General features: G+C 37.5%; 1 protein-coding gene, 2 non-coding genes and 1 pseudogene across 3 annotated transcripts; 3 read left to right on the plus strand and 1 right to left on the minus strand.

Annotated features, from left to right (window-relative positions):
- The first annotated feature begins 5,911 nt into the window (after nt 1-5,911).
- LOC131171109 (uncharacterized) lies at nt 5,912-63,815 on the plus strand (annotated as a pseudogene).
- LOC131171610 (small nucleolar RNA R71) lies at nt 13,082-13,189 on the plus strand. The gene has a single exon (XR_009142270.1). It is a non-coding gene; the product is annotated as a small nucleolar RNA R71 (small nucleolar RNA).
- Nucleotides 63,816-107,165: 43,350 nt separating the features above from the next.
- LOC131171631 (small nucleolar RNA R71) lies at nt 107,166-107,272 on the plus strand. The gene has a single exon (XR_009142290.1). It is a non-coding gene; the product is annotated as a small nucleolar RNA R71 (small nucleolar RNA).
- Nucleotides 107,273-130,032: 22,760 nt separating this feature from the next.
- On the minus strand, nt 130,033-133,482 carry LOC110659533 (putative laccase-9). The gene is made up of 7 exons (XM_021817497.2): nt 133,344-133,482; nt 133,047-133,198; nt 132,302-132,546; nt 132,077-132,202; nt 131,407-131,998; nt 130,479-130,831; nt 130,033-130,235 (listed from the first exon to the last, which is right to left on the minus strand). The coding sequence occupies exons 1-7, from the start codon at nt 133,443-133,445 to the stop codon at nt 130,033-130,035; spliced, it is 1,773 nt and encodes a 590-aa protein (XP_021673189.2). The 5' UTR covers nt 133,446-133,482.
- Nucleotides 133,483-144,179: the final 10,697 nt, after the last annotated feature.

Raw genomic sequence — 144,179 nt, forward strand, 5'->3', positions numbered from 1 at the left:
CACCAGTTCAGAAACAGTCTTTTATGGCCCTGGGTCCCATGGACCCAATGGCAGCTACCTTAGTTGGATTGCAGAGAACCATCGATATAATGGCACGGTATATGGTCCATCCTCCCCAACAGTAGCAATCCAGCTCACCAAGAGGGGAACCTTACAAACAAATAATTAATTTCAAAAAATTAGTGCCTGGTACTTATAATGTGTCAGATGATGCCTATCGGTTTTTGGATTCCTGCAAACAGGCAGGGATGGAGTTGCAGTTGACTGATAGGAGGCTTATAGAGTGTGTGCAGCATGTCATAGGGCCTATGCCTAGGCAATGGATGAATGACTACATATTACCTCGGATTGAAGGTTTATCTTGGACTCAGTTTGTGAAACTGTTTATCAACAGGTTTGTGCCAAAAAGTTTCAGAGATCAAAAGCAGTGGGCCTTTGAGGCCTAAAGGCAGAATGACAGATCTATAGATGAATATGCTACAGAATTTCTGAAACTGAGCAGGTATGCCCCTACAGCAGTGGCTACAAAAAGTATGAAGGTAAAGAGGTTCCTAAAAGGGCTGGACTGGAGGTATGCAAACCTAGCCATGATGTTTGATTAGTCTTTTGATATGGTAGTTGATCGAGCCTAGCAGATTGAGATTAGCTATACAAGAGATGACAGTGGAAAGGCAAAAAAGAATAGAGCAGAAGGTTCTTCAGGTGTTCCCTACATGAGTATCACGGATAGTAGAAGCAATAAAAAGGGTGGTTTTAAACACAAATCTCGAGGATTCAGACCAGGGTACAGATCCAGCAGTGGTCACAGTTTGGGTTATAACAGTTCTGAGTCTGGTTCAGGATCCTTCTTGGCATCTTGCACACAGTGTGGAATGATGCGTCCCAACCGCAAGTGCACGGGTCGTACAAGTAGTATAGAAAAATATCGATCCCACGAGGAGTTGTGTTAATGATTGAATTTTCGATATAAAAGTTGACTAAATTGAAGTATTTATGAGATTAAGTAATGAATTAATGGGTAATGGAGTATGAAATCTAAATGTGCATATTTAATATTCCATTCAACAATGTATTAATTAAACTAAAATTGCATCAAATAGAAATAAGCAAGTTCAAATATGGCAATATTTAAAATGGCAAATGATTAAATTTGATTAGAAATTAACAATGGTAAAAAGGTGATTCCGGAGTTCGGGATTTCATATTCGAGCTATTTTGGGATTTTAAATTGGTTGTCCAATCTTATGAAACTTATGAGTTTTAAGGAGATTAATCCTTAAATCCTTTGAATTCCCTTTCGAGTGAGACAAAGAGTGCCTTAATCAAACTAATCCCTACTTTCGTGGACTTAGAATTAATTAAGACCCATTAAGTTCTTTAATTAATCTGAATCCTCTTAATCCTTAGCCTATTTCTAGGTCTAAGTTAATTAAGTCCAATTTCCGATTATCTATCACAAGGTCTTCTCCTTTCTGCTTCAACCATGGATTAAGAACATTACTCAATGGGATCCTACATTAAGCATGTCATTAAGCATACAAGAAATGAATAAAACTCATTAAGGCCACAAAATATGGATTACCCAATCAAAATCCACAAAATATCTCAAATATTACAACCCTTACTCCAGAATCAAAAGTAAACTACTCACTATCCATAATGCTTACAAGATATGATGAGTTTAAATGGAAATAAAGCTTTAATCTAAGCTAAGAAGTAAGAAATTAAACACTAGAAATGTAGAAAAATGTAAAGGAAGGAAGAAATCTGCAAATCTTAGTTGAAAATGGTGTGGAAGGTGAAAATGACTCCTCAAATTCTGCTTAGCCTCCTCCTTCTTCTTTGCTCCTTGTCTCCCCTCTTTAAAATGAGAAAATGGGACTATTTATAGCATTTTTCTGACATGGAGCCCTAAAATAGTATGTTCTAGGAGGAATACATTAAGGGAATCTTCTGCCAGCTCATTAATGAACTCTTTATGGGACTGCATAAGTGGACTGCATAAGTTATGCAGTCCCTTATGCGATACTGTTCTGGGTCACTTATGCGAAGCTGCATGACTTGGTGCATAGGTTATGCACAAATTCGTGAATGTGCATAAGGGAGGTGAGAATGTGCATAAGCTATGCAGTCTCCTTATACACATTTCGCCGGTTCTGGAACAGTTGATCTTCCTCCTTATGCAGAATCGCATAGCTTATGCAAGTTATGCATGCTTTGGTCAATGCATATTTCAGCTTGAAAACTTGTTTTTGGCATCTTTTTGCTGTAGAAGACACTCCTCAATGGCAAAATTCTCTTTAGTCCTTCAAAAACACCATTTTTCCTACAAAACAAAGTAAAAATTACAAATTAGTGCAAAATTGACAACTATGAAAAACTAACTAATTAACTAATGAAATTAGCTAAAAATGACTAATAATCAAATAAAATGATTGTGAAATTAGACCTAAATGACTATGCAAAATGTGTGCATCAAATACCCCCAAACTCAAGCTTTTGCTTGTCCTCAAGCAAACTTTAAAATGTGATGCAAAGTTTTTAGGGGTGCCTTATCCAAAGAGCTATGAAAATTACCTATTAAAGTAACTAAACACACCTTTAGCCATACCAACAATCAATATACCCATCCTTCAAAATGCAAAGAATCTAATGCTTATCCAAGCTTTCACCGCTTAGCCATCAAGTCAATTATCATTCAAAATCCCCAAACCAATCAATCAAAAGAGAGAGTCATGCTCAAAAGGAATTCTAGAACAATCAATAGTCAAGGTGTCTCTATATGGAATGATGGAATTGAATGAATGAATGAATAATTTCCCAATCCCATAGGCAAATTCTCTACTCCTATCTCCACTAATGTAGCTAGTACTATCAAGAGATCAAAGGTCTTTTTAGGGATGTAATGGGGCCATGGGGTTCAAAATGAGGCTAAAAAGAAAGATGGGTAAAAAGGATTCAAAGCATGAGAATATTTTCAATTTTGAAACATAAGGTACACTTTATTATATATTTTCTTCTTTTTCTCTTTTTTATATATATGGGAGAGAAGAATACACAATGACGATTGTCAAGTGCTAGCATAGTTTACATAAAAATGGAGGGACATTTTGATACTTTAACTTGTATTTTGCATTTTCTTTTGATGATTGTCCCTAAAATTTGCCACCCCCAAACTCATTTCTTTTAATACTTTGGGTGGATTTCTTTCATTTTGAATGGCAATAGTGAAAAGCACATATACTAGCACTTTTACAAGATGACAAGCATTTCTTCTCCCTTTTATTGTATATATTTTTTTCTTTTCTTTTTCTCTTTTTTTTATGTACCTAATATTGTAAATAATTATTCTCATGAAAAGGGTTGTAGTGTTTGGTTCATTGGCTAGGTAACAATAAGGGATTCAAGAAAAATTAGGGATAAAAAGGCTCAAAAGGGGTTTGCAAGGGTCAATTTTAATTAGGAAAAGGGCCAAAGGTTTAAAATGAGAAGTTTTAAATCAAAGAATGCCTAATCATCTCTCTTTCCAAGTACAAGCTGGTATTTCGCCTTGAAAGGTTTAGAAAATTTGTTCTAGGATTGGTGAGACATCATTTGACTACCTTATATCCAATAACTCCCTCTAAACACTCCAATCTCTAAAGGACTAGTTGGGTGGCTTTTTGGCTAAGAAGATATAGGCAAGGGATAGACACTTCAAAGCTTTGCACCTCTTAGGAAACTTTCAATCCACAAACCCAACTAAAGGTAAGTCAAATCACTCTCATAGGCAACTTTTCAATACTCAAGGGATTTGGCAAAAGATTTTAATGCATGGTGTATGATTCCTAAAATGAGTAATGCATGAACTAAATGGAGGAAGTCTATTTGTATGCAATTTGTACAATTTCTAAGTGATGTATAATGTGTGTGTAAATGTGTAATGAATATATATGTATGGATGTATATGTAAAATATTTACAATATATGTAAATGAAATGGGATGGGATGCTCTTATACTCAAAATGTGAAAAATAAAGCTAAAAATCAAAATGTGCACCCCCAAACTCAAAATTAGACATTGTCCTCAATGTCTCAAACAGTAGATATCCAAAACTCAAAGCAAATAATATTGACCAGGAATTGTAAAAATTAAGAGCAAAAAGAAAGAGTTACCTGGTATGAGAATTCATGTGCATAGGTAAGATGCATAAGCCATGCGGTGCTGCATAAGAGGCAATATATGTTGCATAGGCTATGCAGGACAGTTGCATAAGGAAAATACAACCTGTGATTCTCAGTAGTAGCGTATGAGTTGCACTGCTATGCAAAAGTTGTGCATGAGGAAATTCATAGTCATGCAGTGTATACAAAAGTCTTTGCATGGGAATTGGCAAGGGAAATGTACAACCAAAGAAAAAGTATGGAAATATATATAGAGTATGGGCAGATATGTACAAAAGGGCAATAAGTGCAATAAAAATCAAAGAAGACTAATGTAATAGCTATCCAATAAAACTTCAAAAGAAACAGAATTTAAAACAAACTAATTCAGAACAAACAAACAAAATCCAAAACAAACTATAAATGTTTGAACATATTTACAAAGAAAAGGTCCTACAAGATTGAACAAAAGTAAAATAAACACTAATCTATGTCTATTGTTTTTCCTTTGTCCAAGGATGTTGCTAAGATTTGGGCTGGCTCTGGGTGTGAAATGATGGTGCAGGAGGAGGTGATGGAGGTGGGGGTGGCATGCCCAAAAAGATCATGAGTTGCTTCACCATTTCCTTCAGTTCTTTCTGTTTGTCCCTGGTTTCCATGACAAGGTCGAATAGCTGATCATGACGATCCTTTAGTGTATCAAGACCACTGTCAAGCTTTCTATCCACAAAGTAGATATCATCACTAAGCCTGTCAAGGTAGGTGAATAAGGCTTTAGTGTTGAATGCAGGAGGTGCTGTGGATGAGGTAGGTTCAGCTGTAGGAGGTATGGGCTGAGCAGAGGTAGCTGGAATGTACTGAGTAGGCCGAGGGGTGGGGTAGGTGTAGTAGGGTCTTTGTGGGACCGTGTGAAAGGTTGGGTTTCGTTGTGCAATTGGTTGGCCACTGCAGGTGGCAGTGTCAAAATATGATAAATGGAACCACTGTTTTGGTTAAGTGTGCAGATCAAAATAGGAAGTGTCCTCAAGTCTTTGGGATTGAGTGCTCACAGATTAAAGCCAATATGCTTGGCTATGACAGTAATGAGCCCACCCAAAACTATGTCACCTTTGGATTTGGTGTCTATATGCAGCACATGTTCTCAAAAGAAGTAAACAGGAGATACCTTAACTTTGTGAAATGCTCTCCATAACATAAATAGTTCAGATTTGCCCACAAAGACGAACTAGTCCCTCTGCCCAATATGGTGCTAGCCATCAGCCTATGAATAAACCTAAGTGCAGGATCAAGGATTTGGGATGTTTTGGATCTACCAGCAGAGAAAGTTTGAGGTTGGTTTGTTATGATTCTCCAAAATTGGGCAGATTCGGATGCCCTTGTTGGCTACCTCTACTCCAAAGGTGTGGTACTCTAAAGAACCCATCAATTGCAAAACCAAAAATGCCATGAAATTGGTCTAATGACGCTTCTCTATTTTGCCCCAAGCATCTAAATGTCATAATTGGCTTATGGTCTACATCATGCAAGTTGAGGGTAGCAGAGAATGAAGAAATAAACTCCAAGACTAGAATCGGATAAACTACCTCTTGCTTATGCACAAATTCTGTCCAACCCATACCGTCAAGAAATGCAACTACATTGTCAAATAAACCCAGAGATTGTAGAGCATCAGCAGACATATACCTAGTAGGTTGTACCCTTCTATCTTTGAGTGTTTTGAAAGCGGCTTTTGAATTGTATCGGGAGAGGCCAGGTAGCTTTGATACAAATGGGGTTCTTTGAAATTGTCTTTTCTTTGGAAGAAGGTGTAGAGGTTTGGAGCCTTGGGCTTTTTAGGAGGTGGTTCCGAAAATGGGGTGGGTGGGTCTTTGCGTTTGGACAGAGGAGGAGCAGAGGACATGGGTCGCACGGATTTGGATCGGATTTTGCGTTTGTATGTGGTTGATGGAGGTGGTGGGGGTGTCGTTTGTGGTGGAGGATTGGACGTGGGATGTATGGATGACAATGGAGAGACTTCGAGAGGAGAGGCGGGGCGGGAATGTGGAGGGGAATCCATTGTCGATGGAGAAGAGATAGGGGGAAATGAAAATGTAGGGGGATTTAGGGTTTTCGTGATGAGAGCGCTGGTGGAGAAGATGGGAGAGAGACGGCGAGAATGCCGGAAGAAATGGAGGATGAAGGGCGGTCGTGGGGTGAAGAGTCGGGAAGTGGAGGTGGTGGGAATTTTCTTTGCCGAAAATGAATTTGAATCGGGTTTGTAGGAGACTGCATAAGGGGAAAATGATTTATGCATAACCTGTGCACTCTGTTGTACATGTGTTAAAATGATTTAAACTTCAGAGAAATGCTTATGCACAAGTGCATAGGTTATGCACTGTCCTTATGCATGTTTCGGTGACCCTTGAAATGTTGAGGAGCGAAGTTATGCGGGAGTGCATAAGTTATGCACTCCCCTTATGCATCTCTCGGCAGAAGTGGTTGTTCAGAAAATTGGGTCATGCAGAAGTGCATAGGTTATGCACTCTGCTCATGCACTATTCGGCAAGTTTTGGAATTTTGGTTGGTGGTCATGCAGATGTGCATAAGCTATGCACTCACCTTATGCACTCTGCGGTAGGTTTTGAAATTTAGAATTTTGGTTATGCAGAAGTGCATAGGCTATGCACATTGCTTATGCAGGTCTCGGCAACTTTTGGGATTTTCTGATTTCTGGTTATGCAGAAGTGCATAGGTTATGCACTCTGCTTATGCACTGTTCGGCAAAGTTGTATTTTTGGAGTTCTTGGTTATGCAGAGGTGCATAACTTATGCACCTTCCTTATGCCCCTCGGCAAGGTTGATTTTTAGGTTGTTGGTCATGCGGCAGCAGTTATGCACACTACTTCTGCATGCAACCTTCGAATGGTTAGGCACTCTGCTTATTGCAAACCTTGGCGGGTGGAGTTTTGGATTTTTGGTTATGCAGGAGTGCATAAGTCATGCACTCTCCTTATGCAAGACTCGGCAGAGAGAGAAAATGAAGGATTTGAAGCTATGCAAGTGTGCATAAGTCATGCACTCACCTTATGCAAGTTTTGACAGATATGAAATTTGACAAAATGAGGTTATGCAGAGTTGCATAAGCTATGCACTCTCTTTATGCACTTGCAATAAAGGTGAAAAATGGCAAGAATTTTGGTTATGCAGGATTGCATAAGCTATGCAGTTGCCTATGCACCATTCAACAAAATTAAGAATGCAATAGAACATGAATTGCAAGTGTGAAAAATACCCTGGAATGATGAAATATAATTCTATGAAGCACAAACCATGAGAAATTTTTACCAAAAACACATCAATATATTCAAAGTTCATCAAAAGTGCATCACACAAGCATGTAAAAATGGATCCTACATAAAAAACCTTTGAGAGCTATGCCATTTTGACTCAAATTCTGCAAATCAACATTTAGCAAATAAAACTCCATAAAAATCTACATGAAGTTGCATCTAACCACAATTGAGAAATGAACTCTCCAAGATTTGCCAAGAAAATGCAACATTTCTACCTTGAATCCTACAACCCCAAAGGAGCTCGAAACTGCAAAAATGACCAACTAACCACCATAATATCATTATAAGCACAAATATTAGAAAATTACCCACCCAACCTCACCAAAAACACAAGTGATCTGCTGCAGATTCTATTTTTCTGCTCTGCATAAACCAGATAGCAATTTCAGTAGTTCACCAACCTTTCTCCATTGATATACATCCAACCTCATCAAAAACATGAGCCATTTTGCTGCAGACACCCTTTTTGCTGCAGAATGTACATTTCCTCTGCATGAACTAGATTGCAGCTCCTGCACAGATTATGCAGCAAAAGCTTATCAGTTCTTTTGAAGGACAAAATTTTTCAAGTTAAGAATTACTTCCCCAACAGTTCACCAGCCCTTTCTTCATTGAATTACATCTACAAGAGACAAAATTTAACAATGTCAAAAATTGAATTTGGGGAGATTTAAGATAAAAACAAAATTAATGAAAATGAAAGTAAATCAACAAAAGCAAAATAAAAGGACTTGGGATGCCTCCCAAGAGGGCTAATTTATAGTCCTTAGCTGGACTCTTCATGAATTTTACTGAAAAGAGGTGAGGGATTGGAGAGCTTGTAACAGCTTGCTCCTAGTATTGGGTCTCCAGTTATGTAATGCTTCAATCTATGCCCATTGACCTTAAAATTCCCAGATTTTTCACTCCAAATTTCTATTGCTCCATAAGGGAAAATCTTAGAAACTCTATACGGACCAGTCCACCTTGACTTGAGTTTTTCAGGGAACAATAACAATCTTGAGTTGAACAAAAAAAATGAATCACCTTCTTTGAATTCCTTTTTCTCGATGCTTATCATGCCAAACTTTAGTTCTTTCTTTGTAAATACGGGCACTTTCATAAGCATCCATCCTCAATTCCTCAAGCTCATTAAGTTGTAACACCCTTTTCTCACCAGCTTGCTTAAGATCAAAATTCAAGGTCTGAATGGCCCAATATGCTCTATGTTCTAGCTCCATTGTAAATGACAAGACTTACCATACACCAACCTAAAGGGAGTAGTTCCTATAGGGGTTTTGTAGGCAGTCCTATATGCCCATAAAGCATCATCTAGTTTGATAGACCAATCTTTCCGAGAATTATTCACTGTTTTCTCCAAAATATGCTTGAGTTCTCTGTTAGAAATTTCAACTTGTCCTGAAGTTTGAGGATGGTATGGGGTAGCTATCTTGTGCACTACACCATACTTCCTCATTAAGCTCTCAAATTGCTTATTACAAAAATGGGAACCCCCATCACTAATTATAGCCCTAGGAGCTCCAAATCTGCTCAAGACAAATTTCTTCAAGAATTTCACTATCACTCTAGCATCATTAGTTGGAGTTGCAATAGCTTCCACCCACTTTGACACATAGTCAACCCCAACTAAGATGTATCTATTACCATATGAAGGAGGGAATGGCCCCATAAAATCTATTCCCCAAACATCAAATAATTCCACTTCAAGAATATTATTTAGGGGCATTTGATCTCCTTTTGACAAATTTCCACTCCTTTGACATTTATCGCAATTCAACACAAATTTCCTCACATCCTTAAAAAGATTTGGCCAAAAGAAACCAGCTTGCAAAATTTTACTGGCTGTCTTAGAGATGCCAAAATGACCTCCATAATCAGAAGCATGGCAATGATGCAAAATACTTTGTACCTCCTCTTCAGGAATACATCTTCTAATTAAACCATCACAACATCTCCTAAAGAGTAAAGGATCATCCCATCTATAAAACTTCACTTCATGCAAGAACTTTTTCTTTTGTTGCCATGTCATACCTAGAGGTAATATTCCACAAGATAGATAATTCACAAAGTCTGCATACCAAGGTAGTTTAGCAACAAGAGAGAAAAGTTGGTCATCCAAAAAGAACTCATCAATAGGGATTTCATCCAATTCTTCACCATCCAATTTCAACCTACTAAGATTATCAGCAACTACATTTTCAGCTCCTTTCTTATCTCTAATCTCCAAATCAAATTCTTGTAGCATCAGAATCCACCTAATGAGCCTAGGTTTAGCCTCCTTTTTACGGAGCAAATACCTGATGGCTGCATGATCTGAAAATATAACCACCTTTGAGTCAATAATGTAAGGTCTGAACTTTTCCAATGCAAAGACAATTGCCAAAAATTCCTTTTCAGTTGTTGCATAATTTGTTTGAGCCTCATCCAGTGTTCTACTAGCATAATAAATAGCATAAGCCTTTTTGTCCTTTCTTTGACCAAGAACAGCCCCAATTGCATAGTTGCTAGCATCACACATAATTTCAAAAGGTAGGCTCCAATCAGGTGGTTGCATGATTGGTGCAGTGATGAGAGCTTGCTTCAACCTGCAAAAGGCATCCAAACACTCTTGGTCAAATACAAATGGTGTGTCATTACTTAACAAATTAGACAAAGGTTTAGCTATTTTAGAAAAATCCTTGATAAAGCATCTGTAGAACCCGGCATGTCCTAGGAAACTTCGAATTCCCTTGACATTGGTAGGAGGGGCCATCTTCTCTATCACTTCAACTTTGGCTTTATCAACCTCTATTCCTCTATTAGACACCAAATGTCCAAGCACTATCCCTTCCTGAACCATGAAATGACACTTTTCCCAGTTTAACACAAGGTCAGTATCTGCACATCGCTGCAAAATTTTAGAAAGGTTAGCCAAGCATATATCAAAAGAAGATCCATAAATAGAAAAATCGTCCATAAAAACCTCCATTATGTCTTCAATGAAATCTGAGAAGATTGCCATCATGCACCTTTGAAAAGTGGCTGGTGCATTACACAACCCAAATGGCATCCTTCTATAAGCAAAGGTTCCATATGGACAAGTAAAAGTGGTTTTCTCTTGATCGTTTGGATGGATAGGGATTTGAAAAAAACCTGAATATCCATCTAAATAGCAAAAGTAAGAATGCCTAGCTAGTCTTTCCAACATTTGATCAATGAAGGGAAGTGGAAAGTGATCTTTTCTAGTGGCAACATTTAATTTTCTGTAATCTATGCACATTCGCCAACTAGTCACTGTTCTGGTGGGAATTAATTCATTATTTTCATTTTTGACAACTGTCATTCCACCCTTTTTTGGGACAACATGTACTGGGCTCACCCAAGTACTGTCTGAGATGGGATATATGATCCCTGCATCAAGCAACTTCAAAATTTCCTTTTTAACAACTTCTTTCATATTTGGGTTCAACCTCCTTTGATGTTCAATAGATGGTTTACAATTTTCTTCCAAACTGATTCTATGCGTGCAAAAGTGTGGGCTTATTCCCTTAATGTCATCTATGGTGTATCCCAAAACTTTCCTAAATTGTCTCAATACTCTTAACAACTTATCAGCCTCTAAAGTACTCAAATTTGCATTTACAATTACTGGATAAGTGTTATTAGTGCCAAGAAATTCATACCTGAGCTGAGAAGGAAGTTGCTTAAGTTCTACCTTAGGTGCATCTTCTTCCTTGAATGATGATTGCTTAAATTCAGCTTTTTCCTTTTGTGTGAGTTGAAAAACTGGAGCAGAAATGAATGGTGGACTTCCCTCTAAGTGTTGAGTATATGCAGCTACATGAGGGTTGTCATAGTCTATGCCTCCTCCATGAACCAAACAATTTTCAAGTGGATCTTCTGGATATTTCTTTCTGAAGTGTTCTTCAACCAGCTCATCAATGATATCAACTCTCAAGCAAGTATCAGCTTCAGAATGATGCTTTCTCATAGTGCTATTAATATTGAAAATTAATTGCTCTTCACCAACCCTAAGAGTCAGCTTTTCTCCTTTCACATCAATCAATGCTCCTGCTGTAGCTAGAAAGGGTCTCCCCAAGATAATTGGAATATTAGAATCTTCCTCCATGTCCAAGATGACAAAGTCAACAGGTATGTAGAACTTTCCAACCTTCAGGGGCACATTCTCCAAAATCCCTTCAGGATACTTGATTGTTCTGTCAGCTAACTGAAGAAAAATGTGGGTTGGCTTTAGATCTCCCATGTTGAGCTTCTCATAGATAGAAAGGGGCATAAGGCTAACACTAGCCCCTAAATCACATAGAGCTTTTGTAGAACAAGATTCTCCAATGTGGCATGGAATTGAAAAACTCCCTGGATCCTTTAGCTTTGGAGGAAGTTTCCTTTGGAGGATAGCACTACATTCTTCTGTCAAAGCTACAGTTTCATCATCTTCAAGTTTCCTCTTGTTTGAGAGAATTTCTTTCAAGAATTTTGCATAAGAGGGCATTTGTGAAAGAGCATCAACAAAAGGCACATTTATATAAAGTTTCTTCAAAACCTCTAAGAACTTCCCAAATTGCCTATCAAGCTTGGCTTTGTGAAATCTTTGTGGAAAGGGAAGTTGTGGCTTGTAGGGCTCAGGAGGTATATACTTCTCTTCTTTTTCTTCAAACTTCTCCTTACATTTTTCTGCACTCTCTTGTTTTTCACTCCCATCAGTTCCTTTTTCATTTTCTCTCTTCTCACTGTTTTCACTCTTCTCATCATTTATAACTTTTCCACTTCTTAAAGTAATAGCTTGACACTGCTCTCTTGGATTTTCTGGTTGACTTGGAAGCTTTCCAAAAGATTTGGCACTTGAGGAAGATGCTTGTTGTGCAATCTGGTTTTCCAGCATTCTGTTGTGTGTTTGCATCTGTTCCAGCCTTGCTTTCACCTCTCTCATCTCCTCATCATGCTTATTTTGGTTGGCAAGAATCTGTTGCAATAAAGCTTCAGTGGTGGAATTTCGTTCTTGCTGTTTTGGTGGAGGGTTCATATTTTTGGGCTGAAAATTAGGCAATGGTTGCCTATTTTGCTGATATGGAACTTGACTCTGCTGTTGTGGTTGAAAATTCTGATTTTGAACTTGACCTTGCTGATTGCCCCATGAAAAGTTGGGATGATTCCTCCAATTTGGATTGTAAGTTTGAGAATAAGGATTTCCCATTTGCTTGTTTCCATAATTACCAACATATGCTGCTTGTTCTCCATAATCTACTCCACAGCTGGTTGTTTCCTCTGCATAAGCCACTTGTTGTGAACTTCCAGCTGATGATGATGAACTAACCAACATACTCAAATCTTCCATCTTCTTAGCAAGGACATTTGTAAGTGCATCAAACTTTGCATTAATCATGTTGAATGGATCAAGATCATACATTCCAGCAGCTTGCCTTTTTTGAGTTGGAGCTGGTCCTCTTGGACTACTCCAAAGATGAGTATTCTTTGCAATTTTCTCCAATAGCTCATAAGCTTCATCTTCATGCTTTATAATAAATTCTCCTCCTGTTTGAGCATCAATGATTCCTCTGATTGCAGGAGTGACATTTGTGTAGAAATTCTGATTTATCATCCATTTTGGAATGGCATGATGTGGGCATAATCTTTCCAATTCCTTCCATCTCATCCATGACTCATAAAGAGTCTCATCTTCTCTTGGTCTGAAAGCTGTCATTTGATTCCTCAACTCTTGAGTTTTTCCAGGTGGAAAATACTGTGCAAGAAATGCATCAGTGAGTTGCTCCCAATTTGTAATGGAGTTGTGAGGTAAAGAATCAAGCCAATCCAATGCTCTATCTTTCAAAGAGAATGGGAATAGCTTCAATCTTGCTGCATCATCAGACACTCCAGGTTGTTTTTGCATGTCGCAAATCATAGCAAATTTCTTCAAATGTGTGTGTGGATTTTCAGAAGGATGTCCTCCAAATTGAGAGTTTTGGATCATTTGAAGAACTCCAAAATCCATCTTGTAACTATTTGCATCAATTCTTGGTCTTGCTATGCTCTCTCTCAAATCATCAAAACGTGGAAAAGCATGATCCATCATACTTCCCCTAGGCACGTTTGCATTAACTACCTCTTCACCATGGGCTGCATTTTCATTATTTTGACCATTTCCAGCATTACCAACACCAATTCTAATTCTTTCATCAGCCATGTCTGCTTCTAATTCAGTTTCTATCAAGGCTTCTTTTCTTTTTCTGGTTTCTTTCTTGTTGGCCTTACAAAATTTCTCTATTTCAGGATTGAACAATAAGGATGTGTCACTTGTGCTTCTAGCTCTTCTCATAAAAGATTAAGAGTACCTGAAAAAGAACAAACAAACACAAAATGAAAAGATAACAAAGATAAAACTAAAAACAACTAAAATGATCAAGAATTCAATCTTAAACAAACAACTCCCCGGCAACGGCGCCAAAAACTTGATGCGTCCCAACCGCAAGTGCACGGGTCGTACAAGTAGTATAGAAAAATATCGATCCCACGAGGAGTTGTGTTAATGATTGAATTTTCGATATAAAAGTTGACTAAATTGAAGTATTTATGAGATTAAGTAATGAATTAATGGGTAATGGAGTATGAAATCTAAATGTGCATATTTAATATTCCATTCAACAATGTATTAATTAAACTAAAATTGCATCAAATAGAAATAAGCAAGTTCAAATATGGCAATATTTAAAATGGCAAATGATTAAATTTGATTAGAAATTAACAATGGTAAAAAGGTGATTTCGGAGTTCGGGATTTCATATTCGAGCTATTTTGGGATTTTAAATTGGTTGTACAATCTTATGAAACTTATGAGTTTTAAGGAGATTAATCCTTAAATCCTTTGAATTCCCTTTCGAGTGAGACAAAGAGTGCCTTAATCAAACTAATCCTACTTTCGTGGACTTAGAATTAATTAAGACCCATTAAGTTCTTTAATTAATCTGTGAATCCTCTTAATCCTTAGCCTATTTCTAGGTCTAAGTTAATTAAGTCCAATTTCCTGATTATCTATCACAAGGTCTTCTCCTTTCGGTGCTTCAACCATGGATTAAGAACATTACTCAATGGGATCCTACATTAAGCATGTCATTAAGCATACAAGAAATGAATAAAACTCATTAAGGCCACAAAATATGGATTACCCAATCAAAATCCACAAAATATCTCAAATATTACAACCCTTACTCCAGAATCAAAAGTAAACTACTCACTATCCATAATGCTTACAAGATATGATGAGTTTAAATGGAAATAAAGCTTTAATCTAAGCTAAGAAGTAAGAAATTAAACACTAGAAATGTAGAAAAATGTAAAGGAAGGAAGAAATCTGCAAATCTTAGTTGAAAATGGTGTGGAAGGTGAAAATGACTCCTCAAATTCTGCTTAGCCTCCTCCTTCTTCTTTGCTCCTTGTCTCCCCTTCTTTAAAATGAGAAAATGGGACTATTTATAGCATTTTTCTGACATGGAGCCCTAAAATAGTATGTTCTAGGAGGAATACATTAAGGGAATCTTCTGCCAGCTCATTAATGAACTCTTTATGGGACTGCATAAGTGGACTGCATAAGTTATGCAGTCCCTTATGCAGTTTTCGGCTGGTTCTGGGTCACTTATGCGAAGCTGCATGACTTGGTGCATAGGTTATGCACAAATTCGTGAATGTGCATAAGGGAGGTGAGAATGTGCATAAGCTATGCAGTCTCCTTATGCACATTTCGGCTGGTTCTGGAACAGTGATCTTCCTCCTTATGCAGAACTGCATAGCTTATGCGGCAAGTTATGCACAGTTTGGTCAATGCATATTTCAGCTTGAAAACTTGTTTTTGGCATCTTTTTGCTGTAGAAGACACTCCTCAATGGCAAAATTCTCTTTAGTCCTTCAAAAACACCATTTTTCCTACAAAACAAAGTAAAAATTACAAATTAGTGCAAAATTGACAACTATGAAAAACTAACTAATTAACTAATGAAATTAGCTAAAAATGACTAATAATCAAATAAAATGATTGTGAAATTAGACCTAAATGACTATGCAAAATGTGTGCATCATGGAAGAGGACATTCAGGACCTTATATGATGGGTTTAGAAGTATGTTTCTGGTATGGCCAACAGGGTTACTTTGCTAGAGAATGTCCAGTTTTCAGTGAGCCACAGATGGGGTCACAAGGTTTTGTTGCAAATGTTCCTCGTCAGTTGTATCCTAGTGCTTCCAAAGATGGCAGTGCCTACCAAATGTGTGAGGACAAGGAGGACGTGGATTTGGAGGCAGGTCAGGAGGTAGAAGTCAATATCAGGACTCTGCAACGTAGGGTAGGGGTCAAGCTCAGGTTTTCATCTTGACCCACCAAGATGCTCAGGCTTCCAATGCAGTTGTGACAGGTATTCTTCTAGTCTGTTCCTATGAGGCTCGTGTTTTGATAGATCTGGGTGCTACGCACTCATTTGTCTCCCCAGTTTTTGCCATGAAATTGGGTAGGAACCCTACAATTTTAGAATGCCCTTTGTTTGTAGCTACCCCGCTTAGTGACAACATAGATGTGGATATGATTTTTTCGGGTAGCCCAGTAGTAGTGGATGGAAGGATCCTCCCAGCAGACTTGGTTCCTTTACCTGTAATGGATTTTGATGTGATTTTGGGAATGGATTGGCTGGCAACTCATTATGCCACCTTAGACTGTAGGAACAAAAAGGTGTATTTCCACATACCTGGTGTGGAAGAGTTTAACTTTGATGGTGACAGGAGCACGACTCCATAAAACTTGGTGTCAGCAATTAGCGCTAGAAAAAGATTGAGGCGTGGATGTCAAGGGTATTTGGCATTAGTGAGAGATACATCTATAGAAGGTGTTAATATTGAAAATGTTCCTATTGTCAGAGAATTTATGGATGTCTTCCCTGATGAGCTTCCAGGATTGCCACCAGGAAGGGAAATAGAGTTCTGCATTGATGTTGTACCGGGTACAAACCCCATATCAATGCTGCCTTACAGGATGGCACCAGCAGAATTGAAAGAGCTAAATGAGCAACTATAGGAGATTTTGGATAAGGGTTTTATAAATTTGAGCACTTCACCCTGGGGCGCTCCTGTTCTATTTGTGAGAAAGAAAGATGGGTCCTTGAGGTTGTGTATTGATTATAGATAGCTGAACAAGGTGACTGTGAAGAACAAGTATCCACTTCCTTGGATCGATGATCTGTTTGATCAGCTCCAAGGGGCTAGATTCTTTTCCAAAATAGACCTATGATCAGGCTACCATCAGTTGAGGATCAGGGAGGGGGACGTACCAAAGACAGCATTCAGGACTAGATATGGTCATTATGAGTTCCTAGTGATGTCTTTTGGACTCACTAATGCACTAGCGGCCTTCATGGACTTGATGAATAGGGTGTTCAGACTGTTCCTAGACCGTTTTGTCATCGTATTCATAGATGACATTTTGGTATACTCTCAGATCGAGGAAAAACATGTGTGACATTTGAGAATGGTGTTACAGACTTTGAGGGTGCACCAGCTATATGTCAAATTTTCAAAATGTGAATTTTTAGCTAGGAAGCATCTGATTCTTGGGACACGTGGTTTCTAGTGAAGACATTCAAGTGGATCATAAGAAAATTGAGGTTGTAACTGATTGGCTTAGGCCTACAACAGTCACTGAGGTGCGAAGTTTTCTGGGCCTAGCCGGCTACTATAGGCGTTTTGTACATGATTTCTCCAGGATAACAGCTCCCCTAACTAAGTTAACTCAGAAGAATGTTCCATTCATTTGGACAGATGATTGTGAGAAGAGCTTCCAGAATGTAACACAGAACTACACTTCAATATGAGTGAGGAGACATAAAATAATGAAATACAAGAAAAGAAAGAACAACAAAAACAAAGGAAAAAAGAAAGCAAAGAAATGTGATCAAGTTAAAAAACATTTTAGGACATAAATAGAACCTTATGGAAGGATTAATCTCATTAGAAAGATTAAAGAAAAATTAAATAATTAGTACAAAGAAAAGTGAGAAATTGAAAAAGGGCATTATGGTCATTTGACACGAATTGTCTTTTGACCTAAATGTCCATTAAAAATAAATAGTATTACACTAAGAAAATAAAATGAAAAATTAAATTGGTGGTACCTAAAATAAATAGTGGAAAATCATGGGTTAATGTGGAATAAATGCACATTTAGCTTATTATATGATTAAATGACTAAGTGGACCACTAAAGGATTAAATTAAACATAAAATGTGGCTGATGTAAGGCCACTATACCCATCAGAATGTTCATCTTCCTCATTTCATAAACATTGCCGTGAATGGAGGTGAGAGGAACTCCATAGCCATTTTTCATGCAAGCTTTCTTAACTCTCCATTTTCAACTCCAACCTCTTGGGTTCCTTCATGAAACTTTGTCTACACATCACAAGGAAGATATTGATACCAATTTTGAGAAGTTTGGTGAAGGTTTAGCAAGTTACAATTAAAGGTAAGTTTGCATTTTTGAGAATTTCCTTGTTAAACTTTATGTTTATGTTATGGGTGTTAGTTTTGTGAAGGAAATTTTGAAGTTTAAATAGTTATTGAGATAGCCATTTTTGGACAGCCATGGGTCACGTTTTTGATGAGGTATTTGTGTATATAATTGATGAGAAATAATGTTAATCATGGTGATTTAGTAACCTAGTGATTTAATGCATGTATATATGGTGAATGATGCACTTTGATGGGGTAACTGGACAGCACTTTGATGTTGAAGGACAAATTTGGGCAGCCTTGGGGACACTTGAATAAATGTGTATATTCATGGGAGTGTTGGCAGAATTGTGGCATTAAGGAATGAAGGATATGTGTATGAAATTATTGTGTAAAGTGTATGTGAGAATTAGTGGTGTTTAGGTGTGTATGTAATGGTATTGAGATATTGTAAATATGAATTATATTTGGTGTGTTGAGGGTAATGGTAATCTGCCCAAAATAATGTTAATGTAAAGTAGATTATACTGTGGTTAATGCACCAAAACAGATTGGTAGGGAAGTGAACCAAATTGCAAGGTATATGTGTGTTTGAAGTGGGGTGTGAAATGCATATTGAGGCAGTGTACATTTTAGCCCATAACCTGAAATGTGTAACCTCAATTGGTATGAGACCAATTTGAGGTGAAACTAGGCACAAAATGTGCCAACTTTCATTGAGAGAACATACCAAAATTCTGCTTGCAAGGTGATGTGAAAAATGACCAATTCGGATTAGGTACACTTGAGACCTAAAAACTGACCATTTGGGTAGCAGTGAGTGTTTAGGCCATAACTCACTCAAAACAGGTCCAATTGACCTGAAATTTTAACCATGAATAGTTAAGACCCATACCTACAAGTCTTATGAAGACACCAAAGCCCAGAAATGACCATAAGCAAGTCAAAAAGCTGCACAAGTTTGGTCCAAAACTGGCCGAACCAGAGTTGACCAAATTGACCTAAAATTGACCTAAAATGGTACCATTTGACCAGCAATAGTATAATGACCATAACTGGTCTACTTAACTCGGATTGACCTGAAATTTGTGCAATAAGACCTAGATCTACAAGTTTGTAGTTAACTAGATGAATTTGCATTAAAATGCACTAAGAGGAAATGACTTTGGTAAAACATACCAAACCTAAAACCTTATCGAATGTGACATATTAACGATACTAAAACCTAATGTACCTAAAACGCAATGATATTAGGTGATTAAGTGAATAATTGAGTTGCATTGTTTACCAAACACCATCGATAAACACTTCAAATTGTGTTTTAGACAAATATCGGTTTGTGCACAACGACTATTTCTTTTGAATTTTTCAATTGAAATGAATTATGACTATTATACATTATTATTTTAAATTGTGTTTGTGCTGGCTATTGCTTTTGAATTTTTCAATTGAAATAAATATTGAATATTTGTATATTATTGTTTTAAATGGTGTTTGTGCACACAAGCTGTTTCTTTTGAATTATTTTCAATGGAAATAAATATTGACTATTTGCATATCATTGTTTTAAATTGTGAAAATGTGTTTGGTGGACACTTATTGATTGAAAAACATTGTGAATGGTTTGAGAAAAATTGTTTGAATGGTATTTGATGGATACTTATTGATTGAAAAAAGCATGGGTTTTTTTTGTGAAATTGAAGAAATTTACAATTGTGTTGCCATTTTGTGAATGAAATTATAACTTTGGAAATTTATTGGATTCTTACGATCATTTGAATAAAATGTTTGGAATTGTTTTGACTCACAATTGGCATGACATAATATGTTCCTCCTCCATTAATGGGGTGAGTGTGATTATTCCTCCCTCTTTGACTTATCGTGAGTATGATTATGTTCCTCCTCTTTGACTGAGGTGAGTATGGATGAGTACTCATTAGATAGCTAGCTTCCTCCTCATTGATTTCGATTATTGGGGTGAGTATGTCTTGTCGTGGTGTATAACACGGCATATATGGAAAATTGTGTCATGACTTAAATTGTGATATTGATTTATTTGATCGAATGGTGTTATTGATTTGCAAAACGATATTATTCAATTATTTGATCGAGTTGTGTTATTGATTTGCAAAACGATATTATTTGATTATTTGATCAAATTGTGTCATTGATTGGAAAAAGTGTTATTCAGTAATTTGATCAAATTGTGTATGAATTTATTCTTAAGCTATTTGACTAAATTGTGTTATTATGAATTTTGATAATTTGTGAATTGGAGTTTAAATTCCTTATGACATTCATTGTCTTGAAATCAACTATGGTTTTAAGTATCCACTAATGATATGATTTATGAATTGTGATTTAAAATTGTATTTGGTTAATGTGAGACATTGTCAGAGATTTTGGGTATAGTGAGTATACCATATGTGGCATTTTGTATTGTAATGTATATTCACGTATGTATATTTTGTTCTTGGTTTTAAATTTAAGTTGTATAATAAAGTTGTAAAATAATTATGAGTTATTTGGCTTGTAAAAATTATGTTATATTTTTGTATCTTAGTCTTTGAAAATCGATTTGACTTGAGAAATGTGTTGTGTTGATAAAAATGTTGGAGTTGAGATTTGAAAATATATTGAAGTGCTTTTTTGTCCAAAATACAAATGGCACCTTGCAAAATTTTTCTGAATACTCCAAATAAATCAAATGAGTTAGTTGTTTCACTCTTTTCACCAAAGTCTTTCACAAAAGAAGAAAAGTTTTTAAAATCCCTTGTAGTGTATTTAATGGATTAAGTTGGTAATTCATTAGGTATACTCTGGGATCATGTTATGCTGTGACATGTTTTAGGTATCAGAGCAATGGTTTTAAAGTGAATTAATTTGAAATCTTCAAATGTTTGATACAACATTACATTATAAATATGCACTAACGGAGGAAATCTCCTTGTATTATAAATAAATTTTGATGCATTAGTGACTAGTCCTTTAGGATAAGGATTGTGATAACAAGTGAAATTAGTTTTGGAAGAGTTTATGACACACCATAAAATTATAAGCTAATTGCGAGCCTACTTAATGTAAGGCAAGAGGACGTAAATGTAAGATGAATGGAATTGCTCTAGATGAGGGCAAGGAGTTCTTGTTAGAAATTGCTAATGGATATAATAAGATTCGAATATCGGTGAATTCAAAAAGAATAAAAGATAACAAAGTTTGATCTATTGGGATGTATCGTAGTAACTATGCAATGTTCTTGATGTTTATCTTAGTCATCGACTTGAGATTATTGTGAATAGTACACCTAGATAAGAATAGTTATCTATTTTAGTATAGTTATGCCATGAATTTAATTGTTAGAAATAAGTTTGAAAATCCTACTTAGGGATCTAAAACTCAAAAGTTAAAATATCGAAAGGTTATAGTTAAAGGAAGTAAGTTATAGAATATTGTGATAAAAAGAGTTATGAAAGTAGAGAATTGAGCAGTTGATTCATGTGTAACAAAGAAATATTACAAATGTGAGGAAGACTATGGACTAGAATGGTGGAGGACCAATGACCGATGAATGATTCTAACATGACCTCAAGGGTCATTCAAGGAGCAACGTGAACCAAAATATTAGACTGACATAATAGTAAGAGGAGATTGGTGTTATCCAAACAAATTAAACATTGTATTAGATTGTTAAAAGTCTTACGATCATATAGAAAGGAGAAATAAACGTATGACTATTGTAAGATGGAAATTTATTTAAGGAGGATGTAAACACCCTAAGTAAGTGTGGTAGTGCGTTGCCCTGCTGATGAATGGTGTTGTGGAGGACTAGGATGCTTAGAACTACACTTCAATATGAGTGAGGAGACATAAAATAATGAAATACAAGAAAAGAAAGTACAAGAAAAACAAAGGAAAATGATAGCAAAGAAATGTGATCAAGTTAAAAAACATTTTAGGACATAAATAGAACCTTATGGAAGGATTAATCTCATTAGAAAGATTAAAGAAAAATTAAATAATTAGTACAAAGAAAAGTGAGAAATTGAAAAGGCATTATGGTCATTTGACACTCGAATTGTCTTTTGACCTAAATGTCCATTAAAAATAAATAGTATTACACTAAGAAAATAAAATGAAAAATTAAATTGGTGGTACCTAAAATAAATAGTGGAAAATCATGGGTTAATGTGGAATAAATGCACATTTAGCTTATTATATGATTAAATGACTAAGTGGACCACTAAAGGATTAAATTAAACATAAAATGTGGCTGATGTAAGGCCACTATACCCATCAGAATGTTCATCTTCCTCATTTCATAAACATTGCCGTGAATGGAGGTGAGAGGAACTCCATAGCCATTTTTCATGCAAGCTTTCTTAACTCTCCATTTTCAACTCCAACCTCTTGGGTTCCTTCATGAAACTTTGTCTACACATCACAAGGAAGATATTGATACCAATTTTGAGAAGTTTGGTGAAGGTTTAGCAAGTTACAATTAAAGGTAAGTTTGCATTTTTGAGAATTTCCTTGTTAAACTTTATGTTTATGTTATGGGTGTTAGTTTTGTGAAGGAAATTTTGAAGTTTAAATAGTTATTGAGATAGCCATTTTTGGACAGCCATGGGTCACGTTTTTGATGAGGTATTTGTGTATATAATTGATGAGAAATAATGTTAATCATGGTGATTTAGTAACCTAGTGATTTAATGCATGTATATATGGTGAATGATGCACTTGGATGGGAATTGGTAACTTGGACAGCACTTTGATGTTGAAGGACAAATTTGGGCAGCCTTGGGGACACTTGAATAAATGTGTATATTCATGGGAGTGTTGGCAGAATTGTGGCATTAAGGAATGAAGGATATGTGTATGAAATTATTGTGTAAAGTGTATGTGAGAATTAGTGGTGTTTAGGTGTGTATGTAATGGTATTGAGATATTGTAAATATGAATTATATTTGGTGTGTTGAGGGTAATGGTAATCTGCCCAAAATAATGTTAATGTAAAGTAGATTATACTGTGGTTAATGCACCAAAACAGATTGGTAGGGAAGTGAACCAAATTGCAAGGTATATGTGTGTTTGAAGTGGGGTGTGAAATGCATATTGAGGGCAGTGTACATTTTAGCCCATAACCTGAAATGTGTAACCTCAATTGGTATGAGACCAATTTGAGGTGAAACTAGGCACAAAATGTGCCAACTTTCATTGAGAGAACATACCAAAATTCTGCTTGCAAGGTGATGTGAAAAATGACCAATTCGGATTAGGTACACTTGAGACCTAAAAACTGACCATTTGGGTAGCAGTGAGTGTTTAGGCCATAACTCACTCAAAACAGGTCCAATTGACCTGAAATTTTAACCATGAATAGTTAAGACCCATACCTACAAGTCTTATGAAGACACCAAAGCCCAGAAATGACCATAAGCAAGTCAAAAGCTTGCACAAGTTCGGGTCCAAACTGCCGAACCAGAGTTGACCAAATTGACCTAAAATTGACCTAAAATGGTACCATTTGACCAGCAATAGTATAATGACCATAACTTGGTCTACTTAACTCGGATTGACCTGAAATTTTGCCCGCGTGCAATAAGACCTAGATCTACAAGTTTGTAGTTGAGACTGAACCGAGGGAACTAGATCGTCGGTTAGGTCAAACAATTTGCATTAAAATGCACTAAGCAAGGAAATGACTTTGGTAAAACATACCAAACCTAAAACCTTATCGAATGTGACATATTAACGATACTAAAACCTAATGTACCTAAAACGCAATGAGGTATATTAGGTGATTAAGTGAATAATTGAGTTCAAGGCATTGTTTACCAAACACCATCGATAGATTTAATTTAAACACTTCAAATTGTGTTTTAACAAGGACTAAGAAAAAGGAAAGAAATAGACAAATATCGAGGTTTGTGCACAACGACTATTTCTTTTGAATTTTTCAATTGAAATGAATTATGACTATTATACATTATTATTTTAAATTGTGTTTCTATTGCTTTTGAATTTTTCAATTTATATAAATATTTCATATTTGTTTATTATTGTTTTAAATTGTGTTTGTGCACATTTCTTTTGAATTATTTTCAATGGAAATAAATATTGACTATTTGCATATCATTGTTTTAAATTGTGGAAATGTGTTTGGTGGACACTTATTGATTGAAAAACATTGTGAATGGTTTGTGAAAAATTGTTTGAATGGTATTTGATGGATACTTATTGATTGAAAAGCTGGTTTTTGTGGAAATTGAAGTGAATTACGAATTGTGTTGCCATTTTGTGAATGAAATTATAACTTTGGAAATTTATTGGATTCTTACGGATCATTTGAATAAAATGTTTGGAATTGTTTTGACTCACAATTGGCATGACTAATATGTTCCTCCTCCATTAATGGGGTGAGTGTGATTATTCCTCCCTCTTTGACTTATCATGCGGGGTGAGTATGATTATGTTCCTCCCTCTTTGACTTGAGGTGAGTATGGATGAGTACTCATTAGATAGCTAGCTTCCTCCTCATTGATTTCGATTATTGGGGTGAGTATGTCTTGTCGTGGTGTATAACACGGCATATATGGAAAAATTGTGTCATGACTTAAATTGTGATATTGATTTATTTGATCGAATGGTGTTATTGATTTGCAAAACGATATTATTCAATTATTTGATCGAGTTGTGTTATTGATTTGCAAACGATATTATTTATTTGATCAAATTGTGTCATTGATTGGAAAAAGCGTGGTTATAATTTGATCAAATTGTGTATGAATTGTCACGGTATTCTTAAGCTATTTGACTAAATTGTGTTATTATGAATTTTGATAATTTGTGAATTGGAGTTTAAATTCCTTATGACATTCATTGTCTTGAAATCAACTATGGTTTTAAGTATCCACTAATGATATGATTTATGAATTGTGATTTAAAATTGTATTTGGTTAATGTGAGACATTGTCGATAGCTTTGTAGAGAGATAGAGATTTTGGGTATAGTGAGTATACCATATGTGGCATTTTGTATTGTAATGTATATTCATGTATATTTTGTTCTTGGTTTTAAATTTAAGTTGTATAATAAAGTTGTAAAATAATTATGAGTTATTTGGCTTGTAAAAATTATGTTATATTTTTGTATCTTAGTCTTTGAAAATCACTGTGGATTTGACTAGAGAAATGTGTTGTGTTGATAAAAATGTTGGAGTTGAGATTTGAAAATATATTGAAGTGCTTTTTTGTCCAAAATACAAATGGCACCTTGCCAAAATTTTTACTCCAAATAAATCAAATGAGTTAGTTGTTTCAAAGTCTTTCACACTGTAAATAGTGCTAAAAGAAGAAAAGTTTTTAAAATCCCTTGTAGTGTATTTAATGGATTATCAGTAGACGGAGTTGGTAATTCATTAGGTATACTACGGGATCATGTTATGCCTTACAGAGGGGTAGGGTGTGACACAGAAGCTTAAGGAATGTCTAACTACCGCCCTGTGTTGACATTACCGATGAGTGGTGAAGGATATACCGTGTACTGTGATGCCTCCAGAGTTGGCTTAGGGTGTGTTTTGATGTAGAATGGAAAAGTAGTGGCTTATGCTTCAAAGCAGCTAAAGAGGCGTGTGCAGAGCTACCCCACACATGATTTGGAAATGGCGGCTGTAGTCTTTGCACTAAAGATTTAGAGACACTACTTGTATGGTGAAGTATGAGAGATATACACCGACCACAAGAGTTTGAAGTACATCTTTCAACAGAGGGATTTAAATTTTAGACAGAGGAGATGGATAGAGCTTCTGAAGGACTATGATTGTACCATCCAGTACCACCCTGGGAAGGCCAATGTAGTAGCAGATGCTTTGAGCAGAAAATCTTCTGGCAGTTTGGCGCACATATCAGTGGAGAAGAGACCGTTGATTCAGGAAGTACATGAGCTGATGGACCAAGGTCTGATCTTAGATCTTTCAGATGAGGGGTTATTGTTGGCCCATTTTTCAGTGAGACCAGGCCTGCGAGACAGAGTCAGAGTTTCCCAGCATAGAGACCAGCAATTGATGAAGATCATAGAAAGAGTACAGCAGGGCGAAGGTGGTGAGTTTGGATTTGCCAATGATGGCGCCCTTATGCAAGGTTCTAGGATATGTGTGCTCGACGTGGACAATCTCAGAAATGAAATCATGCGAGAGGCACATTATACACTGTACAATGTCCACCCAGGCTCCATTAAGATGTACCATGATGTGAAAGATAGCTACTGGTGGAATGGCATGAAAAGAGACATAGAAGAGTTTGTGTCCAAGTGCTTGACTTGTCAGAAGGTGAAGTTTGAACACCAGAGGCCGTCAGGGAAGCTGCAAGAGCTCCCTATCCCAGAATGGAAGTGGGAAATGATCACTATAGATTTTGTGACTGGGTTGCCTCGTACCACGTAGGGATATGATTCGATATGGATAATTATAGATTGTCTGACCAAATCAGCTCATTTCTTACCTGTGAAAACCACATATTCTATTTCATAGTACGCTCAGCTCTATGTTCGAGAAATAGTCAGATTGCATGGAATTCCTGCTTCCATAATATCTGACAGAGGGCCCCAATTCACTTTTAGGTTTTGGATGAAGTTATAGGAGGCACTTGGCACACAGTTGAACTTTAGTATCGCCTTCCACCCTCAGACAGACGGGCAGTCCAAAAGTATAATCCAAACACTGGAAGACATGCTTCGTATGTGTGTTTTAGACTTTGGAGGTCAATGGGATGACTAGCTACCCTTGGTGGAGTTTGCCTACAACAACCGTTATCATTCTAGTATAGGGATGGCACCCTATTAGGCGCTATATGGCAGAAAGTGTAGCTCTCCTCTGTGTTGGACAGAAATGGGAGAAGCAAAGGTGCATGATGTAGACCTAGTGCAGTACACTTCAGAGATAGTTCCTTTAATCAGGGAACGATTGAAAACAGCTTTCAGTAGGCAGAAGAGTTATGCAGATCCCAGACGGAGGGATGTAGAGTTTGCAGTAGGCGATTACGTATTCCTGAAGGTTTCTCCAATGAAGGGGGTTATGAGATTTGGGAAGAAGGGCAAGTTGGCACCTCGGTATATTGGACCTTTTGAGGTTACTGATAGAGTTGGAGCAGTTGCCTATCGGTTGGAGTTACCACCCAACCTTTCTCATGTTCATCCTGTATTTCACATCTCCATGCTCAGGAAATACATACTTGATCCTTCTCATGTGTTACAGCTAGATGTAGTAGAGTTGAAAGAAGACTTGACGTTTAAGGAGTAACCTGTAGCCATGGTGGACTACCAAGTAAGGCAACTAAGATCAAAACAGATCCCTATGGTTAAGGTTTTGTGGAGGAGCCAGTCAGTGGAAGAGTGCACCTGGGAGTCAAAGCGGGACATGCGTAGTAAGTACCCTTATCTATTCAATGTGTAGTTCTGTACTTTATTCTGCCTTGTGTAAAATTCGAGGACGAATTTTCTGTAGGGGAAAGAATGTAACACCCCTAATTTTTAAATTTATTATTTTATGGGTAAATATTAATATTTTATTTTATTTAAATTTTAGGAAATTATTTGAAATTTTTCGGATTTTAGAAATCTGGTTCGATTTTTAAAAAATATAAAATTTTGATGATTTTTAAAAATTAATTTAAAGATCACGTGGTAAAACTAAAAATATATTTGAACTCTACGAATTTTTCTGAGTTTTCTGAAATTTTTTTGAAATTTTTGGGCTTCGTTTTCGGTCCTAAGACAGAGTAAAAATTTAAAATTTTGTATCATGAATTGGACCAACTGAATCAAACCAGACCGAGTCAGATTGGTCGAATTGGACCGGCCCTTTCCCTTCTCTTTTTCTTCTCCGCGTGCCTCGACACCCTCACTTCTTTTCCCTTTTTCTCTCTCCTCCCTCCACCCCTCGCTGGCAAGCCACTGCCCTAACCTCCCCCACACGCCGGCGCACCTCCAAGCCACCTCCCAAGCGGCCGGTCGACGCTCCAAGCGGCTAGAAAAGTCGCGCGAAGTCCCCCCTACGTGCGGGCATCGTTTCGTCTTCCCGGGCCGATTTCGGCAGATCTGGCCACCAATCGGATCGAGTCTTGCGCCAAAACTCATCTACACCTTGAGAGCTACACCAAGAACACCAAAATCCATTGAGCAGTTTGCCCAATTTTTGTCCAGGAAGTTTTAGCCAATTTTGACTTTTGGGCTAAATTTCTCGCAAACCGTGAACCCCACGAGAAAACCGAGAGTACCGAAGTGCTCTACTCGTCGAGAGCTTCGCGAGAATACCAATTTCAAAATTTTCCCACACCGTTTTTCGTTGGGTCCCGCGAAACTTCGTAGGATTTTTCTGAGCACTAAATGAGCTTAGAAAATTCTGTAAAAATTATGTACTAACCCTCGTATTGTGAGCTTCGTGTAGGTACCTTCAATTCGCGAAAATTCAAGGGTTGTTCGAATCTGTAAATTTCGAGCTAGGCAGATAGGCTACCGAAAAAGTCTCAGAATTGGGTTGAGATTTTAGCTATCCCACCTTTATCAGATGTCCCGAACGCGTTTCCGGGGTCGGAATCGGCATAGATAAACCCGAACCTTACTTTTTCTTAATTATCTAGTGCTTGAATTGGATTAAAAATCCATAGAATATTCGTGGTTGCTTAGAAAATTAAAATTACTTTTGCATTAGCTTAGTAATATTGCTAAGGACCGCGGGGCAAAGTTTTAGAATTTTTAGAGCTCATTTGGATAGTTTTTGCAAAATGGTTAATTATAAGGATTAAACTGTAATTTTCTATATTATGATTGTTGACTGTTTGGATGGGCCCAAGAGGGGCTATGTGATGTGATTGAGTTATGGGTGCATGGTTTGTGGATATAGAAGTGCGTTTTAAGCCCTTTTATAGGTTGGGTAGGTCCTAGGTATGAGAGAGACTCTGCCAGATTTTCGGCACGACTTAGGACATCTTTAGTCTTTTCTTAGTTTGTATTGAGTCAAATGTATTAAATAATTATAATAAAATTATCAAGTGAGCTGAAACAGTCTTCCTCCTCCTCCCAGCCGCCACAGTGACTTCGGTTAAGTCTGTGAGTAAAATATTAATTTTAATTGTAATTTCGATATTATTATATGTTTAAGCATGCCCATGCATCACTTATAAATATATATCTATGTAGTTAAATACTAGGCATGATTTATATTGCATTTTTAAATTGATGAAGTGTTATAGATGTTATTTGTGGTAATTTGGAGCAGTGTGCGTGCGTTGGCGTGCGTGTGGTATGGTATTGGATATGGACAGGACGGGTAGACACGGCTTGAGAGACACTCACTAAGACCCTGTCCTTCGTGGTAGACACGGCTTGAGAGACACTCGTTGGGACCCTGCATTTGATTTATTAAGCGAAAATCCGGCTTGAGAGACATTCGCTGGCAGAGGTTGGATTAAAAGGGCTGTATAGGGGATCAGCTCCTATATATGTATTGCTTGACAGTGTTGGATGTGTGAGTACTCCAAATTTACCTTTTTACTGTTATGATATGAAAATTATGATGATGTTGCATTTCACTCCACAGGGTGCATTAGCTTTAGATAGTTATAGAGATTATGATTAAAATTGGTATTTTACTCTCTGAGTTGAACGCTCACTCTTGTTCATCTATTTTTTCAGGCTACAGGAGGATTATTTATTATGGCTAACCTGCTCTTCTTCTCCGTAGGTCCATTGATAGTATTTAATGTACTTTGCACAATTGAGTTAAATTTTAGACTCCGCATGTGCTAGAAGTATTTATTTTTATTTTGGGTTTGTATTATAAAAGTTATGATAGACCTATAAAATTATTAACTGTATGTATGACTGGATTGGATGAGGGAGCTGAGCTCTCATTGGACTTTTGATATTATGAGCATGTGAAGGGTGAGCTGAGTTCCCCAATTTATTATATATTGTGTTTACAGGTTGGGCGAGTCAAAAACTCCTCGTTGAACGGTCCATTTTATGGCCGAAATCTGTCAGGTTGAATTCTTGAAATTTGGCCCAAATGGGCCTTAGGATTGAGTTGAGGAACAGTTAGGCTTACTACGGGCCTTAGGGGCTTTAGGCTGGCCCAAGTCCGTGTACCAATCTGGCCCACAGGTTGGGTCGTGACATAGCAACAAACTTCTGTTGCTAATTGCAACCAATTTATAATCCATTGCTAATCTTCTTATTATTTAATATTATTATAAATGCATTATAAATAATAAATTTTAATTGATACATAATTTTTCACTAATAGTTATTATAATACATTGTAAAGAGAGTCAAAAGTATTATTTCAAAAAAAAATTATGGTAAAAAAATGAATTGAGGAAAAATTATATTAATGAGAATGGAAAATAAAAGGTAAATAATAAAAGTAAATAAAATAATAGTAAAAGTGAGAAAATGAAAGTGAACGGAAGAAAGTGAAGAAAATTATAAGAAAAAAATGGAAGAAAATGAGAGGAAAAGTGAGAAAATGTTGAGAGAATTGGGATGAAAAAGGAAGAAAATGAAAGAAAAGGGAAAAAATTAATAATAGAAAATGAAAAAAAAGGTAAAAAATGAAAAAAAAAATTTGAAGAAAATGAAAGAAAAGGAAGAAATAAATTAAAGCTTTGGGAAGAAAATGAAAGAAGATGAAGAAAAATTAGAGATTTAGAAAGAAAAGGAATAGAAGGGAAGAAATTGATGATAGGTAATCAATTTAAAGTGAAGAAAATAAAGAAAAAAAGAAAAAAATTATAAAATTGGGAAGAAAATAAAAGAAGAGGGAAGAAATTAGAGTGAGAGAAAAGAAAATAAATAGATGAATGATGAAGAACTGGATATAAATATGTGAATTAGTGATGGATTTAGTAATAGATTGTAAATCTGTTGTTAAATTTAAATACCAAAATTTAATTTTTCTTCAAAATAGCAATAAATTCCAAAATCCATTGCTAATTGCTAATTAGCAATGGATTTTGAAATCTATTGCTAAGTATAATTAGATACACTTTTTCATTTTTAATGGTAAGAATTTTCCTTTCTAAAATAACCAATGAATTTTAAAATTCGTTGCTAATTTTTTTATGTTTACAAAATTAATAACAGCTTGGCAAATCCATTGTTAATTTAATAAAACACTTTTAATGGCTGATTAATAAAATTTATAAAATTATTTTTTTTATTTTCAAAAATAGCAACGAATTAACAAATTTTTTATTATTACCAATGGATTTTATTAGTCTATTACAAAATTAGCAATGGATTTTTATATATATTTTATTAATTTTATATTTAAACATCTTTATAATATTGATTCGCAATAAATTTTAACAATGAGTAAAATTCTTATTACTAATAGCAATAAATTTAGCAACTGAGTCTTAATTTTGTTATTAAAATATTACTTCATATAATTTTATTCTAAAATTACAACAAATTACAAATCGTTTGTAAAATTTATCGCTGCTAGCAATGGATAAAAATCAAAAAAATTTTTTAATGTATAAAGGTCATTTGAGGGCAAAGATCAAATTCCAAATCGATTCCGTTAAAGGGAAGCCCAATCCTAATGAAATAATAAAGGTTGGCAGCCCAACAACCCTAGAGTTACATATTCTATATATTATTACCCTGTTTAGAAAAAGGAAATTCCACTGAATGGAGAAGGAAAAAAAAAAGAAGAAAGGAGACCTAGGTGTACATAATCATTATCCTTGTGATCCTTAACTTGCATTCTTCTTTAGAAGAAAAAGAGAAGAAAAATAAAATAAAAATAAAAATAAAAAAGGTAGGCATTAAGTAGGGAAATTATAATTCTAATTTTGGGATTAGAGGTTGACTTGTTCACTCGCCTAAAAGTCACCCAAAGAAAATCTGGGAGCCACTTTAGGCAATAATTCAAGATTATTGCATACCAAAACGTTATAGTAGAAATCTTTATCCTCTTTGGAGCCCTAGGCCTAGCCTAGTCGCTTCTTGAAGCTGAGCATTTGATGAAAATATAAAGTTAGTAACGGTAAATAACGAAATGAGAAGAAACTCAGAAGATTACAATTTACATCTAATTTTGTTGAGGGTATATAAAGATTTTTTTTACTTTTCACAAAATTTGTTTAAAAAATTTTTTAACACTTCATTCATAAACTAAGCTAATCAAATAATTTTATGATAATATAATTATGATTAAATATGTGATAATTTTCAGTTATTTTTTATATTTATACACTTATAGATTAATTATAAATAACACGTTAAACTGAGTTTATCTTAAATCTCTATTTTTTTATTACTCTATTTTTTTTCTATATAATATTTTATTGCTCTATCAATCATAAAAATTTGGTTTTTAAATTTAATTTTTTCCCCTTTTGTCTTTGGCTCAATTAAGAATAAATTTAATAAAACAGACAAAATTGAATTTGTACAATATCATCTTAGCACAAAAAAAAAATCTACATTTCTTTGTAACTAAGTTTATATCCTCTTCGTTAGAGATTAAGGAAGCCCAAAGCATCCAATAAGAATCTTTATGGATGGGTCTTATACAAAAACACATTTATGAGCTTTACACTACATTTAACCCAAAATCTAGCCTTAAGTCAATGAGTCTATGGGTAATCATCTCATTTTTTTCTGATTTGGTAATTCCACACTTACATATTCTCAACAATCTCCCCCTCATGTGTGAATTTCTTCTACATTGGGCTTAATAGGCTTGCTCCCCTCAAACATAAGTCTTTTTCTTAACTTGAGTATTATGGTGTCACCAAGAGCCCTAATTACTCTACTAAACCCACTCAAACATGCACCTCTAAAAGTCACGTCAATGCCATCATGTGTTCTGCCATTACTTATACCAAGAGTGTAACACCCCAAAATTTCAAATTTTATTATTTTATGAGCATTTTTGGTATTTTAATTTTATTTAAATTTTAAGAATTTTTTTGAGATTTTTCGGATTTTAAAAATCAGGTTCGATTTTTCGAAAATATAAACTTTTATGATTTTTAAAAATTAATTTAAAGACCACGTGGCAAAACTAAAAATATATTTGGAGTCTACGTATTTTTCTGAGTTTTCTGGAATTTTTTCAGAATTTTTGGACCTCGTTTTCGGTCCCGAGGCAGAGTAAAAATTCAAAATTTTGTATCCTGAATCGGACCGGCCGAATCGAACCGGACCGGATCGGACCGGCCTTTTCTTTTTCTCCCTTCTTCCTCCTGCGCGCGTCTGACCCCTCTCCCTTCTCTCTCTCTTTTCTCTCTCCTCCCTCCTCCCCTTGCCGCGCCGCCGCCTCCCCTGCCTTCTCACCTTGCCGGCGCCCCACCTCGGTCCTCCCCCACGGACGGCCGCAGCCTGGAACGCCGGAAAACGGCCTCAGAAAGGACGCGCAACGCGCGCGCGACGCTTGGACTTCCCGGCCAAAATCCGGTCGATCCGGCCACCAATTGGACCGGGTCTTGTGTCTAAAATCATCTACTCGGCGAGAGCTTTCCATAGACACCAAGAACACCGAAATCCATCGAGCGGTTTGTCCAATTTTTGCCCGGGAAGTTTTAGCCCATTTTGATTTTCGGGCTAGATTTCTCGCAAACCGTGAATCCCACGAGAAAACCGAGAGTACCAGAGCGCTCCACTCGTCGAGAGCTTTGCGGCGACATAAATTTTGAATTTTTCTGACACCGTTTTTCGGTGGGTCCCACGAAACTTTGCAGTGTTTTTCCGAGCATTAAATGAGCTTAGAAAATTTTGAAAAATTTATGTACTAACCCCCGTGTTGTGGGCTTCGTGTAGGTATCCTCAATTAACGGAAATTCGACAGTTGACCAGGTTGTGAATTTCCAGCCAGACAGACCTGTTGCCGGAAAAATCTCCGAATTGGACCGAAGTTTTGGCTACCCCCCCATTGTCAGACGTCCCGAGCGTGTTTCCGAAGTCAGAATCGGCAAAGGTAAACCCGAACCTTGCTTTTTTGTAATTTTCTAGTGCTTAAATATGATTAAAAATCCATAAAATATTCGTGTACTGTAAAATTATGATTCTTTTGCAATAGCCTAGTAATATTGCTAAGGACATGGGCAAAGTTTTAGAATTTTTAGAGCTTGTTTGGGCAATTTTTGCAAAATGATCAATTATAAGGACTAAATTGAAATTTTACATATTGTGATGAATGATTGATTTGATGGGCCCAAGAGGGGCTGTGTGATGTGATTGAGCTGTGGATATATGGATTGTGAATATAGAAGTGCGTTTTGAGCCCTTTTGCAGGTTGGGTAGGTCCTAGGTATAGGGGAGACTCACTGGATTTTCGCACGACTTAGGACGACTTGGTCTTTGCATGAGTTGTATTGAGTCATTTGTATTAAATAATTGTAATGTAATTGTCGTGAGCCGACAACCTTCTTCCTCCGCCTACCGCCACAAAGGACCGTTGTCAAGTCTGTGAGTAAAATATTAATTTTAATTGTAATTTCACTATTATTATATGTTCAAGCATGCCCATGCATCACTTATATGCATATATTTATGTAGTTAAACTCTAGGCACGATTTATGTTGCATTGATAACTGTTAAAGTGCCATGGATGTTGCTGTGGTAATTTGGAGCAGTGTGCGTGCGTTGGCGTGCGTGTGATGTGGTGTGGACTATGGATAGGACGGGTAGTCACGGCTTGAGTTCTTCGCTGTGACCCGATCCTTCGGGGGGTAGTCACGGCTTGAGTTCTTCGCTGGGACCCCCGATTTGGTTTATTAAGCAAAAGTCCGGCTTGAGTTCTTCGCTGGCACCAGGTTGGATTTAAGAGAGCTGTATAGGGGATCAGCTCCCATATATTATGATTGATATCACTGGGTGTGTGAGTGCTCCAAATTACCTTTACGATGTTATGATGTGAAAATGTTGTTGATGTTGCATTTCACTCTACAAGGTGCATTAGTTTTAGATAGTTATAGAGATTATGGTTAAAATTGATATTTTACTCTCTGAGTCGAACGCTCACTCCTGTTCAATATTTTTCCAGGCCACAGGAGGATATTTTTGAGGTTAACCTGCTTCCTTTCCTCGCAGGTTGTTTATCAATGTTTTTGTAATTTTATTAACTCCTAGAATTTCCGCATGTGTTAGAAGTATTTATTTGATTTTGGTCTGTAATATTAATATCATGTTGGACCTGTAAACATATAATGATATGCCTGTTTGATGGATTGGATGAGGGAGCTGAGCTCCCATTTATTTTTATGCTGATGAGTATATGGAGGGTGAGCTGAGCTCCCCAATTGATGATATATTTTGTTTACAGGTCGGGTGAGCCAAAAACTCCCCGTTGAAAGGTCCACTTTATGGCTGGACTCCGTCCGATTGATTTCTTGATATTGGGCCCAAATGGGCCTTAGAGTTGGGTTAAGTGAATAGTTAGGCTTACTACGGGCCTCGGGGGCTTTAGGCTGGCCCAGGTCCTAGTGCCGGTCCGGCCCATAGGTTGGGTCGTGACAAATGTGGTATCAGAGCTTAGGCTCCAGATTCATAGGGAAAAATTGTCTAAGTGTTGGGAAGAGTCTACTAGGAGTCACATGCGAAAAATAGGGTTCCCATTCGTCTTGCATTGTCATCTTTGCTTCTAGTTACTGCTTCATATATTGTGTGTAAATATGAGTCAATAGAGCTGTGTAATGAGTAATTTTGAATTTTGTGGGCTAATGCTGCTGAATTTCAGGAAAATGCGTAGAAGGTGAGAGCCGCCATCGCACTGTAACTGCATGTGCCTGACGAGGTGTCAGCACAAGATGAGGCGCCTGCCCCGAGGAGGCGGGGTAGGAGGCCTAGAGCTGCTCAAGTAGAAGAGCAGCTACCACCAGTTCAGGATCAGTCATTTATGGCACAGGGTCCCATGGACCCCATGGCAGCTACTCTAGCTGGTCTGCAGAGGACCATTGATATGATGGCGCAGTATATGGTCCACCCTCTACAGCAGCAGCAGTCCACCGCACCAAGAGGGGAACCTTACAAACAGATAATAAATTTTAAGAAGTTGGTGCCTGGTACTTATGATGTGTCAGACGATGCATATCGGTTTTTGGATTCCTGCACAGTGCAGAATGTAATTCTGATTGACTGATAGAAGACTTATAGAGTGTATGCAGCATGTCATGGGGCCTATGCCTAGACAATGGATGAATGACTACATATTACCTCGAATGGAGGGTTTGTTGTGGACTCAGTTTGTGGAACTATTCATCAATCAGTTTGTGCCAGAAAGCTATAGGGATCAAAAGCAGTGGGCCTTTGAGGCCTTAAGACAGAATGGCAGGTCTGTAGATGAATATGCTACAGAATTTCTTGAATTGAGCAGATATGCCCCTACAGCAGTAGCTACAGAAACTATGAAGGTGAAGAGATTCCTAAAGGGGCTTGACAGGAGGTATGCGAACCTGGCCATGATGTCTGATCAATCTTTTGATGTGGTGGTTGATCGAGCCAAAAAGATTGAGATTAGCTATGCTGTGGATGACAGCGGAAGAGCAAAGAAAAACAGAGCAGAGGGTTCTACCGGTGTTCCCCAAATGGGTACTCCAGACAGTGGTGGCCAGAGTAATTACAGAGGAAAAAGTAGGAACAAGAAGAGTGGTTTTAGACACAAACCTCGAGGGTCCAGACCTGGATACGGATCCAGCAGTGGTCATAGTTCAGGGTACAGCAGTTCTAGGTCTGGTTCAGGATCTTCCTTAGCACCTTGTGCACAGTGTGGAAGAGGACATTCAGGACCTTGTTTGATGGGTTCAGGAGTATGCTTCAGGTGTGGCCAACCAGGTCACTTTGCTAGAGAATGCCCCGTGTTCAGTGAGCCACAGATGGGGTCACAGGGTTCTGTTGCAAATGTTCCTCGTCAGATGTATCCGGGTGCTTCCAGCATGGCAGTAGTCGGGCCTCACAACAGGCCGAGGACAAGGGGGGCGTGGATTTGGAGGCAGATCGCCAGGTAGAAGTCAAGATCGTGGTTACGCCACTCGGTAGGGGTCAAGCTCGGGTTTTCACCCTGACCCACCAGGATGCTCAAGCTTCAAATGCAGTTGTGGCAGGTATTCTTCTGGTCTGTTCCTATGAGGCTCGTGTTTTGATAGATCCGAGTGCTACGCACTCATTTGTCTCCCCTGTGTTTGCCATAAGGTTGGGTAGAAACCCTACAACCCTAGAATGCCCTTTGTCGGTAGCTACCCCACTTAGTGACAACATAGATGTAGATATGGTTTTTCCGGGTAGCCCAGTAGTGGTGGATGGAAAGATCCTCCCAGCAGACTTGGTTCCTCTACCAGTAATGGATTTTGATGTAATTTTGGGGATGGATTGGTTGGCAACTCATTATGCCACCTTAGACTGTAGGAACAAAAAAGTGTATTTCCACATACCTGGTGTGAAGAGTTTAGCTTTGATGGTGACAGGAGCGTGGCTCCATATAATTTGGTGTCAGCGATTAGCGCTAGAAAAATGTTGAGGCATGGATGCCAAGGGTATTTGGCATTGGTGAGAGATACATCTGTAGAAGGTGTTAGCATGGAAAATGTTCCTGTTGTCAGGGAATTTATGGATGTCTTCCCTGAAAAGCTTCCAGGGTTGCCACCAGAAAGGGAAATAGAGTTCTGCATTGATGTTGTTCCGGGTACAAATCCCATATCAATGCCACCTTACAGGATGGCCCCAGCAGAATTGAAAGAGTTAAAGGAGCAACTACAGGAGCTGTTGGACAAAGGTTTCATACGTCCGAGCACTTCACCCTGGGGTGCTCCTGTGCTATTTGTAAGAAAGAAAGATGGGTCATTGAGGTTGTGTATTGACTACAGACAGCTGAACAAGGTGACTGTGAAGAACAAGTATCCACTTCCTCGGATCGATGATCTGTTTGATCAGCTCCAAGGGGCTAGATTCTTTTCCAAGATAGACCTGCGATCAGGCTACCATCAGTTGAGAATCAGGAATGAGGATGTGTCCAAAACGGCATTCAGGACAAGGTATGGTCACTATGAGTTCTTGGTGATGTCTTTTGGACTCACTAATGCACCAGCAGCCTTCATGGACTTGATGAACAGGGTGTTCAAGCCATTTTTGGACCGTTTTGTCATCGTATTCATAGATGACATTTTGGTATACTCTCAGACCGAGGAAGAACACGTGTGGCACTTGAGGATGGTGTCGACACCATATTTTGGTCGATCCCTAGAATCAATAAAAATTCTTCTTTGAACAGGCTAATCACATTTCCGATCTCTCCTCACAGAGAATTGAATCAATGCTAAGTCCTCACATTCATTAAAACTCAGCCGATCTCTCAAAATCATTTTACCGATCCCTCAAACCCGTTGCCGAATTTCCGGACTCGTCGGGTATATTCCTGATCTCTGTTGATGAATCAAATGAACGGGCACTAGATCTTTTCCTACCAGTTTTATTGCCGACCTCCTTTCCGAAAGTTTAAGAGCTAAAGTTTTGGTTCGATTCCGATCTTAAGTGTTCGAGTTAAATTTTCAGTCAAGTTCTGTTCAGCATTTCTTCCCTACCGATCTCATGTTCAAAGTGCTTTCCATACTTAGATTAATAATCACATTTAGTTTTTGTTTTGCTGTGCTCATACAATCAAATACTCAGACAAACAATGGTTTAAAATTTTCCGATCACAATCATTCATTGAACAAAAGGCATTTCATTTCATGTCATAATTTGTACAAGTTATTCGGCTGGGGGATCACCCCCAGCCTGATCTACATTTGGCTCACTCTCTCTCTCACCCTCAGCTTCATCCTCACTGTCTTCATCATTGCCCTCAGGAGCCACGTCGTCCATCCAAGAAAAGTCTTCTTCTGGGTAACGCTCCTGGAGTGCGGCCAAGAGATCCTTGTGAGCCTTCACATAGGCCTCGGCTATTCCCGTCACCATCTCTTCATCCCTCTCCTTAAGCTCCTTATCCTTCGCCTCGAGTTCCTCTATAAGTTGAGCGACCTGAGAGGCTTCATTGGCGTGGAGCGCCTGGACTTCCTTAAGAGCGCGGTCCCTCTCATCCAAAATACTGCCTTCTCGGCCAATCGGTCTTCATGGAGCTTTGCCCGCCCTCGACACGAGATATATAATCCCGAGCCGATGAGAGCCGGGATCGGAGGGAATCCACTTCCCGGTTCTTCTTCCCGATCTCCTTACCCAAGCGCGAATCCTTTCGGATCATGGTCCGTTCACGGACACTCCACGCTTAAGCTCATGGTCCGAGTCAATATGTCATCGAGACCATTCAGGGATAGCTGTCCCGATCCTCCGAAAAGAAGATGGTAGACCCGTGACTTTGGCGAAATCGAGTTCTCCTTGACACCCGTTATTCCTCAAGCAATCGATCAAGATTGAGCGCCGAGAAGAGGTCCTCCCGTAAGCTTGTAGGCCCCCTTCCCCGCTTGGAACAACCTGCAAGAGTCGGAGGTCGCTCCTCCGATCTAGGAGGAGATCGGGTAGCCGGTGGTCGGCGGACCGAAGGTTGGGGAGGATCACTTTGTATCTCCCTGTGTTCGTGGCCAGGCGTTTGGAGTCGTTCAACGCTTTATCTCCTTTATCTTCCGGGAGATCTCTCTCCTTCTTCCGCTTCCTTGAACCTCACCACCCGCCATACCGCACAAAGAAAAGGTTAGTGAGATCACTAAGGTCGTGAGAATTGAGATATAGAAAATACCGATGCCGAGGTTAGAGAGCGGAAGTTCGCGGTCTTGGCCAGTGAGCAAAACGATCAATGGTGCAAATTTCTAGCCACCGAATCCAAACAAGAATACTTTTAGTGGCAGCCTCACTCTTGAGATCCATCACTATTAAACTTTCCTCTTCGCTCGTGGGTAATATGGTTCGAAGCAAGGGTCCCCGGTACCACCAAATGCAGGGAAGTCCTCAAAGCGGCTCGGATCTTTGCTCCTCACAATGAAGAAACGATTCTTCCAGTTCTTAAGAGACGAGGCAGATCGGAAAAGAGCTCGCAATTAGGCTTCACTGAAAGAACCAAAGGGTCATCGCCCTTTCGGTGAGTTAGCCGTGCAGCTTGGCGAACACTTTAGCCGTAGGTCTGATTCCCTTAGCTCGGCATAGACCTCGGAAAGCTACCAAGATCCGCCACGAGTTGGGGTGAATTTGAACAATGGATGCTCGGTGAAGTTTTAGGACTTCCTTATAGAAATCGTCTAGAGGGAACCTCAGACCGGCCTTTAACTGTTCCTCATATACCATAACCTGCGTTTCTTCAAAGAAGTGATCGACACGAAGGTCGCCATGGCACTTGATTAGCTCGAACGAATCAGGACAAATATTGTATTCTTGAACAAACGACTGCAGAGCGGATTCTCGAAGAACCGACGGAAGCTCGTCTATGGGAAGGGTCTCTCTCCTTGAAGAAGGGCGCGTACGCCTTAATGGTACGACCACCGACTGGAGCAGAGGACCCTAAGGGGTCCAGTTGCGCGCTTGTCGATCGCCTCTTCTTCATCAGACGATGACCAAGAGAACTCAATGGAAGGAGGGCTCGCCGCTCTCTGACCTTCGGCACCGCTCATTTTCAAAAGAAACAAAGGACTTAAACAAAAAAAAAGAAGATCAAAGTCCTTACCAGAGTCTAATCGTCGAGAACCGGAGAAAATGAGAGAACTTCAAGCTATGAGCAGAGACGAAAATGATATGAGTGAACCACTGGCTAACGCTCCCGCCCCTATTGATTCTAGTCCGAGGATTTAATGCTCGCGAGGTTCTAGGCTGCGCATCGATTGGTGGGATGGGACAATTTGTTTTGACACTTTTCTCAAACATCCGAATGTTACGAGATCGGTTAATCGAGATCGGCATAATGAGTTAAAAATTTTAAAATAAGGAATCAGTTAAGTGTCATTCAGGTAAAGAATCAGATCGGACAAATATATCAGAGATCGGAAAATAATCAATAAGATAATAATTGGAGAAACAAGACTTTTATTTCCAAAAAGATCGGATTACATCATTTGGGTGATCTCTAGAGATCTGATTACATTGACAGACTACATCATTTGGGTGATCTCTAGAGATCTGATTACATTGAAAAATTACATCATTTGGACGATCTCTAGAGACCGTGAAAATCCTATCTGAAGAGGCTGATCTAAGGATCAGTTTATAACTTATCACAAGGATACCCCGTGAGATCCATGGATCGGTTTATAACTAATTCCAAGGATACTCCTGTGATCTAAGGATCGGTTTATAATCGATCCCAAGGATATTGCCGACCTAAGCTTAATCCGCTTGGAACACCCAATGTGGATCGAATCATTTCGGAACACTCAATGTGATGAGAAGCCGAATGAACTCGCTTGAGCAACTCGAGATCGGTACAACCAAGCCCGCAATACGGATCGGTCAAATCCAGCCTCTCACCATCGTCAATTAGGACCATCCAATCACCGGATCGTAAATTTTCAATGAGGAATAGGGAATTCCATCTAAGAGGATCAAAACCACGATTGTAGCGGAACTTTCCCGGAAGCTAGAACCAAGAAACAAGGAGAAAGAGAGAAAATCGAATGAAGGAAATGCCACTATCAACGAGGTATATATAGGGGAAAATGGGCATTTAATGTCGAAGGAAACGGTTGACGCTTCAAAATCGAGATGTAATTAATGCTTGGACCGAATCCGATCGATCAAGGGATAAAAGAGATCGGAGATAGGAGATCGCATGAGAGATCGGAATAGGAGCTAGGGGATGGATCGGAAGACAAAAAGAATAAGACAAATTCCAATAACCGGCCGTAATCGAGCCGAGGTAGTTAAAGCGTGGCGACGAGATCTCCACCGCACGCCTAAGAATCGCCCGCAATGCCGACAGTGTGTGGTATGTCATGACATCCAGACATCCCAATCTCCACCGTTGATCTCACTTGTAAGGATGAATCGGAACCCTTGGATCAAAAGAGAAGATGACAATACCAGCTTTTTCACTCTCGGCCTCGATCGTTCGACAAGAGGATTCAAGACCGCCGGATTAAAAGAGGAAAAGGACAAATACTTTGAGAAGTGATCTCACCATTCGCTTTTGATTCTCTTTAATTCCCGAACATCCGATCATGTACTTCAAAATCTCGACCTCCATCTCCTCAAAATGAATCTCGACCTTCATGGGGAGCACCCGATTCCTATAAATACCGCATGAAAAACTGCTCAAGGACGGGAAAAATATAGACAAGAGGTCGCTATTATCGTGGAGGAACTCAAACTTCATTCAGCTTTGTTACTCATTGCTTTGTAGTGATTAAAAGACTTTTGAAACTAGTTTTCGTGAGTGTTTTCTTGAAAAGATTTTGAATCTCGAACTCTACATTTCCAGCTTGTTCATTATCCGGTCATACTCGCCATCTCTCGCTTTTCCTCCTGCTCAAGCTCAACTTCCTTCCACCGGTTCTTACCGTTACCTTTTAGCTAAAGCATCTCTGTTTCACGATTGCACTCAACTCTCAAGCCGATCAATCCGCCATCTTCATCACTATTTACCACCTCATAGTTATTTCAATACATTTGGCTCTCACAGACATCAACTCTCAGCCGATCAATCCGCCATCTTCATCACTATTTACCACCTCACGCTTATTTCAATATATTTGGCTCCTCACTGTAAGAGTTCATATTATCGCTTTATTAAGTATTTGCGTTTACTTTTCGCACTTTCTTTGTTCTCTTTACGCACGCGTTTTCTAAGTTTATTCTAAGCAAAAAATCTCAAAGAACGTTACTCGAATTATCTCTTTAGTGATCGGTCCATCATTTCGTCAATTTTCGTCATTTCGAATACGAGCTTTTAGCTCCTAGTAGCGTGTAAGTGGTCAGCAAAATATAGGTATCTGCAACTTAAGGGCCTCTTTTAAAAGAGAAAGCTTGAATAACACGTCAGAAAATAGCCAAACTATTAGGTCGATGTGAACGGAATTCGCAAGATTCCATGAAGAGGAATAAAACCAAAATAAACTAGATGTAACAGATCGGACATTAATAGGTATGCGTGAAATGACTACATGGAAGGTCAGAAATCAAGTTTAGTATTACCCATTTAGTCATAGGGTATCAAGAAACCTTATCTCCAAAGATTTTTGAATGCCGAAACCTTAGTTTTAGGTTCTTGTGACATGTAGTGAAATTGAAATTGAGATCGCAAAGCCCCTTCCAGCTCCCGCTAATCCGAAAGAGATCGGAGGAGAGTTCTTATCCTGGTCTCACTAAAATTTTAATAAATACTTAATAGAGATTGGAGGAGAGTTCTTATCCGACCTCAATTCAAAATTTTTAATAAATATTTAAAAGAGATCGGAGGAGAGTTCTTATCCGGTCTCCGCTTAAAATTTTAATAAATGCTTAATAGAGATTGGAGGAGAGTTCTTATCCGGTCTCAGCTTAAAATTTTAATAAATACTTAAAAGAGGTCGGAGGAGAGTTCTTATCCGATCTCAAATTAAAATCTCTAATAAATATTTAATAGGGATCGGAAGAGAGTCCTTATCCGATCCCCAACCAAAATTTTAATGAATATCTAAAAGAGGTTCGGAAGAGAGTTCTTATCCGATCTTCTAAATTAAATTTTAAATAAAACATTCCTTTTCAAGTAAAATTAACATGCAAAAGTAATTCACTAAGGTTGTCTCATTTACTTATGTATCTGGGTGATCCTAATCAGTGAAAAATCAAACATTCCTTTTACCAAAAGGACTAACATTCCCATCCGAGCCCTTCTAACTAATTTATAAAGGACGCAAAATTAAATCTACTTACCCTTATTAAGGGACGAGGTGGGGTGCCTAACACCTTCCCCGCCCGTTTACGGACCCCGAACTTAGAATCTCTGTTTTGAAGTGGTTTCATTTTTAATTTAACTTCTCAAATGGTTTTCTTTAGTTTCCCTCAAAACTAAGGTGGTGACTCCTCACTCTTTCCCACTTCGGTGAGTGATCGTCCGGGCGACCGCAAAATCCCATTGCGACAGCTTGGCGACTCCGCTGGGGAGTGGCATCATACCACCTGTCTAGAGGTCCAAAAGTAGGCTTAATTTTTGTCCGATCAAATTATATTTAGAGGAGCTCACTTGGCGATGTCTTATATGCTAATTATTATTGCTACTAACTATTTTGTTTTGCCTGTTCTATCTCCTCACAGTGCTCTTCATTTCAAAGAAAAAGGAAAAGAAAAAATGGAAAAATAAAATCCCCCTGAATTGGGAAGAGGTAAAAGTGTCCCTTCACACACTGAACACTTACACAATATCCTCACCCACTATGGTCCTAACCCGGGCTTTCTTACCATTTTAGGAAAGTAGGAGGGGGTCATGTAGCTGCACGTGGGTTTTACCCGTTAGTATCCGTGAAGGCTTCTGCTCAAATTGAAACTCGTTCTATTTACCGTGATACCCGTGGAATTTTCCCGACAATATCATGGGGGTAGAATGGGGCTCTACTGTTTACAGTAGGGGCAATTTGGGAACCTGTGGCTATTAGAAAAATTAGATCCTGAGCTAAACCGTCACGATAGTTGAAAGCCGTAGTAAACTACCTTATAAGATAGAACTAATCCAAATAGGTAGCGCTTACCCGGTATCAGGAGTCTCCCTATTATAGGACAAAAAGGGACATGTTTACTCTTACCTTGCTCTCTTTTGATTTCCTTTCGTTCATTTTGTGAGGGTAATCTTGAATTCTACTGAAACACCTACACATTTTCCTACTTTGATAAATGTGTACGTGTCACCCTGTCAACAGTATCATTCAAAATTACCCTAATTTGTCTTACTAACGAATCTTCCCGCAGGCATTACCAAACCGAGGGTCTGTAAAAGGATAGGCATCATTTTTTTTTATCATGGCATCCTCGAGTCAGTAGGCAGAAAAGGCTCAGAATGCTAAACTTTGGTCCGGATCAGTTCATAGTCCGCACTTCGCAAAATGATGCTTTCGAGGCGCTCGCTAGCTCGCTACCTTCACCGGATTTGGATAAAATAGAGGTCAAAATGAACAACCTCGAGGGTCCTCTAGTAGATGGAGGTCGCCCCGATCGTGTCAAGGTACGCTTTGAAGAAAAGTACGGAAGGATTGCAACCTTAATGCAAGTCAAGGTCCAAATCCCGCATTAAAAGCCATGTTGTCGGTTTGGAATCCTAAGGCACGAGTATTCTCTTTCAATGACATTGACACGGTCCCCACTATGGAAGAATATCAGCATTGCCGGGGATCCCATACTCTTTGCGTAACCGGATCTACTTACACCTCGAGCATAGATGCACTGAAACTGTTGGCACACATGTTGGGTTTTCCCCGTAAGAAGTAAAGTCCAGAGAAATACCAAAGGGAACATGCATGGATGGTATTGACGACCTTGAGAAGCGGTTAGATCATTACCTCCAAGAGAAACAGTGGGATCAAGCTTCCATGGCACTTGCCTTGGGAATCTATGGTCTGATCCTGTTCCCGGGGCCATTGGGGATCATCACTTGCAGTGCAGCGGAGGTATTTTGGACAAGAGATGCAGGATCAATCCGATACCAGCAATTCTTGCCGAAACCTTGTTAACCCTAACTTATCGCAGCATAACAGGAAAGGGTCCATTAAGTGTTGCCTCGCTATTATACCTCTGGACTATCGGTCACATGTGTCCTGTGGAGACAAAAGGATTGACTTGGTACCTTGACCACCTCCCATTGAGAAGATGACCCGTTAGTGGTCACCAAGAATGAAAAACAAGCATGGAACGGATTTTGAGTTTCAATAGCCATGGTTACCGTTGGAGGAAGTCGTGGACGCCAAGTCAACCCTTCTTGATCGGACAGAGGTATTCACGGTGTCCTCGATTGGGATAACCGGGTACACAAGTTACACTCCGGCATTGGTAATGAGGCAGTTCGGCTCAACACAATCTGTGATCAACATTGAAGAATACCACCAAGGTCACTTCTACCATGAGCTCAAAGAAGAAGAAGGGTTGAAAATGGCTCGCAAGTCCTGGGAAAGCATCACTCTGATAGAGAAATCACCCAAAGGCCCAAGTGCCTCGGGCGATTATCTTAAATGGAGAACTGACAGGGACCGAGAACACTTTACTGTAGAATTCAAGGACGACAACCCTCGCCAAAACGCCCTATTAGAGGAAGCTGACAATCGCCTGGTTGACTCGCTACAAAAGGCAAATACCGAGAACTCACAATTGCAGGAACAAATAAAACAGCTGAAGGACCAACAGCAGAAAATTAAGAGGAGGATAAGAAAGCTCAGGGAAGAGACAAGGGCCGAAAGAATAGGGTTCGAAGAGCAAGAGGTACAGTGGGAAAAGGAAAGAGACTCTCTCCAAGCTGAGGTTAAAGAGATGAAAGGGCAGAATAGTAAGCTTCAGGAAAGGATGAAGTACCAAGAGGTGCTCGTTGAAGAGTATAAACAGGAAAACAAGAAGAAGAAGCTTGAATTAAAAGAACAGGCACTACTCATCAACGATATCTTGAAAGAGTGCGCTAAAGAGAGAAAAGAAAAAGAAAAACAAGCTGCCCTCTATCAAGAACTGAAAGAGAATGTAGATCAGCTGGAGAGAACAATAGCACAGGGAAAACGAGAACTATTACCTGAATCCGAGTACGCTCTGAAAGCATTTGACCCCGCCAAGCAAGAAGAAAGGTTATATGAGTATCTCAGAAAATGTCATCTTATTATAAAGAATCTTCCAGAGCCTAGGCCAATGTAAAAGATACGATGTACAAATTACTCAGTTAATGAAGTGATTTTTGAACCATTGTTTAGTAAAATTTGTGAATGAATAGTATGACTCCCGTAGGAACTTCCTCGCTAGGGTTATGTGAAAAATTGAAATGCGCTATATGGGCAAGTATCATAAATGCGCATTCAATCTCGTCATTCACGGTCAGACTATCGAACGATGCCATGGTAAAGCTGAGGCAATTATCCTTTTTACAGATTTCGACTTGGCTCTCAAATGCCATCAGATCCTTCGCCCGCATCAGACTTTTAGTTTCTCTGCAAAAATTCAAATTTTATTTAAAATTTTCTTTTTATCCCTCACAGGAAATCAATATTGATTCAAACAAGGCAAGTCTGACCAAGCACACGATCCAACCCAAGCGAGTGTACTTAACAAGATCTCGAACGAGGAAGATAATGGAAAATCAGGAGCAAGTACGTAACCTACAGGACAGTCTCCGAGTTGAAGGATCACTTTTCTCAAATTATGAGACTAATGAAGGAAATGTCTCAGAGCAAACCTCGTAACCTAGCCCACCATTACCTCCTCCGCCTCCTACAACAAATGATCCTCGCAAGCTTCAACCTCTTTACCTTCCAGCCTCCCATTCGGACCGACAATCATCACAATCCGGTGACCATAAATAATGACCCACCTTTTTCCTATTACCCATTGCCTCAAATGCCGAGCCTCACCATTCAATCCCGATCCTCCGCTTTACTTCCACCCTCGCCTCCGCTGGAGGAGCATATCATGCGATGGAAGGAGAACATAGGGCGAGAGATAACGAGAAACTATCTCGCCTAGAAGAAAGATCGAGAGCAATAGAGGCTGAACATGTATGGTTCGATCGATGTGTCGCCACCGAGATTGGTGCCGATGTGGTGGTACCACCCAAATTCAAGGTTCCTGGATTTCACAAGTACACCGAAACTCTGATCCTCAGATCCACCGCAACCTACATTGCCAAAATGTCCGCTTTAACTAAGACGATAGACTTCTCATTCACTTCTTTCACGAGCCTCTCCGAGCAGCTCCGAGATGGTGCATACAATTGACAGAGCAAGCTACACTCGGAAGGATTTAGCCGATACCTTTCTAAAGCAATATAAATTCAATTGTGATGCGGCACCCACAAGGAGGGACCTCTGCAACCTGGCAGAAAGACCGGAAAGTTTCAAGCAAGACGCCCAACGATGGAGGGAGAAGGTCGCAGAAGTATATCCTCCAAAGGACCGACAATGAACTTTGCTCCCTATTCATCAAACATTGAAGGCTCCTACTTCAACCTGATGATTGGCAATACCTCCAATAGCTTCTCAGATATCATCCAAGCCGGTGAGAGAATTGAAGCTAATCTGAGAATAGGAAGACTACAGGAGTTGGCTGAAAACCCTGTGAAGAAGCCCGCCAATTTTGGCAAAAAGAAGGAAGGTGATGTACACTCTGTCACCCGTCCAAATAATTACCCCCAATTTCCCCAAAATAACTACCGGCCATATTCCCCCTCTCATGGCCAAACCATCGCCAACATTCCACCTCCTTTCCCTAATTATCCACAACCACGCCCACAATACGCCCCACCTACAAATTTCCAACCAAGACCACCCCCTCTTCCAGCTCAACCACGACCACCACAAAATAACCCGAGACCTCCAAGGAATCCTGATCCACCCCTTCCCCTCCCTCTCAGTGAAATATACCGATACCTTGTCGGTATAAACCAAATCGTACCAGTCCCTTTGGACCCAATCCAGCCGCCGTATCCCAGGTGGTATGATGCCACTGCCCGGTGTGAGTACCATGGAGGGGCACAAGGGCATTCAACCGATAACTGCGGGGCACTCAGAGGGAGAGTGCACGCTTTAATCCGGAACGGGTGGTTGAAGATTGAGGGGAATGGTTCCCTCCCCAATGTCACCTCAAATCCACTGCCCAACCATAATGCGGGTAGTGGTGTAAATATGATTGAGTCCGAGGGAGAAGGATCGACACCGGAAGTGGACAAGTTGGTCCCTTACTTCAAAGAAATTTTTGCCATATCAGTAAGAGAGGGTCACCTTTGCCCCCAGGCAACGGGATTAGAGAAGAATACGGGGTGTCCTTACCATGGAGGGGCAGCTGATCATGAGTCATGAGATTGTGAGGGGTCTGTGCAAGAGGTCCTAACTTATTGTCTTTAAGGTTCTCGAGATGTCGTAAGAGGTCAAAGACTAAGGGGAAGTGAACACCACAAGATACACCGAATACCTCTACCTCCAAACCTAATCACCTTCTCACCCCTGTAGCCTCACCGCCAGAATCTTATCCGAACTCCACTTCAGCTCCCCATTACCAACACTCATGCTGTCCCTTGGAACTATAATTTCCAAATTTTTACTCAGGGAGCGTCAAGCAGCACATCCGCTCCTAGCCTGGCCTCGCCTCCTGCACCACAAAAACCATGTTTTGCTCCTCACGAGCATTTCAGGATGACTTATGATGGACCTACCAGCAACATCACTCCCAAACCAGTTCTCGGCCCGTTATTGCAACAAGATCCTCTCCACTGAACAAGAAGTCGAGTTTATAACTCAAGTGGAAGGTGTTACGAACGAAGAAAGAGAGAAGAGGAAAGGGAAAGTAAAAATGGGAGAGTCACAAAAACACTAAGAGGAGGTTGAGAAAGCAGGAAGCAGAGTCTGAGCATAGAGAAGAGGAGGAGCCGCTCCAAATAATGAAACAGAGCGAGTATGACGTAGTGGAGCATTGAGGAAAACCCCGCCCGAATAACATCAGTATCATTGATCCCGAGCTCTAAGTCCACCGACAAGCCTTACAAAGAATCTCGGATCAAGCCTTTGTGAACCCCGACATTACTCCGGGCGCTTTGAGAAAATAGTAGGACAAATCTGCATCCACTGTAGCCTTTTCTCAAGAAGAGGTAGATCCCGCAGCTTAGGGCACAATAAAGCTCGCATGTAACGGTGAAATGTAAAGGTCAGATAGTGGCCAAGGTCCTCATCGATAACGGATCGCCTCAATGTATCGCTTAGCGCTACCTTGGCTAGATTGCCAGTTGACCAATCAGACATACGTCAAAGTGCTATGGTGGTGAGAGCTTTTGACGGAATAAGGAGAGAGGTGCTGGGGGACATTGACTTGCCTATCCAGGGAGGCCGTGGATCCATTCTGCGAATGCTGTTCCTTCGACTTTGCACCAGAAGATCAAATACATTAAGGACGGCAAAATCATCACAGTAAGGGGCGAAGAGGCCATACTGGTCACCAAGCCGCAATCACTCCCTTATGTGGAAGCAGCCGAAGAGTCATTGGAAAGTTCTTTCCAGGCCCTTGAATTGCAAGATACTGGGAAGGAGGGGGCCATGGCTATGGTGGCCAAAGTAATGTCAAGAAGCGGGTATGAAGAGGGTAAAGGCCTAGGCGCCACATTACAAGGGATTGTCGAGCCTATACCGCCATTCGTAAGATAGGCCGTTGTGGTTTGGGGTATGAGGAGGATGCCTCGTGGATGGGCGATTCGATGAGAAAATGCTTCGGATCGAGATTTGACCGTAAGATGGGAAAGGTGAAAGTAGTCCCGAGAATCACGGAAATCTTCACTAAACCTGGCCATTCTACATCCGACAAGTACGTAAGAATCACCGATGATCCATCCATAGATGTCATCCAACCGGATTCCTTGTATGAGGCCCTAGTTTCGCCAATGGTCAAGAGCAGGAGCTTGACAACCGGACAACGGAGGATATCCTGTACTCAATTTCGAGTAAAGTACCTGGTTATCTACACTTGATCATTTTGTCCATGGTGACAAGTGTAATATCAGAATGGACCTTTTCTTATGGCATTAATATTAATGAATTGATAGCGCATTTTTAATCCAATACTCTTTTTCTTTCCTTTTAATTCCATCCTTATAACATGTTCTATTCTTTATTCCTTCAGACAATTCATCAAATAACACCTAATAATCCAATAGACTCGTGAATCCTCCGTTAATTTTGAAATCCCCATAATCGCCATTACTTCAAGTGATTCGAGGAAGACCTTACAGAGGAAAACAATGAAAAGATGAACCCTCCCTCGTGCCTTGTGAAATGAAACGCGCACAATAAACTTAGGCACGGAAGAAGTAAAAAGGGAACTTAAGGTAGTGGAGAGTGAGGAATTGGGAGATATGATCGGTCTGCTTAAGGAATTTCTCGACGTGTTCTCTTGGAGCTATGATGACATGGTCGGTTTGGACCTCGATAGTAACGCACAAAATTCCTTGATCCTGGGACGATCCCAGAAACAAAAGTTAAGGAGAATGAATCCACACACCGCTAAGGTCTGGATGAAGTCAAGAAACAAGATGACGCCGGGTTCTTAGAAGTGGTCAAATACCCCAATGGGTGGCTAACATCGTCCAGAATGAAGAAAGACGGAGAGTCGTGGTGTGCGTTGACTACCGGGATCTTAATAAAGCTAGTTTGAAAGACGATTTCCTCCCCACATTGATGTGCTAGTTGACAATGCCGCGGTTTGGGCAGATGTTCGTGTATTGATGGGGCATCGTGGTACAATCGATCCCAATGGACGAGGAAGACAAGGATAAAATCGCTTTATCACCCAATGGGGGTATTCGCTATCGTCATGCCATTCGGGTTGAAGAATGCCGGCTACTTACCAAATACAAGAATGGTCACATTATTCCACGATATGATGCATAAAGAAGTGGAGGTGTATGTGGATGATATGATCATCAAATCCCGGAGAGGAGAGCCACGCTCAGTGATAAGGAGAGTGTTTGAAAGGCTCAGAAATATCGCTTGAAGTCAACCCGCTAAGTGCATATTCGAGCTAGATCGGGAAAATTGTTGGGATTCATAGTAAGCGAGAAAGGGATAGAAGTGGACCTGCACAAAGTTCGAGCTATTCAAGAAATGCCGCCCCAAAAACGTAAAGGAGGTGCGCAGCTTTTCGGGAAAGTTGAACTACATTTCGAGGTTTATTTCTAATCTCACCGCCAAAGCCGAGCCTATTTTCAGACATTCCTAAGAACAACCCTACCCAATGGGATTCGGATTGTCAAAAGGCTTTCGAGACAATCAAGCAAGATTTGTCAAATCCACCAAGATTGGTCCCACCGTGACAGAAGGCCTTTAATCCTGCACTGGCACCCAACAAAATTCTATGGGGTGTGTTTTGGGACAGATGATAATTCCTACTAAAAGAGAGGGCCATTTATTACCCGAGAAAGAAGTTCAATGATTGTGAGTCAAGGTACTCCTTCTTAGAAAAGACTTGTCGCGTTAGCATGGACAAAGAAATCGCCTCAAGCACTATATGTTGAATCACAAGACATGGCTTATCTCCGTGATGGATCCTATCGATACGTATTTGAAAGCCCATTCGTGCGGAAGGATAGCCAAGTGGCGTGTTATACTCTCCCAATACGACATAGTCTACATGACCCAAAAGCGTGAAAGGTAGCGTGATTGTCGACCTCCTAGCAAAAACCCTATCCAGATTATGAAGCTCTTAATTTCGAGTTCTCGATGAACATATTAATGAGGTAGATCGCAAAGAAGACGAGCCAACCGATGTATGGGAAATGTATTTTGATGGAGCAATTTATCAGAAATGGAATCGAGTCGCATTTAGTGTCCTGACGAAAACATTTCCCGATAGTCGCTAAATTGGGGTTTGACTGTACCAACAATGTCGCAGAGTATGAAGCTTGTGTAATGGGTCTACATGCCGCTATAGAGATGAAAATCGAAAGTTGGAGGTGTACGGAGACTCGGCCCGATAATCTATCAAGTCAAGGGAGAATGGCAAACTAAGGATCCCAAGTTGATCCCATATCGTAAGTACTTATCGGAGTTGATCAAGAAATTCAAAGAAATCTCTTTCACTCACCGAGTAGAGACAAGAATCAATTTGCCGATGCCTTAGCTACTCTAGTTGTTATGGCTCAAATCGAAGAAGGGCGACGCTTTACATTGAAGATTAAGGTAAGGGATGAGCCACCTATTGCTTCATGATTGAAGAAGAGCCCGACTAAAAGCCTTGGTATCATGACATCCTAGTCATCAGAGAACTGCAGAATTCCTTCGTGGACAAGCAAAATGAAAAGAAGATGATTCTGAGGTTAGCATTAGGTACTTTCCAGTGGAGAAACCCTATACAAAAGAAGCTCCAACGGCGACCATCGAGATGCGTAGATGCAAAAGAAGCAAAGAGAATCCTCTTTGAAACTCATGAGGGAAATTGTGCCACTCACGCCAATGGTCACATGATGACGAAGCAAAACATGCGAAGTGGTTAAATATGGACCACAATCGAAAAGGATTGAATCGAGTAAATCCTCAAGTGCCACAAGTGTCAGATTTACGCAGATCCTATAAATGTGCCACCTCACAAGCCGCTCAATCTCGCCTCACCGTGGCCTTTTGCAATGTGGGGCATAGATGTGATTGGTCCCATCAATCCCAAGGCATCCAATGGGCACAGATTCATCCTTGTAGCCATCGACTATTTCTCCAAGTGGGTCGAGGCGACATCCTATGCTCACATCACGCTAACACGCTTCTCAAATTCTTCAAAAACAATCTCATCTGCCGGGATGGTCTACCGAATGAATTCTTCACTGATAATGCCAAGTAATTGAATGGTCCGAAGTTTCAGGATTTTTGTGACAAATAGAAAATCCGACACCTCAATTCTCCCCATACCGTCCCTGCATGAATGGAGCGGTGGAAGTCGCGAACAAAAACCTCAAGAGAATAATCCGGAAAATGACGGTCACATATAGGGATTGGCATGATATGCTTCCTATGCTCTTCACGCATACCGGACTCCAGAAGAACCTCGACCGGGCAACTCCATACTCACCGGTCTACGGATGGAAGTCAGATTGCCTATTGAGGTTGAAATCCCGCCCCTAAGGATTACGAAGGAATCGTGGATCGATGAGTCGAATGGATCCACCAAGGTTGGATCATTGAATTTCCGGATGAGAAAAGGTTAACAGCAGCATGTCACGGACAATTATACCAGAGAAGAATGGCCAGGGCATTTGATAAAAATGTACGCACACGTGAATTCCAACCCGGGGACCTAGTACTGAAGAAAGTGCTGCTGAACCAAAACGACCCCCGGGGCAAGTGGTCACCAACCTATGAGGGACCCTATGTGGTTAAAAAGACATTTTCCGGAGGAGCCTTGATCTTGACCCACATAGACGGTGAAGAATTCCCGAGACCAGTCAATGCCGACACTGTCAAGAGATACTATGAAAAAAAGGGTAAAGGGTTAAAACCCCAAAGGCCAAAAAAAAAAAAAAAAAAAAAAAAAAAAAAAAAAAAAAAACCTTCTCGGGGTGAAAACCCAAAAGGGCGTCCCAAGAACCAAAGTGGAGAAATAAGGAAGAGGGTATGAAACCGCGAATAGAGAAGAGACCGTTAAGGCATGAGACTCCGGAGAACTCAAATAATGGCGCTTAAAAGACTTCAAAACTAAACATAAGGAATATGTGAGATCTATCTTTATACCTTTTCCTCTCCTTTGAAAGTCTATTCTTTCTAATAAAGTTATACTTCATTCCTTCTGTTGTTATTTTCCCCATGCTATCCTTTCTCTTTGTTTAATGCGCTATTAATTAGTTAAAATTTTTGCCATAAGATTTGAATTTGAAAATTGATAACCTCAATGCATTTTATTATGAGATTTGCAGAAATAGCCTTCAAAAAAAAAAAAAAAAAAACTTCTAGAGGTGAAAACCGAAAGGGCGCTTCAGTCGAATGGACGAAGAGAAAGTGAAAACCTGCAAGGGCGCTCTCCGTAGAGTAAGAAGAAAGTCGGGAATGAAAAAGGGGCATCCGAAAGAATGAGATCATAGGTCAGGTCTTGCAACTCCTCCTCCATTAATCATCCGCCTTCGTTATCTTGTTAAGTACACTTCTTCAGGGAAAGAACTTCATGTGTCAGGGTTAGACTCGCCTTGTAAGTTGGTTTTAATTTCCTGCAATTCCACCATCAACCTCTGGTTCCTTGATCCAAGTTGATTTTAATTTCCTGCAATTCCACCATCAACCTCTGGATCCTTGATCCAAGTTGATTTTAATTTCCTGCAATTTAAATTTCTGTCATCAACCTCTGGTTCCTTGATCCAAGTTGATTTTAATTTCCTGCAATTCCACCATCAACCTCTGGTTCCTTGATCCAAGTTGATTTTAATTTCCTGCAATTTAAATTTCTACTATCAATCTCTGGTTCCTTGATCTAAGTTGATTTTAATTTCATGCAATTCCACCATCAACCTCTGGTTCCTTGATCTAAGTTGATTTTAATTTTAATGCAATTTACATTTCTGTTATCGACCTCTGGTTCCTTGATCTAAGTTGATTTTTAATTTCATGCAATTCCACCATCAACCTCTGGTTCCTTGATCTAAGTTGATTTTAATTTTAATGCAATTTAAATTTCTGCTATCAACCTCTGGTTCCTTGATCCAAGTTGATTTTAATTTCCTGCAATTCCACCATCAACCTCTGGTTCCTTGATCCAAGTTGATTTTAATTTCCTGCAATTTAAATTTCTGCTATCAACCTCTGGTTCCTTGATCCAAGTTGATTTTAATTTCCTGCAATTTACATTTCTGTTATCAACCTCTGGTTCCTTGATCTAAGTTGATTTTAATGTCATGCAATTTACATTCCTGTTATCAACCTCTGGTTCCTTGATCTAAGTTGATTTTAATGTCATGCAATTTACATTCCTGTTATCAACCTCTGGTTTCTAGATCCAAGTTGATTTTAATTTTCTAGGTCATTAACTTAGGTGTGTTTTAGTTCCCTAATTTCAAATACCTAATCGTCCAAAATATGAGTCGGATTCTTTACATAATTCCTATACGGAAATCTTTCCTTTAATAGAAATTATGTAAAGAGGGGCAGCTGTCGACACCATATTTTGGTCGATCCCTAGAATCAATAAAAATTCTTCTTTGAACAGGCTAATCACATTTCCGATCTCTCCTCACAGAGAATTGAATCAATGCTAAGTCCTCACATTCATTAAAACTCAGCCGATCTCTCAAAATCATTTTACCGATCCCTCAAACCCGTTGCCGAATTTCCGGACTCGTCGGGTATATTCCTGATCTCTGTTGATGAATCAAATGAACGGGCACTAGATCTTTTCCTACCAGTTTTATTGCCGACCTCCTTCCGAAAAGTTTAAGAGCTAAAGTTTTGGTTCGATTCCGATCTTAAGTGTTCGAGTTAAATTTTCAGTCAAGTTCTGTTCAGCATTTCTTCCCTACCGATCTCATGTTCAAAGTGCTTTCCATACTTAGATTAATAATCACATTTAGTTTTTGTTTTGCTGTGCTCATACAATCAAATACTCAGACAAACAATGGTTTAAAATTTTCCGATCACAATCATTCATTGAACAAAAGGCATTTCATTTCATGTCATAATTTGTACAAGTTATTCGGCTGGGGGATCACCCCACTGATCTACATTTGATCACTCCCTCTCTCCTCTCACCCTCGGCTTCATCCTCACTGTCTTCATCATTGTCCTCAGGAGCCACATCGGCCATCCAAGAAAAGTCTTCTTCTGGGTAACGCTCCTGGAGTGCGGCCAAGAGATCCTTGTGAGCCTTCACATAGGCCTCGGCTATTCCCGTCACCATCTCTTCATCCCTCTCCTTAAGCTCCTTATCCTTCGCCTCGAGTTCCTCTATAAGTTGAGCGACCTGAGAGGCTTCATTGGCGTGGAGCGCCTGGACTTCCTTAAGAGCGCGGTCCCTCTCATCCAAAATACGGTTCTGTTCGGCCAATCGGTCTTCATGGAGCTTTGCCCGTCCCTCGACCTGAGATATATAATCCCGAGCCGATGAGAGCTGGGATCGGAGGGAATCCACTTCCTGGTTCTTCTTCCCGATCTCCTTACCCAAGCGCTGAATCCTTTCCCGGATCATGGTCTGGTTCACCAGACACTCCACGTTTAAGCTCATGGTCCGAGTCAATATGTCATCGAGACCATTCTGGGATAGCCTGTCCCGATCCTCCGAAAAGAAGATGGTAGACCCCAGGACTTTGGCGAAATCAGAGTTCTCCTTGACACCGTTATTCCTCAAGCAATCGATCAAGATTTGAGCGCCCGAGAAGAGGTCCTCCTAAGCTTGGGTAGGCCCCTTCCCCGCTTGGAACAACCGCAAGAGTCGGAGGTCGCTCCTCCGATCTAGGAGGAGATCGGGTAGCTTCTGGGTCGGCGGACCAAGGTTGGGGAGGATCACTTTGTATCTCCCTGTGTTCGTGGATCGGGCGTTTGAGTCGCTCAACGCTTTATCTCCTTTATCTTCCGAGATCTCTCTCCTTCTTCCGTTTCCTAGAGCCATCGCCACCCGCCATACCTGCACAAAGAAAAGGTTAGTGAGATCACTAAGGTCGTGAGAATTGAGATATAGAAAATACCGATGCCGAGGTTAGAGAGCGGAAGTTCGCGGTCTTGGCCAGTGAGCACCGAACACCCAATGGTGCAGCTCAGGCCACCGAATCCAAACAAGAATACTTTTAGTGGCAGCCTCACTCTTCAGATCCATCACTATCAAACTTTCCTCTTCGCCGTGGTAATATGGTTCGGAAGCAAGGGTCCCTGGTACCACCAGCTGCGGGGGAAGTCCTCAAAGCGGCTCGGATCTTTGCTCCTCACAATGAAGAAACGATTCTTCCAGTTCTTAAGAGACGAGGGCAGATCGGAAAAGAGCCCGCAATTAGGCTTCGCCTAAAAGAACCAGTGGTCATCGTCCTTTCGGTGAGTTAGCCTGGCCTTAGCGAACACTTTAGCCGTAGGTCTGATTCCCTTAGCTCGGCATAGACCTCGGAAAGCTACCAAGATCCGCCACGAGTTGGGGTGAATTTGAACAATGGATGCTCGGTGAAGTTTTAGGACTTCCTTATAGAAATCGTCTAGAGGGAACCTCAGACCGGCCTTTAACTGTTCCTCATATACCATAACCCTGTCGTTCTCTTCAAAGAAGTGATCGACACGAAGGTCGCCATGGCACTTGATTAGCTCGAACGAATCAGGACAAATATTGTATTCTTGAACAAACGACTGCAGAGCGGATTCTCGAAGAACCGACGGAAGCTCGTCTATGGGAAGGGTCTCTCTCCTTGAAGAAGGGCGCGTACGCCTTAATGGTACGACCGCCGACTGGAGCAGGACCCTAAGGGGTCCAGTTGCGCGCTGGTTCGATCGCTCTTCTTCATCAGACGATGACCAAGAGAACTCAATGGAAGGAGGGCTCGCCGCTCTCTGACCTTCGGCACCGCTCATTTTCAAAAGAAACAAAGAACTTAAACAAAAAAAGAAGATCAAAGTCCTTACCAGAGTCTAATCGGCGTCGGAGAAACTGGAGAAAATGAGAGAACTTCGAAGCTATGAGCAGGAGACTGAAAATGAAATGAGAGAACAACTGGCTAACCCTCCCGCCCCTATTTATACTAGTCCGAGCATTTAATGCTCGCGAGGTTCTAGGCAGCGCATCGATTGGTGGGATTGGACAGCTGTTTTGACACTTTTCTCAAACATCCGAATGTTACGAGATCGTTAATCGAGATCGGCATAATGAGTTAAACATTTTAAAATAAGGAATCAGTTAAGTGTCATTCAGGTAAAGAATCAGATCGGACAAATATATCAGAGATCGGAAAATAATCAATAAGATAATAATTGGAGAAACAAGACTTTTATTTCCAAAAAGATCGGATTACATCATTTGGGTGATCTCTAGAGATCTGATTACATTGACAGACTACATCATTTGGGTGATCTCTAGAGATCTGATTACATTGAAAAATTACATCATTTGGACGATCTCTAGAGACCGGTGAAAAATCCTATCCAAGAGGTGATCTAAGGATCGCTTTATAACTTATCCCAAGGATACCCCGGAGATCCATGGATCGCTTTATAACTAATTCCAAGGATACTCCTGTGTGATCTAAGGATCGCTTTATAATCGATCCCAAGGATATTGCCGACGAAGCTTAATCTACCGCTTAACACCCAATGTGGATCATAATCGCCGAACACTCAATGTGATGAGAAGCCGAATGAACTCGCTTGAGCAACTCGAGATCGGTACAACCAAGCCCGCAATACGGATCGGTCAAATCCAGCTTCTCACCATCGTCAATTAGGACCATCCAATCACCGGATCGAATTTTCAATGAGGAATAGGGAATTCCATCTAAGAGGATCAAAACCACGCTTGTAGCCTAACTTTCCCGGAAGGCTAGAACCAAGAAACAAGGAGAAAGAGAGAAAATCGAATGAAGGAAATGCCACTATCAACGGGTATATATAGGGAAAATGGGCATTTAATGTCGAGCGGAAAACGGCGACGCTCAAAATCGAGATGTAATTAATGCTTGGACCGAATCCGCATCGATCAAGGGATAAAAGAGATCGGAGATAGGAGATCGCATGAGAGATCGGAATAGGAGCTAGGGATGGATCGGAAGACAAAAAGAATAAGACAAATTCCAATAACCGCCGCCGTAATCGAGCCGAGGTAGTTAAAGCGTGGCGAGCGATCTCCACCGCACGCCTAAGAATCGCCCGCACGTCGACAGTGCCGTGTGGTATGTCATGACACCTCCAGTACATCCCAATCTCCACCGTTGATCTCACTTGTAAGGATGAATCCGAACCCTTGGATCAAAAGAGAAGATGACAATACCAGCGTTTTCACTCTCACTCGATCGTTCGGACAAGAGGATTCAAGACCGTCGGATTAAAAGAGGAAAAGGACAAATACTTTGAGAAGTGATCTCACCATTCGCTTTGATTCTCTTTAATTCCCGAACATCCGATCATGTACTTCAAAATCGACCCTCCATCTCCTCAAAATGAATCTCGACCCTTCATGGGGAGCACCCGATTCCTATAAATACCGCATGAAAACTGCTCAAGGACGGGAAAAAATATAGACAAGAGGTTGCTATTATCGTGGAGGAACTCAAACTTCATTCGCTTTGTTACTCATTGCTTTGTAGTGATTAAAAGACTTTTGAAACTAGTTTTCGTGGAGTGTTTTCTTGGAAAAGATTTTGAATCTCGGAACTCTACATTTCCAGCTTGTTCATTATCCGGTCATACTCTCCATATCTGCTTTCTTTTCCTCTGCTCAAGCTCAACTTCCTTCCACCGGTTCTTACCGTTACCTTTTAGCTAAAGCATCTCTGGTTTCACGATGCACCTCAACTCTCAAGTGATCAATCCGCCATCTTCATCACTATTTACCACCTCATAGTTATTTCAATACATTTGGCTCCTCACAGACATCAACTCTCGGCCGATCAATCCGCCATCTTCATCACTATTTACCACCTCACGCTTATTTCAATATATTTGGCTCCTCATGTAAGAGTTCATATTATCGCTTTATTAAGTATTTGCGTTTACTTTTCGTGACTTTCTTTGTTCTCTTTACGCACGCGATTTTCTCTAAGTTTATTCTAAGCAAAAATCTCAAAGAACGTTACTCTCGAATTATCTCTTTAGTGATCGGTCCATCATTTCACAATTTTCGTCATTTCGAATACGAGCTTTTAGCTCCTAGTAGCGTGTAAGTGGTCGTGCAAAATATAGGTATCTGCAACTTAAGGGCCTCTTTTAAAAGAGAAAGCTTGAATAACACGTCAGAAAATAGCCAAACTATTAGGTGATGTGAACGGAATTCGCAAGATTCCATGAAGATGAATAAAACCAAAATAAACTATACCTAACAGATCGGACATTAATAGGTATGCGTGAAAAGACTACATGGAAGGTCTGTAAATCAAGATTAGTATTACCCATTTATTCATAGGGTATCAAGAAAACTTATCTCCAGTATTTTTGAATTCCAGAAACCTTAGTTTTAGGTTCTAGTGACATGTAGCTGAAATTGACATTCGGGAGATCGTCAAAGCCCCTTCCGTGCTCCTCGCTAATCCGAAAGAGATCGGAGGAGAGTTCTTATCCGGTCTCTTATTTAAATTTTAATAAATATTTAATAGTTGTTTGAGTAGATTTCTTATCCGACCTCAATTCAAAATTTTTAATAATTATTTAAAAGAGATCGGATGAGAGTTCTTATCCGGTCTCCGCTTAAAATTTTAATAAATGCTTAATAGAGATTGGAGGAGAGTTCTTATCCGGTCTCAGCTTAAAATTTTAATAAATACTTAAAAGAGGTCGGAGGAGAGTTCTTATCCGATCACAAATTAAAATCTCTAATAAATATTTAATAGTGATCGGAAGAGAGTCCTTATCAGATCCCCAATCAAAATTTTAATGAATATCTAAAAGAGGTTCTAAGAGAGTTCTTATCCGATCTTCTAAATTAAATTTTAAATAAAACATTCCTTTTCAAGTAAAATTAACATGCAAAAGTAATTCACTAAGGTTGTCTCATTTACTTATGTATCTGGGTGATCCTAATCAGTGAAAAATCAAACATTCCTTTTACCAAAAGGACTAACATTCCCATCCGAGCCCTTCTAACTAATTTATAAAGGACGCAAAATTAAATCTACTTACCCTTATTAAGGGACGAGGTGGGGTGCCTAACACCTTCCCCGCCCGTTTACGGACCCCGAACTTAGAATCTCTGTTTTGAAGTGGTTTCATTTTTAATTTAACTTCTCAAATGGTTTTCTTTAGTTTCCCTCAAAACTAAGGTGGCGACTCCTCACTCTTTCCCACTTCGGTGAGTGATCGTCCGGGCGACCGCAAAATCCCATTGCGACAGATGGTGTTGCAGACTTTGAGGGAGCACCAGCTATATGCCAAATTTTCAAAATGTGAATTTTGGCTAGAAAGCATCTCATTCTTGGGACACGTGGTTTCAAGAGAAGGTATTCAAGTGGATCCCAAGAAAATTGAGGCTGTAACTGATTGGCTTAGGCCTACAACAGTCACTGAGGTGCGAAGTTTTCTGGGTCTAGCTGGCTACTATAGGCGTTTTGTACAGGATTTTTCCAGGATAGCAGCTCCCCTAACTAAGTTAACCCGGAAGAATGTTCCATTCATTTGGACAGATGACTGTGAGGAGAGTTTCCAAAAGCTTAAGGAGTGTCTAACCACTGCCCCTGTGTTGACACTACCTAAGAGTGGTGAAGGATACACCGTGTATTGTGACACCTCTAGAGTTGGCTTAGGGTGTGTTTTGATGCAGAATGGAAATGTAGTGGCTTATGCTTCAAGACAGCTGAAGAGGCATGAGCAGAACTACCCCACCCATGATTTGGAAATGGCGGCTATAATCTTTGCACTAAAAATCTGGAGACACTACCTGTATGGTGAAGTGTGTGAGATATACACTGACCATAAGAGTTTGAAGTACATCTTCCAACAGAGGGACTTAAACTTGAGACAGAGGAGATGGATGGAGCTTCTGAAAGACTATGATTGCACCATCCAATACCACCCTGGGAAAGCCAATGTAGTAGCAGATGCTTTGAGCAGAAAATCTTCTGGCAGTTTGGTGCACATTTCAGCAGAGAAGAGACCGTTGATTCAGGAAATACATGAGTTGATGGATCAAGGTTTAATCCTAGATCTTTCAGATGAGGGGGTATTGCTGGCTTATTTTTCAGTGAGGCCAGACTTGAGAGACAGAGTCAGAGTTTCCCAGCACAGAGACCAACAATTGATGAAGATCATAGAAAGAGTACAGCAGGGTGAAGGTGGTGAGTTTGGATTTGCCAATGATGGCGCCCTAGTGCAAGGTTCTAGGATATGTGTGCCCGATGTGGACAACCTCAGGAATGAAATCATGCGAGAGGCACACTATACACTGTACAATGTCCACCCAGGTTCCATCAAAATGTACCATGATGTGAAAGATAGCTACTGGTGGAATGGCATGAAGAGAGACATAGCAGAGTTTGTGTCCAAGTGCTTGACTTGTCAGAAGGTGAAGTTTGAACACCAGAGACCGTCTGGGAAGCTGCAGGAGCTCCCTAACCCAGAATGGAAGTGGGAAATGATCATTATGGATTTTGTGACTAGGTTGCCTCGTACCACGCGAGGATATGATTCCATATGGGTAATTGTAGACCGCTTAACCAAATCAGCTCACTTTTTGCCTGTGAAGACTACGTATTCGATGGCACAGTACGCCCGACTCTACATTCGAGAAATAGTCAGATTGCATGGAGTTCCAGCTTCCATAATATCTGACAGAGGGCCCCAGTTCACTTCTCGGTTTTGGAGAAAGTTGCAGGAGGCACTTGGCACACAGTTGAACTTCAGTACGGCCTTCCACCCTCAGGCAGACGGACAGTCCGAAAGGACAATTCAAACGCTGGAAGACATGCTTCGCATGAGTGTTTTGGATTTTGGAGGTCAATGGGATGATCAGCTAGCTTTAGTGGAGTTTGCCTACAACAACAGTTACCATTCCAGCATAGGGATGGCACCCTATGAGGCACTATATGGAAGAAAGTGTAGGTCTCCTCTGTGTTGGACGGAAATGGGAGAAGCGAAGGTGCATGATGTAGACCTAGTGCAGTACACATCAGAGATGGTTCCCTTAATCAGGGAACGATTGAAAACAGCTTTCAGTAGGCAGAAGAGTTATGCAGACCCCAGACGGAGGGATGTGGAGTTTGCAGTAGGCGACTATGTATTTTTGAAGGTTTCTCCAATGAAGGGCGTCATGAGATTTGGAAAGAAGGGCAAGTTGGCACCTTGGTATATTGGACCTTTTGAGGTTACGGATAGAGTTGGAGCAGTTGCCTACCGGTTGGAGCTACCACCCAACCTTTCTCACGTTCATCCCGTATTTCACATCTCCATGCTCAGGAAATACATTCCAGATCCTTCTCATGTACTACAGCCGGAGGTAATAGAGCTAAAGGAGAATTTGACATTTGAGGAGCAACCTGTAGCCATAGTGGACTACCAAGTGAGACAGGTAAGATCAAAACAGATCCCTATGGTTAAGGTCTTGTGGAGGAGTCAGTCAGTGGAAGAGTGCACCTGGGAGTCAGAACGGGATATGCGTAGCAAGTACCCTTATCTGTTCAATGTGTAATCATGTGCTTTATTCTGCCTTGTGTAAAATTTGAGGACGAATTTTCTGTAAGGGGGGAAGAATGTAACACCCCAAAATTTCAAATTTTATTATTTTATGAGCATTTTTGGTATTTTAATTTTATTTAAATTTTAAGAATTTTTTTGAGATTTTTCGGATTTTAAAAATCGGGTTCGATTTTTCGAAAATATAAACTTTGATGATTTTTAAAAATTAATTTAAAGACCACGTGGCAAAACTAAAAATATATTTGGAGTCTACGTATTTTTCTGAGTTTTCTGGAATTTTTTCAGAATTTTTGGACCTTGTTTTCGGTCTCGAGGCAGAGTAAAAATTCAAAATTTTGTATCCTGAATCGGACTGGCCGAATCGAACCGAACCGGATCGGATCGGTCGAATCGGACTGGCTTTTTCTTTTTCTCCCTTCTTCCTCCCGCGCGCGTCTGACCCCTCTCCCTTCTCTCTCTCTTTTCTCTCTCCTCCCTCCTCCCCTTGTCGCGCCGCCGCCTCCCCTGCCTTCCCACCTCGCCGGCGCCCCACCTCGGTCCTCCCCCACGGCCGGCCGCCGCCTGGAACGCCGGAAAACGGCCTCAAAAAGGACGCGCAGCGTGTGTGCAAAGCCTGGACTTCCCGGCCAAAATCCGGCCGATCCGGCCACCAATTGGATCGGGTCTTGTGTCTAAAATCATCTACTCGGCGAGAGCTTTCCATAGACACCAAGAACACCGAAATCCATCGAGCGGTTTGTCCAATTTTTGCCCGGGAAGTTTTAGCCCATTTTGACTTTCGGGCTAGATTTCTCTCAAACCGTGAATCCCACGAGAAAACCGAGAGTACCAGCGCGCTCCACTCGTCGAGAGCTTCGCGGCGACATAAATTTCGAATTTTTCCGTCACCGTTTTTCGGTGGGTCCCACGGAACTTCGCAGTATTTTTCCGAGCATTAAATGAGCTTAGAAAATTCTGAAAAATTTATGTACTAACCCCCGTATTGTGGGCTTCGTGTAGGTATCCTCGATTCGAGGAAATTCGAGCTGATTGGCCAGTGAATTTCCGCTGCATGCACTGCACTGGAAAAGTCTCCAAATTGGACCGAAGTTTTGGCTACCCCCCCCATTGTCAGACATCCCAAGCGTGTTCCCGAAGTCGGAATCGGTAAAGGTAAACCCGAACCTTGCTTTTTTGTAATTTTATATTGCTTAAATAGGATTAAAAATCCATAAAATATTCGTGGCAGCTCAGAAAATTATGATTCTTTTTGCAATAGCCTAGTAATATTGCTAAGGACCGCGGGGCAAAGTTTTAGAATTTTTAGAGCTTGTTTGGGCAATTTTTGCAAAAATGATCAATTATAAGGACTAAATTGAAATTTTACATATTGTGATGAATGATTGATTTGATGGGCCCAGGAGGGGCTGTGTGATGTGATTGAGTTGTGAATATATGGATTGTGAATATATAAGTGCGTTTTGAGCCCTTTTGCATGTTGGGTAGGTCCTAGGTATAGGGGAAACTCTGCCGGATTTTCGGCACGACTTAGGACGTATTTGGTCTTTTCTTGATTTGTATTGAGTCATTTGTATTAAATAATTATAATGTAATTGTCAGGTGAGCCGAGACAGCCTTCTTCCTCCGCCCAGCCGCCACAGTGACCGTTGTCAAGTCTGTGAGTAAAATATTAATTTTAATTGTAATTTCACTATTATTATATGTTCAAGCATGCCCATGCATCACTTATATGCATATATTTATGTAGTTAAACTCTAGGCATGATTTATGTTGCATTGATAACTGTTAAAGTGCCATGGATGTTGTTGTGGTAATTTGGAGCAGTGTGCGTGCGTTGGCGTGCGTGTGATGTGGTGTGGACTATGGATAGGACGGGTAGTCACGGCTTGAGTTCTTCGCTGGGACCCGATCCTTCGGGGGGTAGTCACGGCTTGAGTTCTTACTGGACCCCGATTTGGTTTATTAAGCGAAAGTCCGGCTTGAGTTCTTCGCTGGCACCAAGTTGGATTTAAGAGAGCTGTATAGGGGATCAGCTCCCATATATTATGATTGATATCACTGGGTGTGTGAGTGCTCCAAATTACCTTTACGATGTTATGATGTGAAAATGTTGTTGATGTTGCATTTCACTCTACAGGGTGCATTAGTTTTAGATAGTTATAGAGATTATGGTTAAAATTGATATTTTACTCTCTGAGTCGAACGCTCACTCCTGTTCAATATTTTTCCAGGCCACAGGAGGATATTTTTGAGGTTAACCTGCTTCCTTTCCTCGCAGGTTGTTTATCAATGTTTGTGTAATTTTATTAACTCCTAGAATTTCCGCATGTGTTAGAAGTATTTATTTGATTTTGGTCTGTAATATTAATATCATGTTGGACCTGTAAACATATAATGATATGCCTGTTTGATGGATTTGATGAGTGAGCTGAGCTCCCATTTATTTTTATGCTGATGAGTATGTGGAGGGTGAGTTGAGCTCCCCAATTGATGATATATTTTGTTTACAGGTCGGGTGAGCCAAAAACTCCCCGTTGAAAGGTCCACTTTATGGCTGGACTCCGTCCGGTTGATTTCTTGATATTGGGCCCAAATGGGCTTAGAGTTGGGTTAAGTGAATAGTTAGGCTTACTACGGGCCTCGGGGGCTTTAGGCTGGCCCAGGTCCTAGTGCCGGTCCGGCCCATAGGTTGGGTCGTGACAAAGAGTCTCCACTTCATCGGTCTACTCTTCTCTGATAGAGTGCCTTCCTGCTCTATTGGGTCTGTTAGGAGAATCACTGATCACCGTTTCCATAATATCACTTGTTATAGATTTGGGGAGCCTAAAGTGCCTAAGGAGAATATTTTTTGATGGGCCTTATGAAAAAACACACTTATGGGCTTGACACCATATCTAACCCAAAACTTTAAGGCAATGGGTCTATGGGTCATTCCACTTATAGGTCTCTCACTCATCCCATTTCGATGTGAAAATTTTATACTTGCATATTCCCAACACTCTTCATATTAAAAAGAAAGTTTATAACCTCATCGTATGTTGCTAAAATGTATGAAGTTTCCCACATATTTTCACATCAAGAAGAAATGCTAAATTTAACAGCAATAAATTTTACTATCAAATGTATAAAATTTATCGTCATCATAAATTTATGGAAGTAATATATGAATTGCTGTATGTTGCTTTTATAAAATTGTAGCCGTAGATATTTTATAACGAAATTGTGGTTGCTGTAAAAAAACAAAGTTATTAGCAGCAACAATTATTATTGTTAAAATTTTTTATCGATAACAATAATTATTACGATATTTTTTTATGTGCTATTAATAGTAATTGTTTATTTTATTGCTATATGTTAACTTTATATACAGCAAAATTAATGTTGTAAAATTTTTACTGTTAATTCTAATATTTGTTATAGTGATGGCAAAGTGCAAATACAATAGAAAATATATATAAAAGCTAATCATTTAATCTTAATTAAAAACCATTAATCCATATTACATAAAATTTAAACAGAAGGGATAGCAGTATATTATTTTTTGTGTCTAGAATTTTAGATATATTTTTCATGGATCCGAATTATGATCCGATCCGAAAGTTTAGTGCTGCGACTCGATTGGGATAAAAAGTGAGATCTGTGGTGGTAGCAGAGGGTACAGGCCGATAGGGTGTGTGTCACACCTTACCTCTCTGTAGGATATGACATGATCCCATAGTATGCGCGCTTAATGAATTACCAAACTCCGCCTACCGATAATCTATTAAATATACTATAAAGAATTTTAAACAAACCAAATTTATTTTTAGTTAAGGAATAAATTAAGTATTTTTTAAAAAAAACCAAGAATATTTTTGCAAAAAATCCGCGTGGTGACGGCGGTAATTTCAATAAACCAAATTTTCAACACCTCTTAAAATTCAAGCTGTAATAAATAGAAGATAAAAATTTAACTCAATCAAAACTCAACTAATTTCTTTTTATTCATTCAACATTGAGAAAATAACATCATTTCATTTATAACTTTACAACTCAAAAGATAGTTAATTACAAAATTTACAAACTACAAAATTACTAAAATATTATTACAATTCATTTTGTACAACTGCTCAATTGTCTTTTACATACATATAGTTCAAATTTACATCCAAAATACAATCTATAAGGGTATAACTATGATATACCTGAAGACAATCCAAAACCCAGCTTCTAGTAGCTCACTCAACAACTTTATCCTTTCCTTTACCTGTGACAGTATAAAACAGCTATCGTTAAGTAATGCTACTCAGTGCTGCACAACATTTAATTTGAAAACCCATTATGAAACACAATTTATAAAGTCATGACAAAGTATATGGAATCAAGAAATCCAAATAACAATTTTCAATCATTTACAAAGCATTGATTTTCAATCACATGTTATTAAAGCATTCACAATTCAATAATGTTGCCAACAATCACACAATTTAAGCCATGACACAAAATTTCCAATCAATGCCACGTTGTGCATCACAACAAAGTAATCTATAACCTCACTAATCGTAATTAATAAGGGAGGTGGCTAGCTAGTAATATGAGTACTCATCCAAACTCAGCCTCAACTAGCAAGCCAGAGAGGGAGGTAACATAATCACATATCATACCCCAATTAGCCGTTACTAATGGGGATTACCGTTAGGGATTGTCATGTCAATTATGGTTTCAAAATAACTTTTAAAAGATTCCCATTCAAATAATCACATTTGCAAAATCAAATAGTCACATTTCATTCATCACAAATCCCCATACAGGGGTGACAACACATCAAGTTATCAAAACACTTCCAAAATGCATTCAAACCGGCTCATCCCCTTGCTACAATGAAACTAAATAGCCAACATTCACCTTTCCATAATTATAAATTCATTTCAAGAATTGAGATTGCTCAAGATAGTAAAATCAAGTCATAAATGCAAGAATAAATCATAATTGACTTGTAAAATTTCATTTACATCATTTGCAATTTTTAAACAAAAATGAGACTAAGTTGTGCATAAACCTTCTTTCAATTCTTTCTTCTTGTCTTAGTTCTTCCCTTTGTTGCAATGTAATCCGCAAGTATATGGGTCGTACCAAGTAATAAAGTGATAGGTGAAGTATCGTTCCCACGAGGATTTACCGTTTGAGTACCAAACTATGAATGCAGCGATTATTTGGGCTTATGATTGGTGAATAAATGGTGAATATAAATGAGTAAAGTAAATTAATAAATCTAATTAGAATGGGTAAACAGTAAGCAAATAAATTCTAAATCTAGGTGCAATTGAACTAAATTAATAACGAGTAATTTGAAGTAAAGTCTAATTATGATAAAAATAATTTCAGAGTTGGGGGTTTATGCATAAATTAATTGGAATTTGTCTTGGGTATTCCAATTTTAAGGGAAAATAGAGTTTAAAGGTGATTGATTCTAAATTCCTTTGATATCTTTTTCAAGTAAACCAAAGTGTGTTTTAAAATAACCAAACCTACTTTCGTACTATATTTAATTAATTTAAAACCCATTAAGTTTTGTAACCAATCATTAATTCCTCTTAAAACCCTAGTTTATTTCTAAATCCAAGTGATTTTAAGTTTCAATCCTTGATTATCTATCAATGATCTTCACCTTTCGGTCCTTCAACCAAAGATTAATACAATACCCAATGGGTACCAACATTAGGCAAGTAAATCAAGCACACAAGGAAAGAATCAAAACTCATATTTATATAAAATATGGAAATAACCAGTCTAGATCCATAAATTAATCTAAAACATGTTTTCCAACTCTAAAATCCAGAGAGTTTACTCACTCATGTTGGTATTTATAAGAGAAATTGATGGAAAAGTAAAGAAAAACATGATAAGATGAATAAAAATAGAAAAACCCAGGTAGAAGAACCCAAAACTCTGATTTCTAGAGCTTCCAGAGATGGTTGCAGTAGCTCCTCTTCCTCAAAGATGATGGCATCCTCCTCCCTCTCTATATTTGTAAATTTTCTTTCCTTTTGTTTCTTATTCTTTCCTCTTGTGGCAAAAACTAGAAAATGATCCTTTTATATGGTCCCAAAAGTTGCCCTAAAAATAGATAAGAGCTAAGGAGTGGATAGGAAAATGAGGTGTAGAAATATCCAAGTCAGCAGAGTTATTCACGTTTTGGGCAGTCTGCTTAGGGTGCTGCTTACCCTAAGTAGCTTCTTTAGCAATTTTTGGCCTGTGGTTGCACTGTCTACTTAAGGTTAAGTAGTCCCTCAGCAAGTCTCAGCAAGTTTAAAATAAAATGAGTTTTTTTACTCATGCTTGACTTTCAGCTTGACCTGTGTTGCACTTTAAGCACTGCTGCTTACGCTAAGCAGGATCTCAAGTAGGATCTTAAGCAATTCTCGGTAGGTTTTGGGATGAAAGCTTGAATGTGTAGGATTTAAGCTGTGCTTGACTTGCGGCTCACCCAGGCTTAAGGTTAAGCAATATGACATACCCTGAGTAGCATCATAAGTATAGTCTCAAGCAAATTTCGGCTAACTTGATCTTTCAAAGCTTGATTTTTTCAACTTTTCCTCCATGCTTAGGGAACTCTAAATTTCTTCAAATCACTTTCTAATGCACTCATTGACCCTCAATTTGCCACTAAAACCTATTAAAAATAATAAAATTACAAAAATCAAATATAAAGTAACTAAAGTTAACAAATAAGCTAAAATAAAGCTAAAAACATAAAATATACTAAAATATAAGGGCAAAATGGATGCAAAACTACCCTAAAATGCCTATATGAAATAAGTGCAACAAATTCCCCCAAACTCAAACATTTGCTTGTACTCAAGCAAATTAAAAACAATTAATGCAATTTGGGGTACCTTACCTTAAATTCATAAAAATTACTTATCCAAACTCTCAAGCTTACTTTTAGCCACCAACAAACCATATACCCACTTTCAAGGTACAAAGAATTCAATCCTTACCAAAGTTATCATTGATTAGCCTTGGATCAATTATCCATATCATTAAGCCCAAACCAATCAATCACAAAGAATAATCATGCCTAAATAGACTATAGAGCAATCCATAAACTAAAGTGTCTCAAATAATGATGGAAGTAAATGAATGGATGAATGATACCCCAATCCCAAACGCAATTCTCCTATTCCAATCTCCACTAATGTAGCAAAATACTATCAAAAGATCAAAAAGAATTTCAAGGGTTGTAACAAGGCTAAGGGGGTGATAATGTGGCTAACAAGGAAAGGATAAAGGTAAGAAAGCATGAGAATAATCAAATTATTAAAAGGTCAAGACACACAACTCTTTTTTTTTTTACCAAATGGGAGAAGGAACTTTACAACTATTTACCAATGCTAGCATATAATTTGAAAGCTTTTGGAGGGACTACATAAATAACATTGACTTTGAATTACAATTGTCTCTTTTAATTCACTCCCAAACTCATTTCTTTGTGTACTTGGGTGTTAAATTACTTTACATACCATAATTGAATTTGCTAGCATTTTTACTTTAGTCACTTCTCTCAACTAATTATTATATATACATATTATTTTTTCTTTTTCTTTTCTCTCTTTTTTTTTTTTAGTGTATCTATCACTCAAAGAATTATTCTCATGAAGGATAGGTAAGTGTTTGGGTTTATGGCTAGGCATTAATGTGGGTTCCAAAGAAATAAAAGGGATAAATGTAGGCTCCAATTGGTTCCAAAGGGAAATTTTCAAGTGAGGTTAGCTAAGGCTAAAATATGGGTTTAAAATTCAAAGAATGCCTAGATTATTTCTTTCTCAAGTGCATGCTATGATTTTGCCTTGAAAGGTTTAGGAGGATTGTTCTAGGATTGGTGAGACATCAATTAGCTACTTCTTACCCTAGAGTTTTCTCTAGGCACTCAAACTCAATGCAATTGATTGGGTGGCCCTTGGCTAAAAGGATATAAACTAAGGCAAGAATCTAATAACCTTGCACCTATCCAGAACTTTCAATCCATCAAACCCTTCTAAAAGTAAGCTCAATTGCTCTTCAAAGCAATTCTCAGTCCTCTAAGGACAAGGTAAAAATTTATTTTTATGATATGCATGATTCTAAAATGAATGCATAAATCAAATTAAAACTAAGTGTAACCTATATAAAAACTATATGAAAGTGTAAGTGTATGAGTATAGACATGTGTGTGGTATAAGTATAAGTGTATGGATTAACTATGAATAAATGAATGAAATGCAATAAATGAATGAATGAAACTTTAAAAAAAAATTTGCAAAAATTTGGCCCTCACCCCCAAACTGAAATGGGACATTGTCTTCAATGTCTAAAATGAATGTAAAGATAGGTAAAATTGAGCGAACTAATTAATTAATGAAATATATACAATTGGGAATTAAATCAATATATGCTCAAGAATTCCAAAATTAAGCTCAAAATAATATTAACAATGAAACTTTAGAGAGAAAAATGTGAGAAAGTGTCGCAAATGTATGAATTTACAATACTTAAGAAGGTGCTTAAGATGTTACTTAACCTGTTGCTTAGGGTTAAGCAAGGTTTGCATAAGGTTAAGCAAGATCTTAAGCATAGTAACATGCTAAAAATATAAAGAATTGCAAGTGATCCAGTAACTCATGATGAAATTAAACAGATTTGGCTAAAGGTAAACTGTGTCACTCATCAATATCCACAAAATTAGAACTAAATAAAAAATTAAGTGCAAAGATAATGTGCAGTGTAATGAAATAAGAGCATTCATAAAATAACTATATGCACAGTTGTAAAATAAGATAAAATAAAATAAAGTTTGAAATATGTAAAGTGCAAGCACAGCTACAAAATAAAGGAAACCACAACTGTTACCATAGTTTGAAATTTAACAGACAAATTACAAAATGAAACCCAAGACATAAACAAACACAGAAATAAAAACTAAGTCTGGAACAAAGCCTAAGCTATTGTTAAACTAAAGAAACTGCTGCTACTGCTATGCTGTTAAGGCTTTGCTGCTGCTGATGGGTCCAAGGGTGGCACAGGGGTTGCTGCATTAGGTTCTGCAGGGGCTTTATGGTGATATGAAGCTTCAGAGGCAGCCTCCAAGTTTTCAGTGAGGTCCTTCATTTGCTGGAGCATGTCTTGGCCCTAATGATATAAATTGTTGAAAGATTGGGCCAATTTGTTGTAGAGCTCCAACATTTGAATTTCCTGCTGCTTTTGCTTCTTTTTAAGAGACAAAAATCTCTTTTTAAGCCTCTTTTCTAGCTTCTTCTGCTATTTGACCTGTTGCTGACCCTGAATATCAATTTTAACTTCTAAACCCTTCAAGGTTTCAAGAATTTCTGTGGTTTCAAATGGAGGAACAGATGGTTGGGCAGTGAAGCTGGCTTTGGATTCTAAGGATCTTAAAAGGGACAGAATTTCTGATGGAAACTGCTGTTCAGTAGCTATTTGAGGTGCTTGCATAGGTTTTGTTGGTGCATAAGCACTTGGTGCTGCAGAACCACTAGTATCACCATGCTGCTGTAACAATACATAAGTGTGCCCTTTCTTGTCACAAAGATCCATGTGAAGCAATATTGTGCTGTCTAAAAATGACTCACCAGAAACTGGCACAAGCTTATTTAAACTAGCATCAAAGCCAAAAGAATTAGCTATGATAGTTATATAACCTCCAAAAACTATGCTACCTGTGGTGTGCCTTATGACAGTTTAGTGCCAATCAGTAGCTAAGAAGTAGGCTGACCTAACTGGTTTTCTCTCCTTCATACACCACAAGAAAAATAAGTCTCCAGCACCCACAATGATATTACTGTGCCCTCTGCCTAAGACAGTGTAAGAGATAAATCTATGAAGATATTTCAACACAGGATCCACTATCCTAGTTGCCTTTGCTGTCCTCTGCCTATTATATCCTCCATAAGGAGCAATTTCCTTCCAAAATTTAACAGGATCATAGATGGTTTGTTTCCACTCAATGTTGTTATATCCAACATCCTGAAAACCAAAGATTGCACTCATAGAGCCCATATCTAACTCTCTATCAATACCAGCACATCTGAAGCAAATTACATCTCTATGGCCAAGGACAGTAGGTTTGAAATTCAACCTTAGGGAACTGAAAAACTCCAAAGTCAATTCCTTATACACTGGTTCCCTAATCCTAGCAAACTCAATCCAATTGACAGCATCTAAATAAGCAAATACATAATCATAAATTCCTAATTCTCTTAAAATTTGCTCATCCATATATTTATTTGCTGAAATGGGCTTAGAGGCTAAAGTCTCATATGCATTTTTCATATCTATGTCTTTGAAAGGCCAAGGTAATGGAGAAGTTACCTCCTCTATGTCATCAATAGATGCTGAAGGTGCTGCTGAAACGCTGGCAGGCTGAGAAGATGTCAAGGGTGACTGAAATGAAGGAATTGGAGCAACTGGTGATGGAATTGATGATGCTGACCTTGTTCTCTTACTAACTGGCTCTGAGGAAAACCTAGGTGAAGATTGTAAGTCCATGGGGATAGGGGATGACCCTTTCCTTTTCGCAACAAAGGCTTTCTTTGTTCTACCTGCAGCCATTTTGGTTTTGGTTTTAGGTTTGGCTTGTGTTGGCGTAGGCTGAGGCATTGGTTCTTGAACTTGGGTTTCGGTAGTGGGTGTTTCTATTGGGGTTTCGATGGCAGGGGCTAGGATGGGGGTTTCTATAACGGCTTCATGTTGTGTTGTGACAGGTGTCGACGGAATGAGGGAGGGTGTTTGGTCTTGAGGTAGTAGTGGTGAAGGTGGTGGTGGAGATTATAGTGGTGGTGGTGGGCTCGGTGGTGATTGTGGTGGTGGTGGCGGGCTTGGATTGAGGTTAGGGTTAGCATTAGCAGAAGGTGAAGAAGGATTTTCCATTTTCAAATTAGCAAAAGCTTTGGATTTTTAGGGTTTGTGGGTAGACCAAACCTTGGTTCTCACCATTAAAAAGTAGAAATAATCTCTTTAACTTTAGGATTTAGGGTAAACACTAGTGGCTTGAGGTAATGCTTAAGGTTAAGCATGGATTGCAAAGGGTACAGCTTAGGGTAAGCACATAGCAATTGCTAAACTAAAGAGTCTAGAAATGCTTAGGGTTAAGCATGAATTTACTGAGGGTTAAATAGGATTTGCATAGGGTACAGCTTAGGTTAAGCAACATCATCAGCAAATTTTGACAAGTTTTGGGAAAAATTGTGAGTTCACTTACCAACAATAGTCCAAATGCTATGAAATACTATCATGACCCTCAGCAATTATCAAATACACATAAACAACATAAAATTGAAGAATTTAAGCTCATCATCTCTCAAAAACTTATCAAGCATAGTACAAGCATGTGGGAATTGAGAGACAAATAGTTTAAATTAGGCACAAATTGCTTTCCCATAAACCAATCTGAAAGGGGTGGTGCCAATGGGAGTTTTAAAAGCTGTCCTATAGGCCTAAAGAGCATCATGTAACTTGAATGACCAATCTTTCCTTGAACTGTTCACCGTTTTCTCAAGAATCCTTTTCAACTCTCTATTTAAAATCTCTACTTGACCACTAATTTATGGATGGTAGGGTGTTACAACCTTATGCTTAACTCCATATTTTTGTAATAATTTCTCAAATTGATGGTTGCAAAAATGAGAACTTCCATTACTTATAATGGCACGTGGAGTTCCAAATCTTGTAAAAATGAACTTCTTAATGAATTTAACCACAACTCTAACATCATTAGTTGGAGATGGTATAGCTTCAACCCATTTTCTCACATAATCTACTCCAACCAAGATGTACTTGTGTCCAAAGGATGATGGAAAGGGTCCCATAAAGGGAATGCCCCACACATCAAATAGTTCCACTTCCAATTCTCATCTCTTTTTGAGATATTGCCTTGTAGACCCTTATTTTGTGATGAGTATGTGCATTGAGGCCGTGGGAAACCCAATGATGAAAAATTATATGACTGTAAGATGTAATTGGAGGCATGGAGCTAAATTATTAATTCCGTGGCATGATCTTGAAAAAATAAAAAATAATAATAAAGTTTTGGGGAAATTAATTTAATTAAATTTAAATAAAATTTTATTTTGTTTAAATTTAATATGGGTAGTTCTTAAATGGATCTAATTAAGTTTAATTAGGCTCTATGGGCCTAAGAAAGCTTAGTTAGGAATTTTAAATGAGAACCATTTAATTATTTTCTAAAAATTAAAATAACAAAATATCTCTCTCCTCCTTGGCCCCACTCTCTTCCTCACTCCCTATTGGTGTCTTCTATTTTTTCCTGTCTTCCTATTGGTTGAAACACCTCACCCATATCCCAGTCTTATTCGAATTCTGCAATCGTAGTTGTTTAAGTCATCTAAACTTTATCACCTTAAGACTCTAAATCCTACCACACCTCTTCCTCATTCCCTATTGGTGCCTTCCATTTTTTCCTGTCTTCCTATTGGTTGAAACACCTCACCTATATCCCAGTCTTATTCGAATTCTGCAATCGTAGTTGTTTAAGTCATCTAAACTTTATCACCCTAAGACTCCAAATCCTACCACACCTCTTCCTCATTCCCTATTGGTGCCTTCCATTTTTTCTTGTCTTCCTATTGGTTGAAACACCTCACCCATATCCCAGTCTTATTCGACTCGCAATTGTAGTTGTTTAAGTCATCTAAACTTTATCATCCTAAGACTCCAAACCCTATCACACCTCTCTCCCAAAACCCTATAAATACCCTACTAGAGAAGGGAAGAAGGGATGATGGGAGGAAAGAGAAAGAGAAAATTCAGAGCTATAAGAAATTTAGAGATATTCAAGACTTTTTGAGTTCTTCCTTATTTTTTTTTTCTTCAAGAAGATTTTCATACAAGATTTCTGGAAGGTCAGTTTTTATTGTTTTCTTTTCAAGATCTATGTCACATAATATTTTAATTCTATGCTCTTTGTCTTCAATTTATTTTATATGGTCATATAGATCATGTAATCATGTTTAATTTGAGGGGATACACAACTCTGCACATGTTTAGTTTCTGTCTCTCGTACTTTTATTATTTTTCTTTGTTTTCTTTATTTTTTATTGCAAACAAAAATTGGTAAGTAGCCCTAAGGCAAGTACCAAATAGGGCATTTGCGCGGAGCTTATATGGAGCTAAACGGGAGTAAGCCAGGGATATCATTGCCATACTAGAAGAGAAGACCCTTTTTTAAGGGTAGCTTGCCCCAATGGCAACTGCATTTACCAACAAGTAAGTAACTCTAAACTTATCGAATAACCATTGGCATGAAATTGTAGTAATAATAGAACTTTTATTTGGTAAATTAAAATTAACTTTGTTTTTAATTTAACTGACTTTTGCATGTAATTAATATAAATAAATACTTTGTAAATTAAAATTAATCTTATTTGTAAATTAAACTAACATTGGCATGTAAATAAATTTAATTTAATACTTGGTAATTATAAAATAAATTTGCATGTTAGAAATCTTTATTAGGATGTGATTGTTTGGGCCTTATGTGATATTAGAATAAATTACACATGTAAATAATTAACTTAGTTTAATTATCCTTAGGGTAACTTGGTGAAAATTAATTAATTATGTTAAATAGAAACGTAGGGTTATTTGAAATTGAATTTGTTTGTAAATTAAATTCTCAATAATAAATTAATTTTAGTCATCTGGTAAATATCACTTAAATAATTAGCAACCCCATAGATAGGAATTACTTGTGCATGAAAATTGTGTGAAACAACAATCCTTTTGTGAATTACTTGCGTGTGTAGGATTAGAATTGCATTTTTAGGATAAAGTTTAATAAAGGAATAATAAACAAGACTTCTAGAAATATTAGTAGAGGACTGGCACTCAAATTAATGAGGTTAGACCAGGCGTAAGGGGTGCCTAACACCTTCCCCTTACGTACCCACTATCCCGAACCTAGACATTGGGCTATGGTAATGACAGTTATGGAAACTCTGCAAGGAGTAAGTTGCCATCCATGACCCTCGGATGAAACACTAAATATGTCCCGGTTATTACCCGGGTGGCGACTCCTGTCTATCTATGCCTTCGTGGCATAAAACCTTAGTACCGTGGTAGTGTTATGGGAAGACGGTACTTACCAGTGGTTTGATTCTATTAGGATTGTATGAAGTGCATGTCTAGGAAATGCTGTCTAAGGAGGTGGTACTTAAGTGAGACCATTGTGACTCCACCATCTTTCTTGGGCATTACCTGGTGCATTTTATATAATTTTAATGGATGATATTTCGCCTCACGCCCCACCCCCACAGTTTGGCGACTCCACTAGGGACTAAATGGATAGTTACTCCAACATGTTTCTATTAGTATAATATTATTCCTTTGTTAAACTTTTTTGCATTGCACTACATTATCACACGGATCACCCTTACCCTTTTACCCTCGTTAGTACTAGCCAAGGAGACCATGGTTCTACTCGAGCTATGACGAATTGGTGAATGCTAGCACCCCATGCCCGTACCTTCGAGTATATAAAAGAGCCACAGCTCCGGCCGTTGTGCTTAATGGACAAGCTCTCGCATGGGTGACCCTTTTCCTACCCAATAAAGCCCATGAGCCATAGATTTCAACCCTAGGTACCCCGTAGATTTTTGTTGTGCTGGATTCGTATCCTTACTGTTCAAACCATAAGTTCTAGTGGTAGTTGAGATGAACCTAGGCCTATGCATAAACCCAATGTGTGTATAGGCTCAAGTCTATTTTAAAACCCATGTTAAGCAAGAGGATGCTTACTTATGGTTAAACTTTAAGGATACAAATCATTTGTTTATAGAGGAAAGGTCGTCCTGGACCACCTCCTGTTGGTGCGTCTAGTGTACCATAGCTTAGGATAGAATTTTTTTCTTACCCTACACGTGAGAGTTGAAGGTATAAGGGGGCGAAGATTCAGTTCTGGAGACATTCTTTTCGGTTTGTCATTTAGTCTTTGGTCCGATTTTAGTTCAGTTTATACAGTTCGGTTTTGGTCGTATTAGTACGGTTCGGTTTTGGCTTTGTAAAGGCAAAGGTAAAAATGAAAGTGCATATTCATGCATTCATGCATTGCATTTGTACATAGCATAAGATGTTAAAACCTTGTATTTTTTTTTCTCTTGTAGTAAACATAGCTTTAGAACACATCAAGAAGACTTCTAATCAGGTCACTTGGGTTAGGGAGGGAAAGAGATTAGTAAGAGTTACACCTGCACAAGCTAAAATGGAAGACACTAAGGCCATGTTTAGACAGATGCTTGAAGAAGCTTTGAATGCCAAGATGGCTGAGCTTAAAGGAAAAATCCTAGCCAACTTTGAGAAGAAGTTAGAGATGGGTGGGCCTAGTGCTATTCAGGTGAAAAGGCCTGAAGAAGAGACTAGTAAAAAGAAGGCCTTTGATAACGTTTGGGATGAAGAAGATTATCTCCAAGACAAGGCCAAAAAGAAAGAAAAGGGGACAAGTGAGGAGATTAGAGTTATTCGAGATGATGGAAAACTTGTGCCGTGTGAAAAAGCAAGTCTGAATTTATGAATGGGGTCAATTAGATGCAGATGACTTTGACATCCAGTTGGATGGAAATCTACCTGAAAAATTCAAGATGCCTGATTTGGCTAAATTCGATGGTACTGGTGACCCAAAAACCCACCTCAGGTCTTATCTTATAGTCATGAAAACAACTAGTTTGACTAAGAACCAAGTCACTCAATTCTTTTCTATGTCACTAGAAGGGGTTGCATCTTCATGGTATCATGGGCTAGAAGCCACTGTGAGAAAAGATTGGGAGGAGCTAGTTAGGAGATTTGTGCAACAATACTCCTATAATACAGCTTTAGATGTTACCCTGAGAGACTTAGAGACCACTAGGCAAAAACCAAATGAAACCTTTTCAGAGTATCTATTGAGATGGAGGAAAAAGGCCATGAAGATGACCAATAGGCCTGCTGAAAAGGATCAAGTGCGATTGGTAGTGAAAAGTTTGCATCCTAGTTATTATGAGAAACTTTGTTATTATCCCTTGGCTACCTTTGAACAGCTATATGATGCTGGGGTATTAGTGGAGGATGTATTGAACAATGAAAAGAAGAGTTATCAGCCCAAGAGGGGAGGATACCAGTCAGCTAGCAACATTACTGGGGAAAACAGAGTCATTGAGATTCAAACCGTGTCCCGCACCCCTAGAAAGTTCTCTCAATTCAACCAACCTCTATCTAAAATCTTCGAGCGACTCAAAGCTCGGGGTCTCCTCCAACCCTTGGCACCTAGACCACCACCAAACCCACTGCCACCCAATTACAATGCTAACCTATATTGCCAATTCCATCAAACTCATGGCCATGACACTGATAGATGTTTTTGGCTAAAACACGAAGTTCAGGACCTGATCGATGCTAAGAAAATAGCTGACCCAGAAAATCGACCCAACACATGCACCAATCCAATGCCCAACCATAATGTTCCACCTCCACCAAGACTTTACATGATTTCCACCACCTCAATTGATCCTGACCAAATTCTCAACCTTATCCAACCTATCCAAAAGCTTGATGAACCTCGATCTGTAATGGCAATTGATATTTGGGATAGTTCCAGTGATGAGGAAGGTTTGTTAGATGTTTGGGTTGACTCTGACGGAGAGGAAAAGAGTAGGGTGAGCCACATCACCAAGAGTGATAGATATTATCCTGATCCACCCATGGAGAAGGACAACGTGAGAGGGAAAGCCAAGGTGTTGGCTGAAGAGGACACAGATGAAGAGGATGATCAGTTCCTTAGGCAATTGAAAAGGACTCAAAGAAGCGTAACGGTCTAGGAATTGCTATTGGCATCGAAAAACATAGAATCAGATCGACCAAGGCCCTGAGTGTACTCAAGGTCTCTACAAAGATAACTCCAGAAGAGATTGCCAAAGTTGTGCTTATAGAAGATGGGGGTCATATTACTTTCTCTGATCATGATCTCCTAGCTGAGGGGAGAAACCATAGCAGGGCTCTGTTTGTGACCGCTGAGGTTGGAGGGTGGAAAGTGCCTTGTGTGATGATAGATGATGGGTCAGCCATCAATGTATGCCCTCTGAAGATTTTGCCAAAATTAGGAATTTCTATGTCTGAACTAACTGGTTCTGATCTGGTTATCAGGGCCTATGATGATTCAAAGAGAAACGTGATAGGGGTATTCAAGACTATGGTTAAGGTGGGGCCTATAGAAACTGAAGTTGAGTTCACTGTGCTAGACATCCCCATGACATTCTCCTTACTATTGGGTAGAATCTGGTTCCATCCCTTAGGTGGAGTCCCCTCTACACTCCACCAAAAGATCAAGATCCCGCACCAAGATGGTATAATCATCGTCAATGCTGAAAGAGATGGGGAAGTAGCTATGCTGCAAGTGGATGGTTCGGTACCACTATTGTCTGGTTTCCAAGTTGCTGGGATCTATGGAGACTGGATGGACCCCAGGGTGGCCACTATGATGAAAGAGATGAAGTTTTTTCCTGGCATGGGTCTGGGAAAACGAGCTAATGGCTTAGTGACTTTTCCAGAAATAAAAGGGCAGATCACTAGATATGGGTTGGGCTATCAGCCAACTGAAGATAAAGAGGGACTTAAGCCCACCAAGTTTATCAGGGAGGGCGCAATTGCATGGACTGATGACCAAGAGCTGCCGCATGTTGAGGAATTAGAACAAGAGGTCAGTGCCATCAAGTTAAGGTCTGCATGGAAGCCAAGCACTTAGACCTACACCCCTAAGTTTGAGTCTGTCTTTTGTAATGGTCACAGTAGTGATACTGATATTGTTATTTCTGATGTACTTGATGACGATTTTGAGGCAAAGTTAAATAATATGACTAGTCCTTTTGCTTACTTGTTTGATGTTCATCCTAATGGCTACACGCATGGCATTCATAATCATTTAGAATCTGTTTCTGTTAATGAATTAAAATCAATCTCTATTAATTTGGGTACACCAGATGATCCTAAAGACATTAAGTTAGCTAAAGATTTAACCCAAAAAGAAAGAGATAAATTTATAGCCGTATTAATAAAGTACCAAGAAGCATTTGCCTGGTTTTATAAAGATATGCCGGGAATTGATCGAGACATAGTACAACACAAGATCCCCACAGACCCTAACATGAGGCCAGTAAAACAAAAGAAGCGTCGGCTTAGGCCAGAATGGGAAGAAAAGATAGCTCAAGAGGTGAAAAAGCTCATTGAGGCTGATTTCATTGAAATAATTGAGTATCCTGAGTGGTTAGCCAACATTGTGCCAGTCCCCAAGAAGGATGGGCGAGTTCGGATGTGTGTAGATTATAGGGACCTGAATAAGGCTACTCCTAAGGATGATTTCCCATTGCCTCACATCGATGTGCTTATTGACAGTGCTGCTTGCATGGCCATGTACTCTTTCATGGATGGTTTTTCGGGAAATAATCAGATCCTCATGGATTTGATAGATAAAGCAAAGACAGCTTTTATCACTGAATGGGGGACTTATTGTTATAAGGTCATGCCTTTTGGGCTAAAAAATGCTGGTGCGACTTATCAGAGAATGGCTACTATGTTATTTCATGACATGATGCACAAAGAAGTTGAAGTATATGTGGATAACATGGTAGTAAAATCCCCAACTAGGAAGAGACATTTTGAGGCATTAGAGAAGTTCTTTCAGAGGGTCATCAAGTATAAATTGAGACTGAACCCTAGCAAGTATGTGTTTGGGGTCGCTTCAGGCAAGTTGTTAGGGCATATGATTAGTAGAAAAGGGATTGAGGTTGACCCAGATAAGGTGAAGGCAATCCAGGAGATGCCAGCCCCGAGAACAGAAAAAGAGATTAGAGGTTTCTTAGGAAAATCACAGTACATCAGTAGGTTCATAGCTAGGCTCACAACTACCTGTGAACCAATTTTTAAGCTACTAAGAAAGAATCAGCCAGTGGTGTGGAATGAGCAATGTCAAGAGGCATTTGAAAAGATAAAGTAGTACCTGAGCAATCCACCAATTTTGTCACCACCCATCCCTGACATCCCTTTAATCCTCTACCTATCAGTGGAAAACATGGCCCTGGGGGCAATGTTGGCACAAGAAGTAGAGAATCTGGAGAGAGCCATCTATTACATTAGTAAGAAACTCCTTGCTTATGAGGAGAATTATTCACTAATAGAAAAAACTTGTCTAGCTGTAGTATGGGCAACTAAGAAGTTAAGGCACTACTTTCAGACCCATCGAGTTATTGTAGTATCCCGGATGGATCCTTTAAAGTACCTATTTGAAGTACCGACGCTAGTTGGAAAATTGGCCAAATGGTTGGTCCTACTGTCTGAATTTGATATTGTGTATAAGACTCGAAAAACCATCAAAGGGCGTGTAGTGGTCGAATTTCTTTCTGAAAATCCAGTTAATGAAGAGGAAGAAGTCGAAACAACCTTCCCGGATGAGAGTCTCAAGCTAGTAGAGGTCTAGCCATGAAAAATGTACTTTGATGGGGCCATGAATAAAAGTGGAGCCGGTATAGGGGTAGTTTTGGAAGCACCGAATGGAGAACAATTGTTAATGTCAAAAAGGCTATGTTTTCCAACCACTAATAATATTGCAGAATATGAGGCTTGCATTTGTGGCCTAGAGGCATTAATAGCTGTTGGGGCTAAAAAAGTAGAGGTGTTTGGAGATTCAATGCTAGTAGTTTCCCATATTAAAGGTGAATGGGAATTGAAAGAAGAAAAGTTGAGGCCATACCTGGAGTATGCTAAGAAACTATTATTTAGCTTTGAGGAAGTGACAATGAAGCACATGCCTAGAGCTCAGAACCAGATGGCTGATGCTCTAGCCACGCTGGCATCCTTATGGGAGAAGGGTGATCAGAAGTTGACCTAGCCAGTTATCCTGATGAGGAGTAGAATCCTATGCTATGAAGGGTTAATAATAGCACATTTAGATCTAGAAGATGAGTTGAAATGGTATGAGGACATAAGAAGATATTTAGAGGTAAGAGAATACCCACAGTCAGCCAATAGTAGGGATAGAGCTACAATTCGTAGATTAGCCACTCAGTTCACTTTGGCTTGGGGGCAACTCTACAAAAGGTTCTTCGAAGGACTATTGCTCTTGTGTGTGACAAAAAAGCAGTCTGAGCAGATAATGGAGGAAGTACATGCAAGAGTGTGTGGTCCTCACATGAATGGAAGGGTATTAGCGAGCAAAATTTTAAGATTGGGCTATTACTGGTCTACCATGGATACCGACTGCGCTAAATTTGTGAAAAGATGCCATGAGTGCCAAATTCATGGAAATTTGAATCACCTACTGTCCAGTGAACTCTACAGTATGACTTGACCGTGGCCATTCTCAATATGGGGCATAGACATTATTGGGAAGATTTCTCCCACGGCTTCTAATGGCCATAGATTTATCATTGTGGCAATTGACTATTTCACCAAGTGGGTTGAAGCTGAATCTTATAAAGTAGTAGGGGCCAAGCAGATAAGTAAGTTTGTGCGAAAGAACTTGATTTGTAGGTTTGGGGTACCCCATGAGATAGTATCAGATAACGGCAGCCAGTTCAAAGGTGATTTCTTAGAATTAATTACCGAATTCAAGATTAAGCATCACAAGTCTTCACTGTACAGGCCACAGACTAATGGAGCAGTAGAAGCAGCAAATAAGAATGTGAAAACCATTTTGAGAAAAATGGTTAAAACTTATAAGGATTGGCCTGAGAAGCTCCCTTATGCTCTTTGGGGTTATCGCACTACTACAAGAACATCCACAGGGGAAACTCCATTCTCTTTAGTGTATGGGACTGAAGCAGTGCTACCCATTGAGTTAGAGGTCAAATCCTTGAGAGTGATACTAGAAGCTAAGATTCCGGAAAATGAGTGGGCCCAGAAAAGATATGAAGAACTAGCTTTGATTGATGAGAAGAGGATGCGAGCCTTGTATCATATGCAGGCTTATCAAAGAAAGATAGCAAGGGCCTTTAATAAGAAGGTGAAGCCAAGAAAGATCAAAGAGGGAGACATGGTTTTGAAACAAGCTCGGCCCATCCCTTTTGATCCAAGAGGAAAGTTCAAGCCAAATTGGGATGGTCCATACATAGTCAAAAAGATCTTGTCAGGAGGTGCTGTAAGAATATCAGACCTGGATGGGAATGAATTTCAAGAACCTGTCAACTTAGACAAGCTCAAACGGTACTTTGTGTGAGATAGGCCCGCTAGGCTGTAAACTTACAAAAGATGGTCTAGGCAAAAAAAAAAAATGCTAGATTGAAAACTTGCGAAAGGCGGTCTAGGCAAAAGGAGAGATGAGAGAATATCTGGATGGAAAACCTGAAAAGGTCATTCAGCAGGTTATAAAGCTTATTTCTAACTTTGGAAGGTTAGAAATTTGGCAAAACCTAATGTAAGAGGGAGTAATGGTATACCTGAATAAATAAAGAATTTTTTTATTGTATTAACTAGGAATGAATTTTATTTAATTATGATCGCGAATGTTTGTGCCTTGAGGGATACATCAAATGATTAAGTAATTGAACTGCATTGTTTTGATTTAATCTATGCCTTCTAAAAAAAAAAAAAAGTGGAGCTTGCTAGGTGAAAAACCTGAAAGGGCCGCTTAGGCAAAAGTTAGAGCAAGCCCGTTGAGATGAAAATCCAAAAGGACATTTTAGGCAAAAGTTAGGGCATAGAGAATGGAGTTCATGAAAGATAAATGAGTCAAGATAGAAACCATGGGGGGAGAGAAGAAAAAAAGAAAAATCAGAGAGAAATTATATTGTGACCTTAAGGAAGTCTTTTTTGGTGAACAATTCTTCTAAAAAACTTTGAGGCTATAAGAAAGTTTTTGCAAAAAGAGATCCCCCAGAGGACTAAGTTTTTTTTTAGAATCTTTAGTAAAATCAGCATGCCCATGATAGGAAGTAGCATACAGGAAACATAAAAATCAGAGAGAATTTTGAGACCCAATCATTCAAAATTTTTCAAATCATGACAGATATTTTTTGGTAAGTCCTTAGACGTTGTTTAGGGCGTATGACATAGTTGTGTAAGGCATAGAAGAACGTGCATCAACATGTCACCTGTGGGTGTGTAAGGCGTAGAATAACATGCATCACCACAGTTTCAATTGTCGAACTACGAGGGCGTTTGATTCTTCCTCAGGATAGCGAGGGGGATACGTAGGTAGTTTAGGACCGCGGTCCTAAATACGAACCCACAACATTTCATGATAGATATTTTTTGGTAAGTCCTTAGACATTGCTTAGGGCATATGGCATAGTTGTGTAAGGCGTAGAAGAACACGCATTAACATGTCACCTGTAGGTGTGTAAGGCGTAGAAGAACATGCATCACCACAGTTTCAAGTGTCGAACTACGAGTGGGTCTGATTCTTCTTCAGGATAATGAGGGGGATACGTAGGTAGTTTAGGACTGCGGTCCTAAATACGAATCCACAACATTTCAAATCACATAGTTATCACTGTTATGAGACAGTAGCTAGTCTCATGACGCAGAGTGTATTGACAGAGCAAGATACACTCATTTTTCACATGACACAGTTATTACTGTTATGAGACCGTAGCTAGTCTCATAACATAGAGTATGTCGACCGAGCAAGATATACTTGATTCTCATAGCCAATGTTTTATAGTTATTAGAAATTTGAGTTTCACTTTGACGAAACTTGAGCAATGCTTTCGCATTGATTTCAACTTTCGCCAAAGTGGGGGGCAAACTGTAGACCCTTATTTTGTGATGAGTATGTGCATTGAGGCCGTGGGAAACCCAATGATGAAAAATTATATGACTGTAAGATGTAATTGGAGGCATGGAGCTGAATTATTAATTCCGTGGCATGATCTTGAAAAAATAAAAAATAATAATAAAGTTTTGGGGAAATTAATTTAATTAAATTTAAATAAAATTTTATTTTATTTAAATTTAATATGGGTAGTTCTTAAATGGATCTAATTAAGTTTAATTAGGCTCTATGGGCCTAAGAAAGCCTAGTTAGGAATTTTAAATGGGACCCATTTAATTATTTTCTAAAAATTAAAATAACAAAATATCTCTCTCCTCCTTGGCCCCACTCTCTTCCTCACTCCCTATTGGTGCCTTCTATTTTTTCCGGTCTTCCTATTGGTTGAAACACCTCACCCATATCCCAGTCTTATTCGAATTCTGCAATCGTAGTTGTTTAAGTCATCTAAACTTTATCATCCTAAGACTCCAAATCCTACCACACCTCTTCCTCATTCCCTATAGGTGCCTTTCATTTTTTCCTGTCTTCCTATTGGTTGAAGCACCTCACCCATATCCCAGTCATATTCGAATTCTGCAATCGTAGTTGTTTAAGTCATCTAAACTTTATCACCCTAAGACTCCAAATCCTACCACACCTCTTCCTCATTCCCTATTGGTGCCTTCCATTTTTTCTTGTCTTCTTATTGGTTGAAACACCTCACCCATATCCCAGTCTTATTCGAATTCTGCAATTGTTGTTGTTTAAGTCATCTAAACTTTATCATCCTAAGACTCCAAACCCTATCACACCTCTCTCCCAAAACCCTATAAATACCCTACTAGAGAAGGGAAGAAGGGATGATGGGAGGAAAGAGAAAGAGAAAATTCAGAGCTATAAGAAATTTAGAGATATTCAAGACTCTTTGAGTTCTTCCTTATTTTTTTTTCTTTAAGAAGATTTTCATACAAGATTTCTGGAAGGTCAGTTTTTATTGTTTTCTTTTCAAGATCTATGCCACACAATATTTTAATTCTATGCTCTTTGTCTTCAATTTATTTTATATGTTTATATAGATCATGTAATCATGTTTAATTTGAGGGGATACACAACTCTGCACATGTTTAGTTTATGTCTCTCGTACTTTTATTATTTTTCTTTGTTTTCTTTATTTTTTATTACAAACAAAAATTGGTAAGTAGCCCTAAGGTAAGTACCAAATAGGGCATTTGCGCGGAGCTTATATGGAGCTAAACGGGAGTAAGCCAGGGATATCATTGCCATACTAGAAGAGAAGACCCTTTTTTAAGGGTAGCTTGCCCCAATGGCAACTGCATTTACCAACAAGTAAGTAACTCTAAACTTATCGAATAACCATTGGCATGAAATTGTAGTAATAATAGAACTTTTATTTGGTAAATTAAAATTAACTTTGTTTTTAATTTAACTGACTTTTGCATGTAATTAATATAAATAAATACTTTGTAAATTAAAATTAATCTTGTTTATAAATTAAACTAACATTGGCATGTAAATAAATTTAATTTAATACTTGGTAATTGTAAAATAAATTTGCATGTTAGAAATCTTTATTAGGATGTGATTGTTTGGGCCTTATGTGATATTGGAATAAATTACACATGTAAATAATTAACTTAGTTTAATTATCTTTAGGGTAACTTGGTGAAAATTAATTAATTATGTTAAATAGAAACGTAGGGTTATTTGAAATTGAATTTGTTTGTAAATTAAATTCTCAATAATAAATTAATTTTAGTCATCTGGTAAATATCACTTAAATAATTAGCAACCCCATAGATAGGAATTACTTGAGCATGAAAATTGTGTGTAAACAACAATCCTTTTGTGAATTACTTGCATGTGTAGAATTAGAATTGCATTTTTAGGATAAAGTTTAATAAAGGAATAATAAACAAGACTTCTAGAAACATTAGTAGAGGACTGGCACTCAAATTAACGAGGTTAGACCAGGTGTAAGGGGTGCCTAACACCTTCCCCTTACGTACCCACTATCCCGAACCTAGATATTGGGCTATGGTAATGACGATTGTGGAAACTCTGCAAGGAGTAAGTTGCCATCCATAACCCTCGGATGAAACACTAAATATGTCCCGGTTATTACCCGGGTAGCGACTCCTGTCTATCTATGCCTTCGTGGCATAAATCCTTAGTACTGTGGTAGTGTTATGGGAAGAAGGTACTTACCAGTGGTTTGATTCTATTAGGATTGTATGAAGTGCATGTCTAGGAAATGCTGTCTAAGGAGGTGGTACTTAAGTGAGACCATTGTGACTCCACCATCTTTCCTGGGCATTACCTGGTGCATTTTATATAATTTTAATGGATGATATTTCGCCTTACGCCCCACCCCCACATGCCTATCCTTTGACACCTATCACATGCATTTACAAACTTTCTTACATCTCTAAATTTATGTGGCCAAAAGAATCCTACTTGAAGAACTCTTTCTACAGTTTTTGTAACACTCATATGACCCCCATAAGGTGAAGAATGACAATCTCTAATGACATCCCCTATCTTTTCATCAGCTAAATATCTCCTACTCAGCCCATCTCCACACCTCTTAAACAAAAATGGCTCTTCCCAATCATAATCCCTCACAGTAAAAAGAAATTTCTTCTTTTACTGCTATATCAGATTAGGTGGAAGGATTCCACACACTAAATAGTTCACAAAATCTACATACCAGGGGATCTTTGCACTAATGGTTGCCAACAGCTGCTCATTAGGAAAATAATCATCTATTGGAAACTCTTTCCCTAAATTATCTCCTTGTTCTTACCTCAATCTAAATAAATGATCCACTACTACATTTTCAACTCCTTTCTTGTCCTTAATTTCCAAATCAAACTCTTGAAGGAGTAATACCCACCTTATCAACCTAGGTTTAGCCACTTTTTTCTAAAGAAGATACTTAATAGCTGCATGATCTATGTATACTATTACCTTAGACCCCACAAGATAGGACCTGAATTTATCTACTGCAAATACCACTACAAAAAACTCTTTCTCTGTAGTAGAAAAATTTATTTGAGCATCATCTAAGGTCCTACTTGCATAATAGATTGCATACACCTTCTTTTCTTTCCTTTGTCCTAAAACAGCCCTAATGGCATAGTCACTAGCATCACATATCAATTCAAAAGGTAATGACCAATCAAGTGGCTGCATAATAGGAGCAGATATCAAAGCTTCCTTTATCCTACAAAAAGCATTCATACAATTTGTATCAAAATGAAATTCCACATCTTCACTCAATAAATCAGTAAGAGGTTTAGAAATCTTAGAAAAATCCTTGATGAATCTCCTGTAAAATCCAGCATGCCCCAGGAAACTCCTCACTCCTTTCGTAGATGTTAGGGGTGGCATTTTCTCAATAATTTCTACCTTTACTTTGTCCACCTCAATTCCTCTGTTTGACACAAGATGTCCCAAAACAATTCCTTCTTGTACCATAAAATGGCACTTTTCCCATTTCAAAACTAAATTAAACTCTTCATATCTCTGTAAAACTTTAGACAAGTTAGATAAGCATTCATCAAAAGATTTACCATACACAGAAAAATCATCCATGAAAGCTTCTATAATATCCTCAATGAAATCAGAAAATATGGACATCATACATCTCTGAAATGTAGTTGGGGCATTACATAATCCAAATGGCATCCTTCGATATGCAAAGGTACCATAGGGACATGTGAAGGTGGTTTTATCCTGATCATCTGGGTGAATAGGGATCTGAAAGAACCCTAAATAGCCATCCAAATAACAAAAATAAGAATGATGAGCTAATCTCTCAAGCATCTGATCTATAAATGGTAATGGAAAATGGTCCTTTCTAGTTGTATTGTTTAACTTCCTATAGTCTATACACATTCTCCATCCAGTTATAGTCCTAGTAGGTATTAGTTCATCATTTTCATTTTTTACTACTATGATGCCCCCTTTTTTCGGTACGACATGAACTGGACTTACCCAATTACTATCAGAGATAGGGTAAATGATACTGCATCAAGCAATTTTAAGATCTCTTTTTTCACTACCTCTTTCATATTTGGATTCAATCTTCTTTGTGACTCTCTAGAGGCTTTGTGATCATTTTCTAATAAAATTCTATGCATGCACACAAAAGTATGTATTCCTTTAATTTCATCAATGATATAACCAATTATCCTTCTATGCTCTCTAAGAACTCTTAATAAATTTTCAACTTCACAATCATTCAATTTAGCACTAACAATCACAGGATATGTAGAATTTTGACCTAGAAAAGTATACCTGAGATTTGTTAGAAGAGGTTTTAACTCTACCTTCGGTGCTTCACTTATTTCAAGCATTGGTGGTGAAGTTATGTGTAACACCCTTACTGTAGCAATTCCGTACATTCTATTATTTCGGAGACCGGTGTCGGTTCAGACAGCTAGAACATTTAGAAAAATATTTAGACTAGAGTGAGGAGTCATAAATAACTCAAATAATAGTAAAAAAAATTTAGAAAAAATTTTAGAAATAAAATACAACCAAGTTAAATGAGCTGGTGCCCTAGCGATGGGTAACCCAGTGGGAAGTTGCGATCCTCGCAAGTAGGAGCCCTAAACCCGAGAGAAAATTCATGAAATAATTTTTAGGACTCCAGAGAAGAGTCAATTAGGTTTCAATGGCATTAGAATGCCAAGAAAATATTTAGAAAAATTTTTAGAACGGTACAGACGATTTTGGCTCGATAAGCCAAATAGAGGGCATTTTGGTCATTTCATCTTCAGAGATGATTTTTGACCAACTTGTCCAGTTAAATAAATAATTATTATGACATAAAATATGAATAAATATTGCTAAAAATTTAATTAAAAATGAGTAGAAAAGAAAAGGAAAGAAAATGAAGGAAATTTGGAATTATGACATCACATGATGTCATTAGGGAGCTCTCCACTAATCACAACTTAACAAAATTGCTTAAGGGATAAAAAATAAATAAAGATGAGATAAAAAGAAAAAAAAATCTGCATATTCTTCACCATGGGCAGCTGAACCAAAGGGAAAAAGAGAGAGAGAGAGAGGAGAGAAACCACCATTGAAGCACCCTTTCAAGCTCATGTTCTACCACCAAACCACCTCAAAACCCTAGCTTCCCTTCATAAAAACTCATCCTCACACCTAGAGCAAGCTTTGGACAGCAAAAAGAAAGGAAGAAAGTGAAGTTTTGAAGTCTTGGAAAGTGACTAAGTCAAGATTAGTGCTACTTTCTTCCATATTCTTTTAGTAAACTTAAATTTGAGCATGAAAATGGAAAGAATTACAAGAAAAAAATTGAGAAATTATTCATGTTTGATGGAAGAAGAATTTTAGTCAGCATGTGTATCTATGGGAATTGATGAATTTAAATAAAATAAAATGTGTTTATTGGAGTTGCTTAGTAGGTATTTGTGATTGGATGTGTTAGATTGCATGGATAGCATGAAATGGACACTTTGGGAATTAGGATTTGTGAAATTTTGGGTTTTGCTCATGTGTTGGTGAATGGAAGTTCTAATGGTCAATTAGTGACCATTTGGCTATGTTTGAGTAGGAATTGAAGTGAATTGTGCCATGGGAATTGAGGTTAGAGGTGCTGCCTTGAGTGACCTGCAGGGCTGGGTGTGAGTCCAGTAAGGTTGGACAGCTTTAACTTGAGTTGTATAGGTTCAATTGGTGCAAGGCCAATTGGACATGAAACTAGACACATAATGGCACAACTTTGATGAAGGAACCCTATCCAGAAACCAAACTTAGGATGCCCTAAAAATTGACCAAATCCGGATAGTTCCAATTCTGCTTGGGTAAAATGACTAAATGAACAGTGTTCATTCATTTGGTCATAACTCAGTGTAGAAAGGTCCAATTGACCTGAAATTTATATCAATAGAAAGCTTAGGCAAATTAGAACAATTTTCATGTAGAACACAAACTCAAATTCTGGACTTAACTAAATGAAATTGCTAGCCAAAGTTGAACTACCAAATCTGGTAGAACCAGGATTGCCCAGAAATTTTGGGTACAGGTCAATCCGGCCAGTTATGGTAAAATGGCCATAATTTGAGCTAAAAAACTCCAAATGGAGTGATTCAAAAAGAAAATTAAAGAAGACACAATAAAGAATAACTTTGATGAAGAAAAGTTAGCCCAATTTTCCACTGTAGAAGTGTCTAATGGAATAGTAAACTTAGGTAATCAAAACTGAAAATTTAAAAATGCATCTAGGGGACTTTAAATTGCAGTTGACAATTAATACTAACAAATGTAAAACTCAAAATGTGGGATCTTAGTGTAATTAGAATTAACATATCTATTAAGTATGAAAAAGTCAACATTTTAGTTGACTTGTAAGGTGAATAGTAATCAAAATGATTAGCAAATTAAGATGAAGACCTAGAACCAATTCTAAGCTTAAATGCTTAGAATTGTATGACAAATGTGGATTATGCATCTTAGTCAAAATTGTTAGAGGGAAATTAAGGCCATAAATTTGAAATCCATGAAATGTTCATGGGTTGCTTGAAACATGAAAAGTAAGTCACCTAATTGATGTGAATTGGTAGTTAGGGCTTATATGCTCATCACAAATAGAATTCATAAAATATTAATAATTCAACTTGAAATATAAAATTTGTAATTACATAAGTAGATTTTCAAATGTATAAATGAGAAAGGAAAAAAAATGTTTTGAATGCAATGGTACATTAGAACCATTGTTGTGAATTGTGATAAATATGAATGACATGATGAATGAATAAATGAATCATATTAATGTATGAATGAGATATTAGTTCTCATTATTGTAGAAAGAACTAATACTCTGAGTATAATGGTATAGAAGGATAATTGATGTAAATTGCAATCATATGAATGATCAAATAAATGTATAAATTATAATTGAAATTTGTCATGAAATAATGAAGTCATAAAACACAATATACTAACATTAAATGGTACTATATGCCCATGTATTGCCTAGACACGTGTGTCAGATTGGATAGATTGGCATGTCAATAGGGTATTATTTTAGCAGTACTGCGAAAGGCTTTATGCCCGTATTTATGGCTTTATGCCCCCACTCATGGCTTTTATGCCCGATTATGTGTTATCATGGCTTTTTAGCCATTCTGACTGCATACGTGGTTAATGTTTCGTGTCCCATGGTATGACGGCCCGAGGCACCGCGGTGTTCAGTGCCAACGACCCGTTATCTAGTTTAGTCAGCCTGTCATAGGTTACTTGGGCAGTGAAATTTGTTAAGAATAATGTGAATTAAATGAATGAACAAGAAAGAAACTAGAATTAGTTTTAAAATTTTGTTTACTATGAAATGATCCAAACACCTAGGAAATGTTGAGTGAAAGGATAAAAAAATTAGCAAAATAGATATCATTTAAAAAAATAATTACAACTGCATCTTCTGAAATAACATGAATAGAAATGTAATATACTAATATATTTCGTATTTTGTATATCACTACAGTAAATTTAGGAAACAAGCGATTCCAAAGAACAATATAATATGACAAAAGATAATTAATATTAGGAATTCCGCATGAAATAAAAATAATTCTTGATTACACAAATTAGGTTTTATTTCCATCTGAATTTTGTATATATTATTTTCTTATTATATTATTGCACCACTAAGCAGCAATGCTTAGTGCGATGGATTTGTTTCCTCGCGCAAGTACTAAAGGTAAAGCCCAGCGAATATTAAACAGAGATTTTGGAGTTCTGATCTGCAGAAGTATCAGAAGTGTATAAGTTTGTCACCTCCTCAGCAATGCATGTAGATAGGGCTCACATTAGTTTGGCTATTTCATATGTAATCAATTTATACATCATGTAAATTATGAGATTATGTAATTATTTTATAAATTATGTAAATTAATGGAAATATGAGAATTTTGATATGTGAATGGAGCATGAATAATAAAGTATGGAAATGATTATGAAATTGAAATATATGGATGAGATTTGAAATATGAGATGATTATGAGAATGATCGATGAGATAATTATGATTAGTATGGATAAGATTTTATTGTGAAAATATTGTTGAATTTTAAGCAGGTGAATAGTGAATCATGTCAAAAGTAAATAAAATAGGAAAAACTCCGTTAGTTTCTCCATAGAATATGAATTATTTTAAAATATAACAAGTTCAAAATTATTAAAGAAATAAAGTAAGATAAGTTAGGGTGCTCCGGCACCGAATGTAGCACACCTCGCTCAGCTACATTGTAGATGAGTAAGGGGTGTTACATTACGTCTTGCTTCATATCTTCAATCTTCTCAACACTAGCCATAGGCAAAGGTGATTTTCCTCTCAAAATTTGAGCATATTCTGCAGCTTCTTCAATCTCATCCCCCTTCTTGATATTGTGAACCAAACAATCTTTTAAGGGATCTTCAGGATGTTACTTTTTGAACACTTCTCCAACTACTTCATCTACCACATCAATTCTCAAGCATGAATTTGAATCATCTTTCTTTTTCATTGCTTGAAACAGATTAAATTCAACTTTTTCTTCCCCAACTTCTAATATAAACCTTCCATTCTTTACATCAATCACAGCTCTAGCAGTAGCAAGGAAAGGTCTTCCAAGAATAATAGGAATGTGTAACGATCGGGAACCAGCCACTGAAGAATCGTCTTCCTTTCTACCATTAAATCTACAGCTGCATACTTTCTAATTTTTCCTAGAGGTGATTTCTGCTGAGACAGTGGTGGAATAACCCCAGTCATCTATCGAAAGAATCCAGTCATCTGCTCAAACAAGGCCTGTTGGGGTTGTACAGGCACCTCTTGCACTAGTGGAGCAAGATCTCCCCGATTTCCAATATCACTCCCAGTCGGAATACGGCTTACTACTTCTTCTTCTACTGCCCTCTGTGATTCTGAGTCCATACCTTAACCTAAAATAACCAAGAAAATAGATCTGCATTATTGTCACCTCAACTCATATGAATGTAATGCATGTTATGCACACTATCTCATTCTATCTATCTATGCCTAGGAACGCCTAAACCGTGCTCTGATACCAATAATGTACAGTAATGATGTACAAAGAAAAATGATTTGTAATTTATATATCATGTAAATTATGAAATTTTGTAATTATTTTGTAAATTATGTAAATTAAGAAAATTTGAAAATTTTGCTTATGTAATCTGAGAATGTTTACATATGAATTGAGTATGAATGGAAATGTATGGAAATGATTATGAAATTGAAATGTATGGATGAGATTTGAAATATGAGAAAATTATGAGAATGATTGATGAGATCATTATGATTAGCAAGGATAAGATTTTATTTTGAAAATATTATTAAATTTCAAACAGGTGAATATTGAAATACGCCAAACGATAATAAAATAGGGGAAACTCCGTTGGTTTCTCCATCGAAAAATAATTGATATTAAAAATATAACAAGATCAAATTATTAAAATAATAAAGTAAGACATGATAGGGTGCTCCGGCACCGAGTGTGACACACTTCGCTCGGCTACACTGTAGTCGGGTGAGGGGTGTTACATTTAGTGGTATCAGAGCAGCTCGCGTGTCCTCTTGGGCGATGGTGGGGCAAACCTCAGCGAGGACGCTGAGTCCCGAAAGGGGGGGAGAAAGGTCCCTTAGGCGAATCCCACATCGGCAAAGCACGGAGATGGTCTTGGGCTCAAAGGTAATGATATATAAGATGGGGGAACTAATCACCAGAGGCGCCTTTTGGTGGAATGGCCTGGAGAGTTGGAAGAACTCCAGGGTTAAACGTGCTCGTTTGAGAGAAATCCTAGGATGGGTGACCTCCTGGGAAGTTCTCCATTCCACCTATGGGACAAAACCGTGAGGCTTATGGCCAAAGTGGACAATTCCTCTAGTGGCTGGTTCCCGATCGTTACAGAATGTGTACATCCTCCTCCATTTCTAATACTACAAAGTCCACCAGTATGAAGAATTTTCTAACTTTCAAAGGAACATTCTCAATCACCCTAATTGGAAATTTAATAAACCTATTTGCTAACTGTAGTGAAATGGTGGTAGGCTTCATTTCTCCAATCTTCATTTTCTCATAGATAGACAATGGCAGTAGACTAACGCTGGCTCCAAGATCACATAAAGCCTTATCTATACTAATATTGTGACACCCCTTACCCGTCTACAGTATATCCGAGTAAGTTATGTCACACAGTGTACCGGAACACTCTATTTTATCTTAATTAATTTTTATCATAGTTTTGAATATAACTTGTGAAATATAATTCATTTAAGTCATTTATTGAAATCATAATTTATTTGAGGTTCCGAAAATTTTATAGAAAATCCGGTAGAGTACCGGCTAAAAATGGAGAAAACAATTCTTCGGAACTTGTGAAAAACACTTCCAATAGCCATATTCAATCATTCTCAAACTCCAATATCATCAAAATCTCAATATTTTTCAACAACATTTCTCATGGTACTCATATGTAAGCAATAAATAAATACTCAAATTTTTCCATTCATAACCATAATTTTCATTATTTACATGAACATCAAAATACATTACATAAGTTTCAATTAGACAAAAGGAAATAAAAGTTAATTACAAAATACCAAAATGAAACCTAGTGTCCTACCAATGCACTGCAGATGGTGAGGTGACACGGACACTATGCAGAGCTGCAGGAGGTCTCACCCAGTCTGTGGTCTACTGGGCTCTCGGTCAGTATCTCCAGAACCTACACGTGGCAAAAGCAACGAGCTAAGCAATAATGCTTAGTGGTGCAATAATAAAATAAAAGGAAATAACAGAAAATAAATATGTATTGAATGTATCGATGTCTTACTTGTTTTATACTTGTTATATTCATTATTTTGTTAAATTTATCCACTTTCATTTTTTGGTTGCCCAAGTAACCTACACTAGACGACTGGACTGGATAAACGGGTAAACTGGCACTGGGTATCAAGTACCTCGGGCCGTCACACCATCGGTCACATATGTGTCTCCCGGTGTGCAACAGATCAGCTAATAAGCTGTAATGACAATAGGCACAAGGCCAAATATCAACACAATGTCAGAATGGCTAAAAGCCATGAAATCACAGAATGGCATAATGCCATGTGCAGTACTGCTAACTGAACCCTATTGGCATGCCAAACTATCCAAACCAATCTCGTTAGGTAGAATGTACGGAGTTGCTACCGGGAGGGTGTTACAACTCTTCCCCTCTAATTTAAATTTCGTCCTCGAAATTTTACCTGATGCAAACAGTTGAGGGAACTATTGCCTCATTGTCTCTTCACTTTCCCAAGTTGCCTCCTCGGTGTTGTGGTGCCTCCAAAGCACTTTCACCAGTGGAATCTGCTTATTCCTCAATTCTTTCACTTCCCGAGCCAGAATCCGTATGGGTTCTTCTTCATATGTCAAATCTGGTTGTACTTCAATTTCTTCCATGGAGATGACATGTGAAGGATCTGAGCAGTATCTTCTTAGCATAGACACGTGGAACACATTGTGGATCTTGTCCAGCTCTGGTGGTAAAGCTAGCCTATAGGCCACTGGACCCACACGTTCAATGACTTCATATGGGCCAATGAACCTAGGGCTTAACTTACCTTTCCTTCCAAACCTTAATACCTTCTTCCACGGTGACACCTTGAGGAACACTTTGTCGCCAACCACATATTCTATTTCTTTTCTCTTCAGGTCGGCATACGATTTCTGTCTGTCTAGGCAACCTTTAGATTGGCTTTGATTAGTTTTACTTTCTCCTCAGTTTGCTTTACCAGGTCTGGCCCTACCAGTTTGTCTTCGCCTAATTCAGTCCAGCACACTGGAGTTCTACATTTCCTCCCATACAGTGCTTCATATGGGGCCATTTGAATGCTAGCTTGGTAGCTATTGTTGTATGCAAATTTTGCCAGTGGGAGGTATTTATCCCAACTTCCCTCAAATTCAATGACACAACTCCTCAGCATATCCTCAAGGACCTGACATATATTTCATGTTATTATTATCATTTTAGTTCAATATTTGTATTAAGTCAATTGGTTTCAATTGTTTACCTTGATTACTCTTTCTGATTGCCCATCCATTTGAGGATGGAAAGCTGTGCTGAAGTGAAGTTGTGTACCCAAGGATTCATGCAACTTCTTCCAAAATCTCGATGTAAACCTTGGGTCTCGATCGGATATGATGGAAAGTGGAATTCCATGCAGTCTCACTATCTCACTGATATACAATTCTGCTAATTTCTCTAGTGAGTAGTCACCCTAATCGGGCAGAAGTGTGTCGACTTCACAATCTATCCACTATCACCCATACTGCATTATGTTTCTTCTGGGTGAGAGGTAGACCACTTACAAAATCCATGGTGACCCGATCCCATTTCCATTCAGGTATGCATATCGGCTGTAGCAAACCTGATGGAACTTGATGTTCTGCCTTGACTTACTGACATGTCAAGCATTTAGTCACATAGTCAGCTATGTCCTTCTTCATACCAGGCCACCAATACTGAAGCTTCAGATCATGATACATCTTTGTACTTCCTGGGTGCATAGCATATACACTGGTGTGTGCCTCTTTTAGAATATCGCCTTCAATTCCCCATCATCCGTACACACAGTCTTCCTTTGTAGTCTGAGACACCCATCCGCTTTCACCTCATAGTCGCTTGCTTTTCCCTCCGAGATTTTGCTCATAATAGCCATTAACTTTTCATCTGCCTTTTGCCCATCTAAAATCTGTAGCAAGTTTGGCCTCACTTGCAACTCAGCCAAAATAGCTCCATCTCGAACCAAAGATAGACGGGCATTCAATGATCTCAAAGCTGTGATGGACTTTCTGCTTAAAGCATCAGCAACTACATTTGCCTTCCCAGGATGGTAGTCAATTACACAATCATAGTCCTTCAGGAACTCAATCCATCGTCTCTGTCTAAGGTTGAGCTCCTTCTGGGTTGGCAAGTATTTTAGGCTTTTGTGGTCCGTGTAAATGTAGCACTTTTCACCATATAAGTAATGCCTCCATATCTTCAGTGCGAAGATAATTGCTGTAAGCTCTAGATCATGGGTAGGGTAATTCTGTTCATGTGGCCTTAGCTGTCTGGAAGCATAAGTGACCACCTTCCCCTCTTGCATCAATACACACCCTAACCCATTATGAGAGGCATTACTGTAGACCACAAAGTCCTTTCCTGACATTGGCTGTGTTAACACTGGTGCCTCTGTCAACATAGCCTTCAACTTCTCAAAACTAGCCTGACACTTGTCATTCCAGTCAAATCTGACATTCTTGTGTAACAACTTGGTCATTGGAGCAGCTATTAAGGAAAATCCCTTCACAAATCTCCTGTAATACCCAACTAGCCCCAAGAACCTTCTGACCTCAGTTGTATTTCTGGGAGGCTTCCATTCCATCACTGCTTCTATTTTCTTGGGATCCACCCTAATCCCATCAGCTGACACTATGTATCCAAGGAATGCAATCTCGTTCAACCAGAAGTCACACTTGGAAAACTTAGCATACAGCTTCTTTTCTCTCAAGGTTTGCAAAATAATCCTCAAATGCTCATCATGTTCTTCCCTTGGAATACACCAGAATATCATCAATAAAGACCACTACGAACCGATCTAGGTATGGATGGAAGATACGGTTCATAAGGTCCATAAATGCCGCTGGTGCATTTGTTAGGCCAAAGGGCATCACGTAAACTCATAATGCCCATACCGGGTCTGAATGCGATCTTTGGCACATCTACATCCTTCACCCTCAATCGATGATACCGATTCGAGATCAATCTTAGAAAATACTCCTGCTCCCTTCAACTGATCAAACAAATCATCAATTCTAGGCAACGGATATTTATTCTTCACAGTCACTTTATTCAACTGCCGGTAATCGATGCATAACCTCAAAGTCCCATCCTTTTTCTTTTCAAACAGCACTGGAGCTCCCCATGATGACACACTAGGGCGTATAAACCCCTTATCAAGTAACTCTTGCAACTGAGTTTTCAACTCCCTCAATTCAGTGGGTGCCATCCTGTAAGGAGCAATGGAAATGGGTGCTGTACCCGGCAGTGTCACAATAGCAAATTCAACTTCCCTTCTCGTGGCAAACCGTGCAACTCTTCAGAAATACCTGGGAAGTCTCTTATCGTGGGCATATCACTCAGTTTGGCTTAGCCTAGTATCCACCACATGTGCTAGGTAGGCTTCACACTTTTCTCACCATTCTTCTTGCAATCGTGGTCGAGATGACCTCGACAAGAAATCATCCTTTCCCCACAATCGTGATCTGATTACCCACATGAGTTTTTAAATAAATTCTATTCAGTTTACAATCAACCAGTGCCTGATGACGTGACAACCAGTCCATTCCCAAAATCACGTCAAACTCATGGAAAGGCAACTCACTTAAGTCTGCCAAGAATTCATACCCCTGAATCCTTAACGGGCAACCCTTGTACACTTTGTTCACTACCACCTGTGGCCCAATGGATTAGTGACTAGAATGTCTTGGTCACTCTCCCTACCAAAGATCCCCTTTCTACGGGTAAGTTGATGCAGATGTATGAATGAGTGGATCTGGATCCACCAATGCATGCAGATGTATTGTAGAGGGAGAACGCACTCGATGACGCCCAGGGCATCTTGCTCCTCCCGAGCTCTCATGGCATAAGCTCGCAGGTGGTCCATTATCGCCTCTCTGCCGCTCGGATGCGAGCCTCTGTGATGGTCCCACCGCATCAAATTTGCCGATTTCCTACCCCTTTGTGGTGCAAGAGCAGTGCATGCGCTTGTGTTGGAGCATTTGTAGTAGTTCTGCGTGGACGCTTCTTCAACCGATGCTCTGTTGACCCACACCTTAGCAGGCACCGCCACTCTCCAACACTCTCCTTATGCCATTTCAAACAATGTGGACATGCAGAAGATGCTGGGGCTGGTCCCCTGAACCCCATCCCTGGAGAGCTGCCCACTGATGGTGTGGACTGACCTCTCCTAGGGGTAAACTGTGGCCTGGGCCCTTGAGACTGACCCTAACCTTGTGGTTGACCTAAACTCTGTGCAGGTGGACCCTTGAACTTTTTCCCAAATGCAGGAGATGAACTAGGCTGACCTGGGCCCCTCTTCTGCTGTCTCTCTCTTCTGGTCGGCTCACTTATTCTAACCTTTTCAACCTTTATAGCAGCTTCCACTAACTTGGTGAAGTCTGTGATTCCCAAGGCAGTGATCATGATCTTTAAATTGTCATTTAATCCTTCTTCAAATCTCTTATACCTTTCGGCCTCATTAGGGACTATCTCCCTTCCATAGCGGCTCAATCTGACGAATTCCTTCTCATACTCACCACCGACACTGTCTCGCCTCGATTAATGAACTCTCTTCTTCTCTCTTCCAGGTATACACTACCCACATATTTCTTCTTAAATTCAGAGAGGAAGAAGTCCCAAGTTATAACTTCTGGCTGCACTTCACTGGATACCGTGTCCCACCATTCATATGCATCATCTTGCAACAGAGATACAGCAGCCTCTAAATTTTGCTCTGGGGTGCAGTGGAGTTGTTTTAAAACTCTGCCTGTTCTATTCAACCAATTCTCGGCTGCAACAGAATCATCTTCTCTCTTGCCAAAGAAGTCCACTGCTCCAAACTTTCTCAATTTTTCTAGATGTGATTTTGGTTGTGGAGGTGGTGGTGGTGGTGCTGGCATTACCCCGGCCATTTGTCTGAAGAATTCGGCCATTTGCTGGAACATGGCCTGTGGAGGCTGAGCAGGCTCTGCTTGAGTTGGCGGAGCAGGTTCTCCCATACCCCCAGTCTCAGCTGCTGCAGGTGGAGCATGACTCTCCACTTCCTCCTCAACTGCTCTCTGTGATGTAGGGTCCATATCCTATTCAAAATAAGAAAGTCAAACAGATCTGCATTAGTGTCACCTCGACTCTTACAAATGCAATGCATGGTATGGACTCAATCTAGGCCCAGAAACGCCTAAACCGTGCTCTGATACCACTAAATGTGACACCCCTTACCCGTCTACAGTATATCCGAGTAAGTTATGTCACACAGTGTACCGGAACACTCTATTTTATCTTAATTAATTTTTATCATAGTTTTGAATATAACTTGTGAAATATAATTCATTTAAGTCATTTATTGAAATCATAATTTATTTGAGGTTCCGAAAATTTTATAGAAAATCCAGCAGAGTACCGGCTAAAAATGGAGAAAACAGTTCTTCGGAACCTGTGAAAAACACTTCCAATAGCCATATTCAATCATTCTCAAACTCCAATATCATCAAAATCTCAATATTTTTCAACAGCATTTCTCATGGTACTCATATGTAAGCAATAAATAAATACTCAAAATTTTCCATTCATAACCACAATTTTCATTATTTACATGAACATCAAAATACATTACATAAGTTTCAATTATACAAAAGGAAATAAAAGTTAATTACAAAATACCAAAATGAAACCTAGTGTCCTACCAATGCACTGCAGATGGTGAGGTGACACGGACACTATGCAAAGCTGAAGGAGGTCTCACCCAGTCTGTGGTCTACTGGGCTCTCGGTCAGTATCTCCAGAACCTACGCATGGCAAAAGCAACGCGCTAAGCAATAATGCTTAGTGGTGCAATAATAAAATAAAAGGAAATAACAGAAAATAAATATGTATTGAATGTATCGATGTCTTACTTGTTTTGTACTTGTTATATTCATTATTTTGTTAAATTTATCCACTTTCATTTTTTGGTTGCCCAAGTAACCTACACTAGACGACTGGACTGGATAAACGGGTAAACTGGAACTGGGTATCAAGTACCTCGGGCCGTCACACCATCGGTCACATATGTGTCTCCCGATGTGCAACAGATCAGCTAATAAGCTGTAATGACAATAGGCACAAGGCCAAATATCAACACAATGTCAGAATGGCTAAAAGCCATGAAATCACAGAATGGCATAATGCCATGTGCAGTACTGCTAACTGAACCCTATTGGCATGCCAAACTATCCAAACCAATCTCGTTAGGTATACTAGGGCATTTGATACTTTTGAATTCTTCAATTTTTGAATTTCAAGTTTTAGTGTCACTATTCACTTCACTAGTCAACAAAAATGTTGACTTTTGCATAGAAAATAGGTACATTGGTTTTAACACTCCCAATTTATCACATTTTGCATTCAAAACTTGTTGGAATTAATCACCAATACCATTCCTAAGCTTAAAACTAAGGGAGCAGAATTTTCAGTTTTTGTACCCTAACTTTACTGTTCCATTAGTTACTGTTGCAATGGGAATTTGAGAAAGTGATAAACATAAAAGTTGTTCCTTATTTTGTCTAGTTGAATTTCCTTTTTTGAATCACTTCATTTGGAGTTTTGTAACTCCAGTTATGGTCCAAAAACCACAGCTGGCCGGATTGAAAAATTGCAGAACTGACCATATCTACAGTGCAGTGAATAGTAACTGTAACTGCCTTGTTGGATAGGTTCTGGTCATAATTTGGGGTAGGTTTCTTCATGAAAGTTTTTTGTCTATATCTTAACTTGTTGCTGTAAAAATTTCAGGTCAATTGGGCCATTCTACAATGAGTTATGGCCAAATGAACAATTACTGTTCATTTGGTCATTCTGCAGAATCTGGTTGCAAGACATCCGGATTGGGGCCAGTTTTTGGTCCACTTGCTTTGGTCTTTTGGGCATGGTTTCTTCACCAAAATTGTGCCATTATGTGTCTAGTTTCATGTCCAATTGGCCAAATACCAATTGAACCTACACAGCCCAAGTTGTGGCTGTCCAAACAGGCTGGACTCACAGCCACACCTACTGCTCTCACTAGGCAGCCACATCAAATCAGTTTGTAATGCTATAATTCACTCCAAATTATGGTCAACTTACCTAAAATGGTCACTAATTGACCATTAGAATGTTCTTTCACCATTACATAAGCAAAGTCCAAGTTTCTCTCCAAAACCCTAATTCTCATTTCAAATTTACACAAGATACCTTAGTTAACTCACTAATTCATTATCCACATATATATATATATATATATATATATATATATATATATATATATATATATATATATATATATATATATATATTTTAAACATGATCTCTAGTCCACTCTAAGTCCATCAAAAACAATCAATCTCATCCCTTCCTTAGGGCTGCCAAAATCCATGGTGTACATACACATAAATTTTATTCATTTAATTTACAAATTCTTACTCATTTTAAGTCTCTAACATGGAATAAGAGAGATATATGTACAAATAGGCACTAACCTTAGTAGGGCAGAATTTTCTCTTGTAATTTCTTCACTTTCTTTTGTTTTCTTGGCTGCCAAACACTCTAGCAAGGTTGAGTGACAAATTTTAGTGAATGACTTTATAGATTTTGGGGTGAGAAATCAAAGGTTTTAAGGTATAAGAGAATAAGAGCTATGGAGGAAAAGGGAGGGGATTTTTGGCTGGCTGAAGAAGAAGAAGAAGATCAGAATATTTTTTGTCCATTTTGACTCTTTTAAGTGATTTAAGAAGGCTTGTTAAATTTTGATTGGTTGGGGGTATGTTAATGACATCATGTGATGTCATTATTCTTAATTTCTTTCATTTTTCTTTTCTTTTCTTTTCTACTCATTTCCAATTCAATTTTCAACAATATTTATTCATATTTTAGATCATGATAATTATTTACTTAACTGGACAAGTCGGCCAAAAATCGTCTCTGAAGGCGAAATGACCAAAATGCCCTCCGTTTGGCTTAACGGGTCAAAATTGTCTGTACCGATTGAAAATTTTTTCTAAATATTTTCTTGGCATTCCAATGCCATAGGAACCTCAATGACCCTTCTCTGGAGTCCCAAAAATTATTTTATAAATTTTTCCCCGGGTTTAGGGCCCCTTGTTGCGAGAACCGCAACTTCCCTCTGGGTTACCCATTGCTTGGGCACCGGCTCATTTAACTTGGTTGTATTTTATTTCTAAAATTTTTTTCTAATTTTTTCTTATTAATATTTGAGTTAATTATGGTTCCTCACTTTAGTTTAAATATTTTTCCGGACGTTCTAGCTGTCCGGACCGACACTGGTCACCGGAACAGTAGAATGTACGGAGTTGCTACCAGGAGGGTGTTACAGATATCTCCAATGTGACATGGTATGGAAAAACTACCAGGATCCTTCAGTTTGGGTGGAAGCTTATTTTGCAAGATAACACTGCTTTCTTCTGTAAAAGCTACAGTTTCATACTCTTCCAACTTCTTCTTGTTAGATAAAATCTCCTTCAAAAATTTAGCATATGAGGGCATTTGTGCTAAGGCATCAGTGAAAGGAATAGTCACATGCAAAGACTTCAATACCTCCAAAAACTTCCCAAATTGTTTATGCAACTTTGCTTTCTGGAACCTTTGCGGGAATGGTAAAGGTGGCATGTAGGCTTTAGGTGCTACATATTTAGGTTCTTTCTCTTCTCTCTCTCTTTCTTTACTTCTTTTTTCTTTTACTGAACTCTCTTTCTCAACTTCAACTCTAACATCAACTTCAGCTTTTTCATCTCCTTCTCTATTTTTCTCCTCTTTAACTTTCTCTTCAATCTTTTTATCTCCACTCTCCAATATTTTTCCACTTCTCAATGTAATAGCCTTGCAATGCTCCCTTGAATTTTCTGGTTGGCTAGGAAGCTTCCTAAATGCTTTATTGTTTAAAGAGCTAGCTTGTTGAGCTATTTGGTTCTCCAACATCTTATTGTGTGTTGCCATTTGATCCACTTTAGATGCTAATTGAGAAATCATTTCTTATTGACTTTAATGGCTCACTAATAGAGTCTCAATCATGGCTTCCAATCTAGCTGTCTTGTCGAGTTGTGCTTGTTGTGGTGGAGGTTGTTGTGGTTTTGGTAGAGCAGGTGCATTTTGAGGTTTAGGCATTCCAGGAGGAGGACCTCTATTCTGCTGAAAATTCTGATGTTGTTGATACCCAAAAAGTTATTGAAAATTCTACTGTTGTCCTTGTCTACCTCCCCAAGAGAAATTAGGGTGGTTTCTTCATGCTGGATCATAAGTTGTAGAAAATGGGTTACTGCCTGGTCTTTGATTGTAGTTTCCCATGTAATCGACTTGCTCACTTGAAAATTCTTGAACAAATGCAAGAAAATTAGTTGCACAGTTGACATTTGCAGCTCCAACATCTACTGAGTTACTTGAACCTCCAACTGAAGAATCTACTTTCATACTTAGCTTGTCCATCTTCCTTGTCAAAGCCTCAAACTTAGCATTAATCATATTCATGGCATCAAGCTCAAACATACCAGCTGGTTTCTTGATCTCATTCCTCTCATAACTCCACTGGTAGTTGTTATAAGCAATTTTATCTAGAGCAAAAAAAGCTTCATCTTCAGATTTCTCTATAAGATCACCTCCAGAAGATGCATCAATTGTATTTCTAATAGCTGGTGAAACTCTATTGTAAAAGTGTTGAACAAGCATCCACTTAGGAATCCCATGATGTGGACATCTCCTTTGTAGATCCTTGTACCTCTCCCATGCTTCATACAAGCTCTCATCATCTCTAGGTTTGAAAGAAGTCAGCTCATTTCTTAGCTTAGCTATCTTGCTTGGTGGAAAATATTGAGCTAAAAATGCTTCAGAAAGTTCATTCCATGTTGTGACAGAACTCGATGGCAAAGAATGTAACCACTCTCTAGCTCGGTCCTTCAAAGAGAAAGGGAATAATCTGAGTTGAATTGCATCATCAGAAACTCCATTTATCTATAATATATCACTAATCTCAAGAAAGTGTGCTAGATGAACATGTGGACTTTCACTTGGACTTCCCCCAAATTGTGATTGTTATACCATCTGACACAGTGCAGGCTTCAATTCAAAATTATTGGCTTCCACTCTTAGTCTTGTGATACTTGGCATGAAATCCCCAATGTTAGGATAGGCATGATCCTTCACAGAATGATTATTATTGTTGTTGGCCATTTCTTCTTGTGGTTGCTCTTGCTCTTGTTCTTGTGCTCTTTCTTATTGTTGTTGAGCTTTAAATTAAGCTTTTCTCCTCTTAGCTTCTGCTCTTAAAGCTCTTACTGTCTTTTTTATTTCTGGATCAAAGAATAAATTGATTTCTTCACTTTTTGTACTTCTCATAAAATAAAAGTACTTGAAAAACAAAATAAACAAATTCTCAAAGTAAAATGGTAGAAGAAATTAAAAATAAAATACTCAAATTAACCAGACAAACAATCGTTCAATATCAAACAAAAATCAAATCCTCGGCAACGATGCCAAAAACTTATTGCAGTGTAATCCGCAAGTATACAGGTCGTACCAATTAATAAAGTAATAAGTCAAGTATTGTTCCCACGAGGATTTGCCATTTGAGTACCAAACTATGAATGTAACAATTAGTTGGGCTTATGATTGATGAATAAATAGTGAATGTAAATAAGCAAAGTAAATTAATAAATCTAATTAGAATCGGTAAAGAGCAAGCAAATAAATTCTAAATCTAGGTGCAATTGAACTAAATTAATAACAGGAAATTTGAATCAAAGTCTAATTATGATAAAAATGATTCCAGAGTTGGGGGTTTATGTATAAATTAATTGGGATTTATCTTGGGTATTCCAATTTTAAGGGAAAATAGAGTTTGAAGGTGATTGATTCTAAATTCCTTTGATATCTTTTTCAAGCAAACCAAAGTGTGTTTTAAAATAACTAAAACTACTTCCGTACGATATTTGATTAATTTAAAACCCATTAAGTTTTATAACCAATCGTTAATTCCTCTTAAAGCCCTAGTTTATTTCTAAATCTAGGTGATTTTAAGTTTCAATCCTTGATTATCTATCAATGATCTTCACATTTCAGTCCTTCAATCAAAGATTAACACAATACCCAATGGGTACCAATATTAGGCAAGTAAATCAAACATACAAGGAAGGAATCAAAACTCATATTTATATAAAATATGGAAATAACTAGTCCAAATCCACAAACTAATCTAAAACATGTTTTCTAACTCTCAAAATCCAGAGAGTTTACTCACTCATATTGGTATTTACAAGAAAAATTGATGAAAAAGTAAAGGAAAACATGATAAGAGGACTAAAAATAGGAAAACCCAGGTAGAAGAACCCAAAACTCTGATTTCTGGAGCTTCCTCTGGAGCTTCCAGAGATGGTTGCAGTAGCTTCTCTTCCTCAGAGATGATGGCGTCCTCCTCCCTCTCTATATTTGTAAATTTTCTTTCCTTTTTTTTTCTTATTCTTTCCTCTTGTGGCAAAAACTAAAAAATGATCCTTTTATATAATCCCAAAAGTTGCCCTAAAAATAGATAAGAGCGAAGGAGTGGATAGGAAAATGAGGTTTAGAAATATCCAAGTCAGCAGAGTTATTCACATTTTGGGCAGTCTGCTTAGGGTGCTGCTTACCGTAAGCAGCTTCTTCAGCAATTTTCGGGCTGTGGTTGCAATGTCTGCTTAAGGTTAAGCATACCTTAGCAAATCTCGGCAAGTTTGGAATAAAATGAGTTTTTCTGCTCATGCTTGACTTTCAGCTTGACCTGTGTTACAGTTTAAGCACTACTGCTTACCCTAAGCAGGATCTTAAGCAATTCTCGACAGGTTTTGGGATGAAAGCTTGAATGTGTAGGATTTAAGCTGTGCTTGACTTGCGGCTCGCCTGGGCTTAAGGTTAAGCAATATGACATACCCTGAGCAGCATCATAAGCAAAGTCTCAAGCAAATTTCGGCTGACTTGATCTTTCAAGGCTTGATTTTTTCAACTTTTCCTCCACGCTTAGGGAACTCCAAATTTCTTCAAATCACTTCCTAATGCACTCATTGACCCTTAATTTGCCATAAAAACCTATTAAAAACAATAAAATTACAAAAATCAAATATAAAGTAACTAAAGTTAACAAATAAGCTAAAATAAAGCTAAAAACATAAAATATACTAAAATATAATGGCAAAATGGATGCAAAACTATCCTAAAATGCCTATATGAAATAAGTGCAATGCCCTTCTTTAGAAGTCTCCTTTTCCATTGAAATTACACAATTCAAAGTCTTAATATTCATTCTAACCTTTACCAATAGCTAATCAAATAAATTCCTAAGTTAACTATGCAATTTAATAACTATGCAATTCCTTACGGTTGAACCACATTAAATTCTATGTTATTCTTTTTCTCTTTTTTATACTGTGTAATTTGTGTGTGTTCCTTAGATTTGCATGCTCATTATAACACAATTAATTAATTAATATGGGCGCATGTCTGGTGGTGGAGGCAGTAACCTTTCTCGGCGATTCTTTCCATTGCTAACGATGAGAACAGTCTTCATGCCCAAACTAAAATGCCTCTCCAAATTGCAATGCACAAGCTAAACCCCTACAACATGTCAAATTTGTTTTAAAAGAAAAAAACTTGTATTTATATACATAATGGTTATTTTTTTTGGCTTGAATTTTGGATATGTTTTCATGGACCCAAATTGTGACTCGACTCAAAAGCTTTCGCGTTGCGACCCGATTTGGATAAAAAGTGTCTGTGGTGGTAGCAGAGGGCATGGGCCGATAGGCCCGGGCTCAAAACCCACCACTAATCTCCTTGGGGGTGCGAGGGCTTCGACTGGGATTTGAATTTGAGACTATATAATGTAACATTCAGCCCACTTAAACTAAAGTAATAAGGACCATTAAGTAAAGTGTTAAAAGCCCATATAGGAGCAATTTTGAGAAGTTTCCACATAATAATAATAATAATAATAATAATAATAATAATAATAATAATAATAATAATAATAAGGAGGAGGAGGAGGAGGAGGAGGAGGAGGAGGAGGAGGAGGAGGAGGAGGAGGAGGAGGAAGTAAAAGAGAAGCCAACAGAAAATTTTTCCTGTTCTTTTGTTTTCAATAATAATAATAAGAAGAAGAAGAAGAAGAAGGAGGAGGAGGAGGAGGAGGAGGAGGAGGAGGAAGTAAAAGAGAAGCCAACAGAAAATTTTTCCTGTTCTTTTGTTTTCCTTGAGCAGAAACAGGGGACTCCACATCAGCACTTCTCCTCTCATCCCTTTCATTCACATCTATATTTCAAATCAAACCCATAAACCCACTCAAGCTTTAATTAAACCTCATTTTCAACAAAAATCCTAACTTAAACCCATCTTCCACTCATAAGAGCTAATAATTTCTTCCAAGTGAGTAAATTCTTCTTTTCTTCCTCTCAATTTCTCAAGTTTAATTTGATATTCTATTGTTCTATGATAATTTTTATGGCATAAGACTAATAGGAAGATGAATTTTATTTGAAATAATAGGTGTATGTGGGTTAATAGAGATGTGAAGTTTCTAACTATTAGGTGGGTGCTCTTTAATAGGATAAATTAAAAGATGGTATTTTGATAGGAAGAGATGGATTTAATTAAGTTGGTGCAGTAAGGATTAAATTTAATTTTAATTAGAGAATATAACCTGTGAATAAACGAATTAGGATGGATGGTCAAGCTACTAATGGGTTGATAATTGTTGAGTATATTAAATCTTAACTAGAAATATGCAAGAAATTTAGCATGTTGTACACAAAAAAAAAAATAGAGTTAAATATTATATCTCTAGTATTATTAAAAGTTATAAGCTAGTAGAAAATTTCAAGTGTTAACAGAAATAGAAAAATATGTAAGTGGAGAGGTAGATTTAAGTTTTATATCTTAATTGCTAGGTGGATAATGAAGTGTGTATGATGTGGTTATTGTAGAGCTATTAATGGATATTAATTGTGTAACACCCCCGTTGCATAGCCTGGTATATTTCACTGTTCTGGTGACCGGTGTCGGTCCGGACAATTAATGGGATTAGGGCCACACTTAAGACAATTTGAGAAGCCATAAACACAAATAATTAGTAATGTTTAATTAGTTGACTATAAATAAGAAAAACAGAACATAAGAGATTAAACGAACCGAGAGTCACAGCGATGAGTGACCTCCTCGGGAACGACTGCGAAGTCATTTTAAACTCAAATTTCGAACCGTAAAAAGTGACGCTGCGGTCCTTAGGACCCTTATGAACACAATGGAAAAGAGAAAATCATGAAAAGAATCATTAAGCCAGTCAAATAATTAGGTCAGGGAGCCGGAAGAAATATGGAATTATTTACAAACCGGGATGAACCGGTGAGGGGCAATTTGGTCAATTGACCCCGAAAGCTGACTCCTGACCTAACTGTCAAATAAAATTGGAGAAAAGAAAATTTCGGAATCGACAATAGAATTAAAGAACTAATAGAAAAATAAATAGAAAAAAAAAGAAAAGGAAAGAGGTTGGAAAAGTCAAAGTTGATGACATCACTAATGATGTCATAAACAAATTTGTTAAATATTTATTAAAATTGATATTTATGGTCTTCCAAAGCAAAAACGTGTAAAGGAAAAACAAAAGAAAACAAAATAGAAAATCTCTTCTTCTTTCATCTTCCTTGCTGCCCCATTTTCCTCCCAAGTTCCTCCATGAGTGGTCTTCCATGTAAGCTTACTTTTAAGCTTAATTTTCTTCACTTAATTCAAATAACTCCCTTAAAAACCTCCCTAGAGCTTATTGTTACAACTTGAGAAGAGGATTACAAGAAGAAAGAAGAGTTAAAGATAGGGTTTTGAAGCTTTAACAAAAGGTTAGTATGTTAAATTGTTACTTTTCCATTCAAATGCATGTTTAGGTAATTAAGTGAGCTAATAACTTGATTTAAATGAAACAAATATGGGGAAAGAATTAAATTGAAATTTCGGGCAGCTTGAGAGGAGTGTGGTTTGCATGAATATGATGCAATTGAGTGAGTTTAGAAGCTTTACTTAGTGAAATGATTAACATTAAAATTATTAGAAGTAGTTAAATGCAAGAGTTAGTGAGATTAGGGTTTCAATGCTAGGGTTTATGAACCAAAATTTGGAGAAATGCATAAATGGCATGTTTAACCTATTGTGACATGAATTAATGGTCAATTATGACCAAATAAATTGTGTGGGAATGGTGGAAAATTTAGCTAAATTCGTAGGTCAATGGTCATGCACGCAAAGATGACCAAACCTACTTTGAAGGACCAAAACTCAAATTTTACAAGCCTAATGGATATGCCACTAATTGGAGGTGAAAATAGACATAAAAGAGCACAACTTTCATTAAGGAACCATGACCAAAAACTGACCAAAACTTGGTGAAACAATTGACCAAAGTGAGTTGATAGCAGTCGTCAAGATTAAATCGACCAAATGAACAGTAACTGTTCATTTGGTCATAACTCGAGTTAGACAGGTCAAATTGACCTGAAATTTGGCCAGGGGTTAGAGGGAATATAGATCTAAAACTTTAATGAAGAACATCACCCCAAATTATGCCATTAACCCATTCAAATTATTGAGCAAAGTTAGGGTACCAAACCTGCACCTCTGCAGAAATTTCATTGAGCAGCAATGTTTGGATGGCTATAACTCTCTCTAGGAAACTCGGATTTAGGCGATTCTTGAACCGATGGAAACCTAAGACATAGTAGAACATTTCATATGAAGAAAGTTAGACCAAATTATGAACTTAACTTAATCAAATTACTGACCAAAGTTGAACCAAAATCTGCGGAACCCAAAAGTGCAAGATGAATAAAGTGCACGTGGAATAAGAAACTTATTTTGGCCATAACTTGAGTTACAAAACTCCGATTGAGGTGATCCAAAAATGAGAATACACTTAATACAATAAGAAACATTTTATATGAAGGAAGTTTTGTCAAATTCCAACAGTAGATCGACCAATGGAATAGTGCAACTTCGGATCACAAAACCGAAAATTGGCAATTTTGCCAAAAATGACCTATGCTTTGAAAAAGTGACCAAAACCAACAAGTTTAATGAACAAAATGTGGTATGTGGGTGAAGTTGGAGTTCCCATACCTATTAATCCTTAGAAAGTCAATTATTTGACTTAAATAGTGCAGTGAATAGTAACCCGAAACACAAAATTTCGAGAACGTCGAATTTAACACGTTAGAAATAGGTAAATGCGAAGTTAAAATTTATTTTGGGATTTATGTTAAGTTCTAGTACTGAAACATTGTAAAATTTTGTGTTTCAGTTGAAAAGAATATCGGGAAGGAACCCGAGGAAACGAGTCGAGGCTAAGGGACGACTCGCTTGAGGTTTGTGCACAATAAACCCTATTTAAGCATTTTATCCTTGAAAAAAATGATTTATTACGCATTATGAATTTATGAACTTTTGTGTTGCCACCTTGTGATCAAATTGTAACTTTGGAAATGGATTTGATTTTTGCATGCAATATTTGAATGAAATGTTTGAAACGAATTTTTAATTCACACTTAGCATGACAGTTACTTATTATTCCTCCTCCATTTATGGGGTTGAGATCGTTTATTTTCCTCCCTCTCTGGCTTGCCAGTTGAGGTTGTAGATTAGATGAGTACTCATTAGCTAGCTAGCCACCTCCCTCATTGGTTTCGATTAATGGGGTTGAGATTGCTTTGTCGTGGTGTACAACACGGCATTGATCGGAAATTTTATGTCATGGCTTAAGTTGTGTACGACTTTGGCAACACTGTGTTTATGCAATTGTTTGACTAAACTGTTGTTTAATATATTATTTGACAAAATGAGTTGTTATGAGCTTTGATATTTGCGAAATGTGATTGTGAAGTATTCAAATTATGTTTCATCAATAAATGATTTATGTATCGCATTTTAAATCTTTATTGTGCACCACTGAGTATGTTTATACTCATGATAGTTTAATTTATCGCCGCAGATAAAAGCAAGGAGAAAGCGCAGAGTGAGTCATGGATTGACAAGATCTTTTTGATCCCTTTTTGTACGGGTATTGTATTATACCCTTATGTTTATTTTGATGTAAATACTGTAATGTCATAAGTATCAATGTAAATTGAGCAGTTGTAAATAAACTATAATAATATTATTTTAGATTTTCTTCTCAGAAATTTGATATTTGTACATATGGATTTTCGCATATGTTTTGTGAATGGAATTATTGAACATACTGAGTTGACAAATTTGACTTGGATTGTGAAACTGCTTTTGAAATGGATTGACTTGAGTTGAATTGTGAATTATTGGAGGTTGGGAGTTGTAAAATAGTTTTGGAAGTGCTTTTACAGGTATTTGAAGAATTGGTTTCTCAAAATACAGAGGAACTCACAAAATTTTTATAAAATTTGCGATAAAATTTGAATGGACAAAAATTTTTACTAGTATTTAAACTTTGAATAAATGGTTTTAATTCTTACCAAAATGCTCACCACTTCCAAAATGTAAGAAAATTGTTTTAAAATCCCTTGTAGGGTACTTAATGAGTTATCGATAGGTGAAGTTCGGTAGTTCATTAAGTATTCTACGGGAGCATGCTATGCCTTACGGAGGGGAAAGGTGTGACATGTTTTAGTGGTATCAGAGCATGGTTTTGCAATAAATTTTGGCTATGTGTATGAACATTTTATTGATAAGTACAACTGCTCAAGTGTCTTTAATTGATACATATGACATATTTACATCATGAATATGCACTAATGGAGGTCAACCTCCTTGTGTTTGATCTCAGGAAGTAGAAAATTGTGAAAAACGAAATGGAAGGAGGAGATCATTCCGAAGAACAATCTGTTGACGCTGAGGTTCAAGGGAAGCCCCAAAGACTCGAATGTGAGTGGGTCACCACTCCGGCCTCGGTCCAAAGATCGCAGCTTTCTGCTCAATTTATGCAGCAGATGGCTACCTTCTTTCAAAGAAATGGCGGGTAATGTGCCACCCCAAGCTCAAATGCCGCACTGCAAAGACAACCACAAATCGGTTCGGCAAGATGAAAATCGATGAAATTTGGGGCCACCGAAGTTTAAAGGCACCGTGTGGATCCACCGGAAGCGTAATGTGGTTGGAAAGAATGGAACGGGTTTTTAGAAAGCTGCAGTGTACAGAAGAAATGAAGTTTGAGTATTCTGTCTCATTATTACAAGGGGATGCCTATGAATGGTGGAAGACCATCCCCCACAGCCTGGTGGAGCCACCTGTGTTAACCTGGTCAGACTTCTTGAGGGAATTCCGACAGAAATGGGTTCCCGATGCATATGTGGACATGAAGTTGCAAGAATTCTTGAGTTTGAAACAAGGGAACCGAACTGTAGCAGAATATGAGAGAGATTTTTCAAGACTAAGCCACTATGCTGGAAGCTTAGTCTCCACCCCTAGAGACAGATGAAAGAGGTTTGAGTCCGGGCTAAGGCAGAGTCTGAGAATGCAAGTTGTGGGATTTAGACATTAGAATTTTGCCGAATTGATCTCACAGGCCCTAGAACTAGAAAGGATAGATCAGAAAGGGGTGTGAAGTATACTTAGCACATGTGATAGACACCCAAGTGGGGAGTCCAGCACTAAGGGACATCCCTACGGTATGTGACTTTTTCGGATGTGTTTCCTGATGAATTGCCAGGATTACCTCCAGAAAGAGAGGTGCAGTTTGAAATTGATGTTATGCCTGGTGTGGACCCAATCTCCATAACGCCATATAGAATGGCACCAGCAGAATTGAAAGAATTGAAAGTACAGTTACAAGAGTTGCTTGATAAGGGCTTCATCCGCCCTAGTTGTCACCTTGGGGAGCGCCAGTATTGTTTGTTAAGAAGAAGGATGGCACTCTCCGATTATGCATTGACTATCGGCAGTTGAATAAGGTGACAATAAAGAACAGATATCCATTACCCCGTATTGATGACTTGTTTGATCAGTTGAGGGGTGCAGCTGTATTCTCCAAAATTGACCTAAGATCAGGTTATTATCAGCTGAAAGTTCAAGAGCAGAGTATTTCAAAAACTGCCTTCAGAACTCGCTATGGCTATTATGAATTCTTGGTCATGCCGTTCGGGTTAACTAATGCTCCGGCTGCTTTTATGGATCTGATGAACACTATCTTCAGACCATACCTCGACCAGTTTGTTGTGGTATTTATTGATGATATATTAGTCTATTCGAGGAATGTAGAAGAGCATGATAGACATCTGCGGATTGTACTACAGACTTTGAGAGAGAAACAACTATATGCCAAATTGTCGAAGTGTGAATTTTGGCTGAAGGAAATATCTTTCTTGGGGCATGTAGTATCAGAAGAGGGCATCAAGGTAGATCCAAGTAAGATTGAAGTCCCACTGGAAGCCACCGGAAATGTCATAGAGATTCGCAGTCAAGTTATGGATACTACCGTCGATTTGTGAAGGGATTCTCCATGTTGGCATCTCCATTGACCAAGCCGCTTAGAAAGGATGTGAAATTTCAGGGACGGACAAATGCCAAAGAAAGTTTTGATGAATTGAAAAGATGTTTGACAGAGGCTCAGTCGACTTTACCTACACCGTAAAGAATATACGATTCTGACCATGCTTCTCACAACGGATTAGGTTGTGTATTGATGCAAGATCGAAATGTTATTGCCTATGCATCACGCCAGCTAAAACCGCATGAGAGGAATTATCCGACGCATGATTTGGAGCTTGCAGCCATTGTGTTTGCTCTTAAGATCTGGAGACATTATTTGTATGGGGAGAAGTGTTACATTTACACAGATCATAAGAGTTTGAACTATTTGGGCACCAGAAAGAGTTGAATTTGAGACAGAGGAGATGGTTAGAATTGATTAAAGACTATGATTGTCCGATAGACTATCACCAGGAAAGCTAATGTTGTGGTGATGCCTTGAGTCGCAAGACTATGGCAAGTCTACGTTACTCCTTTGTCTTTGGTACATGAGTTAAGATCATTGCATGCCACTTAGAGGTTAATGATGAGGGGCAAGCGGTTGCATGGCATGTACAGCCGGTGTTGATTGATCGATTAGAATGGCTACTCGTAATGATCAAGTATCGGTCGTTGGGAGAAGTCCGCAGGCAAGAAACCGAGTTCTCGCCAGAGATGATGGTTTCTTGCTACACAGAGCGTAATATGTGTTCCTATTGATGTTGAATTGAGGAAGATCATTTTGAAGGAAGCACATGAGTCTCCTTTTGCCATGCACCCTGGTGGCACAAAAATGTATAGAGGGCTAAAGGAGCATTACTGGTGGATGGGTATGAAGAGAGATGTGGCGGAGTTTATTTCTAAATGCCTAACTTATCAGCAAGTAAAGGCAGAGCATCAAGTACACTGGTTGTTACATCCACAACCAGTACCAGAGTGGAAATGGGAGAGAATAACAATGGATTTTGTGATTGGACTTCCGAGGACACAGAAGAGTCATGATGCAGTTTGGGTCATTGTTGACAGACTAACCAAGCTGCTCATTTTCCGCACAAATCGAATGGACTACAGTTTGGACAGATTGGCCAGGATGTACATCGATGAGATTGTGAGATTGCATGGAGTGCCAGTATCTATCGTATCAGACACAGATCCTAGGTTCACTTCTAGATTCTGGGGTAGTCTTCAGAGAGCCCTAGGAACTAGATTGAACTTGATCGCATTCCACCCATGCAGATGGCCACCCGAGAGGGTAATTCAGATTTTGGAGGATATGCTACGGGCTTGTGTGATTGAGTTTGAGGGCAGTTGGGATACACACTTGCCTTTGATTGAGTTTGCTTACAACAAGAGCTATCAATCAAGCATTGGGATGCCTCCATATGAAGCTTTGTATGGCAGAAAATGTAGAACCCCGTTGTGTTGGGATGACGTGGGTGAAAGAAAGATGATCGGACCCAAAATTGTTCAACAGACTGAAGAGAAAATCAGGGTGATCAGAGATCGACTTAAAGCTGCATCAGACCGTCAAAAGTCCTATGTTGATTTGAAAAGAAGGGATATTGAGTATGCAGTGGGTGAGAAAGTTTTCCTCAAGGTTTCTCCTTGGAAGAGGATTATGAGATTTGGCAGAAAGGGGAAACTAAGTCCTCGTTTTATTGGGCCATATGAGGTTCTGGAAAGAGTGGGTCCTTTGGCATATCGGTTGGCACTACCTCCAGAGTTGGAAAAGATACATAATGTCTTCCATGTGTCTATGTTGAGGAGGTATCGATCAGACCCATCTCATGTACTACCAGTAGAAAAAATAGAAGTGAATCCAGACCTCACATATGAAGAAGAACCCATAAAGATTCTGGCTTATGAGGTGAAGCAGCTACGGAATAAGCAGATACCGTTGGTAAAAGTGCTGTGGAACCATCATTCGGGTTAAGAAGCTACTTGGGAACGCGAAGAGGACATGAGGAGACAACACTCACAGCTGTTCAGAGATTGATACTAGGTAAAAATTTTGAGACGAAATTTATTTAAGGGGGGGAGAATTGTAACACCCCCGTTGCATAGCCTGGTATATTTCACTGTTCCGGTGACCGGTGTCGGTCCGGACAATTAATGGGATTAGGGCCACACTTAAGACAATTTGAGAAGCCATAAACACAAATAATTAGTAATGTTTAATTAGTTGACTATAAATAAGAAAAACAGAACATAAGAGATTAAACGAACCGAGAGTCACAGCGATGAGTGACCTCCTGAACGCATCACAAGTCGTTTTAAACTCAAATTTTGAACCGTAAAAAGTGACGCTGCGGTCCTTAGGACCCTTATGAACACAGTGGAAAAGATAAAATCATGAAAAAGAACTGTTAAGCCAGTCAAATAATTAGGTCAGGGAGCCGGAAGAAATATGGAATTATTTACAAACCGGGATGAACCGGTGAGGGGCAATTTCATCAATTGACCCCGAAAGCTGACTCCTGACCTAACTGTCAAATAAAATCGGAGAAAAGAAAATTTCGGAATCGACAATAGAATTAAAGAACTAATAGAAAAATAAATAGAAAAAAAAAAAAAGAAAAGGAAAGAGGTTGGAAAAGTCAAAGTTGATGACATCACTAATGATGTCATCAACAAATTTGTTAAATATTTATTAAAATTGATATTTATGGTCTTCCAAAGAAAAAACGTGTAAAGGAAAAACAAAAGAAAACAAAATAGAAAATCTCTTCTTCTTCCATCTTCCTTGCCGCCCCATTTTCCTCCCAAGTTCCTCCATGAGTGGTCTTCCATGTAAGCTTACTTTTAAGCTTAATTTTCTTCACTTAATTCAAATAACTCCCTTAAAAACCTCCCTAGAGCTTATTGTTACAACTTGAGAAGAGGATTACAAGAAGAAAGAAGAGTTAAAGATAGGGTTTTGAAGCTTTAACAAAAGGTTAGTATGTTAAATTGTTACTTTTCCATTCAAATGCATGTTTAGGTAATTAAGTGAGCTAATAACTTGATTTAAATGAAACAAATATGGGGAAAGAATTAAATTGAAATTTTGGGCAGCTTGAGAGGAGTGTGGTTTGCATGAATATGATGCAATTGAGTGAGTTTAGAAGCTTTACTTAGTGAAATGATTAACATTAAAATTATTAGAAGTAGTTAAATGCAAGAGTTAGTGAGATTAGGGTTTCAATGCTAGGGTTTATGAATCAAAATTTGGAGAAATGCATAAATGGCATGTTTAACCTATTGTGACATGAATTAATGGTCAATTATGACCAAATAAATTGTGTGGGAATGGTGGAAAATTTAGCTAAATTCGTAGGTCAATGGTCATGCTGCTGGCAGCATGACCAAACCTACTTTGAAGGACCAAAACTCAAATTTTACAAGCCTAATGGATATGCCACTAATTGGAGGTGAAAATAGACATAAAAGAGCACAACTTTCATTAAGGAACCATGACCAAAAACTGACCAAAACTTGGTGAAACAATTGACCAAAGTGAGTTGATAGCAGGCTGCAAGATTAAATCTGACCAAATGAGCAAGAATCTGTTCATTTGGTCATAACTCGAGTTAGACAAGTCAAATTGACCTGAAATTTGGCCAGGGGTTAGAGGGAATATAGATCTAAAACTTTAATGAAGAACATCACCCCAAATTATGCCATTAACCCATTCAAATTATTGAGCAAAGTTAGGGTACCAAACCTGCACCTCTGCAGAAATTTCATTGAGCAGCAATGTTTGGATGGCTATAACTCTCTCTAGGAAACTCGGATTTAGGCGATTCTTGAACCGATGGAAACCTAAGACATAGTAGAACATTTCATATGAAGAAAGTTAGACCAAATTATGAACTTAACTTAATCAAATTACTGACCCAATTTGAACCAAAATCTGCGAACCCAAAAGTGCGGTATGAGCGATTGCACGTGAAAGAAACTTATTTTGGCCATAACTTGAGTTACAAAACTCCGATTGAGGTGATCCAAAATGAGAATACACTTAATACAATAAGAAATATTTTATATGAAGGAAGTTTTGTCAAATTCCAACAGTAGATCGACCAATGGAATAGTGCAACTTCGGATCACAAAACCGAAAATTGGCAATTTTGCCAAAAATGACCTATGCTTTGAAAAAGTGACCAAAACCAACAAGTTTAATGAACAAAATGTGGTATGTGGGTGAAGTTGGAGTTCCCATACCTATTAATCCTTAGAAAGTCAATTATTTGACTTAAATAGTGCAGTGAATAGTAACTAAACACAAAATTTCGAGAACGTCGAATTTAACACGTTAGAAATAGGTAAATGCGAAGTTAAAATTTATTTTGGGATTTATGTTAAGTTCTAGTACTGAAACATTGTAAAATTTTGTGTTTCAGTTGAAAAGAATATCGGAAGGAACTCGAGGAAACGAGTCGATGCTAAGCGACGACTCGCTTGAGGTTTGTGCACAATAAACCCTATTTAAGCATTTTATCCTTGAAAAAAATGATTTATTACGCATTATGAATTTATGAACTTTTGTGTTGCCACCTTGTGATCAAATTGTAACTTTGGAAATGGATTTGATTTTTGCATGCAATATTTGAATGAAATGTTTGAAACGAATTTTTAATTCACACTTAGCATGACAGTTACTTATTATTCCTCCTCCATTTATGGGGTTGAGATCGTTTATTGTCCTCCCTCTCTTGATTGCCAGTTGAGGTTGTAGATTAGTTGAGTACTCATTAGCTAGCTAGCCACCTCCCTCATTGGTTTCGATTAATGGGGTTGAGATTGCTTTGTCGTGGTGTACAACACGGCATTGATCGAAAATTTTGTGTCATGGCTTAAGTTGTGTACGACTTTGGCAACACTGTGTTTATGCAATTGTTTGACTAAACTGTTGTTTAATATATTATTTGACAAAATGAGTTGTTATGAGCTTTGATATTTGCGAAATGTGATTGTGAAGTATTCAAATTATGTTTCATCAATAAATGATTTATGTATCGCATTTTAAATCTTTATTGTGCACCATCGAGTATGTTTATACTCGATAGTTTAATTTATCGTCGCAGATAAAAGCAAGGAGAAAGCAGAGTGAGTCATGGGATTGACAAGATCTTTTGATCCCTTTTTGTACGGGTATTGTTTTATACCCTTATGGTTATTTTGATGTAAATCTTTGAATGTCATAAGTATCAATGTAAATTGAGCAGTTGTAAATAAACTATAATAATATTATTTTAGATTTTCTTCAGAAATTTGATATTTGTACATATGGATTTTCTGCCTTATGTTTTGTGAATGGAATTATTGAACATACTGAGTTGACAAATTTGACTTGGATTGTGAAACTGTTTTGAAATGGATTGACTTGAGTTGAATTGTGAATTATTGGAGGTTGGGAGTTGTAAAATAGTTTTGGAAGTGCTTTTTACAGGTATTTGAAGAACTGGTTTCTCAAAATACAGAGGAACTCACAAAATTTTTATAAAATTTGCGACAAAATTTGAATGGACAAAAATTTTTACTAGTATTTAAACTTTGAATAAATGGTTTTTAATTCTTACCAAAATGCTCACCACTTCCAAAATGTAAGAAAATTGTTTTAAAATCCCTTGTAGGGTACTTAATGAGTTATCGGTAGGTGAAGTTCGGTAGTTCATTAAGTATTCTACGGGAGCATGCTATGCCTTACGGAGGGGTAAGGTGTGACAAATTGTAATTAAATTAGCAAAAATTTGATGTAGTAAAGGAAAGAAATTTTAGCATGAAATGCTAAAGAAGAAAGAAATATGTATCAAATGGAGAAGGAGAAATAAATGTAAAAAAAATATGGAATTATTATATTATTTGGTGTAGGCCACAGATAGATATTTTAAATTTATTTGTGATGTATTGTGGCTTGTTGAGAATTAGTTGAACTGTTAGAATTTTGGGGAACATTCAGGTTATGCTAGAGTGCCGCTGGATTCCTTTTAAAAATTTCATAAATAAATCATGTATTTTATATTCCACAATTTCAGCTTAGGATTGAAATTCCTTTCTTGATGCATCTTTATTTTCTTTAACTTTAAGAGATAATCCAGCTTCTGTTGTAGATACTAGGAGTACTCCAGTGATCTAGGCTTCAATCTGTCTTCAGTACAGGTGAGTGGATAAATATATAACACTGATATTTTATTAAATGTAAATTATTTATATTATTATTTTTGTATGAAAATGGAAACAGAAAAAGGTAATTTTATGTTTTATTATTGAATGAAATGAAATTTACAATTATAGCTGAATAAATGGCCGAATACACTCAATATATGCACCAAATAGATAACACCTTGACGATGGGTGGATTATTTCAGCTCAGCTTATATTTATACTATTTTTGGGACAGCGCTTGATATACACATAGTCTTTGGGGGTGATCGACCTTTGGGAGTAGCTCTGCACATGTGTATGATCATTATTTTTATTGCTCTTGGGTTATTATGGTGTCATTATAGAGCCCAAGATGCCAACATTGCTCTCAGGCTGCTAGAGTTTATTATTGCGCTTGAGATGCCAACATTATCTAAAGGAAGCATATTGCGAGTGTATGAGGATATTGCAGGGTTTATGATTTTGATATATTTGTTTCAGTGATATTGTTACAATATGAATTTTATTTCAGCTTAGCTATATGATTTAGATTAAATAATATTTATTCAGCTATCTTGTTCTAATATAGCAGAATTGGTATTATTAAGTACTAGAACCTTGTTTATTTTCCTTTGTTATTTATTTATTCACTCACTAAATAATTGTACTCACCCTCTTAATTTTCAATATTTCAGATTCTTTTTGTTGAGTCCACCACTAGTAGCCTCTCTTCAGTATTGTCCTCTCTTCCACTTCACCAGCTATAGAGTCTAGTAGAGGTCGGGATAACATATTTCTTTTGAATATTTATTTCGTTTTAGTTTACTATACATCTGTAAAAATAGCTAGAAGCTCTGAACTGTAAATATTTTCTTTTGATCCTCACAGAGAGGATATATGTATATTGTGCATTTATTTATGTTGGTTAGACATGGAGTCTTATTTTATACACATCAGATATATTGTCACAGGTTTCTTGATTTTTTTTAGCTATAGATTTAGGGAAAACTCTATCAGTTTCCCAAGTTACATCAGTCTCTACAGGTTAGGGATTGGTGTGACATATAATCTTTAAACTGACTTTAATATATTGTTTTAAACTAAAACTCATTGATAACAAATGAGTTTTAGCTTAATAATACTAGAGTCGTCTTTGACTGTAAGTTTTGAATTCGAGCTCTAATTCAAAGCTAATTATATATATATATATATATATATATATATACTCATTTAATTAAGGATGAATATTTGATTAATAGTAAAAATTTGAAAAGGGCATCTGATAGTTCTAATTTTTTTTTTAAGCAATATCAGAAAACAATTTAACTTGGGACTCCTCTACTTAAGCTCCGGCCAATAGGTTTCCCCTTAAAACCCAACCTAGAGGATCTAATGGTTCTAATTAATGATCAATATTTGAACAACAGCAGATTTTTGAAAATGGTATCTGTATGCACAGGATTGACAAGTACCTGACTTGAGCATGGGCACAAGCGACGAGGCTGACCATTAATAGTAAAAGCATCAGACACTTGAGGGTCTCCTCCTGTCATGAGGAATTCCTTGAAAACCTCCATCACATCTCTTTTCCACCATTTCCCAACATTGACAATATAATATATTTAATTTATATAATAGCATTTATTTGGGAAATTAATTAGCTAGCTACTGATTCATATACGACATCGAGTAATAAATCATTACAAAATCTGGTATTGTTAATTTATTGATGGAAAAAATTACCTAAAATGATAGGCACCTCAGCATGAGGACTAGGAAAAGGTTAGTTAGTTCCATATTTTGGATAGATAATGATACCCCACGGACTGTAGCTCTAGACCAATCACTGTGAGCATGCCACCATAATGTCCCTTCTTCTTCAGAGAATATGACCTTCAGCCTGAACTTTGCACCAGGTTGTATTGGACACTGTGTAACATATTCAGGACCATCTGACCATGGATTTCTTGGTTGCTTCACTCCATGCCTAGTGGCCAGAAAAAAAAATAATAAAAGAGCGGACAGAATCACACTTCAAGCAATTAAATTGAAGGAAATTATTCATACCAGTGAATGGAGATATTATATTTGCCCTGGTTATGGACTGTGATAAAGATTGTGTCACCCTTGTGAACATGTAAAGTTGGCCCTGGAAATTCTCCATTTACGGTCAAGATCCTCTTTCTGCTGCAGAGTCTAGTGTAGGGAACTTCCTTCACCTAGATATAAAGGTAATTTAACTTGATTATAGATAATATATGTGAATGAATTTTGGTAGACATAGCAATGAATATTGCAATATATTGTATCTTATTAGACAATTCCATATGGATATTTGCTAGACAGAAGGATGTTAAGAGTAAAATGGCAATGCTACCTGAAAGTAATAATGTGTTAAAGCTGAGCAATAATGAGTGAACGAGAGTAGAACCCATAAAATTTGAATAATGGAAGTATTCATGGCGGGCAACCTGTTCTTCTGTTATGAAAAAGAAGCCTTTCACTCTTCACTTTAAACGATTTGTCTGCTAAATTTATAGATGTTAATTATTGAACTTGTTGGTGAACTTAAGACTTCAGAGGATTTCTTGCTTGTTCATCTAAGGAGTCTTCTGCATTAGCACGACAAGACAAGACAATTTAAAGAAAAAACACTTATCCATTAAATTGAAACTGAAATCGAATCCAGTAAAATATGAAGATTAATCAACCATTACTAAAAAATTAGAATTTTTTTTTTTCAATAGGCAAGTAGAATTTTATTAAGAAGGATAAGAACAGATAAAACAAGGGCAGAAGAAAGCTGCACTAGATCCATGCCAAAAAGCAATACCATATACGCTCAAAACTAACAGCAGCTCCCTCCAAAACCCAGGAAAAAAAAAACCAAATCTGGGAACAATTCAACAGGATCTCTAAAAAAGAGATGGGCAAAATAAATGAACAAAGCCAATCAAAAGAAGGCTGTAAAAACTACAGCTTCAGAGAATCCCTAGGAACAGATGTGAAAAAAAGTTAGAATTAACCGATCAGTTAGCCAAAAAATAAATTTTAAGGAATTTTTTTGTATTGTCTTTTAATTTTTTTAACAGAAATGAGATTTATTAATCTTGACTTTATCTGTAAGTTAATTCGATTTAATTTTTAATATTGAAAAAGAAAAATTTTGTCATTGGCAAAATTCTCCTAAGTGGTCTCATATTTACCATTAGTCTAAAGCTTCTAGTTAATTCAATTAGAGGCTATTCTTTCTTTTATCTTTATTTTCTTACTATCTATTATAATAAATTTCGTAACGTATGAGTCTTGAATTATTATTAGTAGAAAAAAAAAGTATGTTAATGCTTATATAAACTTTTATCATATATTTTCAGTCAAATTATATATTAATTTATTTTAATTTTTAAACTCAAGTACATATGCATTTTTTAAAGAGACCTGATAGGTCAGGTTACATTATAATAAATAATATCAAATTCTTTATGATTTCACTCTATTTAATAATTTTATTGAGTAAATATATTTAAATTCAAATTGACAAACAAAATTAATTAAAAAAGTTTAAAAAAATTAAAGAAATAGGCAATATATATACATTTTCCTGATCTTAAATATGCTAAAGGACAATTCATATTGTCCACTTACTGGATTGGTGTAGGATTGAATTGCCATTTTCAGAAGGTTGGTTGGTTGTTAAGATAATTAATTAGTATTGTAAAAGACCTTCGAAAAAAATGTGACCACTTCTCAACCTTAAGCAGAATTTAATTATTATGGGATTTTGCCTAATTTTACAGGTTTTTTTTAGAAAAATTTGACAGATTATTAATTCCATTTAAGTTTTTGTTTGCCAATTATACATATACCTATCGTAGAGAGGAACTTTTAAGGGTTTTTTTTTTTCCTTTTAATTTGATTATGAATGGAGTGTCAACAGATCTTTTGAGAACTTGGAAGCAGATGCGCCAGACATAAAACGTATGAATACTCACCATAGAAAATCGAAGACTAACAGACCCATTGGCCCTGCCTTTTGATGCAAATGAGGAAGCTTGGAATATATTGAAACTGGGTAAGCGGTTAGGCTTAGCCTTTTCTCATCCTGATGAAGAAATTGCCGATTTTTTCTTCGCAATTGAAAGAGTTGGCATCTTATTTCAGGGTGTTGTGGTCTTTGCTCTGTTTGGGCATTCTTGGCTCTCCAAGTTTGGATTGGTTCTTATCAGCTCACGTTTGAATGTAGTTGCTGCCATTCCGCTTTGATCAGCGTTTGGTTGGGGTATTTTGCCAGTGGTTCATCTTTGGTTTTTGCTTGGGGTCTTGTTTGCTGTATAGTTTTGGTCTCTTAGGCTGTGGCCTCCTATGGTTTATATCCTTTGCTGTCCTGTTTTTGTCTTTTGTTTCGGCAGAATTCTTGCCTTGTTTTTGCAACGTGTTTTTAGGCTTGGTTTTGGACTTTGTTTTATTTACATATAGCTATAGTTCTTATTTAATAAAATTCACAGCCTATAAAAAATATTTTTTAATATTATTTCATATAAAATATTAAAGTAATAAATAATATTAAAATAATATATTTAAATATTAAAGTCATATATAAAGCAATAAATAATATATATAATATTATATATAATAGCGTTATAAATTAGTGTGAAAATGTTATTAAAAATTTTATGTTGTTTAATAATCTTATTAACAACATATTTTAAATCTTTAGTTTAAATTTATTATAGTGTATTGTGATATCGTATATTTAAATAAGCACTAAAGACATTCAGTTCCGGATCAAAATTGAAACAAAACTTTCGATTATTTGACTTTTAGGAACCAAATTTCAATTCTAATTTTGATTCGGTTCTAAATAATTCGGTACGGTTCTGATTCTATTTATAGTATAGTTTTGATTCTTTTTTTTTTCAAATCTTGATTTTTACACTTAAAACTATAATATTCTTATATTTATTTTAAAATATAAAATTCAATCTTAAAATAATATGAAAACAGTAATAAAAACAATAATATTATCATTAACATAATAATATTAATACAAAAAATATATTCCTTAGAAAGAATATTATTATCTTTCATATTTCTTAATTATAGACTTTAACTAAAAGATAAATATGTAATTAAGAGTTAAAAAGTATGTTATATGGCTGACATGTGATTTAGCATGTAATTAAAGATTATAGACGAGTTAATGTATTTAAAATAAAAATATAATATTATACATAATATATGATAAAGATATATATGTATAAAATTAATTTTTCGATTGGATTCTAATATGGTTCAATTTAGTTATTTACAAAGATTAAAAACTAAACTTAAATAGTAAATATAAATTCGATTCAATTCTTATAGTACTAATTCTTTTTTGATTCTGATATGATTTTTTGGTTGGATTCAAATCTCAAAAATCATGCCAACCAGCACTTCTAGAAATAGTCCAACTCAAAGGCTAGTTTTGTTTTTCAATTTTCTTTTTTTATATGACATATCATCAACTAATTTTTTAAGTTTATTGTGATGTGATATGATATGTTATTAAGTTGCCTTTCTAATCTGGTCAAAGTTAAATTAATCAAGTTGATCAAATTCACTTATTAATTAGGTTAATCCTTAAAAATTATTCAAAATTAAGGAGCAATTGACCTCTCTCTCTCTCTCTCTAAAAGTTGTAGAGCGAGAATTTTCTCTCTTTCTGGGTTGAGTCGGCATTTCTTGGTCTAACTGAGTTCTTCATCGATTCTTGTTTGCTTCCTTTGCCTACGAGCAGAGGAAGGCATCACTTTGTTTTTGTCTCATCCTAGCGTTTGTTTGCTCTTCAGCGTTGGAATTTGGAGTATATATGCTTTGCTTGGTGTGTTTTTGTAGATCTGGGTTTCATGAGAGGGGGAGCTTTTCAGAGATCTGCATAGGAGCTTTGTTTTTTTTTTTTTGGAGTAGAACCACGAGTTGAGATTGGTGCTCATCATCTTCTAGAAGGTCGATGCATGTTTGGGGATAGGTAACTCGGGGTTGTTGAGCTTGCTCAGTTGGGTGGCTGTTTGCCCCTACCCCTAAGGCTATACGAGATTGAGATGCCATGAACTCTACCATCTCCCCCTCCTACGACTATTGTGGTGGTGATATCTTTTCAGTGGTCTAGCTCCTAGTTGGTTTGATATCCAAGGCAATACTTTTGCTCAGCAGGTGTTGGCCTGCTTTTTGAGGTAGTATCATGGTGTCGGCCTGCTAATTCATTCCATCTCCAGTAACAGCCAAGAATAGTGGCTCTGTATGGGTTTCATCTCTGGCAACATCCATGAGTGGCAGCTCTTTATAGGATTAGGGGTTTTGCTTGAGCAAGACTCCTGTGATTTGTTTTCTGGGCTGGGTTTTATATTGTGGGTTTGGCTAGAATAGGGCTTTGGGTTTTTGTTAGACTTGGTTGGTTATCTTGTTCTTTTTGTTGGACCTTTATATCTTTGCCCATTGGGCCATGTTTAATGCAATGCTGCATTTAAAAAAAATTATGCAAAATTAAATATAATATAATGAAATAAAATTTTAGTACAATATTAAATCAAAATGTGCTTGTTATATTTTATTCAGTTGCATCATATTAAACATATATATAAGCTATTTATCCAAAAAAAAATATATTAAACACAAATATGCTAAGTTTTTAAGTTTACTTGCTCATGGCTAGAGATTTCCACATTTAAATGTACAGGTTATTAACATACGGACGAGAGAAAAACTTATTTAAATTTGATTTATTATGAATATAAGATATAAATATATGAATCTTATTATACATATTATGTCTTAAATCTATAATGGATCAAATTTAGAAAAGAATTTCTCCATAAACATCTATTATAACTATTATTATTAAGAAGTTAATTAAAATAAATTAAAAACATAATAATAATCTAACTATATGAGGTGAATCATTTGAAAATCAAAGAGGAGGACTCATAACTCGCAGGGCTTCCGCCTTTCTCCAGAATAGATGAAGATGTGGTGCATGAAGGCATGTAAGGAGGGGGTGGGCGCATGCTTGTAGCCGTGGTGTTGCCATTCCTCACAATAAGTACAGTGTCCATGCCCCAGCTCAGATGACGTTCCAAGTGACAATGTATAAACCATACCCCTGAAAATATATAATCCAAGTTTAATTCATTAATAATTATTTTTATATTTTCTAATACAACACAATAAGAACTTTATATCACTTTCGATTATTAGCTCAAGCTTTTCATATTAGTTTATATCAGTTAAGCTCGTCTTTATATCAGCTTGAGTTTTTCATAGCCTAACCCTTTCCAATAATTTTAAAGATGTGGGAAATGCAACGATGGAATGCAGTCGTAATCGAGAGGAAAAACTTAGTTACCAGGATTTTCAGCAAAAAATCTGATAGCAGCCCATCCATTCTTAGGAACAGCAACTGTGTTAATTTCTGGTGGATCAATCAAATTATATGACTCTGGATCGGTCTGGTTGTCAAAATTGCCTGAACCAGTCCCTACCCAATAGAAACTAAACCCATGTAGATGAATTGGATGACTCTCTGCAGCACCAATATTAGTTCCTTGAAACACTATCTCAATTGCATCCCCATAATTTAACATTTGAACCTTTGTCCCTGGTTTTGTCATGGCTGTAATGTTATCTACGTCTCCTGTGAAGTTGAACATATACGGTGGATCACTTGGAAAATCTTCCTCGTAAACTCCACTCAAATGCCTGCAGAAAGATCCTTGCATAAAACTTATGAAATTAAAATGCACTAAACAAGCTAAAAAATAATATCCAACGAGATCTGGATAAGTAAAATTGAAGCAATTTCTAAGATTTTGAGATTATGAATTTGAACCCTAATCAAATAAATAAATTAGTTGGTGTCAAAGCCAGCTGACAGTGAATCATGAGATTGGGAGAGACAAATTTTAGACTTGCTAACTTGAGCTTATATAACCTTGAAATGATTATAACATGAGTGACTTGACTTGAAATTGATTTTTTGATTGACCTTATATCAAATTGAATTTTTGATTCGAAACGACGATAACCCTCTAATTGACTTAAAAACTTTTCTATATAGTTACACAACAAGTAACTTGAATTAATCGGCAATCTAAAATGACTCGACTTAATTTATACAAAAAAAAAAAAGATGATACTTAAAATGACTTGTAGCCATTAGTTGAACCGACCCACTTGCCGCCCTACGTGAGACCCATATCCATTAGTATAACACTTTTATGATCTAGGAAAAATTTGAAAAGAGAATTATATGGATAAGGAGAACAAAGACAAACCTGTAATAGGCACCCAGTATGTCAATCTGTGGAGACTCAAAACTAACATTGTTCATACTTGAAGCCATCCTATCTCCATCTGTTCCAGCACAAGTGGCATTCGGGCCGCAAGGCAACACATTTACAGAAATTGTTACATACATGTGTTTAGTGATGTTCACAGGAACATTAACAGGGTGCTCTTCGCTTGCCAAGCTCCTTATTCTGCTTGTGAAATTCATTGCAGCATCATCATCATCATAGTTGGGAAAATTTGGAAATGGAATAGATGATGGGGGAGTATAATTGCCGTTATATTGGAGAATTGCTGTAGTGGTGGTGTTATCGAAGGGAACGACACTGTCGAAAAAGGGAGTGGAAGCCATGTAATAGTAGCTTGGAGCCTTGTTTGCTGTGACCAAGATGTCCATGGTTTGTCCTGGGCTTATCATTATGTAGTTCGTTGCTATAGGTTTGGTGTATGCACCATCTTGGCCAACAACCGTAAGGTTGTGGTCAGCAATGGCAAAGAAATGTTCTTCATTCACCACAGCGTTTATAATTCTGAGAAGATAGGTCATGCCATGCTCGACTGAGAGACGATATGTCGTTTCTACAGGATGAATATTTACAAAATGAAGTTTAATAGTGAAAATTTACTGTAGCAATTAGATGGACTAATAAAGCTTACCATTGGAGCATGGGTATAGATCTCCTGGTTCACCGTTGATGGTGTAGGCATCTGAAATGTGAAAATCTCCACCAGTTTCTATAGCATTATCATATACTATTTTCAAATCTCCCTTGTACCATGATGCTGCACGCCAATACATCAACTTGTATTAAATTAATTTATCCACCAGGCTGACACATGGAGTACTTAATTGTATGTTAATTATTTTCTATATTAGCATACCTAGAACAATTGTTTGTTGTGCATAAGGCGTAGGAAAGGGGTATGTGGTTCCATTAGCAGGAAAAATAATGATGGGACCATGGACAGTGGCTCTGGACCAATCACTGTGGGCGTGCCACCATAGAGTTCCTTCTTCAGTGGAAAATATGACCTCATAAGTGAAGTTGGTTCCGGGTTGAATTGGGCACTGTGTCACATTCTCAGGACCATCAGACCACGGATTCCTGGGTTGCGTTACTCCATGCCTGTAATTTATTCATACATAATTAGATTCAATAATATCAAATATCAAACTCTAACTAATCTGCTTGCTAGTTAGTCGGCTAGATTATTCTGATTCAAATATTATTTTTTGTTACAAGCTATTGAAAATTGGATGTAAGAATGTTTGGTATGGAAATACATTGACTTCTTCATATATTATATTTCCCTGCTCAAACGTATGCGGACTATGAGTAGATGCAAAACCTTACATCAGTGCTTCTCTTCAAAGATCGGTTGACTATTGGAATGATTTATTTATTATTTTTTTCTACCGGCCTAAAAGGAGGGAAGATTCAAATTTGCAACTATTTTTGGTACCACTGACTGTGACTGAAAATCAAAGTCAAGGAAACGACTCCAACACCATTAAATTGAAACTCATTGGTTGCTAAAGTTTAAGTATAGCCATTGGCTATTCCTTGTTTTTGTAAGACATGTATTAACACAAATAAGAAGAAAGAGAGAGAGTGAGGGAATTTACCAATGCATGGTAATACCGTAGCTTGCTTGATTATGGACATTAACAAAGATTGTATCCCCCTTGTGAACATGTATTGTTGGCCCTGGAAAAGTTCCATTTGCAGTCAACATTCTTTTTGTGCTACACAACTTTGTAAAATTAACCTCTTGTAGCTGCAGCAACCAAGAAAGAGAATATGAGATTGATCGAAAACCTGACATGCACAAGACCAATTAATTCACATTATATTAGATTTGAACATATATGTATGTATACGACAAATTTGTCCATGTAAATAAAAGATATGCAAGAACTTACAATAAGATCATAGTGGCTACTATCTTTGCCTTTAGCTACCAGCAGCCCATTCATTAACAGAAGTCCTAGAAGCCCTAACATCAAACCCAAATTCATATTCATTTTCCTCAATTACTAACCAGGCACTCTCCTCTGTGTTCTCTGCCTAGATGCTGCTCGCTTGCTCTCTGTGATCTTACCTTTAGAATCTAAGAGCTATTTAAAGAAAAGAGCCGTAGTGTTTAGGTTGCTTCCTAGAAGGTTACACCGATTTATAAAAGCAATAATTAATAATCTTGCATCAGTAATATTTAAAATTACACAAAATCCCTATCAGATTCTACTTACTGGTCAAATTCTCTGTTTTGACAAATTATACTGAAGGAAAAAAATTTTATATATATATATATATATTGTCTTTGATTTGTATTTCGCTTAAACTTCTTTCATCAAATAGAACAAACATTTTTTTTTCCCTCTCTCTCTTTTCTAATAATGAGTAGGAGAGGGGGAAAAACTATTCTAGACTTTTTATTTTGTGAAAAATAACTTATAAATGAAAAATATTCTATTTAGAAATTATTTTCTAAGAAAATGTTTTCTATGAAAATATTTTTCATTATTTGGTTAGAATATTAAATTAATCGTATGTGTTTATATAATGTATATATAAATGTTTTCGCATTTTAATAGAATTGTCAAAATCTGAAAAATGACATCTTCTTCACAGAAAAAAAAAAGTCATTTTTCTTAAAAATAACTTAATTTTCTTTTTTACCAGAAAAATAATTTTTGTTAACTAATTTCCTGAGTACCTCAAATATGAAAAAATATTTTTCAAAAAAATATTTTCTGCAAAACAATTGGAGTCTAAAGCAAAACAAGCAAACCAAAGTCTAATTGATCAATTAATGTCCACTCTGGAGTCTTTAGCAGGTTGTAATTTTATGTTGCCTCATTTCAAGCTCAACATAATGTCAGGTTAAAAAATTAATAATAAGGGATTTGGTATTTTCCAAGTAGAAAAAATCAAATATCTCAATGCTTGTTGGAAAAACACTAGAGATAAAGTTAGCTTAATCAGTATCACAGGTAATATAAACATTTGTAACTGATGAATGAAAACAGGGTGAGGACATAGGTTCTGAATTCACTAGAGACTATATGCTTTCAGGTTCTGAATTCACAGCATCACCATCTCCGATAGTATGCGAATGCAGATGACCACCGACGCAAGAGACATATCATTAGGTTTCTTTGAACTTGAGTTGCCTCCATCAAAATGTCCAAAGCCCTTTTGTCTTCGTCCCTGCTTTATTGTTACTTCTTTTTATGTGGGAATTATTCTCTCATCCAAGAGTATCCATTGTGTGCACTGTTGTTAGAATTTTACTATTCTCAATTCGGATCTTACGATTCGATTTGATTATTTGTTCTAGTGATTTGAATTTAGAGGGTGAATCTTAATTATATTTGAGTGTTAATTGAATCTTATGATTTGATAATAAGTTAGGTGAATCAATACTAGTCCATCAATTTGTCATTCTTTTTCTGGAGTGTTGTTAGACTCATAGTTTCAAAATTTAATATTTCACTCCATTTGTTATTGTGAAAAGTGTACACAAAACCTTTCCTTAGCTATTTTTCTTCTATTAGTCATTCTTTTCCCTCTCTCTCTTCTTTTGATTTCTTTTTTGTTTAATTTATTTCTCTAAATATATTGTCAAATTATGTCATTTTATAGTAATATATTCCGACCTTTTAATTTAATCCACTATTTTTTTTCATTATTTAATTATTTATTCAAATTTAAATGGCCGTTCAACACATACACAATAATAATCATCGTCTATGATTCATAATTTATAACATAAAACTATATAAATATGTTGTTTTATTAAAATATCATTCTTAATTATTAGCAAAATGATAATTATGTATTTATCAAAATATGTCATTGTAATATTTTTTTTACTTATTTTTTAAAATATATCACTTTTAATTAATTTTAAGAATTTTTATCAAATATTACAATTCGATTTGATCTTTATTCACAAAATAAATATTTTAATTCTCGATTCGAAACCTAATTTTACAACTGTGATTGCATGTACTGCATTTTTATTAACTTCCTGATTTAATTGAAATAAGAGAGGAAAAGATATTTGTTATATAGTTAAGCAGGAGTGAATAAGTGATGTTATTTCTTCTTTATCGTTTGATTGAACTCTGACTCGTGTTTTAATTCATAACTTTACAGTTTTAAAAATGTTTCCAATACTATTAAACCAAAATTTTGTAATGCAATTTGTTCTTGTTGTCCCATTTTGATAGGTTGTAAAGCAAAATATATTGATTTGGGCATTCTTAAAGCAAAATATAATGATTTGGTATTTTTTTTTCTTTGTACTATCTTTTGAGAGTAAGTTAAATTCAGTCTATTTTTCTTATTATGGTATCAAAGTCAACAATCTTGAAGTGTGAGGGAAGTGTGTTATCTCACATCGATCAGGTACAAGGTAAGATTGCTAAATATATAAAGACTTGGATAATCCTTGATTCTTTTTTGAGTTAGCTTTTTAAAGGAGTTAGTTCCGATCCACTTTCTTATCGTTGTTTGATAACTAAGCATGTGTGCGCAGGGAATTGCAGAGGGGATTAGTTTTTGCATTTCTCATAACATTGGTCTTTTGTTTATGCATGCTGTTATAATTTAATGGAGTTACGATATTCTTTTCCCTCGTTCCAGGGTGCCTGGAATGAATCAAGCTAATTAAAATACCTTGATTTCGGTTTAAGTTGCACGCATGTCCTTACAGATGATGAAATTATTTCTCTTGTAAGTCTGATATTTTTCTACTTATTCTCCTTCTCGTATGCTTCCAATAGAATGCATGCAGGATCTGTGCGCAAAGAAGAGGAATGAAGAATTTTTTTTAAAATAGTGGAGAAAGAAGAAAAATGCAGGATCAGTCACATGATAATAATCTGAAATATAGTAGAACTGGTGATAACATGCATTTAATTTTTTTAGTAGGGAATTTGAGAATGAAGACTCGAATCTGAATCTATTAGGTGAGTAATATACTTTCAGCCGCTAGATCAAACTATACACCACAACCAATTGATTTAAGCACTTCAACATTAACTCTAACTAGAGGGGATAAATTTAGACTCTATCGACTTATAACTTGTTTTAATATGAAAAATTAAGGTTTAATTAAGAGTAAATCCAATTATTTGCATTATTCAATTTGAAATTGATCCATTTGCATTGATCTAATTAATTTAAATTTTGATTTAAAAATTAAAAAAATAAAAATTAATTTTTCTGATAAAAATAAATATTTTGATCAAAATGATTTATATATTGCAAATGGATTTGAATTTGACCTCAAAATACTCAAGCAATTCAGAAAGTAACTCAAATCAACTTAATTAAAATAAATCAATTTGCATTGAAAAAAAAAACTAAATAATCTACAACTTAAAATAATTCGAAGTCTTTTTTTAATTAAAAATAAAAATCCAAGTCAAATAACTCGAATATAATCCATATGATACAATTAATTAATCCACATGCGCCCCCCCAAAAAAATCTAATATCCAATTAAAAAAAAAAACTTAAATAGCATCACGAGCCAAAATAATTATATATAAAATATCTCTTACGGTCTTGGCTATGAAGAAAAAAAAAAAATTGATCGATTGTATAAAAAAAATATATGTTTATTTATTAATATGGCCAATCCTTCCACTATTTTAAATATCATGCTGTATTTTTCTTTTTTTGTAACATGAAATATAAGATTTTGTTAACAAAAGATGATAGCATGATGAAATCAAGTTCTGACAAATGACTATTCGATGAGCCTATAATAATTAATTTTTTTAAATTCAGCTCTAACTAAATTTCGATTTTAATTTATAATAATTCTAATAATAATTCATTAAGTTTTAATTTGTAGTAAAATTCATATTTCAAATTCTTAACTTGGAAGGATATATACATAACTCACGGTATATATATATATATATATATATATATATCCAATTTCAAGTCTTAAATTGTATCTTATACTTAATACTTTGCCTATTTTTTCAACTACATTAAGCAGAAGTAACCTTCGCTTGAGAGAATCTTATAAAGAAAGAAACTACAAGTTTTAAAATGCTTAAAACTCAATTTCAATCATTATATTTATTGGAAAAGTTTAATTTAGTTTATTTTTAATTTTTATTTAAATTAATTCAAAATTTTCAATTTAGCTCAAAAATTTAGAAATTTAACTTTTTAATTTTTCAGTTTAAATCAAATCAAGAAATTAAGAAATTTAACCAAAAAATAAAGAAATTAAACTTCTTAATTTTTTATTTATTAGTTGTAGTAGTGAACTATTTAATAGTGGTTTAAAGTAAAAATATTCAAAAAAAAATATTAAATTAACTGTTAAATACAAAAATAGTACCTGCTTGTATAATTACTTATGCCACCAAATAATATATAAATAAAAGAGGTGAGATTTTGATCATAATTAAAAAACTAAATATACTTTAAAAGTTATTATTATCCGGAAATGGTGGTTTCTTGTAGGCAACATAGGAATACATCATATGCAAGAAAGAGGGTCAATACACGTTTCGGAACCATTCACAGAAAATCAGCATTTGTAAAGAATAAGATCATATTGAAGGCGTGGCTGGTAACTATACAATTGCCGGTTTATGGTTCTTTTTATTAATTTTATCTTGAGATTTATGCATGTTAAATTAAATCATTTCAGTTATTTTACGAGTGCACGTTAAGAGTCAAATCTAATCTGATCTGATCATTCATTGCAAATCTCTCTCAACCATATATATATATATATATATATATATATATATATATATATAAACGAGGCCATTACAGTGAACTTTCTCTTATTGTATTTGAGGTCAATGACCAGAAACTATATTTGAATGGTTGTTTATACAAAACCAACATTTAAAGAAAGAGCAAAGGCTGACAGGCAGTTATGATATAACATAACTAGACTGTTCAGTAGCTATATATGAATGTACTTAACACCATGTGGTATATATATGATTAACCAGATAATTAATTAAGCAAGAAAGGAAAATGTAGTTTCTTTTTTAATTTCTTATTTTTTAACACTTTTTCCAAAAAGGAAATTCTTAGATAACAGTTAGTATGCTTTATGAGGTTAGGATATATCATGGGCAGGAAGGAGAATCTATTTGTAGCAATTTATAGTTTAATCGGTGGCATTTATTTATTTTTTTATGTTTATCTTTTTCCTTAAAATGATGCATTTATTTTTTTAAATTAAATTAAAATAAAATTTCATTTAATTAATGATGCATTTATTCTTTTTATGTTTATTGTGAACTGATTTGGTTTTGACCCCAGCCTGAATTCTCACCTAGTTCATTTATCACTTTTTTAGAATGTAAAATTTTATAAGAATTCAATTCAATTAATTTTTTTTATTAATTTTTATATTCGGAATGACGAAATTTTAAAGGAGATGGAGTAAAATAAAATTTTATAAAATAAAAATTTTCAAATTATGGTTTTTCATGGTTTTCAAAACTTCATAATTTTTTAATTTTTTTGTGTTTAGGGGAAAGGGAAAGTTTTTATTAAAGTATTTGAATGTTTTAAAAAATTAAATTTTACAAATCCACCAATTTGGTAAATTGAAAAATAGAAGCTTTTATAGGTTTTCAGTTATCTGAGAACAAATTGTGAGACTTCAATTATCACATATGGAAATCTAAGTATCATTTTGTGAGAATTCAATTTTCGCAAATGATTTATTTCGATAAAAGTCTTAATGATATTTTAATCTTTAAAAAAAAAAATTCTCCAAGAACCCTCACCAACGACAAATTATTAGGTGCACCCAGTGTACATGCACATTTACTAATAAAACAGTGGGTCCTATCTTTCTATTTATATTGTGTAACTGTTTTTATATGAGTATGTAGTGCACTATTTTTTAGTGCACTAGGTGTACTGTATAATTTGCCCTCACTAACACCCATCTAGTCACGATAGCACATTCCGTGACTTACTTTGGATAATCAAGATTGAAAATTCTTACCTAGACCCGGTCTATCATGAACTCAATATACAATTATATGAGAGAGCTCTATGAATCAGGAGAAGCTCAGCTTCATTGGCATCGTTGAAATCATGGGGGGCCAATTGGGCAAGAAAACATGCATCTCATGATGCGTCCCTACCGCAAGTGCACGGGTCGTACAAGTAGTATAGAAAAGATATCGTTCCCACGAGGAGTTGTGTTAATGATTGAATTTTTGATATAAAAAGTTGAGTAAATTGAAATATTTTTGAAATTAAAGTAATGAATTAATGGGTATTGAGAATGTGAAATCTATGTATGCAAAATTAATAATCTATTCAACAATGTATTAATTAAACTAAAATTGCATCAAATTGAAATAAGCAAGTTCAAATATGGCAATATTCAAAATGGTAAGTAATTAAATTCGATTAGAAATTAACAATGGTAAAAAGGCGATTCCGGAGTTCGGGATTTCATATCCGAGCTATTTTGGGATTTTAAATTGGTTATCCAATCTTGTGAAACTTATGGTTTTAAGGAGATTAATTCTTAAATCCTTCGAATACCCTTTCGAGTGAGACAAAGAGTGCCTTAATCAAACTAATCCTACTTTCGTGGAGTTAGAATTAATTAAGACCCATTAAGTTCTTTAATTAATCTGTGAATCCTCTTAATCCTTAGTCTATTTCTAGATCTAAGTTAATTAAGTCCAATTCCTTGATTATCTATCATAAGGCCTTCTCCTTTCGGTGCCTCAACCATGGATTAAGAACATCACTTAATGGGATCCTACACTAAGCATGTCATTAAGTACACAAGAAATGAATAAAACTCATTAGGACCACAAAATATGGATTACCCAATCAAAATCCACAAAATATCTCAAATATTACAACCCTTACTCCAGAATCAAAGGTAAAACTACTCACTATCCATAATGCTTACAAGATATATTGAGTTTAAATGGAAATAAAGCTTTAATCTAAGCTAAGGAATAAGAAATTAAACACTAGAAATATAGAAAAATGTAAGGGAAGAAAGAAATCTGCAAATCTTGGTTGAAAATGGTGTGGAAGGTGAAAGTGACTCTTCGAATTCTGCCTCTCCTCTCCTTTCCTTTTTTGCTCCTTGTCTCATTTCCTAAAATGGGAAAATGAGACTATTTATAGCATTTTTCTGACATGGAGCCCTAAAATGGTATGTTCTAGGAGGAATTATCTGAGGATTTGGTGGCAATGTCACCTATGGATTTGGTGGTAGTATGCAACACATGCTCACAAAAGAAATAACCAGGAGAAACCTTGACCTTGTGAAAAGCACACCATAACATGAATAATTCAGATTTCCCCACAGCACCAGAACTAGTCCCTCTACCCAAAATAGTGCTAGCAATCAGTCTATGAATAAACCTAAGTGCAGGGTCAAAGATTTGAGAAGTTTTTGATCTGCCAGCAGAGAAAGTCTGAGGTTGGTTTGTGATGATTCTCCAGAATTGTGCAGCATTCCAAATACCCTTGTTTGCTACCTCTACTCCAGTATGTGGCACTCGAAATAACCCATCAATTGCAAAACCAAAAATGGTATGAAATTGGTCCAATGATAGCTCTCTATTTTGCCCCAAACATCTAAATCTCATAATTGGCTTATGGTCTACATCATGCAATTTGAGGATAGCAGAGAATGAAGAAATAAACTCCAAAACTAGAGTTGGATAAACTATCTCCTGCTTATGCACAAATTCCATCCAACCCATACCATCAAGATATGCAACTATATTGTCAAATAAACCAAGAGATTGTAGAGAATCGACAGAAATATACCTAGTGGGTTGTACCTTTCTTTCCTTAAGTTTCTTAAAGGCTGCCTTTTAGACTGCATCAGGAAGAGGCCAAGGGAGTTTTGAAACCAATGAAGCTACTGAAATTGGCTTTTTGCTGGAAGAGGGTGCGGAGGCTGGAGTTTTTGGCTTTTTGGGTGGTGGTTCCGATAATGGGGTAGGTGGTTCTTTGCGTTTGGATAGAGGAGGGGCAGAGGACATGGGTCGCACAGATTTCGACCGGATTTTTCGTTTGTACGTGGTTGTGGGAGGTGGTGGGGGTGTCGCTTGTGGAGGGGAATCGGGATTGGGAGGTATCGTTGACAATGGCGAGACCTCGAGAGGAGAAGCTGGACGGGAATGGGGAGGCGACTCCATGGTTCTTGATAGTGAAGATGGAGGAGATGAGGGCAGAAATGAGAATGCAGGGAGAAGTTAGGGTTTATCCGATGAAAATGCGAGTGGAGAAAAAGGGTATACCGGAATTGAGGTCGTGGGGGAAAAGGGGTGAGCAGGGATATCGGGAGGTGGAGGAGGGAAGAGAAAATTGCCGAAAAGAAATTTGATTTGAATCGGGTTTGTGTAGAAACTGCATAAGTGAAAAGTAATTTATGCATAACTTGTGCACTCTTTTATACATGTTTCAGAATGATTTGAACTTCAGAGAAATAGCTCATGCATAAGTGCATAAGTCATGCACTGTCCTTATGCACTGTTTGGCAAGTTTTGAAATCTTGGGTTGGTGGTCATGCAGTTGTGCATAAGTCATGCACCTTCCTTATGCACCTCTCGGTGGGTTTTGGTGTTTGGAAAATGTGGTTATGCAGTTATGCATAAGTCATGCACTTTGCTTATGCATGTTTCGGTGGGTTCTGATTTTTGTGGAAGGTGGTTATGCAGAAGTGCATAGGTTATGCACTCTGCTTATGCAGATCTCGGCAGCTTTTGGTGTTTGGGGTTGGTGGTTATGCAGTTGTGCATAAGCTATGCACTCTGCTTATGCACTCTTCGGTGGGTTTTGAGATTCAGAGTGTGAGGTCATGCAGAAGTGCATAAGCTGTGCACTCTGCTTATGCACCTCTCGGCAAGTTTGGAATTTTCAGATTTCTGGTCATGCAGAAGTGCATAAGTCATGCACTCTGCTTATGCACCCCTCGGCAGGTTTGAATTTTTGGAGTTTCTGGTTATGCAGAAGTGCATAAGTTATGCACTCTGCTTATGCAGACTTCGGCAGAGAGAGAAAATGAAGAATTTAAAGTTATGCAAATGTGAATAAGTCATGCACTCTGCTTATGCAGGTTTCGAAAGATATGAAATTTGACAAAATTAGGCTATGCAGAGTTGCATAAGCTATGCACTCTTCTCATGCACTTTGCAACAGGGATGAAAATGGCAAAAATTGTGGTTATGCAGGATTGCATAAGCTATGCAGTTGCTTATGCACAATTCAACAAGATTAAGATTGCAATGGAACATGATTTGCAAGTGTGAAAAATACCCTAGAATGAAGAAATATAATTCCATGAAGCATAAACCATGAGAAATTTTCACCAAAAACACATCAATATATACAAAGTTCATAAAAAATGCATCACACAAGCTTGTAGAAGATGGATCCTGCATAAAAGGCATTTGCGACCCATGCCATTTTAACTCAAATTCTGCAAATCAACATTTAGCACATTAAAACTCAATAAAATCTGTATAAAGTTGTATCTATTCACAAATGATGAACTCCCCAAGTCATGCCAAGAAAAATACAGCATTTCCACCTTAAATCCCACAACCCAAATAAGCTCATAACTGCAAAAATGGCTCACTTACCACCATATTAACATTAAAAGCACATTTACTTAAAAGTTACACACCCAACCTCACCAAGAACGTAAGCCATCTACTGCAGACACCCTCTTTGCTGCAGAATGTCATTTTTTTGCTCTGCATAAACCAGGTAGCAACCCAAGGACATAATTCATCTGCTGCAGACCTTTCCTTGCTGCAGATTTCATTTTTCCTCTCTGCATAAACCAGGTAGCAGACCCTGCACTGGTTATGTAGCAAAAATCAATCAATTTGTAAGAGATTTAAAGAACATAATTTCAGGTTAAGGGTCACTCCCCAGCAGTTCACCAACCTTCCTCCATTGAAATACATCTACAAGGGACAAAATTCAACAAATGTCAAAAATTGAATTTGGGGAGATTCAAGATAAAAACAAAAGTAATGAAAGTAAAAGTAAATCAGCAAAATAAAAATAAAAGGACTTGGGATGCCTCCCAAGAGGGCTAATTTATAGTCCTTAGCTGGACTTTTGTCATTTTTCATGGTGGCTGGAATTGGAATTTATTGCCTCTGTTTCCAATAGGTGCTTCAATGAATCTATACTTCATTTTCTTTCCATCACATGAGAAGATCCTTGTTGCTTTGTCTAAAAATCCGACCATTTCTTTCTTGACAACCTTTGGTGTATCTTTTTCTTTGAGAGATGGTTGCTTGACCTCACTTTTCTCCACTTGCTCAAGTTGAAAGATTGATGCCATATGACAAGGTGGATTACCCTTTAAATGTTGTGCAAATGCAGCCTCTTTTGGATTTTCATCATTGATACTCCCTTCATGGATAAGACAACTTTCAAGAGAAGCCTTCAGATAGCTCTTTCTAAAGTGCTCTTTTACTAACTCATCAACTATATCAATTCTCAAACAAGAGTCTACATCTTCATGTTGCTTCTTCTTATCATTGCCAATATTGAAGACTAAATTATCCTCTCCGACTCTGAGAGTAAGCTTCTCACCTTTCACGTCAATCAAAGCACCAGCGGTAGCTAGGAAAGGCCTCCCTAAAATGATTGGGATATTAGAATCTTCCTCCATGTCCAAGATTACAAAGTCAACAGGTATATAGAACTTTCCAACCTTCAGAGGCACATTCTCCAAAATCCCTTCA

The sequence above is a fragment of the Hevea brasiliensis genome, chromosome 12 (assembly GCF_030052815.1).
Source record: "Hevea brasiliensis isolate MT/VB/25A 57/8 chromosome 12, ASM3005281v1, whole genome shotgun sequence".
NCBI classification, from domain to species: domain Eukaryota; kingdom Viridiplantae; phylum Streptophyta; class Magnoliopsida; order Malpighiales; family Euphorbiaceae; genus Hevea; species Hevea brasiliensis.

What these genes read in the sequence shown, in the direction of transcription:
- LOC110659533 (XM_021817497.2), bottom strand. Translation starts at nt 133,445, where the DNA reads ATGAATATGAATTTGGGTTTGATGTTAGGGCTTCTAGGACTTCTGTTA. An exon ending in TCTATACCCATGCTCCAATG is followed by an intron (nt 131,999 to 132,076) that starts GTAAGCTTTATT and finishes TTCATCCTGTAG; the next exon opens with AAACGACATATCGTCTCTCA. An exon ending in ATACTGGGTGCCTATTACAG is followed by an intron (nt 130,832 to 131,406) that starts GTTTGTCTTTGT and finishes ATCTTTCTGCAG; the next exon opens with GCATTTGAGTGGAGTTTACG.